Below are 144,179 nucleotides of genomic sequence, written 5' to 3' on the forward strand. Positions count from 1 at the left end.
ATTCACATGGGGGTGTAAAGACCTGGTTTCCTTGTCCCATTTTGGTAAAAGCCCAAAGGATCACCTCATTTTCAGAATTCTCTTCAGAGTAAACCATGAATTCTGTAGATAATGCATTATATTGCAACTTTTTCTTCTAACCAATTTTGCTTCTTTCCCTGTTCACTATAGCTGCTGATGCCAGTGGCAATCCTCAAGGAACCTACTACATTGTCATCACCAGTCAATATATGCTTCCAGAGAACCCATTTGGTGACTGTTAGTGCTAGAAATAGTCTAAGACTATAGCCATGGGGTTGGGATTTTAGAATAAGATCATCTGTCACCAGCTAAAAGGAAGACTGCTATCTTTGGTGTAGACAGTAGGTGAAGGACAGGTAGTATCTACTAGGTAGCAGTCCAGTTGTTAAACTTTCACAGATATTGAACGGTAGTGGTATCCTGGTAGAAGTGAGTGCTTCTGCTGACAGCATAACACAGATCCATCCTTTGAGAAACAGGAAAGAAAATTTATAAAGATAATATAATTGGAATGTTACTATTAAACTCAATTGGAAAAAATATTTTACTAAGATGCTGAGAATAATTAATCAGCAATTTAAAAGCTAAGTTGTGAAGGAAAAAGGGGCTCATTGTTTGCATAGAGAAAGTTCTCATCTCCTGCAATTTGGAAGGCAGAGAAAGCTGAGGCCTATACCAGAACATAATTGTGAAGGTAGCCAAAATCCTAAGAAGATTAAATTCACCGCCAACATAACTCTTCTATGTTAATGTTGGGACCAAATAGGAAAATAATAGAATAGACCACAAAACAAGTCTCAACAAATTTAAGAAATTCAAAATTATATCAGGTTCTCTCTCAGAGCACAGTGGAATAAAATTGAAAACTCCAAAAGGAACCCTCAAAACCATGCAAGTACACGGAAATTAAATAAACTGCTCCTGAATGATTGTTGGGTCAACAATGAAATCAAGATGGAAATTTAAAAAATTGTTTGAACTTAGTGATAGTAGTGGCACAACCTATCACAACCTCTGGGATGCAGCAAAAGTGGTGCAAAGAGGAAAGTTCATAACATTAAATGCCTACATCAAAAAGTCTGAAAGCACAAATAGGCAATCTAAGGTCACACATCAAGGAACTACAGAAACAAGAACAAACCAAACCCAAACCCAACAGAAGAAAAGAAATAACAAAAATCAGAGCAGAACTAAATAAAGGAGAAAAAAATAAAAATGATGAAAGAACCAAGGCTCTTTGAAAAGATAAACAAAATTGATAAACCAAGCAAGATTAACCAAGAAAAGAAGAGAGAAGATCCAAATTAGTTGAATTAGAAACAAAACACGAGATATTACAATTGATACCACCGAAAAACAAAAGCTCATTCAGGGCTACTATGAACACCTTTACCCACACAAATGAGAAAACATTGAGGATGTGGATAAATTCCTAGAAATGTACAACCCTCCAAGATTAAACCAGAAAGAAATAGAAACTCTGAACAGACCAATAACAAGCAGCAAGATTGAAATGGTAATAAAAAAATGCCAACCAAAAAATGACCAGGATCAGATGGATTCACAACTGAATTCTATCAGACATTCAAAGAAGAACTGGTACCAATCCTGTTGACACGATTGCAAAAGATAGAGAAAGAGGAATCCCTCCTTAAATCATTCTATGAAGCCAGTATCACCCTAATACCAAACAAGGAAAGAATATAACAAAAAAAGACCAATATCCCTGATGAACATGGATGCAAAAATCCTCAACAAAATACTAGCTAACAGAACCCAACAGCATATCAAAAAGATAATTCACCATGATCAAGTGGGTTTCATACCAGGGATGGAGGGATGGCATAACATACACAAGTCAATAAAAGTGATTCACCACATAAACATAATTAAAAACAAAAGTTACATGATCATCATAGATGCAGAAATAGCATTTGCCAAAATTCAGTATCCCTTTATAACTAAAATCCTGAGCAAAATCACCACAGAAGAGACATACCTTAGGGTAATAAAAGCCATCTATGACACACCCACAGCCAACATTATATTGAACAAGGAAAAGTTGAAAGCATTCCCCCTAAGAACTGGAACAAGACAAGGATGTCCACTTTCAATACTTCTATTCAACATAGTACTGGATGTCCTAGCCAGAGCAATCAGACAAGAGAAGGAAATAAAGGGCATCCATACCAGCCAAGAGGAAATCAAACTGTCACTGTTTGCAGATGATATAATCATATACCTAGAAAATTCTAAAGACTCATCCAAAAATCTCCTAGAACTGATAAATGAATTCGGTAAAGTTTCAGGAAACAAAATCAATGTAAACAAATCAGTAGCACTGCTACATACCAACAGTTGGAATAGCAAACATCATATGTTCTCATATATAAGTAATAGCTCAGCTACGAGGATGCAAAGGCAAAAGAATGACACAGTAGACTTTGGGGACTTCTGGGGAAGGGTGGTAGAGGAGCGAGGATTAAAAGACTACACATTGGGTACAGTGTACACTGTTCAGATGATGGGTGCACCAAAATCTCAGAAACCACCACGAAAGAACTTATCCATGTGTCCAAACACCACCTGTTTCCCCAAACTTATTGAAACAAAAAAATGGAAAGAAAGAAAAGTTATATTTTCAAATAAAAAATAAAATATATAATAAATTGTTAACTATGGTAAGCCTATTGTATTATAAAATACTAGATTTGTTTCATTAATCTTACTGTATTTTTGTAGTCATTATTCCTACATGTATGTACTTTATCACCCCTCTTCCCTATACTTACCAGTCTCTGACAATATCATTCCTCTCTCTGTGTCCATGAATTAAATTTTATTTTTAGCTCTCAGATATGAGTGAGAACATACAATATTTGTCTTTCTATGCCTAGATTATTTCATTTAACATAATGTCCTTCAGTGCCATCCATGTTGTTGCAAATGACAGGATTCCATTTTTCTTTATTGCTGAATCATATCCCATCGTCTATATGCTATGCACCACATATTCATCCTTTCATGGACACCTAAGTTGACTCTATCTCTTGGCTATTGCAAACAGTACTTTAATAAACATAAGGAGTGCAGATGGATATCTCTCCAATATATTGATTTCCTTTCTTTTGTATATTTACCCAGCAATGGCATTGTTAGGTCATATGAATTTTTTTTATTTTTAGCTTTTTGGGGAACCTCCATACTGTTTTCCATAGTGGATATACTAATTTACATTTCCATCAACGATGTATGAGGGCTCCCCTTTCTCCATATCCTCACCAGCACTCATGACTACCTGTCATGAGGGTGGGGAAAGCCATTTTAACTGGGGTGAGATAATATCTCACTAATATATTGATTTGCATTCTCTAATGATTAGTGATGTTGAGCATTATTTTCATATGCCTATTGGCCATTCATATATCTTCTTTTGTGAAATGTATATCCAGATTATTTGCCCATCTGTTTTGTTTGTTTGTTTGTTTGTGTTTTGTTTCCACTCTGTAGTCCAGGTTGGAGTGCAGTGGTGCGATCTCGGCTCACTGCAACCTCCACCTCCCAGGCTCAAGGGATTCTCTGCCTCCGCCTCTTGAGTAGGTTGGACTACAAGTACACCCCACCTACATGGCTAATTTTCTGCATTTTAGCAGAGATGGGGTTTCATCATGATGCCCAGAGTGGTCTCGAACTCCTGAGCTCAGGCGATCCACCCACCTCGGCCTCCCAAAGTGCTGGGATTACAAGCGTGAGCCACCACGCTCGGCCCATTTGCCCATCTTTCAATCATTTTATTTGTATTTTTCCTATTGAGTTTTTTGAGCTCCTTATACATCCAAGTTATTAACTCCTTGTTAAGTGGATGATTTGCAAATATTTTCTCCTATTCTATAGGTTGGTCGTGCTGCCTCAGTGGAGGGAGAGGAAGAAGAAAATTCATGTATAAATGGACCTAGGCAGTTTAAACCGATGTGTTTCTGGGGTCAACTATATACTATTACAAGATTTCTACCTTGTTTGTTAAGTAACAAAATGATAATTCAAGTTAGACTGTAATAAATTAAGGATAAATGATGAAATAACTAGGATAACCACTTTAAAATTATTTTAAAGTATATTTTAAAAGCCAAAAGAATAGATAAACTGGAATAATAAACAGTACTTGAAGGCAGAATAAAGGAAGAATAAGTAAAAAGGAACAGATGGCACAAATAGAAAACAAATAGCAAAAATGGTGAACTTAAACCCAACTATATTAATAAATATTTACAGAAGTAATGAATTGGCAGCCATCTTTTGATTTTAAAAATAGAATCATTTAACTTAATTACTGGTTTTTAATCATTTTTACAATATGTTTAGCCAGTGTGAAAACGATATATTTCAATGTATAAAAGGAAAATACTGAAGTGAATACATGACATGGCTTTTACTCTTAGCCCTTTCTCAAAGTAGAATAAAAGATTTGAAATATCATTTGAATTTATTAACCTCAGCATTCTTGTATATAAAATATAAAGGTAGACTAAAATGCTTCTACTTATAAAAATCGTAATATTCTGAGGCCATAGATAAGTTTACACTGTAAATAAAGGCTATGTAATATTGTAAATAAATATTACCATGACTAACATGTTTAAAATTTAATGGAAGACAAAAATCTAAAATTCTGTACATTATATTATAAAAATCTATTAAATGAAATTATATTGTGTGGATAATTTTTGCACATTCAGGCTTTGTTAAAAAGTAAAAACAATTAAATTTACACATGTAAATCCAAGACTAAATACATTCTTAAGGAAAAATTGACTATTAAAACTACTTCTGCCTTTGAATTTTCAAACAAAATATTTTCGTTACTCTGTATTACTGGAAAAAGATAAGAGAATACGCTATTCCTAGTATATAAAACAAAGGGATTTTGAAAGTGAAGACAACCGATGATGAGCTTGCTCTGTAATATAAACAAGCCTCCCTGAGGTTTTCACACTGGGTGGAAAATTATAACACAGAAATATTTTTCTCTAAGACATTCCTTTCCATGAATGATCAGAAACTAGATTTGAGTGATATTTAGCCAGATTGAACAGAGTAAGTCCAGAATGGCAACGGGGCAAGATCTCATGAGAGGCAAAGTCTCTGAAAGGAAAGAGAGTAAGGCTGGACCGCCGTAGTATAGAACGGAGGGAAAGCAGCACCACATCAGTATAGCACCATTTTTAGCAAATGGATAAACCTAACATTTATTTTAAGAAGATTTAAAGCTTGGCGCAATGGCTCACGCCTGTAATCCCAGCACTTTGGGAGGTCGAGGCGGGAGGATCACCTGAGGTCAGAAGTTTGAGACCAGCCTGACTAACATGGAGAAACTCCGTCTCTACTAAAAGTACAAAATTAGCCAGGCATGGTGGCACATGCCTGTAGTCCCAGCTACTTGGGAGGCTAAGGCAGGAGAATTGCTTGAATGCAGGAGGCGGAGGTTGCAGTGAGCCGAGATCGTACCATTGCACTCCAGCCTGGGCAACAAGAACAAAACTCCGTCAAAAAAAAAAAAAAAAAAAAAAAAAAAAGGAAGAAGAAGAAGATTTAGTGAACTGCTGTAGTTGGAAGGGATTACATTATTAATAACTCTTAGGATTACCCCTTTGCTGCTGAGTTCAGGTGGCTTAAATTGGTTACCATATAGGAAAATAAACACTGTTTCCAAGCCTAACATTGTCTCTATATTGAGAATACACAAGCTGATGGAGTCGGGGGGGGCCATCTTTTTTTAAAAAAAAATAATAACTTACATTGATGGTGCTGAGCTTAATTAAACAGCTAGAGAATTACAAAAAAAAAAAAAAATCTCTAATGTATTCTTAACCAGACCAACAAGTCTACAGTAAAGTGAAATAAACTTTAAACTTCTGAAATCCTACAACTATCAAGATCCGCCACAGACATTTTTATGGGACATTTTTCCTAAATATTTGTGTTTCCTTGATATCTTATGTAATTTTCCAATATAATAAAATATTCTGGAAACTGGTAATGAGTTCTAAGATGATGATGATTCTCATAAAAATATTTGCTTATAAAATTGGTGTTCACTACTAATCTTTCCATAATTTTTCAGATGTTTTGATTTTATTGTGAAATATTGCTTTTTAAACCTATTTATATTTATCTATTTATTTTCTATTGGTTTGGATACATAATAGTTGTACATATTTATGGGGTATATATGATATTTTGATGCAAGCATATAATTGTAATGATCAAATCACAGTAACTGGTATATCCATTTCCTGGAATATCTATCATTTGTGTTAGGAGCATTCTAACCCCACTCTTCTTGTTATTTTGAAATATAAAATAAATTATTTTTAGCTATAGTTATCCTTTTGCCATCAAACACTAGATCTTATTGCTTTTCTCTAACTGTATTTTTGTGCCTGTTAACCATCCCTTCCTGATCTCCCATTCCTCACTATCCTTCCCAGCTTCTGGCAATCCTGCATAAAAACAACACAGCTGAAGGCATTATGGTAACTGACTTTAAATTAAACTATAAAGCTATAGTAAGTAAAAGAGTATGATACTGGGATAAAAACAGGCACATAGACCAGCAGAACAGAATAGACAACTCAATAAAAAATCCACATATTTACAGTGAACTCATTTTTCACAAAAGTCCAAAGAGCTTACATTGGAGAAAGGACATTCTCTTCAATAGATGGTGGTGGGTAAACTGTATATACATACACAGAAGGATACAATTAGACCACTATCTCTTTCCACATACAACATCAAATCAAAATAGATTAAAGACTTAAATCTAAGACCTGAAACTATGAAACTACTAGAAGCAAACATTGGAGAAACACTTTAGAATATTGTCTAGGAAAAGATTTCTTGAGAAAGACCTCAAAAGCATGGGCAACCATGGCAGCAATGGACAAGTGTGATCACAACAATCTAAAAAACTTCTGCATGGCAAAGGAAACAATCAACAAAATGAAGAGAAAACTCACTGTGTGGGAGAAAATATTTGCAAATTACTAATCTGCCAAGAGATTAATAACCAAAATATGTAAGGAGATCAGACAATGAGAAAAAAGTAATCCAATTTAAAAAATGCGCAAAAGATCTGAACAGACATTTCTCAAAGGAAGACATATAAATGGCCAATAAGTCTATAAAAAATGCTCAACATATTAACCATCAGAGAAATGCAAATCAAAACTACAATGAGATATCATCTCACTCTAGTTAAAATAGCTTTTATCCAAAAGATGGGTAATAATGAATGATGACAAGGATGTGGAGAAATGGGAACCCTCATACACTGTGTGTGGCAATGTAAAGAGTATATCTACTATGGAAAATAGGATGGAAGTTGCTCAAAAAACTAAAAGCAGAACTACCATTTGGTCCAGAAATGCCACTGTTTGGTATATATGCAAAAGAAAGGAAATCAGTATACTGAAGATATATCTGCACTCCCATATTTATTATTAAATTACTATTCACAATAGCCAAGACATGGAATTAACCTCAGTGTCCATCAACGAATGTACAAAGAAAATGTGGTGCACATAGACAAAGGAATTTACTTAGAAATAAAGAAGAATGAAATCCTGTCATTTGCAACAACATGGATGGCACTGGAGGACATTATGTTAAGTGAAATAATCTAAGCACAGAACAACAAATACTACATGTTCTCACTCATAGATAGGGGCTTAAAAATTAAACTCATAAAATATGTTTTCTAAAAATGTTAAAAGTTGATATACTTTAAACTAATTCTATGAAGTATTAACTCATTTTGGTATTATTCTGATACTGAAACCAGACAAAGACACATCAAAAAAGAAAACTACAGGCCAATATCTCTGATAAATATTGATGCAAAAAAGTTTCAACAAAATACTAGCAAACTAAATTCAACAATACAGTAGGAAGATCATTCATCATGACCAAGTGGAATTTGTCCCTGGAATGCAAGGTTGGTTCAAGATTTGCAAATCAAACAAGGTGATACATCATATCCACAGAATAAGGGATAAAAACCATATGATAATTTCAATTGATGTTGAAAAAGCAGCTGATAAAATTCAACATCACTTTATAATGAAAACCCTAAAAAACTGGGGATAGAAGAAGTATACCTAAATATAATTAAAGCTATAGATGACAGACTCACTGCTAGTATCATACTGAATGGGGAAAAACTGAAAGCCTTTCCTTTAAGGTCTGGAACACAAAAAGGATGCCCACTGTCACCACTGTTATTCAACATAGTACTGGAAGTCCCAGCTAGAGCAATCAGACAAAAGAATGATACAAATGGCATCCAAATTGGAAAGAAAGACATCAAATTATCATTGTTTGCAGATAATATGATTTTATGTTTGGAAAAACCTAATTCCACAAAACAAGTATTTGATTTCACAAAGTAACTATTAGAACTGGGAAAAGTGGATATACATATGAAGAAGAATGAAACTCAAACCTTATCTCCCACCATATACAAAAAATAAATGAAAATGAATTAACAAGTGAAATCTAAGACTTCAAACTATTAAACATTTGAATGTGGTATTAAACATTCAAACAAGAAAACATTGAATAAAATCTCCAGGACACTGCTCTGGGCAAATATTTCTTGACTAATACCACATAAGCACAGGAAACCAAGGCAAAAAATGGACAAATGGGATTATAACAAGCTAAAAAGCTTTGGTACAGTGAAGAAAACAATCAACAATGTAAAGAGACAACCCACAGAATGGGAGAAAACATTTGCAAACTATCCATCTGACAAGGGATTAATAACCAGAATATATAAAGAGCTCAAACAACTCTATAGGGAAAAAATCAAACAATTCGATCAATAAATGGGTAAAATATTTGAATATACGTTTCTCAAAAGAAGACATACACATGGCAAACAGGTATATGAAAAGGTGCTCAACATCATTGATGATCAAATATGTGCAACCAAAACTACAATGAAATATCATACCCCCTGCCCCAGTTAAAATGGCTTTTATCCAAAAGATAGGCAATAACAAACATTGGAGAGGATGTGGAGATAAGGGAACCCTTGTACACTACTGGTAGGAATGTAAGTTAGTACAACTGATATAGAGAACAGTGTGGAGGTTCCTCAGAAAATTAAAAATAGAGCTATCATATGATCCAGCAATCACTACTCTGGTTATATACCCCAAATGAAAGAAATCAGTGTATCATATCTGCACTCCCATGTTTATTGCAGCACTATTTGAAATAGAGTCAAAATTTGAAATGAACCTATGTATACATCAATAGATGAATGGATAATGAAAATGTGGTACTCATACATAATAGAGTACTATTCAGCCATAAAAAAAGAATGTGGTCCTGTCATTTGCAACAACATGGATGGAACTGGAGGTCATATGTTAAGTAAAATAAGCCAAGTAGAGAAAGACAAACATCACATGTTCTAAGTTACTTGTGGAATGTAAAAATCAAAACAATTGAACATGGAGATAGAGAGTAGAGGATAGTTTATCAAAGGCTGGGAAAGGTAGTGGAGCAGGTGGAGCAGAGGTGGGGATTGCTAATGGATACAAAAAAACAGAAAAAAATGAATAGCTAGTATTTCATAGTACAACATGGTGATTATAGTCAAAATAATTTAATTGTACATTTTAAAATAATTAAAAGAGTATAATTGGATTACTTATAATACAAAGGATAAATACTTGAGGGGATGGATACCCCATTTTTATGGTGTGATTATTACACATTGCATGACTGTATTGAAACATCCCATGTAGCCCGTAAATATATACCCCTACTATGTACCCACAAAAAATAAAAATGAAATAAAAGTTGATCTATTTGCTTTGTTTGGTGTTTCTCTTTAAAATGCCATTTTTTTTGTAATGACTTCAATTGAGAGTTTTAACAGTTAATGAAATAACATATCTTATTATTGTATTTACATATTAAACAAAAAAGACAAAAATTAATTTTGCACAATGCTTGTGACATGTTTAGACTATAAATAGTTATGTTCTGAAAGTTGGATGAGTTAGTTCAAGAGTGTTAAAGGACACTATTGTTATTTTCAAGTAACTGACGAATCATTTAAAACCTGGGATGCAATGTTGTACAATAACATATATTGATGGCTTGGCTATTTTTAGCCCAGCTATAGAAATAAGCCTTAAAGATTTAGAGACAGTTGACTAGGAAACTTAGAATACTAGCTTAATGGTAAAAGGAAATGGTTTGAATGCCTTAAGGTGCATACACAATTATTAGTATACTTAATGTGGAGTGCAATAAATACTTTTCTGAGATGTTGTTGAGGTCATTAACATGAAGAAATGAGTACTCAAAAATAATTTATGTAGCTAATTACTGAAATATGTGCTATTGCTGAACTTCTCTTATTGGTTTACTGAGTAAGAAGTTAGACAAAATAATTTGAACATAAAGATGCATGGCAGGAATCTCTAGGATCAATAACAGATTGTCTGATACTAGATTTCTGAATATCCAAATTATAATGAAACTCACTTTGTAAATTGGAAACTCGGAAAAGGATTTAGAAGACAGGTGACAAGAAAAAAATTTACATTTTATCAGTCAGAAACTGATTCATGGAGAAGCCTGACAGAGCACAGAGGGAAAGAATGCTATTATGAGTTCAATTTGGGTGACTTTCAAGAGAATACCTCTGCTAACCAGGATCTAGCTTTCTTAATAAACACTTCTTCTCACTTATTTATGGTTCTGTGGTAGCGAGAATACTTAGTTCAAGACAACCAACTTTAATCTATAAGTGGATATACATAAAAATGATATAACAAAAGAATGATATAAAAGCAGAGAAAATATGACCAAAAAGAAAAAGTAAGAAAATAACAGAAAATCAGAAGTACAATTAGCATGCAAAATGTACCTGACCAATTTCTAGAGCCCAGAGTTGCTAGAAGCAAGTAACAGATTAGTACTGTACTTCTTAGTGGTAAAGACAAGGAAGGGAGGCTAATTACTGTATCCAAGGAATAAAAGCCACATAATTCATGAGAATAGGAATAGCTACTGCTGGATTTGAAAACTGAGAGAAAGTAATCAATGAAGATGTCACCAATATCCCTATGATAAATATTTCAAGTTTCAATTGAGTAACTATTGTATTGACCCTAAATGCAAGCCAAATACAAAGCAAATCAATGAGTAAAATTCTACACATCAGAAAACAATGTTACCTATCTAAGCAGCTTTCTGATATCTGGTTTGACCTAAGGACAAAATCTAATAAAATTCCTATGCCTTAGCTCAGTTTTTCTATACTTCAGTCACATAAGGTGCTTGTTTACTTACAGATCTCAGGACTTTATTTAAAGGTGTTCTGTGGTCCACAGATCACTTTAAACATGGCTTTAGGAAGTCTTTAATGCATATTGTATGAGATAGAAATATATTCAGCTGAAACAAGTGGAAACTTAACGTCATGGACTTAAGTAAGAAATGTTACTCTAACAAAGTGTGAAGGAGAGAAAAAGGACAGTTCCTCGGTGTCATAAAGACATTCTGTCTTCTTGCTCTGCCATCTTTAGAATGTAGCTGTAATCTATTTGATCACAAAATTTTTCCTGTTCCTTCAGTGCACCACATACAAGCATGAGTAAAAGATGCAAATACAAAAAATACAAAAAATGCAAAAAATGAAGGTGGATACAGCCTTACTCTGCTGTTTTAAAGTGTGTTTTCTCAAGAAGTCCCACCTAGCTATATCTTCCTGTAATTCTTTTATTTCATTGAATTGAATTAAATCACATGACTACTGCTAGAAGCAAAAAGTCTGAGAATGTGGGTATTTTAAACAGATATATAATCTCAAGTTTTAATTCTCTGCTATGACATTACAAAAATCCAAAGTGTTTTTAGACATTAAATGACTAAAACTAAATATGAATATAATTTGATATGTAATAAATAAAATATTTAAGATGAATTTTGGCAAAGTTGTATATTACTTTCGACTTTAAAAAAGTCAAACCACATGTCTGTGATTTTGTTCTACTACTCTCTATTTGGATAGTGTCTCATTTACTATATGTAATGTCATTTTTTATTATTATTATTATTATACTTTAAGTTCTAGGGTACATGTGCATAACGTGCAGGTTTGTTACATATGTATACTTGTGCCATGTTGCTGTGCTGCACCCATCAACTCGTCAGCACCCATGAACTCGTCATTTACATCAAGTATAACTCCCAATGCAAACCCTCCCCCCTCCCCCCTGCCCCCTCCCCCTTCCCCATGATAGGCCCGATGTGTGATGTTCCCCTTCCCGAGTCCAAGTGATCTCACTGTTCAGTTCCCACCTATGAGTGAGAACATGTGGTGTTTGGTTTTCTGTTCTTGTGATAGTTTGCTAAGAATGATGGTTTCCAGCTGCATCCATGTCCCTACGAAGGACACAAACTCATCCTTTTTTATGGCTGCATAGTATTCCATGGTGTATATGTGCCACATTTTCTTAATCCAATCTGTCACTGATGGACATTTGGGTTGATTCCAAGTCTTTGCTATTGTGAATAGTGCCGAAATAAACATACGTGTGCATGTGTCTTCATAGCAGCATAATTTATAATCCTTTGGGTATATACCCAGTAATAGGATGGCTGGGTCATATGGTACATCTAGTTCTAGATCCTTGAGGAATCGCCATACTGTTTTCCATAATGGTTGAACTAGTTTACAGTCGCACCAACAGTGTAAAAGTGTTCATATTTCTCCACATCCTCTCCAGGACCTGTTGTTTCCTGACTTTTTAATGATCACCATTCTAACTGGTGTGAGATGGTATGTCATTGTGGTTTTGATTTGCATTTCTCTGATGGCCAATGATGAGCATTTTTTCATGTGTCTGTTGGCTGTATGAATGTCTTCTTTTGAGAAATGTCTTCTTTTGAGAAATGTCTCTTCATACCCTTTGCCCATTTTTGATGGGGTTGTTTGTTTTTTTCTTGTAAATTTGTTTGAGTTCTTTGTAGGTTCTGGATATTAGCCCTTTGTCAGATGAGTAGATTGCAAAAATTTTCTCCCATTCTGTAGGTTGCCTGTTCACTCTGATGGTAGTTTCTTTTACTGTGCAGAAGCTCTTTAGTTTAATGAGATCCCATTTGTCAATTTTGGCTTTTGCTGCCGTTGCTTTTTGTGTTTTAGACATGAAGTCTTTGCCCATGCCTATGTCCTGGATGGTACTACCTAGGTTTTCCTCTAGGGTTTTTATCGTATTAGGTCTAACATTTAAGTCTCTAATCCATCTTGAATTAATTTTCGTATAAGGAGTAAGGAAAGGATCCAGTTTCAGCTTTCTACTTATGGCTAACCAATTTTCCCAGCACCATTTATTAAATAGGGAATCCTTTCCCCATTTCTTGTTTCTCTCAGGTTTGTCAAAGATCAGATGGCTGTAGATGTGTGGTATTATTTCTGAGGACTCTGTTCTGTTCCATTGGTCTATATCTCTGTTTTGGTACCAGTACCATGCTGTTTTGGTTACTGTAGCCTTGTAGTATAGTTTGAAGTCAGGTAGCGTGATGCCTCTAGCTTTGTTCTTTTGACTTAGGATTGTCTTGGAGATGCGGGCTCTTTTTTGGTTCCATATGAACTTTAAAGCAGTTTTTTCCAATTCTGTGAAGGAACTCATTGGTAGCTTGATGGGGATGGCATTGAATCTATAAATAACCTTGGGCAGTATGGCCATTTTCACAATATTGATTCTTCCTATCCATGAGCATGGTATGTTCTTCCATTTGTTTGTGTCCTCTTTTATTTCACTGAGCAGTGGTTTGTAGTTCTCCTTGAAGAGGTCCTTTACATACTATGTAAGTTGGATTCCTAGGTATTTGATTCTCTTTGAAGCAATTGTGAATGGAAGTTCATTCACGATTTGGCTCTCTGTTTGTCTGTTACTGGTGTATACAAATGCTTGTGATTTCTGCACATTAATTTTGTATCCTGAGACTTTGCTGAAGTTGCTTATCAGCTTAAGGAGATTTTGGGCTGAGACAATGGGGTTTTCTAAATATACAATCATGTCATCTGCAAACAGGGACAATTTGACTTCTTCTTTTCGTAACTGAATACCCTTGATTTCTTTCTCTTGCCTGATTGCCCTAGCCAGAACTTGCAACACTATGTTGAATAGGAGTGGTGAGAGAGGGCATCACTGTCTTGTGCCAGTTTTCAAAGGGAATTTTTCAAGTTTTTGCCCATTCAGTATGATATTGGCTGTGGGTTTGTCATAAATAGCTGTTATTATTTTGAGGTACGTTCCATCAATACCAAATTTATTGAGCGTTTTTAGCATGAAGGGCTGTTGAATTTTGTCAAAAGCCTTTTCTGCATCTATTGAGATAAACATGTGGTTCTTGTCTTTGGTTCTGTTTATATGCTCGATTATGTTTATTGATTTGTGAATATTGAACCAGCCCTGCATCCCAGGGATGAAGCCCACTTGATCATGGTGGATAAGCTTTTTGATGTGCTGCTGAATCTGGTTTGCCAGTATTTTATTGAGGATTTTTGCATCGATGTTCATCAGGGATATCGGTCTAAAATTATCTTTTTTTTGTTGTGTCTCTGCCAGGCTTTGGTATCAGGATGATGTTGGCCTCATAAAATGAATTAGGGAGGATTCCCTCTTTTTCTATTGATTGGAATAGTTTCAGAAGGAATGGTACCAGCTCCTCCGTGTAGCTCTGGTAGAATTCAGCTGTGAATCCATCTGGTCCTGGACTTTTTTTCGTTGCTAGGATATTAATTATTGCCTCAATTTCAGAGCCTGCTATTGGTCTATTCAGGGATTCAACTTCTTCCTGGTTTAGTCTTGGAAGAGTGTAAGTGTCCAGGAAATTATCCATTTCTTCTAGACTTTCTAGTTTATTTGCATAGAGGTGTTTATAGTATTCTCTGATGGTAGTTTGTATTTCTGTGGGGTTGGTGGTGATATCCCCTTTCTCATTTTTTGTTGCGTCTATTTGATTCTTCTCTCTTTTCTTCTTTATTAGTCTTGCTAGCGGTCTGTCAATTTTGTTGATCTTTTCAAAAAACCAACTCCTGGATTCATTGATTTTTTGGAGGGATTTTGTGTCTCTATCTCCTTCAGTTCTGCTCTGATCTTAGTTATTTCTTGCCTTCTGCTAGCTTTTGAATGTGTTTGCTCTTGCTTCTCTAGTTCTTTTAATTGTGATGTTAAGGTGTCAATTTTAGATCTTTCCTGCTTTCTGTTGTGTGCATTTAGTGCTATAAATTTCCCTCTCCACACTGCTTTAAATGTGTCCCAGAGATTCTGGTATGTTGTATCTTTGTTCTCATTGGTTTCAAAGAACATCTTTATTTCTGCCTTCATTTTGTTATGTACCCAGTAGTCATTCAGGAGCAGGTTGTTCAGTTTCCATGTAGTTGAGCGGTTTTGACTGACTTTCTTAGTCCTGAGTTCTAGTTTGATTGCATTGTGGTCTGAGACACAGTTTGTTATAGTTTCCATTCTTGTACATTTGCTGAGGAGTGCTTTACTTCCAATTATGTGGTCAATTTTGGAATAAGTGCAATGTGGTGCTGAGAAGAATGTATATTCTGTTGATTTGGGGTGGAGAGTTCTATAGATGTCTATTAGGTCTGCTTGCTGCAGAGATGAGTTCAATTCCTGGATATCCTTGTTAACTTTCTGTCTCGTTGATCTGTCTAATGTCGACAGTGGAGTGTTGAAGTCTCCCATTATTATTGTATGGGAGTCTAAGACTCTTTTTTTTTTTTTTTTTTTTTGAGACGGAGTCTCACGCTGTTGCCCAGGCTGGAGTGCAGTGGCGCGATCTCGGCTCACTGCAAGCTCCGCCTCCCGGGTTCCCGCCATTCTCCTGCCTCAGCCTCCTGAGTAGCTGGAACTACAGGCGCCCGCCACCGCGCCCGGCTAATTTTTTGTATTTTTAGTAGAGACGGGGTTTCACTGTGGTCTCGATCTCCTGACCTTGTGATCCGCCCGCCTCGGCCTCCCAAAGTGCTGGGATTACAGGCTTGAGCCACCGCGCCCGGCCGTCTAAGTCTCTTTGTAATCTCTAAAGACTTGCTTTATGAATCTGGGTGCTCCTGTATTGGGTGCATATATATTTAGGATAGTTAGCTCTTCCTGTTGAATTGATCCCTTTACCATTATGTAATGGCCTTCTTTGTCTCTTTTGATCTTTGATGGTTTAAAGTCTGTTTCATCAGAGACTAGTATTGCAACCCCTGCTTTTTTTTTGTTCTCCATTTGCTTGGTAAATCTTCCTCCATCCCTTTATTTTGAGCCTATGTATGTCTCTGTGTGTGAGATGGGTCTCCTGAATACAGCAGACTGATGCGTCTTGACTCTTTATCCAGTTTGCCAGTCTGTGTCTTTTAATTGGAGCATTTAGTCCATTTACATTTAAGGTTAATATTGTTGTGTGTGAACTTGATCCTGCCATTATGATATTAACTGGTTATTTTGCTCATTAGTTGATGCAGTTTCTTCCTAGCCTCAATGGTCTTTACACTTTGGCATGTTTTTGCAATGGCTGGTACCGGTTGTTCCTTTCCATGTTTAGTGCTTCCTTCAGGGTCTCTTGTAAGGCAGGCCTAGTGGTGACAAAATCTCTAAGCATTTGCTTATCTGTAAAGGATTTTATTTCTCCTTCACTTATGAAACTTAGTTTGGCTGGATATGAAATTCTGGGGTAGGGGGCGGAGCAAGATGGCCGAATAGGAACAGCTCCAGTGTCCAACTCCCAGCGCAAGCAACACAGAAGACCGGTGATTTCTGCATTTTCAACTGAGGTACTGGGTTCATCTCACTGGGGAGTGCCGGATGATCGGTGCTGGTCAGCTGCTGCAGCCCGACCAGCAAGAGCTGAAGCAGGGCGAGGCATTGCCTCACCTGGGAAGCGCAAGGGGGAAGGGAGTCCCTTTTCCTAGCCAGGGGAACTGAGACACACAACACCTGGAAAATCGGGTAACCCCGACCCCAATACCGCACTTTAAGCAAACAGGCACACCAGGAGATCATATCCCACACCTGGCCGGGAGGGTCCCACACCCACGGAGCCTCCCTCATTGCTAACGCAGCAGTCTGTGATCTACCGGCAAGGCAGCAGTGAGGCTGGGGGAGGGGCACCCGCCATTGCTGAGGCTTAAGTAGGTAAACAAAGCTGCTGGGAAGCTCGAACTGGGTGGAGCTCACAGCAGCTCAAGGAAACCTGCCTGTCTCTGTAGACTCCACCTCTGGGGACAGGGCACAGTAAACTAAACAAACTCAGCAGACACCTCTGCAGACGCAAACGACTCTGTCTGACAGCTTTGAAGACAGCAGTGGATCTCCCAACACGGAGGTTGAGATCTGAGAACGGACAGACTCCCTGCTCAAGTGGGTCCCTGACCCCTGAGTAGCCTAACTGGGAGACATCCCCCACTAGGGGCAGTCTGACACCCCACACCTCACAGGGAGGAGTACACCCCTGAGAGGAAGCTTCCAAAGCAAGAATCAGACAGGTACACTCGCTGTTCAGAAATATTCTATCTTCTGCAGCCTCTGCTGCTGACACCCAGGCAAACAGGGTCTGGAGTGGACCTCAAGCAATCTCCAACAGACCTACAGCTGAGGGTCCTGACTGTTAGAAGGAAAACTATCAAACAGGAAGGACACCTACACCAAAACCCCATCAGTACATCACCATCATCAAAGACCAGAGGCAGATAAAACCACAAAGATGGGGAAAAAGCAGGGCAGAAAAGCTGGAAATTCAAAAAATAAGAGCGCATGTCCCCCGGCAAAGGAATGCAGCTCATCGCCAGCAACGGATCAAAGCTGGACGGAGAATGACTTTGACGAGATGAGAGAAGAAGGCTTCAGTCTATCAAATTTCTCAGAGCTAAAGGAGGAATTACGTACCCAGCGCAAAGAAACTAAAAATCTTGAAAAAAAAAGTGGAAGAATTGATGGCTAGAGTAATTAATGCAGAGAAGGTCATAAACGAAATGAAAGAGATGAAAACCATGACACGAGAAATACATGACAAATGCACAAGCTTCAGTAACTGACTCGATCAACTGGAAGAAAGAGTATCAGCGATTGAGGATCAAATGAATGAAATGAAGCGAGAAGAGAAACCAAAAGAAAAAAGAAGAAAAAGAAATGAACAAAGCCTGCAAGAAGTATGGGATTATGTAAAAAGACCAAATCTACGTCTGATTGGGGTGCCTGAAAGTGAGGGGGAAAATGGAACCAAGTTGGAAAACACTCTTCAGGATATCATCCAGGAGAACTTCCCCAACCTAGTAGGACAGGCCAACATTCAAATCCAGGAAATACAGAGAACGCCACAAAGATACTCCTCGAGAAGAGCAACTCCAAGACACATAATTGCCAGATTCACCAAAGTTGAAATGAAGGAAAAAATCTTAAGGGCAGCCAGAGAGAAAGGTCCGGTTACCCACAAAGGGAAGCCCATCAGACTAACAGCAGATCTCTCGGCAGAAACTCTCCAAGCCAGAAGAGAGTGGGGGCCAATATTCAACATTCATAAAGAAAAGAATTTTAAACCCAGAATTTCATATCCAGCCAAACTAAGTTTCATCAGTGAAGGAGAAATAAAATCCTTTACAGATAAGCAAATGCTTAGAGATTTTGTCACCACTAGGCCTGCCTTACAAGAGACCCTGAAGGAAGCACTAAACATGGAAAGGAACAACCGGTACCAGCCATTGCAAAACTATGCCAAAATGTAAAGACCATTGAGGCTAGGAAGAAACTGCATCAACTAACGAGCAAAATAACCAGTTAATATCATAATGGCAGGATCAAGTTCACACATAACAATCTTAACCTTAAACGTATATGGACTAAATGCTCCAATTAAAAGACACAGACTGGCAAACTGGATAAAGAGTCAAGACGCATCAGTCTGCTGTATTCAGGAGACCCATCTCACACGCAGAGACATACATAGGCTCAAAATAAAGGGATGGAGGAAGATTTACCAAGCAAATGGAGAACAAAAAAAAGCAGGGGTTGCAATACTAGTCTTTGATAAAACAGACTTTAAACCATCAAAGATCAAAAGAGACAAAGAAGGCCATCACCTAATGGTAAAAGGATCAATTCAACAGGAAGAGCTAACTATCCTAAATATATATGCACCCAATACAGGACCACTCAGATTCATAAAGCAAGTCCTTAGAGACTTACAAAGAGACTTAGCCTCCCATACAATAATAATGGGAGACTTCAACACTCCACTGTCAACATTAGACAGATCAACGAGACAGAAAGTTAACAAGGATATCCAGGAATTGAATTCATCTCTGCAGCAAGCAGACCTAATAGACATCTATAGAACTCTCCACCCCAAATCAACAGAATATACATTCTTCTCAGCACCACATCATACTTACTCCAAAATTGACCACGTAATTGGAAGTAAAGCACTCCTCAGCAAATGTACAAGAACAGAAATTATAACAAACTGTCTCTCAGACCACAGTGCAATCAAACTAGAACTCAGGACTAAGAAACTCAATCAAAACCGCTCAACTACATGGAAACTGAACAACCTGCTCCTGAAGGACTACTGGGTACATAACGAAATGAAGGCAGAAATAAAGATGTTCTTGGAAACCAATGAGAACAAAGATACAACATACCAGAATCTCTGGGACACATTTAAAGCAGTGTGGAGAGGGAAATTTATAGCACTAAATGCCCACAAGAGAAAGCAGGAAAGATCTAAAATTGACACTCTAACATCGCAATTAAAAGAACTAGAGAAGCAAGAGCAAACACATTCGAAAGCTAGCAGAAGGCAAGAAATAACTAAGATCAGAGCAGAACTGAAGGAGATAGAGACACAAAAAACCATCCAAAAAATCAATGAATCCAGGAGTTGGTTTTTTGAAAAGATCAACAAAATTGACAGACCACTAGCAAGACTAATAAAGAAGAAAAGAGAGAAGAATCAAATCGACGCAATTAAAAATGATAAAGGGGATATCACCACCGACCCCACAGAAATACAAACTACCATCAGAGAATACTATAAACACCTCTATGCAAATAAACTGGAAAATCTAGAAGAAATGGATAATTTCCTGGACGCTTACACTCTTCCAAGACTAAACCAGGAAGAAGTTGAATCCCTGAATAGACCAATAGCAGGCTCTGAAATTGAGGCAATAATTAATAGCCTACCAACCAAAAAAAGTCCAGGACCAGATGGATTCACAGCTGAATTCTACCAGAGGTACAAGGAGGAGTTGGTACCATTCCTTCTGAAACTATTCCAATCAATAGAAAAAGAGGGAATCCTCCCTAATTCATTTTATGAGGCCAACATCATCCTGATACCAAAGCCTGGCAGAGACACAACAAAAAAAGAGAACTTTAGACCAATATCCCTGATGAACATCGATGCAAAAATCCTCAATAAAATACTGGCACACCGGATTCAGCAACACATCAAAAAGCTTATCCACCATGATCAAGTGGGCTTCATCCCTGGGATGCAAGGCTGGTTCAACATTCGCAAATCAATAAACATAATCCAGCATATAAACAGAACCAAAGACAAGAACCACATGATTATCTCAATTGATGCAGAAAAGGCTTTTGACAAAATTCAACAGCCCTTCATGCTAAAAACGCTCAATAAATTCGCTATTGATGGAACGTACCTCAAAATAATAACAGCTATTTATGACAAACCCACAGCCAATATCATACTGAATGGGCAAAAACTTGAAAAATTCCCTTTGAAAACTGGCACAAGACAGTGATGCCCTCTCTCACCACTCCTATTCAACATAATGTTGCAAGTTCTGGCTAGGGCAATCAGGCAAGAGAAAGAAATCAAGGGTATTCAGTTAGGAAAAGAAGAAGTCAAATTGTCCCTGTTTGCAGATGACATGATTGTATATTTAGAAAACCCCATTGTCTCAGCCCAAAATCTCCTTTAGCTGATAAGCAACTTCAGTAAAGTCTCAGGATACAAAATTAATGTGCAAAAATCACAAGCATTCTTATACACCAGTAACAGACAAACAGAGAGCCAAATCAGGAATGAACTTCCATTCACAATTGCTTCAAAGAGAATCAAATAACTAGGAATCCAACTTACAAGGGATGTCAAGGACCTCTTCAAGGAGAACTACAAACCACTGCTCAGTGAAATAAAAGAGGACACAAACAAATGGAAGAACATACCATGCTCATGAATAGGAAGAATCAATATCGTGAAAATGGCCAGACTGCCCAAGGTAATTTATAGATTCAATGCCATCCCCATCAAGCTACCAATGAGTTCCTTCACAGAATTGGAAAAAACTGCTTTAAAGTTCATATGGAACCAAAAAAGAGCCCGCATCTCCAAGACAATCCTAAGTCAAAAGAACAAAGCTGGAGGCATCACGCTACCTGACTTCAAACTATACTACAAGGCTACAGTAACCAAAACAGTATGGTACTGGTACCAAAACAGAGATATAGACCAATGGAACAGAACAGAGTCCTCGGAAATAATACCACACACATACAGCCATTTGATCTTTGACAAACCTGAGAGAAACAAGAAATGGGGAAAGGATTCCCTATTTAATAAATGGTGCTGGGAAAATTGGTTAGCCATAAGTAGAAAGCTGAAACTGGATCCTTTCCTTACTCCTTATACGAAAATTAATTCAAGATGGATTAGAGACTTAAATGTTAGACCTAATACCATAAAAATCCTAGAGGAAAACCTAGGTAGTACCATTCAGGACATAGGCATGGGCAAAGACTTCATGTCTAAAACACCAAAAGCAACGGCAGCAAAAGCCAAAATTGACAAATGGGATCTCATTAAACTAAAGAGCTTCTGCACAGTAAAAGAAACTACCATCAGAGTGAACAGGCAACCTACAGAATGGGAGAAAATTTTTGCAATCTACTCATCTGACAAAGGGCTAATATCCAGAACCTACAAAGAACTCAAACAAATTTACAAGAAAAAAACAAACAACCCCATCAAAAAGTGGGCAAAGGATATGAACAGACATTTCTCAAAAGAAGACATTCATACAGCCAGCAGACACATGAAAAAATGCTCATCATCACTGGCCATCAGAGAAATGCAAATCAAAACCACAATGAGATACCATCTCACACCAGTTAGAATGGCAATCATTAAAAAGTCAGGAAACAACAGGTGCTGGAGAGGATGTGGAGAAATAGGAACACTTTTACACTGTTGGTGGGATTGTAAACTGGTTCAACCATTATGGAAAACAGTATGGCGATTCCTCAAGGATCTAGAACTAGATGTACCATATGACCAAGCCATCCTATTACTGGGTATATACCCAAAGGATTATAAATTATGCTGCTATAAAGACACATGCACACGTATGTATATTGCAGCACTATTCACAATAGCAAAGACTTGGAATCAACCCAAATGTCCATCAGTGACAGACTGGATTAAGAAAATGTGGCACATATACACCATGGAATACTATGCAGCCATAAAAAAGGATGAGTTTGAGTCCTTTGTAGGGACTTGGATGCAGCTGGAATCCATCATTCTTAGCAAACTATCACAAGAACAGAAAACCAAACACCGCATGTTCTCACTCATAGGTGGGAACTGAACAATGAGATCACTCGGACTCAGGAAGGGGAACATCACACACCAGGGCCTATCATGGGGAGGGTGGAGGGAGGAGGGATTGCATTGGGAGTTATACCTGATGTAAATGACGAGTTGATGGATGCAGCACAGCAACATGGCACAAGTATACATATGTAACAAACCTGCACGTTATGCACATGTACCCTACAACTTAAAGTATAATAATAATAAATAAATTTAAAAAAAAAAAAAAGAAATTCTTGATTGAAAATTCTTTTCTTTAAGAATGTTGAATATCGGCCCCCACTCTCTTCTGGCTTGTAGAGTTTCTGCCGAGAGATCTGCTGTTAGTCTGATGGGCTTCCCTTTGTGGGTAACCGGACCTTTCTCTCTGGCTGCCCTTAAGATTTTTTCCTTCATTTCAACTTTGGTGAATCTGGCAATTATGTGTCTTGGAGTTGCTCTTCTCGAGGAGTATCTTTGTGGCGTTCTCTGTATTTCCTGGATTTGAATGTTGGCCTGCCCTACTAGGTTGGGGAAGTTCTCCTGGATGATATCCTGAAGAGTGTTTTCCAACTTGGTTCCTTTTTCCCCCTCACTTTCAGGCACCCCAATCAGACATAGATTTGGTCTTTTTACATAATCCCATACTTCTTGCAGGCTTTGTTCATTTCTTTTTCTTCTTTTTTCTTTTGGTTTCTCTTCTCGCTTCATTTCATTCATTTGATCCTCAATCGCTGATACTCTTTCTTCCAGTTGATCGAGTCGGTTACTGAAGCTTGTGCATTTGTCACATATTTCTCGTGTCATGGTTTTCATCTCTTTCATTTCGTTTATGACCTTCTCTGCATTAATTACTCTAGCCATCAATTCTTCCACTTTTTTTTCAAGATTTTTAGTTTCTTTGCGCTGGGTACGTAATTCCTCCTTTAACTCTGAGAAGGTTGATGGACTAAAGCCTTCTTCTCTCATCTCGTCATTCTCCATCCAGCTTTGATCCGTTGCTGGCGATGAGCTGCATTCCTTTGCCGGGGGACATGCGCTCTTATTTTTTGAATTTCCAGCTTTTCTGCCCTGCTTTTTCCCCATCTTTGTGGTTTTATCTGCCTCTGGTCTTTGATGATGATGGTGATGTACTGATGGGGTTTTGGTGTAGGTGTCCTTCCTGTTTGATAGTTTTCCTTCTAACAGTCAGGACCCTCAGCTGTAGGTCTGTTGGAGATTGCTTGAGGTCCACTCCAGACCCTGTTTGCCTGGGTATCAGCAGCAGAGGCTGCAGAAGATAGAATATTGCTGAACAGCAAGTGTACCTGTCTGATTCTTGCTTTGGAGGCTTCCTCTCAGGGGTGTACTCCACCCTGTGAGGTGTGGGGTGTCAGACTGCCCCTAGTGGGGGATGTCTCCCAGTTAGGCTACTCAGGGGTCAGGGACCCACTTGAGCAGGCAGTCTGTCCCTTCTCAGATCTCAACCTCCATGTTGGGAGATCCACTGCACTCTTCAAAGCTGTCAGACAGAGTCGTTTGCATCTGCAGAGGTTTCTGCTGCTTTTGTTGTTTACTGCGCCCTGTCCCAGAGGTGGTGTCTACAGAGACAGGCAGGTTTCCTTGAGCTGCTGTGAGCTCCACCCAGTTTGAGCTTCCCAGCAGCTTTGTTTACCTACTTAAGCCTCAGCAATGGCGGGCGCCCCTCCCCCAGCCTCGCTGCTGCCTTGTGGTTAGATTGCAGACTGCTGTGCTAGCAATGAGGGAGGCTCCGTGGGCGTGGGACCCTCCTGGCCAGGTGTGGGATATAATCTCCAGGTGTGCCTGTTTGCTTAAAGCGCAGTATTGTGGTGGGAGTTACTCGATTTTCCAGGTGTTGTGTGTCTCAGTTTCCCTGGCTAGGAAAAGGGATTCCCTTTCCCCTTGCGCTTCCCAGGTGAGGCGATGCCTCGCGCTGCTTCAGCTCTCGCTGGTCAGGCTGCAGCAGCTGACCAGCACCGATTGTCTGGCACTCCCTAGTGAGGTGAACCCAGTACCTCAGTTGAAAATGCAGAAATCTCCTGTCTTCTGTGTCGCTCGCGCTGGGAGTTGGAGACTGGAGCTGTTCCTATTTGGCCATCTTGCTCCGCCCCCATGTAATGTCATTTTTGAATTTACTAAAGACATTTTGTTTGTGTGAATGTTCCCTACTGTTATGTTTTTCTCTCCCCAGCAATTATGCTTTGTAAACCAAACCCCTATTTGCAATACCCAAGCCAATCTTGGAAGTAAAAGTAACAGGTCCAAAAATCTGAAAGATTAACATTTCTACTAAAGAAACCCTATTAAGATTCTTATTTTGGATTATAATGTTGTCCCTTCTGTCCTCAATCCCATCCTAAAAGTTGAGAACTCAGAAAGTAGTTCAGAAGCAATAGAGAATCAGAAAATTATATTTTTGTTTCCTATTTGAGTTGCATTTTGAGAAAATTCGCAACCTCTATAGCATTTGCAAAATACCCTATAAAAATAATTAAAAATTAATATAAGGTCATATATAAACATATATATTTCTATTATATGAATTTACATAGTAGAGCTGTATTCATATTACATATATAGTATTTATAAAATGTTGGTAAATACATGATCCAGAAAACTAACATCAAACCTTTTTAAATGTCTCAGATATCCATTTAAAGTTTAATTTACTTCATTGAATAAACTACATAAAATTACTTTCCAAAAGGAACTTCAGGTGGATTTCACAATTCCTAATATTTCCTAGCTTTTGTACTAATTTTAGGGCTTGAGAGTGGGGTGTTGGCAACCATTGCCTCTTTTTCTCTATATCAACAGTTGATATTATATGAATGTGGCAAAATGACTCATGGAAGAAACTGCACTGATAATTATTAAACCCTAAAGGACTACTGCATACAGCTATAGGAATTCAAAAGGAACAAATGACTGAAAGTCGTAGAGAAATAAGTTGATAAAGTGTCTAATAACATCCCGTTTGTATTCCAACACCAAAATAACTACCTCTATTTAATTTAAATTTTCGGCCAGGCACAGTGGCTCACATCTGTAATCCCAGCACTTTGGGAGGCTGAGGCAGACAGATCACAAGGTCAAGAGATTGAAATCATCCTACAAAAATTAGCCGGGCATGGTGGCACATGCCTGTAGTCCCAGCTACTTGGGAGGCTAAGGCAGGAGAATCCCTTGAACCTGGGAGGCCGAGGTTGCAGTAAGCCAAGATTGTGCCACTGTACTCCAGTCTGGGCAGCAGAGTAAGACTCTGTCTATAAAAAAAAAAAAAAAAAAAAAAAAAAAAAAAAAAAAATCTAACTTTTCATCTGACTTACGACCTGCCACAGCAATTACTCACTAACAAAGCTGTAATAATATGGAAAATTGCCTGCTAAGTTTCCAAAATTATGCTTATATAAAATAAATTGGTAGAAATTAAATATAAATATGCTACATTGTACTAAAAAGGTTATCAATAAATATTTGTTGATATTAAATAAATACAAATTCAAAATTACTTGAGTCTCAGCTACATAAACTGTTGGTATTAAAAATTGGTATTAGGTGACACAGAATTTCTACTGTTGGTATTAAAAATTTGGTATTAGGTGACACAGAATTTCAAATAGAGAACATATTTGAAAATGAAGAGTTGCTACATTTTCTAACAGTAACCTTATTTGCAAGGTTATTCTATTCTATATGAAGAGACTTAAAAACAATGACAATGAAAAGTTAAATTAAGTGCTTTAAAGTTGTGGCTTGTGGTGACCTACATGGGTGCAAAATCCACTATTAAATTATTATCTATTTGGTTGTATTCTGTAGAAATGAGATTGCATTTTTCATATACCTGTCATGTTTCATGAGTAATTTGTATGTTTAAGGACAAAAAGAGATTAGGGGAGTTTTTGTGTGGGGAGACTCAAGGCAGGTATGCATACCTTGTCTTAATGAAAGCATTTAGCAAAGACTGTAAGTTTATTCCACTTAAAATATTTTAAACACAGCGTTTTGTATTTTCATTCTTGAAACCAGCTTACATAGAGAGATGAGTCAGTGCAATGGATACTCCTAATGCCTCAAGGTTCCAAGACTACAGCTGCAAAGAAAAGAAAGATAGAAAGAAAAAGCATTCATTCATATTTTGTGACAGGCACATCTCTGTTAGCTTATAAAGCCTAAAATGAACAGCTACTGCAAAAGAGATTTGAAGTGATGAATCCAACATTTGAGAGCACTTGACATGCCTGGGAAGGCAGCCATGTGAAAGATTAAAATAGCCCACTCTGATTTTGGCTTCATTGAAGAGTAGCAGAATCAGTCATGGAGGATGATTCAGAGAGCATTTATTTCACTGTGATATTATTTTCACACAGGTACCATTTATTTGCTAATAAAATTATTCTTGAGGTTTATAATTTGACTGTTGTAATATTTGTAGTTTTTTTAATAATTTGTCCATAAATATGAAGTCTATTTCAGATGATATATTTGATTATTATGACTGTAGCATGAACAGAAGAAGCAAGGTCCATGCATTGGGTTTCACCCAGTGCTATGTCGAAAAGCACTGTTGGAATTCTTTTGAGACTTTCTTGTTTGGTTTTTATTCTCTATAAGTCTGGTTTACCTCCATCATTCGCACAACAAGACTGACGTTCACTGCCTTTTCATCCCTGAATAACTTATTGTAAGTGGCAATGTGATTTTTAAGTACCAGCTAACTTGGTACTATCTGCTGTTTGCACTTAAACATGTTACCTATTCTGAGTAAACAACTGTGAGTTTATAAGACCACTCAACGGTATGGTCACCGGTTAAGAAATGTTACTCCCAGTTACAGTTCTGCTTCAAAGCCCCGTTCTAATGACTGTGAGATTCTAGATGCGAATTTTAACTTTTCTGATCATCAGAAAATAAACACACCCTTTTTATAGGATTATGAGGATTAAAATGAAATAATCAACATAGAGTTTATCAAAATACATAACAAGGATGTAGCAAAGGTTAGCTATTATTATTTTTAAGTGTGTGTGTGTGTGTGTATTTTAATCTGGACAAAAGTATAGGTGGCAAAACGGAAAAAGTGCTGGCACGAGAACATAATCTCAGCAAATGCATTTGGGAACTGAGTGTGGAACTTTGATATGTTGGAAGCAGTGTTGCAGTTTGAAAGCAAAGCTTGACCTTGGAAATGACCTACAAGCTAACACAATCAAGACCCTGGACACAAATGATGATCTTTGCATATCATTTTAGCCTTCAGCAGAAACTGTTACCGTGGAACCTGAAATCTGCAGATGTACCTGTACTTGGCTCAACTCTCTGATCTGTAAAAGAGCTAGGATAATTTGATATTTAAGATTTAAACAACACATCAAAAACATAAGTGGTGGCCTTCCTTAAGGTACTTTTAACAATCTTTTATGGAACAATGGATTTCCATGCAAAATTGAAATATAGAGAACAAACAGTCACACACACGAAAAGTCATTAGTAAACTCAAAAAAGACATCAGATACAGGAAACAAGACACTATCCAAGTAGAACAAAACCACAGGCATGTTGTTTGACTTTTTTAAATCAGAAAACAATACATAATCTTGCTAAAATTGATCTGAAATAGTTCATTCATTACCTACCAAACTACATTCATATGGTCGGGCACAGTGGCTCTCGCCTGTAATCCCAGCACTTTGGGAGGCTGAGGTGAGCAGATCACAAGGTCAAGAGATCGAGACCATCCTGGCCAACATGATGAAACCCCATCTCTACTAAAAACACAAAAATTAGCTGGACATGGTGGTACATGCCTGTAGTCCCAGCTACTCAGCAGGCTGAGCCAGGAGAATTGCTTGAACCCGGGAGGGAGGCGGAGGTTGCAGTGAGCCAAGATCATGCAACTGCACTTCAGCCTGGAGATAGAGTGAGACTCCATCTCAAAAAAAAAAAAATTACATTTATATTTAGTTTTAGTCATTTAATGTCTAAAAATACTTTTAATTTTGTAATTTCATTCTACAGAAGTAAAACTTCAGATTATTTTCCAACAAAAGTTTCTCCTATATTTTTATGTAAATTTTTATTGTTTAGTTGATAAAAATTTATTATATTTCTGCAATTTACCACAATACAATTCAGTATAAAAAGATATAAATTAAATGTAAATTTGACTACATGAAAATGTATTTAAAACTCTTATAAGGCAAAAATAAAATAAAATAAAAAGTAGAGTCTAAAGGCAACTGAAAAGCAGAGATAAAAATATTTGCAAGATATATTTTAGATAAAGGGTTAATATCCCTAACATATTTTAAATACCTAAACATAAAGAGAGGAGGAAAAGCAAAATCACAATAGGAAATGGGCAAAAGACATGAACAATTTTTATAAAAATATAGAAACATGGCTCATAAATATATCAAATGATGTATTCTCTTCAAAATAAGATAATTATAAATTAAACTACACTGCTATATCATCTCTCACTAACCAGTTTGTGCGTATTTTAAAAGTGTAAATGTTGGTAAGGCTGTAGAAAATGAGCAGTAGTGAGAATTCAAACTGGTATAGGCGACAGAGCGAGTCACTGTCTCAAAAGAAACAAAAAAACAAAAACAAAAACAAAACAAAACAAACTGGTATAATATCTATGGAGGGGAATTTTGCAATATCTAATTTAACAACATATGTGTTTAGCTTTCTACCCCCCAGCAATCTCATTTCTAGGAACTTGCCCCAAAGATACACCCTACAATACAAAAATATATATTCATAGTTATTCACTACAGCATTGTCTGCAATTGTTTGTAATCTCCTATATGACCTTACATTGGTGAGTGGTTGAAAAAATAACTGTAGTAAAGCCACACAAAGGAGCACTATGTATCCCTAAAAGAGAGAGAGAGAGCAAGGAATGAGAAAGGCTCAATGAACCCATACATGGACATGTCAAGGACACTCTAAGCATTAAGTGAAAAAGCAAAGTCAAAAACCAAATATTGCATGTCTTCTCACTTATAAGTGAGAACTAAATGATGAGGACACATGGACACATAGAGGGGAACAACAGAAACTGAGGTCTAGCAGAGGGTAGAGGATGGGAGGGGAGAGGGGATCAGGAAAAATTACTAATGGATACTGGCTTACTACCTTGGTGATGAAATAATCTGTACAACAAATCCCCATGACACAATTAGCTATGTAACAAACCAGCACACGTACCCCTGAAATTAAAAGTTAAAATAAATATTTTTTAAAGAGTAACTTTATAATGCTTTTTTTGTAAGACAAAAGGAAATAGGAAAATATGCAGATATCTGCTCATTATAAAAGAAACACAAGTAAAAACTAGAGACTAGTGAGGCTGGTTATCTGTAGGGGATGGGTGAGAACAAGGGAAAAATGAAGAAATGTGGGGAGGGAGTGAATGACACTTCTCTAAAAGAATTTTTCACACAATTCTGGCCTTCAAAACCATGTTGATATGATTTGACTCTGTGTTCCCACCCAAATCTCATGTTGAATTATAATCTCTAACATTGGGGGAGAGACCTCATGGGAGATGATTGGATCATGGGACGTATTTCCTCCTTGCAATTCTTGTGATAAATGAGTAGGTTCTCAAAAGATCTGATGGCTTAAAAGTGTGTGGCACTTCCCCCTTTACTCTCTCTCTCTTCTGCCACCAGGCGAAGATGTGCTTGCTTCCCCTTTGCCTTCTGTCACAACTAAATTTCCTGAGCCTTCCCAGCCATGCTTTCTGTACAGCCTGCTGAACTGTGGCCCAATTAAACCTTTTTTCTTTATAAATTACCCAGTCTCAGGTATTTCTTTATAGCAATGTGAGAATGGACTAATACAGACAATTGGTACTGGAGAAGTGGAGTACTGCTACAAAGATACTAGAAAATGTGGAATAAGCTTAGGAACTGGGTAAAGGGCAGAGGTTGGAACAGTTTCTAGGGCTCAGAAGAAGACAGGAAGATGAGGGAAAGTTTTGAACTTCCTAGAAACTTGTTGAATGGTTGTGACCAAAATGCTAATAGTGATATGGACAATGAAGTCAAGACTGAGGAGGTCTCAGATGAAGATGAGGAACTTACTGGGAACTAGAGTAACTCTTGCTATGCTTTAGCAAAGAGACTGGCAGTATTGTGCCCATCCTCTAGGGAGCTATGGAACTTTGAACTCAAGAGAGATGATTTAGGGTATCTTGAGGAAGAAATTCCTAAGCAGCAAAGCATTAAAGATGTGGCCTGGCTGCTTCTAAAAGCCTATACTTATTTGCATAAACAAAGAAATAACCTGAAACTACTTATATTTAAAAGAGGAGCAGAGTATACAAGTTTGAAAAATTTGTAGCCTGACCACACGGTAAAAAAGAAAAACCTATTTTCTGGGGAGAAATTCAAGCTGCAAAATTTGCATAAGTAAAGAGGAGCTGAATTTTAATGGCCAAAACAATGGAGAAAGTACCTCCAGGACATTTCAGAGACCTTCACAGCAGCCCCTCCCATCACAAACCTGGAGGCGTAGGAGGAAAGAATGGTTTCATAGGCCAGGGCCAGGGCCCCCCTGCTCTGTGCAGATTCAGGACATGGCACCTTGCATAGTGGCCATGCCAGCTATAGCCATGGCTAAAAGGGGCCAAGATATAGCTCAGGCCATTGCTTTAGAGGGTGCAAGCCCCAGCTTTGGCAGCTTCCACATAAGGTAGGTCCTGCAGGTACAAAGACAAGAGTTGAGCTTTGGGAGATTCCACTTAGATTTCAGAGGATGTATGGAAACACCTAGAAAACGAGGCAGAAGTCTGCTGCAGAGGTGGAGCTCCCATGGAGGACCTCTACCAGGGCAGTGCAGAGGGGAAATGTGAGGTTGGATCCCACATCCAGAGTCCCTACTTGGACATTGCCTAGTGGAGTTGTGAGAAGAGGACCACCATCCTCCAGACCCCAGGATGGTAGATCCACCAACAGCTTTCACCATATGCCAGGAAAAGCCACAGGCAGTCAACACCAGCCCATGAAAGCAGCTGTGGTGGATATATCCAGCAGGGGCAGAGCTGACCAAGTTCTTGGGAGCCCACCCCTTGCATCTGCATGCCCTGGATGGGAGACATGGAGTCAAAGGAGATCATTTGGGAGCTTTAAGGTTTAATGACTGCCCTGCTGGGTTCTGGACTTGTGTGGGTCCCATAGCTCCTTTGTTTTGACCAATATCTCCCATTTGAAATAGGATCATTTACCTAATGTCTGTACCCACATCGTATCGTGTAAGTAACTAACTTGCTTTTGATTTTACAGGCTCATAGTTGGAAGAGAATTGCCTTGTCTCAGATGAGACTTTTGACATGGACTTTTGAGTTTACTCTGGAATAAGTTAAGATTTTGGGGGAGTGTTGGGAAGGCATGATTGTATTTTGAAATGTGAGAAGGACATGAGATTTCAGAGTGGTCACGGGTGGAATGATATGGTTTGGCTCCATGTCTCCAGCCAAATCTCAGGTTGAATTATAATCCTTAATGTTGGGGGAAGGACCTTGGGGGAGGAGGTTGAATCCTGGGGGCGATTTTCCTCCTTGCTGATTTCATGATAGTGAGAGAGTTCTCATGAGATCTGATGGTTTGAAAGCCTGCGTCACTTCCTACTTCGGTCTCTCTCCTGCTGCCATGTGAAGATGTGCTTGTTTCCCCTTCATCTTCTGCCATAATTGTAAGTTTCCTGAGGCCTCTCAGTCATGCTTTCTATACAGCCTATGGAACTGTGGGTCAACAAAACCTCTTTTCTTTGTAAATTATGCAGTCTCAGGTAATTCTTTATAGCAGTGTGAGAACATAGTAATGCACATGTTAATGTTAATGTTTGATACACTCAAGAAACTTTTTAAAAATTAATTGGGCTAGGGAAAACTCTACAAACACAAAAACAAATTAAACCATATTTCACATGAATAATACAACCTCACTAAAGGGGAAAGAGAAAGCAACTAACTTTTAAAGATAATATTTATAAAACCAGAAACAAATATTGAACTGTAGTTTTTTTATGGTGATATATGTTAATAATTCTCACACAAATTTCTGTATTTTCTAGCATTAAGTAAAGTAGTAAATATATCATAGATGCCTGAACTTTCAAATGATTCAGAATAAAAGTTATAACAACGTGTGTGTGTGTGTATGCACACTCATGGGAAGGGCAAATATGAATTAAAAATAAGAGGCTTAATTCTCCCTGTTAAAAATAAGAGTAGAGAACACTCCTCTATTTTCGTATAGCACGTGCTTTAGAACACTTGTTATTATAAACTTTCTCTGACTCTGAAATGTACATAAAACCTTTTAGAAGCAAAATAAAGCTCCTACCAGCTTGAAGACCCAGGAATGTTTTTCTGAAATAACTGGGAAATAACTATTTGAAATATAGTCATCTAGGAAGATAACTCCCTCATCTCCTGGTATCTGTGAGAGAGTAAGAAGGTAACTTGGACAGGCCTCAGCTCCAGGTTACAAATAGATTGTATCTGCTGGGCTATAATAAATGAGAGAGATTTCTTTCCATCTAGGCACTGTCTTAGCCGATTGCCTGTAATATGCATCACATTCCACATTAATGCTTATTCAATAATTAAATTTTATTTCCCTTCTAACTTTGTGGGGAGATTTTTCTGGATTGGAAAGAGATTTTGTTGTAATTATATTTCCTCAACAGTGTGTGCATGTGAGTGTGTGTGTGTGTGTGGAGAGAGAGAGAGAGAAAGAGAGACAGAGAAGAGGAAGAAAGAGGAAGCAACAAGGAAAAGTAAACATAGTGTTAACATTTGGGGAATCTGGATAAAGGATTTAAAGGAATACTTTATATTATTATTTAACCTCTTGAATAAGTCTGAAATTATTTTTTTAAATCATAAAATAAAAAATAGAATAATATGAAGTAAAAAGCACAGGGCACAGGAAAATTTTGAGCATGAAACTCAACATTCTTGGATTAGTTTTATTTGAGATATCCAAGACCTTTACACTATTTTCAGAGTTTTTTCTACTGTTCACCACTAATGAGATATCAAGCCTGGTCTATAAAAAATTTACTTATCTCATCCCTTAAGGACAATTAATCAGACTTTTTAGAATTATATAACTCTTAGCTCTCAACACTCTAACAGGGATCATTTTCTTCAATCCTTTGATAAATCAAGATGAAATTAAATTTTCAAAAATGACTAAAAAGTTATTATCATCTTTGATTTGCAGATTCTGAAATAATGCATTATGCAATGAATATCAAATTCAGAAAATCTTCCATTTACAAAGGTAAAAATACTTGTAAGTCACTCAATATAATAAACAATAAAAACTATAATATTAGCTGGGTGTGGTGGCTCATGCCTGTAATCCCAGCACTTTGAGAGGCTGAGGCAGGCAGATCACGAGGTCAGGAGATCGAGACCACCCTGGTCAACATGGTGAACGTCCATCTCTACTAAAATACAAAAATTAGCTGGGAATGGTGGCACACACCTGTAGTGCCAGCCACTCGGGAGGCTGGGGCAGGGGAATCACTTGAACCCAGGAAGCAGAGGTTGCAGTGAGTCAAGATCTCACCACTGCACTCCTGCCTGGTGACAGAGCAAGACTCCATCTCAAAAAAAAAAAAAAAAAAAAAAAAAAAAAAAACTATAATATGTACAAAAATTCAACTATGACTTGAAATTAGAAAAGGTTTTAGTAATTTGTAATCAACCTTTTGAAGTTGGAAACAACTACACTGGGCTGGGCGTGGTGGCTCACACCTGTAATCCCAGTACTTTGGAAGGCAGAGGTGAGCAGATCATGAGGTCAAGAGATCGAGATCATCCTGGCCAACATGGTGAAACCCTGTCTCTACTAAAAATACAAAAATTAGCTGGGCGTGGGGGCACGTGCCTGTAGTCCCAGCTACTCGGGAGGCTGAGGCAGGAGAATCACTTGAACCCGGGAGGAGGAGATTGCAGTGAGTTGAGATCGTGCCACTGCACTCCAGTCTGGTGACAGAGCAAGACTCTGTCTCAAAAAACAAACAAACAAACAAACAAACAAACACAAAACAAACAAACAAACAAAAAAAAAAACAACTATACTGAGCTTCAATGGAAGTGAAAAAACTTTAGTCTTATGAACTATTTGCATTAGTCTGTTTTCACACTTCTATAACGAACTACCTGAGACCTGGTCATTTATGAGGAAAAGAGATTTAATTGACTCACAGTTCCACAGGCTTAACAGGAAGCAAGACTGGGAGGCCTCAGGAAACTTTACAATGATGGTGGAAGGGGAAGGGGAAGCAAGGACCTTCTTCACATGGTGGCAGGAAAGAGATAGAGTCAGGGGGGAAGTGCCACACACTTTCAAGCAAACAGATCTCATGAGAACTCCCTCACTATCACAAGAGCAGCAAGGGGGAAATCCCACCCTCATGATCTAATAACCTCCCTTCAGGCCCCTCCGCCGATACATAGGGATTAAAATGTGAGATCAGGCTTGGGTGGGGACACAGAGCCAAACCATATCACTATTTGAAAAGAGAGTGTCTCAATAAACTAAAAAATAACTTCATATCTCTAAGTACTCAAAACACTTATTTTGATATACATGTCCGTTGTACAAGTTCAGTTTTCTAAGGTTATACACTTACTTTTGGGGTGGACAGTGTTTTAAATGTATATTATTCACCAGGCATATATAATAGCATTACGTATTTCTTTTTAACTAACCAGTAAATCTCATAATTCAAACCATCTTTACTCATCAAAATTATATAAAATGCAATAGGCTGAGTGTCAAAAAACAAAAACAAAAGGCACATCTTGTAATTTTTTCATACTTCTATTTTGGCCAATCTTCTTTTAGTACTTAACACCAGCTTTATTAGTTGCATTTGCAAAATATTCTAAAATTATACAAATAATCATTATAAAAATCATTATAAAATCATTTTGCATTTGCAAAATATTCTAAAAGTTAAAAATAATCATTATAAAATAGCTAACATGTCATGAGAACTTGCTATATGTCATGTACTGTGTTAACCATGTGTACATTTACGTTATTTATTACAGCAATCCTCAGAATATTATCTCCAGTTTATAGATGAACTAACTGAGGCTCAGAAAGATTAAGTAACTTTCTCTCTGTCACACAGCTAGTACATAGGTGGCTGAAGTATAAATCTAGTGTGTCTGGTTTTGAAGCCAATAAAAATTATCCTCAATAGGATTTCTCTACCTGTATTCATCATCTGAAAACAGAACACAGAAAATGACATGATGGACCATTTTCTCAATTTTTCCAAGAATGGTATATAATTAGAACTAGTCTAAGTGAATAGAAAAGAAGTTAATTCATTAGTTTCTATTCAGTAGTGATTAGTTTGTGCCAGACACTGGGAAAAGTGCTACGTGTACATTAACTTATTTAATTACCAAAGCCATCCTGAGGGAAACATGGTATCAGCTCAAGCTTCTAGGCTGGGAAACTGTTGCTCTGAATGAAAAGCTGAATTGACCAAGTTCATAAAGAATTTATCCCTCCTCATCACCAGAATTCCTAGCCTAATCTCATTTATAATCACCACTCTCTTGACAATTGTTTACATAGAACTTTAAAAATGAAAAGCCAAAATTGGAAAATGCTTAGAATGGACATAAAATGGCTAAGGAAATTTTCAGCCTAAAAAGTAGAAAGTCAACCTAAAATTTGCAGACTATAATTCTATCTCTAAATCTTATAGGATTATCAGAGATCTATAATAATAATGTAGTCAGCATTTCTTCTTACTCAAAGGTCATCATGAAAGGATGCTTTGTGTGCATGTTTCTCATTTATGTATTTAAATTTCCATACCAGTAAAAAGCCTACTCTTAGAGATGGAATTTTCACCTATAACTGGATCATATCCTGTTATTATAAAATCCTCAAACTCGACCCTGCAGCCAGTTTCAGGCAAAATGTCTTGTCTGTGTAAAAATTTTCAGTGCTTACAACTCCAAGTTTACACGCGCAGGCCTCCACTGTTATGTCTATAATTCATGTCAAATGTCAGAATCATTGTAATGAGAAACAATGAGACAGAGTGGCATCATTACATGTCATCTGCAGAGTATCAAAAATATCTTCAATGCCAATGTGAAGGCTACATTTAGAGGGGCAATTCGTGATAGGTTAGAGTCAATACTTTAATCTGAAGAGGCCGCTACCATTTGTCTGCTGTAGTCACCGACTAACAAAATGGTTCCATTTCACAGCTAAAATCCAAATGGGTTTACAGTCTTTGTGCAAGTTCTAAGCCTTCCTTTTCAAAATTACTGAGTAAGTCTGATTTTCATGAGATCAGCATGAAAGCTGAAGCAAGAGATGTTTCATCCACTTGGTGACATTTTCTTTACACTTAAATAGAAATTATTGTTCTTCTTTTCTCCTTACTTTTTCCCCTTATTTTTATATTAAAATTTGTTGAGTTCCAATATTAGTATTTACTTAAACTCTCTTTGAATTTTCTAATATAATAAAGTCTAATGGCTTAATGTAATTAAGCAAACAACATTGAGTATCTATTCTGTTTTCTCCAAAGAAACTACTTATTTTTTTTAAACCATTGAAGGGAAAGATAGTTTTACATTCAGATCTTTTACCACATAATCGTTCACCATACAATTGAACATAGGCATTTGTTAATAGGCAAACTACGTGATTGAGGCCAACCTTCTTGACTGTGGTAGTAAAACTGTAAATAAATAAATCATTAGAACACTAGTTAAGATTTGAAATAGCCCCAGTAGAGAACTGAAAGGGGTAAACTAGGAATGAATAAAAGAATTTCCAATTAGAAACAAGGTTGCAAAGGTTACAACTCCTTTATTTGTAGCAAAGGCAGTAAGTATGAGTACGGAAATTTTCCCCAAAGCAATTTTAATGATACAATAACATAATAAAAACAAGAGGGTAGATACTAGGGATATTGGTAAAGATGAATGAAAGGTACCTGGTGATTCTTAGAGTGAGACTCAGGGCAGACTAGGATAACTCCCAGGTTTCTGGCTTAGTGGCTTGGGATATTAGGTGGATAGTAATGCTCTGTCATAAGAGAAAACTCAGATTAAGATAAAAATGTGGTAAGATGGAGAAAATAATTACTTCAATTCAGTCTAGAAGTCAAGGTAACTGAGAAACCTCCAAGTAGGAAATTTATATATATGTGAACATATGAGTCCAGAGTTCAGGAAAGCAATCTCCGTTACATCCTGAAGTTATGGTGCCTCAATATTTGGAGTTATGTCATGTCCTTACTTTGGAAGTAAATAGCAAGAAAAGAATATGGCCAATTAAGGACTTCAGTAACACCAACTTCAGGCTACATTATGGAATCAGGTGAAGAAAATTCCATGAAGGAGACTGAGAAGGATTTCTATGAAAAGCAGAGGGGGAATTGGGAGTGACAGTGACTTGGTGTATCAAGATCAAAAAAGAGTAAGCTCTAATACAGAAGAAATTGTCAAGTGTCAAGATCAATCTTGTTTTTTTCAGGCAGGCATGAAAACATATTCAGGAGAATGAACACAATGGATTTAGAAACTGGGATGTCATTGGTGACCTTGGAAGATCAAGTTCCTTAGTTACTGCAGGAAGTAGCCAGATTCTAGAGAACCTAAATGTGAGGTGTAAGATAATAGGCTATTTTTTTAAAAAGCTTAGCCATGAATTGGTGGAGACAAGTAGTAACTAGAAAGTGTAAAAGAATTGAAGGAATATTATTTTGTATTGTAAGAGAATGAGAATTATTTTATATTCAAAAAAAATAAAGGCCACTGGAAAAGTACAAAGAATGTATGGAAGAATTGATGTAGCAAGATCTTTAGGGAGTTGAGAGAGACAGAGATCCAGAGGAGATCTAGAACTTAGTCTCAGGGAACAGAAGAAACCCCCTTCCAGTGGAGATACATTTATTATGTGAGGGCACAAAATCAGGAAGGTTTTCTTGCATCTCAGATTTATCTCTGGTGTCCTCATTCCCCATTGCTATTTGAAGGCCATGTTATCTCCTTTCTGTTTTGTTAGCATAGGCTTACATCTCCCGACTGTTCCCTGTCATTCACTGATAACTTAGGCACTTGGATAACAGTTTTCCTTTCCTCTTGAAATTCGGAAAGCATTTCACAGTCTATACTTCTAATTCTCTAACAATGTGTACAGTGATCTTTTAACCTCAAACAATCGTTATCCCCATGTCATGACCCTGGTCTGAATGTCACCTGGAAAATCTGAAACTCTAAAATGTAATTAATGACTAATTAATTTAATTAATATAAGTTATTAGATCTGTTATTAATTACAATTAAAATCTTCTACAAGTGTGACTCTCACTTCATCCAGTCATCCTATCCTCTCACTTGTGTTAATTACCATTTTTATTTAGCCATAAATTCATGGCAAAACACTTCAACACATATCAGTTATTTATCTATCATATTTTTCTCTGTAGTTGTTCCACCTATCCTTGGACCAAGAAAAATTCAAACATCTCCTTTCTGTCTTATTGCTCTCACGCTGATGAGCAGTCAAGCAGGAATAAAAGGAGCATGACAATTGGATCCACTACAAAAGTATTTATTCTAGCTCAACTGGATCCTTAGTGCTGATAAGGAACTATTTTATACTGCTTAATGGACACCCATTTTAATCCTTACAATAATCCTCCCATATCCTTACCAACCTATTTATCATTTCTTAAGTATTGTCCTCATTATAACTCTAATGCCATATTCACTTCAGGCCTTTATACTTTTCCTGGACTATTGCAATTGTATCCTAACTAGGCTGTTGCCAAATAGTCCATTCTTCATCTAATTGCTACCAAAATAATATTTAATACAGAGACCTAATTATGACAGTTTCCCATATTTAAAATTCTAACCAGACTATATGCTTTCAGGACAAAGTTCAAAAACTTCAGAGGTAAAAATGAATATTTAAAAGTCTTTAACAAGCTGGCTTCAAACCAGATTTTTTGAATCCATCATGAATCTACCAATCTTTCCTCTTTTTCTAAATTTTCAAAACTTTGATATACAATATAATATATTCTATCCTCCATTTGAAATAACTTTTTTTATTTTTTGTGAGGTAAAATACCATACATTCTTTTCAACGATAAAAATATCACAACCTCTGTAAATTCTTCTCACTTTAGAACACTTATGGCTCTATTTACATGACCGTCTTTTGGAAAATAGCAGGTTATATTTTTATGTTTTCTGAGGGAAGATATTCTGTCTTACTCATCTTCCATATTGGGAAGTTTATAAAATAAATAAGTTTACAACTAGAACTGCACTGGCTTCAGAACACCCATTCTTCTAAGAATGACTGTGATTTTCATGACTTGCCAAGGACTCTATTGAACCAGAAGGAATGCTTAATCAACCCTGTTCTATCCCATGCCCAAAGTTCTAAAGGTTTGCTGGTCTCTAAGGACTCTCCAAGAAGTGAGGAAGCAGAAGAAGGAAACTTTCTCTGTATAATCATATATAGATAGCTCTTAAGATCAAAACTGTAAAAAGGAAAGTTGCAGGCAATAAACACAAACTGATAAAATCTACAAATTAAAAAGATCAAATAATATTAGGTACCAGTCACCTCTGTGTCTGTATTTGTGTGGGGGGGAGGGGATGTGTGTGTGTGTATGTGTGTGTGTGTATAATTCAAACAAGTTAACGATATATTCATCTTTGGAAAATATGTATAATACAGGTTTTATGCGTTATCTCACATGATTTCTCTTTGGAAAATGTAGAACACATTTTAGGTGTTCTGTGGAAAGGACACATTCGATATCTCAATAGGAGAAACTATGTAAAGAGAGAGAATAGGATTAGGTGGGAGGATCTAGGAAGTCAAAAAGGATTCAATTTTATATTTAACATTTTATCAGAAAAAAATAGAATAAATTAAATATAGTATTGTCTTAACTATTTTAAGTTGTACATAATATGCATTTCTGTATTTCTGAGTTTTCAATTTTTTTCCAAAACTATTATGTTTAAATGATAAAATATACAGTAAACCTATTGCTTTTCTCAGTTTTTGGTGAGTGAAAATGCTTATATTCTGGATATGAAGAGGAAACATAAACATTTAAAATAAAAATAAAATAAACCTTATTCAGTTTTAGCTTTGAGTTGTTGAGTAAACTGGGCCTTGAGAGAAGCCCATAGTTTCCTTAGAAATCAAGTACTTCATCCTAGATACAGAGGAATAAAAGGAAATTGTTCTATAGAATTGTTATGGCACATTCTCAAGAGAATGGTGTTGACAGTTCTATAATCACACAGTCTGAAGTAGTTCCCAAAAGACTATTAAATATACAGAGTCTGACAGAGAATCCATAATACTGTGTTTCCTGTCTACTCCCAAAAATGTGTGATCTGAAGAGCTATCTCATTGAAGTGTGTTCAACTATGGAGATTGTTAGCTCTTACTTTACATATTTTTATTTTTCTAACAGGAATGACAAACACACAATAAAGAAGTATGTTGTCTTTCTATTGCCCATCTCAAATATCTCATTGATTTTTAACATTTGACATCTGTATGCATAGGTTGCTATCTATGTAATCAGGCAGAGAAAAGGTTTATATAACATTAACAAAGCTTACAATAATGGTTTTTATAATTTTAATACACCAAATATATTTAAATGTTATATATTTTAGGCTTTATAGTCCATGATATATTCGTATTTTACTTGAACATTTCAGAAAATAGCAAAAAGTCATGTATAAAGCCACTCTTTTTTGGAAAAGTATAAAGTAAAAAATTAATACCTAGCTCTCCAATTCTTTTGAAGTGATGATAACTAACAATTCTTATAAACGAATGCACAATAGTGTGAAAAATCTATCTCAGGTAGAAGAATGGAAGCACAGGACGTAAAAAGCAAGTGCACAAAGGATAAATACGAAAGACCACTAACTGCTTAAAGTGACAGTGTGAACAAATCACTCTGGTGTTTACAACATATCTGGAAGTAAAATATATAACAATAGTGAATAAAAGAGCAAGATGAATTAAGTAAATTTAAAAGCTGTTTTGAAATTTTCACACTGTACTGGACTTGGGAAGAGGTCTAATTTAAGGTACATGGTAATAAGTTACAGATGTCTTTTGTAATACCTGAAGTACCTAGTAAAGGAATGATAGTCAAAGTCATAGCAAGTCAGATAATAGAAGAACCACATTGAAATGACTTTTAAAAGTATATAATTAATACAAATAAAAACAAGAAAGAAAAAAGTGAGTAAATAAAAGATGTCACAAGTAAAACAGAGAGCAAGATCATACATGCCAACACTGTGTGTATATGTGTATGTGTTTATACATAGGTAAGCAAGAATAAAGCTGGTTTGGCTATATTTATATCTTATATATTATTATATTTTAAATTATTGTTAACATGTAATATTAACATAGCACAAAATAGACCTTAAGGTAAGAGTGATAGGGATGAAGAAGAACATTTCATAATGATAGTTAATTTAACAGAAATATATAACATTAATGATATACCATTAAATATATATGTATAATTGATAATATGACATTAAAATATATAAATCAAAAAGTGATTAACTAAAATGAGAAAACAAATCTACACTGTAAATAGAAGACTTTAAAGTACTTATTTCAGTAACTTATAGAAAAAGAAGACAGTTATAGAATACTTAAGCAAAGTATTTAACCAATTTAACCTAATCAACATTTACAGAACACTGCTCCCACAAATACAGAATATGTATACTTTTCAAGTGTACATGGAACATTTACCAAAATATTATGAACCATGAATTGTTTTTCAACACATTTCAAAGGGTGAAAACAAGACAGAATAGGTTGTGTGATACAGTAGAATTAAATTAGAAGTCAATAAGGAAAAAATAACTAGAACGTCTCCACATTTGTGAAAATAAGTGAAAACACTTTCATCTTTGGGTAAAATTTTAAAAGTTAATCACATGGGAAAAATCTTGAACTCAATAATAATGAAAACATAGCAGATCAAAATTTTAAGGATGAAGCCAAAGCAATCAGAACATTTAAGTCCTTACTTAACATCATTAATCTGGTCTTGGAAACTGCAACTTTAAGTAAAACGACATACAACAAAACCAGTTTTACCATGGGCTAACTGATATAAACAAAAGTTAAGCTCCTGTGGCATATTTCCAGTCACAAAAGCATCACCGAACTTCTAAATAAAGACCAAAAACCTCTAACATTAAACACTGAAATAAATGAGCTACACATACACTTAAGAAACATTAATAAATACAAGTATAATGATTATTTACCAACTTATTCCAGTTCAGAGGTGCAGGAAGCTGGAGCTTATCCTGGTGGCTCAGTGCTCAATGCAGCAACCGACCCTGGACAGGAGCCCATCCCAGCACAGGGTACATTCCCACACACCCACATTCACTCAGACTGCGACCACATAGACATGCCCATTCCTCTAACACACACGGCTTTGGGATATGGGAGGAAACCAAAGTACTTAGAAAAATACCACACAGACATGGGGAGAACATGCAGACTCCACACAGAGAGTAGCACTGGCTGGGAATTGATTTTTTGTCCCTCATCAATGTTATAAAGAAACATTATTTGAGGACCTGCTGTATAGGAAATTTGTATAGTTTTATACGGTTATATTAAAGAAAAAATAAAGATTTTAAATCAATGATTCAAGTTTCAACTTTAAGAAAGTAGAAAGTGATGAGCATTTTAATGTAAAAGAAAATAGATGGAAATAAATAATACACATGAGCTGAGAAATTATTGAAATGGGCAACAAACAATAGAGCAAATTTAAAAAGCAAAAGGTCTTTGAGAAGATTAACAAAACTGATGCACTTCTAGCAACAGAGCTCAGTTACCAACACTAGAAAAGAAAAGGCGCTCATCACTATAGATGTTAGGGACATGGAAAGGAAAAATAACAAAATATTATAAACAAGGTTATCACAAGAGATTAAAAATTTGGATAATATAGACACATTTCTTGAAAAACACAATATACTAAACTAATGAATGAGTAAATATAAATTTTGAATATATATAATACATATAATCTGTATCTACATATATAAATATATGCTTATATCCATGTTTAAAAATCAATGTTATTCAAATCCTTTAAAATAAAATGTGTAAACAGCTGTACTGGTGAGTTCTTCCTAATATTTTAAGGAAAAAAAATATATTCTACAAATTTTTCAGAGATTAGAATCACAAATTATTTTATGAAGCCAGAATAATCTCAGTACCAAAACCTGACAAAGAGAATAATAGAAAGACTAATTATGAGTGAGTAATATCACGATCATAGAAGCCAGAATCCTAAACAAACATCAAAAGGATATACAAATATATAAAAGGTTAATACATCAAGAACACATGGAACTTATTCTAGAAATATGTATTAATTTTGTTTTTGAAAAAAAAAATCAATGAAATCAAAAACATTAACACAAAAAGAAAAATAAACCTATGAACTTCTCCACCAAAACAGAAAAACACCCATTCACAATACCAAAAATCCTCTCCAAAAATTAAGAAAAGTAGAAAACTACCTTTTTCTGAAAGAGGATGCTTAGAAAAATTTACAACTAACATCATAATATATCATGAAATTTTTTTACTCCTAAAGTTGGTACTATTTGCACATTTTTACTCCTAAAGTTGGTACTATTTGTTCAACAAACGTTAAATTTACTCAACATTAATGCACAAAAAAGAAACAAAGGGCATAAAATCACAAAGGAAGGAGTTAATCTATCTTTATAGATGGCCTCATTTGGAGTTTACAAAATCCAATTGAATCTACAAAATAAACTGTTAAAATTAATAAGTAAATTTAGCAAAGTCACTGCTTACAACATGAATCTATTTTTCATAGAAAATATATTTGTCTTTATATATACTACGGAAACAATTAAAATAAATATTAAAATATTAAAATAAAATTTATAAGATCATAAAAATATTGCTGAGAAAAAATTTTAATGAAAGAACAATAAAAATAATAGAGAGGGAAGGAGGGAATGATGAAAGGAGGGAGGACAGAAGGAAGAAAAGAAGGAAAGAAAGGAGTTAAAGTTCATGGATTAGAAAACTCAATATTTGTCGATTTTTCATATGTCAATTCTCCTCAGATTTATCTTTGCAATACAATACTGATTAAAACTTGCTAATGCATTTTGTAATCTGACAGGCTGATTGTAAATTTACATTGAAATAGTACATATATGAAATATCTAAGCAAATACTGAAAGAGAATAAATATTTGAAGAATTTGCATTACCAAATTTGAAGACTTAATATAAAGTTACAATGAAGACATAAAGTGAGGGTTAAAAGATAGCTAAATATGAAATGGAACAGACTAAAAGCCCAGGGACACATCCATGCATATATACTTTCTTGATTTTCAGTGCAAGTATCATTGCAATCTAATGGGGAAATACTTTTTTTCAATAAATGGAGCAATTGAATATCCTTATGTAGGAAAAAATGAGCCTTGACCCCTACCTCACATCTTACAAAAAAATTAATTTAAAGTGGAAACTTGACTTAAATGTGGAAGTGAAACATTTAAGCTTATACTAAAGAACAGCAACAAAAATAAATCACAGAGAATAAGTACAAATGGGAGATTGGCAAAGATTCCTTAAATAAATAAAAAGCACTAAATGTTATAATGACCGTATTGGGCATCATTGAAGTTGATTTATTTCATCATGAAGAAAGCAAATAAGCATGCAACACTGGTTGCAGATACTTTCAATGTATATATTTAAGAAACCATTCATTTCCATAACATATAAATACTTCCTATATCTCAGTAACAAAGAGACAGACAATCCAATGGGAAAATGAAAAAAAAAAAAAAGAAAATAATCAAAACCAGTATTTCACAAAATGGGATTCCAAATATCCAGTATTCACATTAGAAAAAAAATATTTTTATTACCTTAGGGTAGTGAAAATTAAAATAACAATAACATATCAACATATAAGCCAGAAAAGTTCAATTGAAAAAGACAAATTCTAACATAAGCAAAGATGTGAAGCAACTGGATATGCACACATTACCAGTGTTGATGCAAACAGTGTAATCATTTTGAAAATATAGCTTGGCATTTTCATACAGAGTAATACATATACTTACTACATAATGGTAATTCAAGTCTAGGTATTTTCACAAGATAACCTAAAACAAATGTCTACAAAAACATACATACAAGAATATTCAGAATTACCTTATTTATAATAGCCACAAACTGGAAACAATCCAAAAGTCTATAACAGGAGAATAAGTAACCAAATAATGGTATATTTAATCAATGGACTAGAAAAATAAAAATAATAAAAGAACACACTTCTGATATTTATAAAACCTAGCTGAATCAAAAATATTATGTTGAGTCAAACACAAGAGTGCATAGAATTTGATTCCACCTTATAGGAAGCTCAAAAACACGCAAATCTAACCCATGGTACTAAAAGTCCCACTAGCAGTAAGTAATCTCTTGGGCATGAGAGAACTTCATGGTGTGACAGAAATATTCTATATCTTTATCTCAGTGCTAGTTACAAGGGTATACTATACACCTATTTAAAATTCCATTGAGCTGCACACTGAATATTGTGTCCTTTACTACATTTAAATATCTTTTCTAAAAAGTCCCTTGCTGGCAAGATGGCCAAATAGGAACAACTCCAGTCCGCAGCTCCCAGTGAGATCGACACAGAAGGTGGGTGATTTCTGCATTTCCAACTGAGGTACTCGGTTCATCTCACTGGGAATGATTGGACAGTAGGTGCAGCCCAAGGAGGGCCAGCCAAAGCAGGGTGGTGCATCACCTCACTCAGGAAGCCCAAGGGCTAGGGTGAACTCCCTCTCCTAGCCAAGGGAAGCCAGTAGGGACTGTACCATGCACTCCAGCCCAGATACTGCACTTTAACCAAAGGTCTTCAAAACCCGCAGACCTCACTACAGTGCCCACACCACCAGGGCCCCAGGTTTGCAGCACGAAACTGGGCGGCTGTTTGGGCAGACACCAAGCTAGCAGCAGTTTTTTGTTTGTTTGTTTGTTTGTTTTTCATACCCCAGTGGCACCCGGAATGCCAGTGAGACAGAACCATTCACTCCTCTGGAAAGGGGGCTGAAGCCAGGGAGCCACGTGGTCTGGCCTGGCAGGTTCCACCCCCACAGAGCCCAGCAAGCTAAGATCCACTGGCTTGAAATTCTCGCTGCTAGCACAGCAGCCTGAGCTCGACCTGGGATGCTCAAGCTTGGCTGGACCTGGGACTCTCTCTTGAGCTTGGTGGGGGAGGGGCATCTGCCATTGCTGAGGCTTGAGTAGGCGGTTTTACCCTCACAGTGCAAACAAAACCACCAGGAAGTTCAAATTGGGCGGAGACCACCGCACCTCACCAGGGCAACTGCAGCCAGACTGTCTATAAGGATTCCCTCCTCTCTGCCCAGGCATCTCTGAAAAAAAGGCAGCAACCCCCGTCATGCACTTGTAGACAAAACCCCCACCTCCCTGAACAGAGCACCTTGGGGAAGGGGCGGTTGAGGGCACAGCTTCAGCAGACTTAAACATCCCCTGCCTGGCAGCTCTGAAGAGAGCAGCAGATCTCACAGCAGTGTTGGAACTCTGATAAGGGACAGACTGCCTCCTCAAGTGGGTCCCTGACACTCGTATATCCTGACTGGGAGACACCTCTCAGTAGGGACCAACAGATACCTCATACAGAAAAGTTCTGGCTGGCATCTGGCACATGTCCCTCCAGGACAAATCTTCCAAAGGAAGGAACAGGCAGCAATCTTTGCTGTTCTGCAGCCTCTGCTGATGATACCCAGGCAAACAGGGTCAGAAGTGGGCTTCCAGCAAACTCCAGGAGACCTGCAGCAGAGGGGCCTGACTGTTAGGAGGAAAACTAACAAACAGAAAGGAATAGTACCAACATCAACAAAGAGGACAGCCACACAGAGACCCCAGCCAAAGGTCACTGACTTCAAAGACCAAAGGTAGAAAAATCCACGAAGATGGGGAGAAACCAGTGCAAAAAGGCTTAAAATTCCAAAAATCAGAACGCCTCTTCTCTTCCAAGGGATCACAACTCTTTGCCAACAGGGGAACAAAACTGGACAGAGAATGAGTTTGACGAATTGACAGAAGTAAGCTTAAGAAGGTGGGTAATAACAAACCCCTCCAAGCTAAAGAAGCATGTTCTAATCCAATGCAAGGAAGCTAAGAACCTTGAAAAAAGATTAAACAAATTGCTAACTACAATAACCAGCTTACAGAAGAACATAAATGACCTGATGGAGCTGAAAAACACAGCACAAGAACTTTGTGAATCATACACAAGCAACAAGAGCCGAGTTGATCAAGTGAAAGGATATCAGAGATTGAAGTTCAACTCATTGAAATGAAGGGAGAAGACAAGATTAGAGAAAAAAGAGTGAAAAGAAACAAAGCCTCCAAGAAATATCGGACTATGAGAAAAGACCAAATCTACATTTGATTGGTGTGCCTAAAAGTGATGGGGAGAATGGAACCAAGTTGGAACACACTCTTCAGGATATTATCCAGGAGAACCTCCCCAACCTAGCAAGACAGGCCAATATTCAAATTCAGGTAATACAGAGAACACCACAAAGATACTCCTCGAGAAGAGCAACCCCAAGACACATAATCATCAGATTCACCAAAGTTGAAATGAAGGAAAAAATATTAAGACAGCCAGAAAGAAGGTTGGGTTACCCACAAAGGGAAGTCCATCAGACTAACAGCAGATGTCTCTGCAGAAACCCTATGAGCCAGAAGAGAGTGGGAACCAATATTCAACATTCTTAAAGAAAATAATTCTCAACCTAGAATTTCATATCCAGCTAAAATAAGCTTCATAAGCGAAAGAGAAATAAAATCCTTTACAGACAAGCAAATGCTGAGAGATTTTGTCACCACAAGCCCTGCCTTACAAGAGCTCCTGAAAGAAGCACTAAACATAGAAAGAATCAACCAGTACCAGCTACTGCAAAAACATACCAAATTGTAAAGACCATCGACACTATAAAGACGCTGTATCAACTAAAGGGTAAAATAACCAGCTAGTATCATAATGGCAGGATCAAATTCACATATAACAATATCAACCTTAAATGTAAGTGGGCTAAATGCCCCAGTTAAAAGACACAGACTGACAAATTGGATAAAGAGTCAAGACCCATCGGTGTGTTATATCCAGAAGACTCTTCTCACATGCAAAGACACACATAGGCTTAAAATAAAGGGATGAAGGAATATTTACCAAGCAAATGGAAAGCAAAATAAAGCAGGGGTTGCAATTCTAGTCTCTGATAAAAGAGACGTTAAGCCAATAAAGATCAAAAGAGACAAAAAAGGGCATTACATAATGGTAAAGGGATCAATTTAACAAGAAGAGCTAACTATCCTAAATATATATGCACCCAATACAGGAGAACCCAGATTCATAAAGCAAGTCCTTAGAGATTACAAAGAGACTTAGACTCCCATACAATAATAGTGGGAGACTTTAACACCCCACCGTCAATATTAGACAAATCAATGAGACAGAAAGTTAACAAGGATATCCAGGGCTTGAACTCAGCTCTGGACCAGGCAGACCTAACAGACATCTACAGAACTCTCCACTCCATACCAACAGAATATACATTCTTCTCAGCACCACATTGCACTTATTCTAAAACTGACCACATAGTAGGAAGTAAAACACTTCTTAGCAAATGTAAAAGACCAGAAATCATAACAAACCATCTTTCAGACCACAGTGCAATCAAATTAGAACTCAGGATTAAGAAACTCTCTCAAAACTGAAAAACTACATGGAACTAAACAACCTGCTCCTGAATGACTACTGGGTACATAATGAAATGCAGGCAGAAATACAGATGTTCTTTGAAACCAATGGGAATAAAGACACAACGTACCAGAATCTCTGGGACACATTTGAAGCAGTGTGTAGAGGGAAATTTATAGCACTAAATGCCCACAAGAGAAAGCAGGAAAGATCTAAAATTGACACCTTAACATTACATTTAAAAGAACTAGAGAAGCGGGAAGAAAAATATTCAAAAGCCAGAAGGCAGCAAGAAATAACTAAGATTAAGCAGAACTGAAGGAGATAGAGACAAGATAAACCCTTAAAAAAAATCAGTGAATCCAGGAGCTGGTTTTTTGAAAAGATCAGCAAAATAGATAGGCCGCTAGACAGACTAATAAAGAAGAAAAGAGAGAAGAATCAAATAGACACAATAAAAAATGATAAAAGGGATATCACCACTGATCCCACAGAAATACAAACTACTATCAGAGAATACTATAAATACCTCTACACAAATAAACTAGAAAATCTAGAAGAAATGGATAAATTCCTGGACACACGCACCCTCCCAAGACTAAACCAGGAAGAAGTCAAATCCCTGAATAGACCAACAAGTTCTGAAATTGAGGCAGGAATTAATGGCCTACCAACCAAAAAAGTCCAGGACCGGACAGATTCACAGCCAAATTCTACCGGAGGTACAAAGAGGAGCTGGTACCATTTCTTCTGAAACTATTCCAAATAATAGAAAAAGAGGGAATCCTCCCTAACTCTTTATGAAGTCAGCGTCATCCTAATACCAAAATCTGGCAGAGACACAACAGTAAAAAGAAAATGTCAGGTCAATATCCTGATGAAAACCAATGCCAAAATCCTCAATAAAGTACTAGCAAACCGAATCCAGCAGCACATCAAAAAGCTTACCTACCATGATCAAGTTGGCTTCATCCTGGGGATGTGAGGCTGTTTCAACATACACAAAGCAATAAACGTAATCCATCACATAAACAGTACCAATGACAAAAACTACCTGATTATCTCAATAGATGCAGAAAAGGCCTTCGATAAAATTCAATACCCCTTCATGCTAAAAACTCTCAATAAACTAGGTATTGTTGTAAGGTATCTCAAAATAACATGAGCTATTTATGACAAACCCACAGACAGTAGCATACTGAATGGGCAAAAACTGGAACCATTCCCTATGAAAACCGGCACAAGACAAGGATGCCCTATCTCACCACTCTTATTCAACATAGTATTGGAAATTCTGGCCAGAGCAATGAGACAAGAGAAAGAAATAAAGGGTATTCAATTAGGAAAAGAGGAAGTCAAATTGACTCTGTTTGCAGATGACATGATTGTATATTGAGAAAACCCCATCGCTTCAGCCCAAAATCTCTGTAAGCTGATAAGCAACTTCAGCAAAGTCTCAGGATACAAAATCAATGTGCAAAATCACAAGCATTCCTATACACCAATAACAGACAGAGAGCCAAATCATGAACGAACTCCCATTCACAATTGCTACAAAGAGAAATAAATACCAACTTATAAGGGAACCCAACTTATAAGGGATGTGAAAGACCTCTTCAAGAAGAACTACAAACCACTGCTCAAGGAAATAAGAGAGAACACAAACAAATGGAAAAAAATATTCCATGCTCATGAATAGGAAGAATCAATATCGTGAAAATGGTCATACTGCCAAAAGTAGTTTATAGATTCAATGTTATCCCCATTAAGTTACCACTGACTTTCTTCTCAGAATTGGAAAAAAACTACTTTAAATTTCATATGGAAGCAAAAAAGAACCCAAAAAGCCAAGACAATCTTAAGCAAAAAGAACAAAGCTACAGGCATCAGGCTACCTGACTTCAAACCATACTACAAGGCTATAGTAACAAAAACAGCATTGTACTAGCATCAAAACAGATACATAGACCAATGGAAGAGAACAGAGGCCTCAGAAATAATGCCACACATCTACAAACCATCTGATCTTTGACAAACCTGACAAAAACAAGCAATGGGGATAGGATGCCCTATTTAATTAATGGTGTTGGGAAAACTGTCTAGCCACATGCAGAAAAATGAAACTGGATTCCTTCCTTGCACTTTAAACAAAAATTAACTCAAGATGCATAAAAAACTTAAACATAGGACCTAAAACCATGAAAACCCTAGAAGAAAACGTAGGCAAAACCATTCAGGATGTAGGCATGGGCAAAACTTCATGGCTAAAACACCAAAAGCAATGGCAACAAATGCCAAAATAGACAAATGGATCTAATAAAACTAAAGAGCTTCTGCACAGCAAAAGAAATTATCATCAGAGTGAACAGGCAACTTACAGAATGGGAGGAAATTTTTGCAATCTATCCATCTGACAAAGGGCTGATATTAGAATCTACAAATAACTTAAATTTACAAGAAAAAAAAAAAACTATCAAAAAGTGGGCAAAGGATAGGAACATACACTTGTCAAAGAAAATATTTATGCAGCCAACAAACATAGTTGAAAAAAAAAAAGCTCATCATCACTGGTCATTAGAGAAATGCAAATCAAAACCACAATGAAATACCATCTCACATCAGTTAGAATGGTGATCATTAAAAAGTCAGGAAACAACAGATGCTGGAGAGGAAGTGGAGAAATAGGAACGTTTTACACTATTGGTGGGACTGTAAATTAGGTCAACCACTGTGGAAGACAGTGTGGCAATTCCTCAAGGATCTAGAACTAGAAGTACCATTTGACCCAGCAATCCCATTACTGGGTATATACCCAAAGGATTATAAATAATTCTACTATGAAGACACATGCACATGTATGTTTTTTGTGGCACTATTGATAATAGCAAAGCCTTGGAGCCAACCCAAATACCCAGCAATAATAGACTAAAGAAAATGTGGCACATATGCACCATGGAATATTATGCAGCCATAAAAAAGGATGAGTTCCTGTCCTTTGCAGGGACATGGATGAAGCTGGAATCCATCATTCTCAGCAAAGCAACACAAGAACAGAAAACCAAACACCGCATGTTATCACTCATAAATGGGAGTTGAACAATGAGAACACATGGACACAGGGAGGGGAACATCACACCCTGGGGTCTGTAGGGGAGGGATAACCTTAGGAGAAATACCTAATGTAGGTGATGGGTTGATGGGTGCGGCAAACCACCATGGCAAGTGTATACCTATGTAACAAACCTGTACGTTCTGCACATGTACTCCAGAACTTAAAGTATAATAAAAACAAAACAAAACAAAAACCCTTAAGGAATTCTTTATAAGATGCAAAAAGTAGAAAATGAAAAACATAGGCCGGGCGCGGTGGCTCAAGCCTGTAATCCCAGCACTTTGGGAGGCCGAGGCGGGCGGATCACAAGGTCAGGAGATCGAGACCACAGTGAAACCCCGTCTCTACTAAAAATACAAAAAATTAGCCGGGCGCGGTGGCGGGCGCCTGTAGTCCCAGCTACTCAGGAGGCTGAGGCAGGAGAATGGCGGGAACCCGGGAGGCGGAGCTTGCAGTGAGCCGAGATCGCGCCACTGCACTCCAGCCTGGGCAACAGCGTGAGACTCCGTCTCAAAAAAAAAAAAAAAAAAAAAAAGAAAATGAAAAACATACATTCTAGGTGGTTCCTTTGAAACCAAAGTAACCATAGTATGTTGAATTATCAGTGTTGCCCTGAAAACTAAAGAGATTGTGTACTGAATGGAGCAGCAGTCAGAGATGTTAGGAAATGTCCATTACAGAATATTTCTTTACCAATTAGCTGTACCAGAAAAGTTCCAAATGGCAGTTCTCAAGTAATAAAAACCTCTTTTACAAAATGTAAATATGTGGGTTGACAAAACTGGTTCTATTCATCAGGATGATATGGCAGAATTTACGATTTGCTTTTATTGTCACATCAGCTAAATACTGGATGATATTGCAGAATTTACGATTTGCTTTTATTGTCACACCAGCATTATTAGCTATTACCTGTTAGAAAATACTGTTTTATATGCTTTGAGAACTGAATGTAAGATTTTTTTTTTTAATATCTTAAGGAATGATAGAAAAACTGAAGAAACAGAAGAAGAAAAACAGTAGAGCCTACTCTAACAGTATCGACATCATGATTTCAGCGTTGGTTCAGCTCTTGCATTCCCTCAAAACATATGCACCACAGAAAAGCCTGAGCAGACATTGTAAGAATCCCAAATTTCCATACAAGAAAACTAAAGATAAATTCATGAAGTAAAACTGGCTCACATACTTTAAGGAATTGTCTGATGACCAAATAATTAATTCCTTGTTATAAAAACAGCATTTTTTTTAGAGAGTCTCAAATTTCACAATAGATCACATTACCAACACAGCTACTACACAGCTATTTAATCTCAAAAGTTATACCAGCAACCTGTTTTTTTTTTTTTTTTTTCATTTTTAAAATAGAGGTAAAATTTTTAGTTTTGATACATTGTGTACATTGTGGAATGATCAACCAGGCTAATTAACATATCCATCACCTCAAATATTTACCATTTTGGGGGTGAGAATATTTTAAATTGTTAGTTATTTTTAAATACACAATATACTATTATTAACTCTATACTGCACAATAGATCACCAAAACTTATTTCTCCTGTCTGAATGAAATTTAGTTCCTTTTCACTAATGTCTTTCCTTTCCCCACCAATCTCCCCATACCCCCAGCCTCTGGGAACCACCATTCTAATCTATACTTCTATAAGTTTGACTTTCTTAGATTCCTCGTACAAGTGAGATTATACTTGTCTTTCTGTGTCTGATTTATTTTACTTAGCATAAAGCTGGTTCTATCCTCTAGGTTCACCCATGTTCTCAAAAATGAGAGAATTTTCTGGTTTTTTGAGGTTGAATTGTATTCTATTGTATATATAGATTTGTTTTAATCTATTCCTTCACTGTTGGACAAGTTGACTGTTTACATTTCTTAGCTATTGTAAGTAATGTTGCAGTGAACATGGGAGTGCAGACATCTCTTTGACATATTGATTATTAATGCCTTTGACTATATACCAGAAGTGCAATTACTAGATCTTATGTTTTTAGTTTTTTTGAAGAACCACCATATTGTTTTCAAAAATATGTGTACTAATTTACAATACCACCAACAGTGTACAAGGCTTCCCTTTTCTTCACGTTTTTGACAAACTTATTTATCATCTTTTTTATAATAACTAATCCAACAGGTGTGAAGTGATATCTCACTGTGGTCTAATTTGGATCTCTGACGATAAGAGATGTTGAGCATTTTTTCATATGTCTGTTGGCCTTTTGTGTGTTTTCTTTTGAGAACTGTCTATTCAGATTCCTTTGCCAATTTCTAATAGAGTTATTTGTTGTTCTAATATTGAGTAATTTAAGTTCCTTGTATATTTTGAATATTGGCCACTTATCCAATGTATAATTTGCAAGTATTTTTATCAGTATATCGGTTGTCCCTTTACTCTGTTGTTTCCTTTTTCTGTGCAGAAGCTTTTTAGTTTGATGCAATCCCAACAGTCTATTTTTGCTTTCATTTACTATGCTTTTGGGATCTTTTCTAACAAATCACTGGCCAGACCAATGGCATAGAGCTTTTACCTTATGTTTTCTTCTAGTAGTTTTATAGCTTTGGGCCTTATATTTAAGTCTTTAATTCATTTTGAGTTGATTTTTATAGAAAGAGTGAAATAAGAGTCTAATTTCATTATCCTGTATGGAGATATCCCATTTTCCCAAAACTTACTGAAGAGATTCTCTTTGTCCCATTGGGTGTTCTTAGAACCTTTGTCACAAATCAACTGACCATAAATGTGTGGGTTTATTTCTGGGATCTATATCCTATTCTATTGTTTCATGTCTTTGTTTTTATGCCAGTACCATATTGTTTTTATAATTATAGCTTTGTAGTATATTTTGAAATCTGCATTTTGCCTCCAGCTTAGTTCATTGTTGCTCAAGATGGCTTTCACTATTTTGGGTCTTTTGTGGTTTAATATTAATTTTAAGACTGTTTTTTCTATATTCATGAATAATGACATTGGAATTTTTATGAGTATTACATCTATAGATTTATTTGGGTAGTATAGACATTTTAACAATATTAATTATTCCAATCCAAGAATATTAGATTTTTTTATTTATTTGTATCATCAATTTATTTCCTTGATGTTTTACAGTTTTCAGTGTACAGATCTTTTACTTCCTTGGTTAAATTTACTCTTAAGCATTCTGATGCTGCTACAAATGGAACTGTTTTCTTTACTTCTTTTTTTAGGTAGTTCTTTATTGATGTATAGAAATATTACTGACTTTTGTAAGTTGATTTTGTAACCTGCAACTTTATTGAATTTTTTATTTCAAATAGTTTTGTGCTAGAGTCTTTAAGATTTTCTACATTATAAGATCATATCATCAGCAAACAGAGACAATTACATAATCATTTTCTATTTAGATGCAATTTCTTTCTTTCTCTTGCCTAGCTGCTCTGGCTAGGATGTCCAGTACTATGTTGAATAGAAGTGGTGAGAGTGGGCATCCTTGCCTTATTACTGATCTTAGAAGAAAAGCCTTCAACTATTCAGTTGTTGAGTATGTTGTTAGCTGTGGGTTCATCATTACTGTTTTGAGATACAGTCCTTCTATATTTTATTTGCTGAGAGTTTTAATCTTGAAAGACTGTTAAATTTTGTCAAATGCTTTTTCTGCATCTATTGAGAGGATCATATGGTTTTTGTCTCTCTGTTAATATGGCAAATCATATTTATTGATTTGTGTACGTTGAGCCATCCTTGCACCCCATGGATAATGCTGACCTTGTAAGCTGAGTTTGGACGTATTCCTTCCGATTCAAATTTTTGGAAGGGTTTGAGAAAGACTGGCATTAATTCTTCATATGTTTGGTAGAATTGAGCCATATAGCCTCCTAGTGCTGGGCTTTTCTTTGATATTACACCTTTAATTACTAATTAAATCTTCTTACTCTGTATTTATCTGTTCAGATTTCCTATTTCCTTGTGATTCAGTCTTGGTAGGTTATATGTTTCTAGGAATTTGTGAATTCCTTCTAGGTTGTCCAATTTGTTGTAACATATTTGGCCATAGTAGTCTCTTATGATTCTCTGTATTTCTGTGTTATCACTTGTAATATCTTCTCTTTCATTTCTGATTTTATTTGAGTCTTCTTTTTTTTTTTTCTCTATTAAGGATGTGTCCATTTTAAGCATTTCAAAAAAGCCCTTCAATTTTATTGATCTTTTGTATTGTTTTTCTACTGTCTATTTCATTTATTTCTTCTCTGATCTTTATGCTTTATATAAACTAGAAAAACAGAGCTACTATCTAGATAATGTTAATTAAACATCCTCTTGAGCTGTGCAAAAACAAAAATTTCTATTATATAGTTCGGGGATCCACAGATGCACTTCAGAATAAGAATATGAGAGATGGAAAGCCTTCAGATACATTCCTAAGAGCAGTAGGAGGTCAAGCATCTTGAGATAAAAATTGAACTATAAAATTTAGAACCCTCATATTAGCTGTTCATGACATAAAGCAAGCATATAAACAGAGTAGAATTCAATACTGAATTTCAGTTGCTACAGATTGAAGACTGAAATTGATATGATTTCAAAACTACACAAAAATATATAAAGTTGATGTCTAATCATAGTGCTTTGATAACTCTGAGATTTCCAGTTCTAACTTCTGGCCAAATGTAGAGTTCCCTGGGGAATTAATCAGAAAAGAACCAAATGTGTGGGTCATTTTTGCTGGGCTGGCTCATAGACTGTGCTGACAATTCAACAAAAGAGGTAGCTTCCATGATTAACAAAATCACTCTGCTCCATTTCTGTAAATTTAGCCAGAAAGACTCACTAGTTTTTAAAGAAGAGGATTAAGATATTTCAAGACAAGTGAGAAACATGAAGAAAAATTTCCTGTGTCCAACCAGGCATAATAAACAGCACAATTAGTAGCAGCATGTTAAATTATCCTTAATCATGAAAATTAACTTATATTATGCATTCTTCCTATTTTGTATCTTTCAAATTACTTTAACTTTAATTAGCACCAGTAGTATTTTTCTCTTAATCGCTTTCATGAAAATGAAGATCATCTTTTAAAAAAGTCTATTACATGGAGTTATCTTAAATCCTCAATCATATTTTATATGTTAGGCAAATATTAACTTGATTTATAAACATCAAATAATCCTTATTTTCCTCTTTATTTTAAAGGATTTTATAGAGTTTCCTGATAACTAGTATTATTTTCTTTTCAGTCTGACTTTGTATTTCAGTATTTTGGAAATTAAAATATTTATTTCTATTACCCCGATGGATTTGATATCCCCACATATTCATGCTAGATAAATTGCATATTTTTAGGTATAGCTATATTTTCTAGAGAGGAAATATCTGGCCACCTTTTCACAAACAAAAGAGAAATTATGTGTGAACTAATGTTTTTCAAAATGCGGTACATTGGCATCAGAGTAATTGTTATGAATACAAACTGCAGACTCCACTGCAGATCTACTGAAAAGAAGTTAGCGGGAGAGCTGGTGACTGCATTTTTAATAAGCTCCTCAGGAGAATTCTTATGTACACTCAAATGCATAAAAATGCTGGAGACAGATATCTGGAATATGCAGATTTAATTTAAAATAATTGTTTTACAACAATCTGCAGTGAAATCACAAATTTAAAGTGTAGAGCAGGAATTTTTTAAGAGAAATCTACTTTATAAGGAGTTTGGAGTAGCATCTCAGTTCTTTTACAGAACCAGAATGGGTAAAATTAGAAAAGCCAAAAACAGTGCAGGTGAGTTGAACCTTGGAGAGGAAAAGAAAAATAAAAGAGGAAGTGAGCAGAATTGCAGAACAGTTAGAATTCTCTTCACTTTAAGAGAAATCGTTTCTAGGACATTATGGGAATTAAAGATCAATGCTGTTCTGCCCATGTACCATTCCTGGTTGCTCCACGTATAGGACCTTCACATTATCAAAATAATGTCATGATGAAATGCACAAGCAAATAAAATGGCAATTAGAGGAGAAGCCCCACTTATTTTAGGTAGGATGTTTGATAAACATTTGCTGAGGCTGAGCCAAAATAAGGATATCAGGGAAAAGATATGAGTGATGTAGAAAATGGTTAGCTTGAGCCTGCCTACCTAAAAAAGAGAGAGAGCTTTATTCCAAGAAATACTGAGTTGCTATTTCTAGTGATTATTCCAGTGGGTTTCAGTATTAAAGAATTAATGATACCCCTATATATGCATGTTGTCTCACCTGGTTAACTCATTGGCTTCAAGTTTCCCACTCCGTTGGCTCTACAGAAGCCCACACAGCTTGCTGTTTGATGGCTCTCCTCCCTACCCTTAGGTCTCAAGAGTAAGGAGCAATCCACAGCATTATAAACGTTGGTCCATTTATTTAGGCAGGTAGGCTTTATTACCATGTTTTATTTTCTATGAATATTTTTTATCAAAGTAATACATGCACATTTTTAAAGTCTAACTATAATGAAATACAGTTGACCTCTTCCTCACCTCTCCCTATTCCTGAATCCCTCTCCTCTAATATTTTTAGCTGTTTTTTTCTGACACTAACCTACCTGGTTATAATGTTATACTCCCACTTCTTATGGACTTAAGACATAGACAATTTTATAGTATTATGTATGAAGAAGATTTGAACTTTCAATTATTAGCTCTATTTCAGTGCCAGCCTCTCTCACTCTCCTGCTATGCTTTGGGTGTCCTTCAGTATGGAGCCTCTAGTTCAATTTCTCCACCAAATAAACTTCTCTTCTCTTGCAGGGGTGAATGAGGCAGCTGCTTCGTTGTACATTGCGGGAGTCCATCCCGCAGACCCTGACCCAGCGACGGATGAATAACGTACACTAACACAGACATTCTGCTTGTCAGTCCGGCTGAAAGTCAGGGCTGCTTACAGACTCCCAGGAGAGTGCTGTAATGAGTCAGCAGCCACTGGACTGGACTCTCTAGGTATTTATTTAGCACACATTAAATGACAAAAGTCTTAAGTAAACACCACTAGAAGGTAATTACCATTGTTGACCCCCCCCACCCCACCTGAGTAGAGAGCAATCATGCTCCCACAGATAGTCAAAGGTTAGTTTTAGGACTACATGAGTAAACGAGCTATTTACATAGACTCCTGTACATTCCTGTGTTAATTACCCGGGCTATAGCTCAAAGAGGATTAGGCTGCCTTCACCCATAACTTTATCCTGAGACTTCTGCAAAAACCGTTTGGCCTTCCAAGAAGGTTTATTTTTATTTTACAATTTTTCCCACCATCCTGACTGAACCCCCAACAGTACAGGTTTAGGGAGGGGCTTGGGAGTGAGAATGTCTTACAAACACTTTCAATTCATCCTTCTTATTTGAGTCCACGTCCCATCCCATGCCAGCCAAACCTGGTACTCCAGTGTGAGAGCCCTCCCAGCAAGACCGGCCTCACTTTGCTTTGTTGTTCCCTTCCTAGCTCATACCACTTTCTGACTTCTAAAATATATGTTGTCATTTCCTATCCAATATCCTGTTGGCTTATACCATATTTATTTTCGTACTCCCACTTTACCCAGATTTAAGAAAGGGGCTGAGATAAATGCATATGTGCAGTACACACGGTTAAACTCAAATCTCCTGAATAGTATAATCCCTCAATTGTGTCAACAGGTCACTTATGTATAAACTAAGAGTCACTAGTTTCTGTTTTGGTTTGGTTTAATCTCATAAAATATGTTCTTATTGTTTGAATTTTGATAATGTGATGAGGCTACACTAAAAACAGGCATTCTCATATATTCGTTATGGTCATGTAAATTGGTACAAGTTTTTTGGAAAACAATTTAGCAGTATGTATTTAAAAGGCTTTAAAATGCTAAGTCTCCTGAACCCAGTAAAATTCCACTTCCAAAAATCTGTTCTAAGGAAAGAATCTTAAAAATAAGAAAAGTATGCACAAAGATATTTATTATGTACATATTTTGAAAGGATAAAATAGGGGATAATCTCATACTAACAGTAAGAAAATGGCCAAGTAAGGAAAGGCACAAACACCCAATAGAATAGACAGATATTTTTAAGTGTTGTTTACAAAGACTGAAAACAATGAATTTGGCAACTAGGCTAAAGGCCCACTCAAAATATTTCTAGGCTTTGGTGAGAAAGGTTTCTTTAAAGATTGAACAAAACCTTGGAAATCGGTTTATTGAAGATGTGTTTATACATAATTAGTAAGTTAAAGCTGTTATCTGGTCTTGGATAAGAATTATTCAGTATTTAAAATATTTTCTAGGAACTAATTATTAGAAAATTATAAGCTATGTTTTACAAAAGAAAATCCAAGTATTTAAAAAACACAAGGCAGTTCAGTTCAGAATGAGTTGGGGTGTATTGGAATCAGTAGAACTTATTTTTATAGTACTAACTAGCTTCTGAATGTCTATTTTGATAATAACACATGAATATTCTTACTCCAGGGGATAGCAAAACTAGTTATTTGGTAACATTGGTGTTTTGAATTTATGCCAGGATTCTCTTTTTTGAGAATAATGAAAACCACTACATATAAATTAACCCATTTATTCACATTATTTCTCATAGATACAGGAATGGAGCAAGTAGTTTCCCAAGTTTATAATTAGTGAGCTACAAAGAATATTTAGCATGTTGTTGAAATCTATATTAGAAAACCCAGCTCTCTTGTGTTCTAAATCAATTGTTCTTTGCTCTGGTCTTCATTGTTATTTTATTATTGTGAAAAAGGATCTCTCAACTGTGATCAACTGCACTGCTGAAGAGATTAACCTCTCATTTCCTGGTAATGATTTTAGAGGTTTTTTAATAATCTACAGTTAGCCTGAAGCAAATGAGAACATTAATGATCAATTATGTTGTTTGAGCAAAGTTTATCATTGAAATTCAATGACTGAAGTCATTGTGACAACATTACTTTAAATGAATCAGAATGGCTTAATGACCTATGTCAGAATGAAGTATCACTATATATCATTAATATCATCTTACCAGTGCTAAGAAAATAACTAACTAGTGAGATGTTTTATGGTAAATGACTGTCTGGAAAGATTGTTTATTTTAAAATGTATTATAAAGAAGTTTGTCCTTCTTGATTGCTACTTCAGTCAAACTAATAACATTTACTTCATTGTCTAAGATGAGAATTTGACCCATAATTAGTATTGTACCTTAAATAATCCTCCAGTGTATACAGAATTCCATTTTAATGACTGCCATCATACCATTTCATTCTATGTGACCACTACTTTCATTTCCCAGAAAAAAGACTCAATTAATACTACTTTGATGCTGTAAATATAATATATTCTATTAAATGAAAGTCCTATAAAATATATTTTCTTGTAAATTCCTGTCTATATGTCTGTTTGAAATAGCATCTTTTTCATTCAGTGTTAAGGTACATATGTACAATAAATTTATATGAATGTGAATTTTAGGTTAAATTATTTTTCTGCATTATGAATATTTTCTTATATTAAGAGATGATGGGGACAGGAGCAGTGGCTCATACCTGTAATCCCAGCATTTTGGGAGGCAGAGGTGGGCAGATCATCTGAGGTCAGGAGTTCAAGACCAGCCTGGCCAACATGGTGAAATCCTGTCTCTACTAAAAATACAAAACTAGCCAAGTGTGGTGGCACATGCTTGTAATCCCAACTACTCAGGAGGTTGAGGCAGGAGAATTGCTTGAACTTGGGAAGCGGAGGTTGCAGTGAGCCAAGATCAAGATCATGCCATTGCACTTCAGCCTGAGAGACAGAGCCAGACCCCATCTCAAAAGAGAGGAGAGAGAGAAAGAGAGAAAAAGAGAGAGAGAGAGAGAGAGAGATATGCTGGTACTTTGAAGAGTGTGGATGGAACTGTAATAGGAATTGGGGGCCTAAATGGATTCCTTTCTTATGTGTGCCAATAGCAATACAGTTACATTTGACTCCACCATGTGGTGATTTGAGAAAGAAAAAGAAAATAAATATGTAACTTTAGGTTACCCCCAAACTTACCAGAAATGTGGGCATGTTCCCTTACTAAATATCAGGTCCTTGTGGTAAGGCAAAAAAGGGAAAGAAAATTGCCTTGAGAATAAGATTGAGGCCTGTAATTCCATTGTGTTACCAGTTGTCAACTTTCTATAGTACAAGCTTATTTAAAAGGAAAGATTTAAATGTCTATATTCACAAATTGCCAATACATTTTGAAAAAGATGCCAAATTTTATTAGAAATATATTCAAACATATTTATTCTCTTCCTTGAATACTCTGATCAAATACTTAACTCTTGTTTAACAGTTTTCCTTGATACGTTTTTTTCTCCCAAAAATATTATTGCTTGATTTCAGAATTCTCATACGATTTTGTACTTAGTTAATTTTCCACAAGGATCTCTCTATTGTGTAATGGTTTTTCTTCATGATTATTCCTTCCACTAAGCCAGGAGCTCTTTAAAGGCTGAGACTATCTTACTTATCTTTATATTCCAGGTGAAAGTCATATGAACAATTAATTCTAAATCAATGTTTTAAAATAATCAGATTTTATCAACAAATATTTATTGATTCCCTACTATTTTGTAATGAATAAGATAAAGCCCTTCATGGAATTTACATACTAATGTAAAGTGACAGACAAATAAACAAATAAATATCTCTTCTATGAAAAATAAAACTAGCTTGAGGATATAGAAAGTGATGAACAGGTGTTGTTTTAGATAGAATAGGCATGGAAAGCCTTTCTGGATTGGTGATTAGATTGGAGTAAAGACCTCAGTGAATAAGAGAGTACCATTGGGTGGAGATGACAAAGATTCTCTCCTTGGACAACCTCTAGTCAAGCTTCTCTGAGCCCTCTTCTTGACTAGACCTCAAACTTATCCCATAAAACCTGCAGACTCTCAGTACAAATTATTTTCATCTAGTGCATCCCATCCCCTATATACACACACTCTTTAAGAGACTTGAACAAACATTAGTATAGTTTTAACAGCTCAAGGCCACATCGCTAGGATGATGACATCCCCCTTAAGTGCCTGCCTGAAAACGCTCAATGCTGCCAGGAGAATTTACTATTCTTTCCAGCCAAAACCTGGTAATAGGCAAATAGGCCCTAACCTTCTCTTAGAGCAGTTACTTTAGAAAACTTCCAATTAGAAATCTTTTTTCTACCCCTTTAGGCAGTAAATCTAATACCCCAGAGAACTGTCTTCTCAAGGACCTAAGAGCTGTTTCTTTGACATGCAATCATTCACTGAGATCACTTTCTCCCTTGTTCTCACTGTGGGAAAGTAACTACTCAACTTTGTTTAACTTGTACCACTGCCTACTGTCATAAAGATATGAGAAGCTTGTTTCTTTTATGAGTAAGATCCAATTAGCACACCCAGTTGATGGGCCAAACACCTTAAGACCCCCAAGAGTCTTTCCCTTAGTCCACTCCAGTCTTTAAATGTCTCCTGCTTTTTGTTTCAGTAAAGTTGAGTTGAGTTTAGATCATGCTGGGCCCTCTTCCCTATTGCAATAGTCATTTCTGAATAAAATAATTCCTTGTTGTTTTAGCCAGTGTCTGGCTTTGTTTGTCTTTACAGGGGTGTATATGGGGAATCATCTCTTAGACTGACAGAAAAGCTCTCAGGTTGAAGTTTGCTTGGTGCTTTTGAGGAACATCAAGGAAGCTAATGAGGCTAAAGCACAAAAGGAGGAGGACAGGGTTGTGGGGATAAGACCAGAGAGTGCAGGGGCATGTATGCCCTGGTTAGAGCTTTGGATTTTACCTGAGTGAGATGGAAAACACTGGAGGATCTTGAGCAGGCTATATTGTAATCTGATTTACTTTACAAGAATTGCTTTGAATAAGGAATAGACAAAAGATGAGTGGAGAGCTATTGGCAAAAAAGAAAAAAGAAAATGGAAAGAAGAAGGCCAATTAGGAGGCGATGGCAATGTCCAAAAGAGAAATAGCATTGCTTTGGCCAAAATGATGATGGTGACGAAAGCTCTGAGAAGTAGTCAGACTTCATATAGATGTTGAAGGAAAAGCTGGCAAAATTTGCTACATACGTATAAAGCAATAGGTTCAGCAAAAGAAATAAATATAAACATTCCCACAGTTATACTACTGGAGACTACTCTTTTAGAAGTAGCAAAACCTTAGCTTTGATATAATCTCTAATTTATCATTTTTGGCAACTAAACTCTCTATTAAATCCTATCAGAAAATTTTAAATTTCACTGTATCTACTCTGAATCATGTACTTTTTGGAAGAGTTAGATTCGAAGTTCATCTCCTATGTAGTGAGGTTTCTATAAACTTGTTGTAATTATGTCTACCTGGTCAAGCAGACAGTGTTTCAGGCAATCCGTAATCTTTTATATATTTGTACTGAAGCCACCTAAAATCAGTGTCTCATCTGATTACTAACCGTAACTATGGCCCTCTTGGCACGAGCTGGACCAACTGCCATTGCATTTCTAACCATGGAATGCATGAATACTTTTTGCACAGGTTGGACATTTTCATTCTGCATTAGAGGTAACTTTGATGTGCATGCTTTTGACCTAAATGCAGAAAATAGGTCATAGTAAATATGCTAGTCTGCTCTACTTAACTTGGAAAAATATATTTATAACTATTCAAAACCACAGGGAATATTGCTCTGACATGAAATAAGCAAGATTTACTTAACCCAATGATTTGATTCATCTTTATTAGTCATTACAGGCAATTATCTCTAATACTAAAGGTTTATACAATTCTAAAGGAATCATAGCAAATGTATCCATGGGAAACCAATTGTCCCTGTTTGCAGATGACATGATTGTATATTTAGAAAACCCCATCATCTCAGCCCAAAATCTCCTTAAGCTGATAAGCAACTTCAGCAAAGTCTCAGGATACAAAATTAATGTACAAAAATCACAAGCATTCTTATACACCAGTAACAGACAAACAAAGAGCCAAATCATGAATGAACTTCCATTCACAATTGCTTCAAAGAGAATAAAATACCTAGGAATCCAACTTACAAGGGATGTAAAGGATCTCTTCAAGGAGAACTACAAACCACTGCTCAGTGAAATAAGAGGACACAAACCAATGGAAGAACATACCATGCTCATGGATAGGAAGAATCAATATCATGAAAGTGCTCACAACGACTGCCCTAACTCCAAGCAGAAACTGCAGCCCTCAGCTTACTGATAGACCTAACGTTAGCTGAGTTACTTCCTTTATGGTATTTATTTTTAGTGTCTGAAGCAATTTGCATTCACACTGAATCCAGACCCTGACCTCAGGTTAGTGTTATGAACTAACAAATTCTTGATTAACTCCTATATAAATCAGATTGTGGAAGAAATGTATTTCTCTCTCTGTATTCCTCTCCCAGAGTGTACTAACGTATTGGTATATTCAAAATATTTTTTAAAGATACTATGCATTTGTTGCTATCTGATTAATCCATTCAAAAATAGCCTCAATCTCCTACAAATAAAAGGAGGGCTACATAAGAACTATGTAGTCTTCCTGGGAAGGTTTTTTAAAGTTATAAGAATTATGTAACTACACTAAATCGTTATAAAATAAACATAGTTTTCTTTAGGGATCTAAACAGTTTTCAGAGTTATAACTTCATCAGTAAGGTACTGGATAGACTATTGTGCTGCTCTCCTGAGTTTCAACCCTCTCCTGTGGCATCGGTTTTTTTATCCTTCTGACTCAGACATACTAAGGATGACTTCTCATTCACTTTGCATTATACTGCTTTTGGAAGCAACTGTGAAGATTAAGATACACATATAGTACATGTCCTTTTGTGTATTATCAATCCAGAGTTATTTCAACATTAATGTTCAGCCTACTGAACAATAATTCCTAGTGTTCCCAAAAAGAGAACAGAGAGAGTCCAAATTGTAATCTTATTTATTATCATTATTCCTTTTATGCCTTTGACAGAGGACTCTCATCTTCTTTTTTTATAAACAATTGTAGACTCCCAGCAATACTGCTTTATAAAAATGATAAATAAAAACTAAAGCAAAAGGAATAAGACATTTGAGGTAAAATATATATTTTACTCATTTCTCTGTCTTTCTTATAGGGAATTCTAAAAGTAGTATTAAAATAATTTTAACAATTCTTTTAGCTCTTTATATTAGATATTTTTGTGTTGGTTCATACATATTGAGAAAATAAATAAAATTGAGGTTAACTTTAATTCACATTATTGCCCGAAAAATTTACAATAGATAAATTATAATAACATAAAGTGCTTACTTTTGTCAAGCCACAATTACATATTAAAGCTTTTTACCTAAGAAATTCTATTTAATAAGCACATTATCATTTTTTCAAATGAAGAAACTTAAGCAAAAAATATTTTTTTAAAAAAGTTATCCAGGGGCGGGCATGGTGTCTCATGCCTGTAATCCCAGCACTTTGGGAGGCCAAGGCGGGTGGATCACCTGAGGCAACGAGAGCAAAATTATGTCTCAAAAAAAAAAAAAGAAATTTATTTCAATCATTGATTGAACTGGTCTGAACTACTCCTACTCTTTCAGAAAAAAAAAAGCAAATAAAATTCCTCCTTCAAAGAACAATGTCCACATATTCAAAATATCTCTATATTTTTATATAAAACAATCAACATTATAAAAGGCAGAAAAAAGACATGAACTGACCAGAAGTAAGGAAAAGAGAGAAAATGGACAACAGAAACAAAATGACAGGAGAACCAGATAATAAAATTAATATGTAGGTATAAAAATAATTCATTTTGTCACAAAATTAAAGAACAAAATGAAGAATATTTAGACAATAACTAGAAAGTAGGACAAGAATAAAATGGGCATTCTCACAATGAAAAATACAGTAGCTGAAGTTAAAAACTAAATACTTTGGTTTAATAATCATATACATTGAAGGTAATTATAGAATTAGAAGATAGACCCAAAAAATTTATGCATACTGAATAACGAAAAGACAAAATGATGGACATTACTAGAAAAGACTTTGAGAAACATTCACTGTGCAAAATGGTAAAAAGGTCTAAAATGTATTTAATTAGAGTCCAAAAGGAAAAAGGAAAGAATGGTAATAATTGAAAACATAATTGCTAAGAATATTTTTTAAACTGGTTAAAGACACCAGGTTATAGGCTCAAGAAGTGCTACAGATTCCAAGTAGGATAAATATAAAGTGATACATGGAATGATAATAATAAAACTCATGGAAATGAAAGACCAAAAGAAAATATTAAGAGCAGCTGGAGAAAAAGCATATTACTTTCAAAGGAGTCTGACAGCTAACAAATCAATGGAAACAATGAAAGCCAGAAAACAATCACATTATGTCTTTGAACGGTAAAACTAAGGAAGAGCCAATCAAGAATTCTACACCAAGCAAAAGTATTGTTCAAAAATGAAGATGAACTTAAGACATTTTTAGACAAATGAAACTCACATAATTCAGCATCACCTGATTAACAGCAAAAGAAATACCATAAGATGGTTTTAAGGCAAAGGAAATTACAGCAGATAGTAATAGAGAATGTATGAAAGAATAAAAGTAAATATAGTATTTGTGAGAGAAAATATAAATTCGAATTGACTATATATTTTGAGTGACTGGTGAAAATTAAGATATATATAAAATTAAAATATTCTACAAATGATCCTTTCAATTTCAAAATGGCAGCAGAGAAACAAGCGGGCTTCATTTCCCTACCCCACACAGAAAACTAAAAACAAATATACAGTGCCAAGATTAATACCAACAATATCTCAGAACTCAAATATGAGGATGAGGCAGTTTCCAGGGCCATAGAGAAGTGAAAAAAAATCAGGGCAAACAGTAAAAGAATTGGACATCCATACCTGTGACACACCTGCTCTATTCTGACCAATCTGCCAAGCAAAAAGTATGTGAAAAACTTCGCCCTGACTCACCTCCTCTATACTAGAAAAAGTCAGATTGAGGTAGACAACCAGCTTCTCCATTACGTTGGGTTTTCTGGTAGAGATCTGTCTCTGCCTCAACCCATGGGAATCATAGGGAACACTTGAAGGGAGAAATAACCCCAAGGACAACCAAAGACAAAGGGCAGAGACAGTACTACCACCCTGACAACTCTGCTCTGCAACTTGGAATGAGGAGAAGGCAAATAAGAGTGGCTGTTCAGTAGCACTATGCTGCAGGAAGTTTGTCCCAAAGGTCCCCTGGACATGAATCCCTAGCCAGCCTTCCCAAACTACTGGAAAACGCCCTTTGGTACCAACCCCATTCAGTACAGGCAGCACTCTGATTGTTTACTCTAATAAGCCAAACATGGGTTTAAGGAGTCATCTAGTGCTGAAAAAAGAAGCATAAACCTAGAGGAAAAATAAAATAAAATCAATAGGTAAATTACAAAGAATCTCTAATAAAACACATGCAATAAAAAATAAAGCCAGACAGAAAAGACTGAAATAAATAACATTTCAAAGATAAGACATAGACATACATCCACAGGAAACAAGAGCAAACAGGGAACCATGACCTCATCAAACAGACAAATGAAGGTACCAGTGATTGACCCTAACAAGAAAGTGAAAAATAAATATGTCCATGAATTTACAGTTAACTCATTTTCAACAAAGTTGCCAAGAACATACAATTGGGAAAAGGACAATCTGTTCAACAAGTAGTGCTGGGAAAACCGAATAGCCACATGCAGAAGAATGAAAGTAGACACATATCTCTGATCATACAAAAAATAAAATTAAAAACTGGATAAAAGACTCAAATTTAGGAACTCAAACTGTGAAACAACTAGATGACAATATTGGATATACTCTACAGGACATTGGTCTGGGCAAAGATTTCTTCAATAAAACTTCAAAAGCACAGAGAATGGAAGCAAAAGAAGACAAAGGATTATATCAAGCTACAAAGCTTCTGTGCAACAACGAAAACAACAAATGAAGTGAAGAGACAGCCCACAGAATGGGAGAATATATCCGCAAACTACCCATCTGACAAAGAAAAACCAGAATATATAAAAATTCAAAACAACTCAATAGAAGAAAAAACAAAATCTGATGAAAAAAAAAAGGGGGGCTCAGAAGACCAGAACAGACATTTCTCAAAAGAAGGCATACAAATGGCCAACAAGCATATGAAAAATTGTTCAACATCACTAATCAAAGAAACGCAAATCAAATCTACAATAAGATACCATCTCACCCCAGTTAAAATAGCATTTATCTAAAAGACATGGAATAGCAGATGCTGCTGAGGATATGCTGATGGGAACGTGAACTCGCATAGCCATGATGGAGAAAAGTATAGAGATTCCTCAAAAAAACAAAAACACTAAAAATAGAAGTACCATGCAATCTAGCATTCTACTATTGGATATAGTAGGAAATCAGTATAGTGAAGAGGTATCTACACTCCCATGTTTATTGCAGCACTATTAAGAATAGCCAAAATACAGGATCAACCTGTGTCTATTAATGAATGAATGGATAAAGAAATCATGGTATATATATCCAATGGAATATCAGCCATATAAATGAATTCTATCTTACCATTTGCAGCAACATGGGTGAAACTGGAAGTTACTGTGTTAAGTGAAATAGGTCAAGCACAGAAAGACAAATATTGCATGTTCTCATTCGTATGTGTGAGCTAATAAAGTGGATCTCATGAAGATAGAGAATAGATTGGTGGTTGTCAGAAGCCAGGAAGGGAAGAAGGAAGTGGGAGATGAAGAAGGTGTTGATTAATGGGTACAAATATATAGTTTGATAGAAGAAATAAGACCTCATATTTGATAGATTAGTAGGAGGACTACAGTTTGTAGCATCTATTAGATATTTCAAAATAACTAGAAGAAAATAATTTGAATATATCTAACACAAAGAAAAGACTAATAATTAAGGTAATAAATATCCCAATTACAGTGATTTGACCTTTACAAATAATATGAATATATTAAATTTTCACATGTACCTTCAAAGCATATACATCTATTATGTATCAATAAAAATTAAAATACATATATATTATACAATGAACCACAGAATTGGGAATTGAATAAATAGTGTTCTAAAGCTCTGGCTTTATCTGAAACATGGGATAGTAAGTGTTCCTGTAATAGTGATAAAGAATCAAACAACAAAGGAGGAAACTGGAATAATTTTTAAAACAAATGACTGGTTTAATGGAAGGCAAGAAAGTAAAAGAAAATTAGAAATATGAAAAATGAAACCAAATTTAACATGGTACATACCAGTAAATATATTAAAATTAAATGAAAAAATAAGACATTATCACAGAAAGCAATTATGCAGCAAAAGAATAAAGTAAAATTCAATTATATACTGCTTACAAGAAGCACAACATATATAAGTACACTATAAAGTTAAAAGTAAATAGAAAAGTTATACCATATAAGGCCGCGTGCAGTGGCTTACGCCTGTAACCCCAGCACTTTGGGAGGCCAAAGCAGGTGGATCACTTGAGGTCAGGAGTTTGGGACCGGACTGCCCAATGTGGTGAAACCCTGTCTCTACTAAAAATACAAAAATTAGCTGGGTGTCGTGACGTGCACCTGTAATCCCAGCTACTTGGGAGGCTGAGGCAGGAGAATTGCTTGAACCTGGGAGGCAGAGGTTGAGTGAGCCAAGATGGCACCATTGTACTTCAGCCTGGGCAACAGAGTGACACAAAGAAAAATTGTAACTTAAAGTAAGAAGTATGTATTAGTCTATTCTCATGCTGCTGACAAAGGCATACCCAAAACTGGGTAATTTATAAGGAAAAAGAGGTTTAAAGGACTTATAGTTCCATGTGGCTGGGGAGGCCTCACACTTATAGCAGAAGGATGAAAGGCATGTCTCACATGAGGACAGACAAGAAAAAACTGAGAGCCAAGCAAAACGGGTTTGCCCTTAAAAAACCATCAGATCTCATGAGATTACTCGCTACCACTGCTGCCCCCATGATTTAATTGTCTCCCATTGGGTTCCTCCCACAACATGAGGGAATATGGGAGCTACAATTCAAGATGAGATTTGGGTGGGGACACAGCCAAACCATATCAAAGTATAACTAGGTCTAAAGAGAGCTTCTTCATGATGACAAAAGGCTCAGTAAATCAAGAATATATGACAATTCTCAGTTTGTATGATCAAATAAGATAGCCTCAAATCATATAAAGGAAACACTGACAGAAAATCAAAAAACCTGCAATTATGTACAAAAAGTTTTTTTTCTAGAGACAGGGTCTCACTTTGTCATCCCAGGCTGGAGTGCTGCGCATGATTAGCTCACTGCCACCTCGAATTCCTAAGTTCAAGCAGTCCCATCTCAGCTTTCTAAGTAGCTGGGACTACAGGCACATTCCACCACAGCCAAGTTATTTTTGTATTCTTTGTAGAGACAGGGTCTCCCCATCTTGCCTAGGCTGGTCTCGAACTCCTTGTCTCAAGTTAACCTCCCACCTCAGCTTCCCAAAGTGCTAGGATTACAGGCATAAGCCAACATGCCCAACCTGAAAATAGTTCTAACAAATCTCTTTTAGTAACAAATAAATAAGTCAAATTAAAATTAAGAATACAACAAGTTTGAACACAACTTTATTTTATTTTTATTTTTATTGAGATAGCATCTTGCTCTGTCACCCAGGCTGGAGTGCAGTGGTACAATCTCGGCTCACTGCAACCTCCGCCTCCCAGGTTCAAGTGATATTCCTGACTTAGTCTCCTGAGTAGCTGGGATTACAGACACATACCACCATGTCCAGATAATTTTTGTATTTTTAATAGAGACAGGGTTTCACCATGTTGGCCATGCTGGTCTTGAAATCCTGATCTCAAGAGATTCACCCATCTAGGCCTCCCAAAGTGCTGGGATTACAGGCATGAACCATCACTCCTGGCCTCAACAAGACTTTAAATTAACCTAATTACATATACAGAACACTATACACTATAATAAACATCTCCAAATTAAAATTGTTTTATGTACATATAGGTACATAGCAAAGTTGACTATATGCCAAATCATAAAACAAGCCTCAGTAAATTTCAAAGGATTGAAATTATACAGAGAATATTAGTTGACTTCTGCAGGATTAAGCTAGAAAGCAATAACAAAAAGTTAAGTATAGATTGCCAAACACCTCTAACCAATCCATTATCCATAAAATAACAATAGAAAATACTTTCAATTGAATACACAATAGTAAAAATATGAAAATGCCACACTGTGGGATAAACCTAAATCTGTTTGTAAAGGGGAATACATAGCCTTAAATGTATGCATTTTAGAAAAAAAAAAAGCTTAAAAATCACACATTTAGAGATCTGCCTCAATAAATTAGAGAAGTAAAGCAACATTAAACTCAAAGGCAAGAGAAAAAAGGTAATACTTTAAAAATATAAGGCAACTGTAAAATACAGAGAATTAATAAAAACCAAAGTCTAATTAATAACAATATACATGTTACAAAATTAATCAATTTTAACATTATAGAAAATACAAAACAAATATCAGGAATAAAAATGTGGCCATAACTTCAGATCACATGATTATTAAGATGCAAGAGGTTATATGAAACAATGTTAGGCTCATAAATAGTAAAGAATTTAAGTAAAATGGAAAAACTTCTTGAAAAATTGATTTTATCCAACTGGGCCCAGAAAATAACCAAAAATTTGAACAGTACAAAATTTTATAAAATAATTTAGTCAACAATAAAATTTTTCCTGCACAAATAAAACTCTAACCCAGACAGATTCAAACATGAATTCTCAAAACATTTAAGAAAATGTAAATAATATCAATCTCATATAATACCCCCCAGAGAAAAGTAAAAGAGGGAATACTATTCTACAAGTTTCATGATAGTGGTATAACTTTAATACTCTATCTAAAACTGGACATTACAATAAAAGGAAGCAATGTTACAGGTTCTCTCTCATGGACACAAATTTTTTAAATCCTAAATAAAATATTCAAATATAAGAAAACCCTTGAGAGAGAGAGTGCCCAATTTAATAAAGCTATTAACATAATGAAGCAGAAACTACATGACCTTTATCATGCTGTCTTTAGCAGGTTAAGAGGTGATAAAGGTAGGCCAGTCACTGCAAACCAATATGTTCTTCAGTGCAGCCATAATGGAAGTATTTTGAGTGAACTGAAAAACTGGTGACCTCAGGCCACAAAAAGGAAACCCAAAAGGGAAAGAGAAAAAGTAAGATAAGAAATTGAAGATGGATTTCATTACGTGGACAAAGTAGTACTGTTCAGAAACTGATTGTTTGGATCACAAACCATTGAAACTGCTCCAACTGTTACATCTTTAAGTGCTTCTACTTGAATTACTAGGTTAAAGCTACCCTTTGACATTTCTATGGAAAAATGTTTAGGACTTCAAGCATATACTTGTGGAATGGGGAAAGCCTCAAATTTTCATGAAATCCTTCTGCATTGTACACAAAATTCTAAATAGTTGTGTTCAAAGAATATAATAACATGAAAACATGATATGACCTTCCAGTCACTTTGACAGCTATATTTTTTAGTAAAATGGTCACCTTAAAAAAAAATGGGGGTTGAATTATTTTAAGATGCATTTCATTTTTTATGACTTAAAATGCAAAGTACACATACATTCATTTAGTTTGTTAGCTACGAAGTATAGTGAGATTTTCAAAAGTTACTTTAATTTTTAGGATTATTTAACTTATAATTTTTTTTCTTGTAGAAATAATTTTATGCTTGAAGTTATTAAAAAACCTTTCCCTTTTGTATAGAAATTTCAAGCAAATTTATCTTAGATGTTTTGGGGCAAAGAAGTATAATCACTAGTAGTGATTATACACAGGCCTCCCTCCGTAACCAGATAGAAAGCAGCTACCTGCATAGAGACACAGAACTCCTTGTATGTACATTATTAAATCCATAGAACCCCTGGGAGTAGTAAAGACAGGCTGTAGGGATGGCCTCACAGTTCAGAAAACTGAGATCTCACTAAGCTCATCAAAACATTATAAGCCATACAAAAAAAGGAAACAACAGTAGAGGAAGAATCAACAGATGAACATACAAAGTTTTTAACCAAAGACATTTGACTAATTGCACCTATTACACACCTACAGAAGAATCCACACAACAGAATATGCATTCTTCTCATCTGCACATGCACATTCCCTAAGACTGACCACATATGCAGCCATAAAGCAAACCTCGACAAGTTTAAAAAATAATCAAAATCTTACCAACCACACTGTCAGACTACAGTAAAATAAAAACAGAAATCAATACTGAGAAGAGCTGTCAAAACCATACAATTACATGGAAGCTAAACAACCTGTTTCTGAGTGACTTTGAGATATGGAAAGAAATTAAGGCAGAAATTAAAAAAAAAAAATCTTTGAATCTAATAAAAACAGAGACACAACATATAAGAATACTGGGGACACAGCTAAAGCAGTATAAGAGGAAATTTTCTAGCACTAAATACCTACCTCAAGTAGTTAAAAATATTACAAACTAACAACCTAATTTCATACCTAGAGTAACTAGAAAAACAGGAGCAAACCAACACCAAAGCCCCAAGAAGAAAAAAAATGACCAAAATTAGAACTAAACTGAACAAAATTGAGATGTAAAAATCCACACAGAAGATCAATGAAATCAAAAGTTGGTATTTTGAAAGACTAAACAAGATTGATAGACTATCAGCTAGATTAATTAAAAAAAAGAAAGAAAATCCAAATAAACACAATCAGAAATGAAAAGGGTGACATTACAACTGACCCCACAGAAATACAAAAAATTATAAGGGATTATGAACGCCTCTATGCACACAAACTTGAAAATCTAGAATAAATGGCTAAACTCCTGAAAATACAAAGCCTCACAAGATTGAATCAGGAAAAATAATGACATCCTCAACATACCATTAACGAGTTCTGAAATTGAATCAGTGATGAAAACCTTACCAACCAAAATAAAAAACCCCAGACAAGATGGATTCACAGCTGAATTCTACCAGGTGTACAAAGAAGAATTACTACCAGTCCTACCAAAATTATTCCAAAATCTTGAGGAGGAACTTATCCCTAACACATTCTATAAAGCCAGCATCATTCTGATACCAAAACCCGGCAAAGACACAACATAAAAAGGAAAACTTCACACCAATATCCCTGATGAACATAGACACAAAAATCATCAACAAAATACTAGCAAACCAAATCCAGCAGTTAATCTATCATGATCACATAGACTTTATTCCTGGGATGCAAGGTTGATTCAACATACAGAAATCAGTAAATGTGATTCTTCACATAAACAGAAGTGAAAACAAAAACCCCATAATCATCTCAATAGACACAGAAAAGCCTTCGATAAAATTCAATATCTCTTCTTGTTAAAAACTGTAAACAAATTAGGCATCAAAAGAACATACCTCAAAATAGTAAGAGCCATCTACGACAAATCCACAGTCAGCATCACACTGAATGGGCACAAGCTGGAAACATTCTCCTTAAGAACTAGAACAAGACAAGGATGCCCACTCTCACCATAGTATTGGAAATCCTAGCCACAGAAATCAGGCAAGGGAAAAAAATAAAAGTCATCCAGATAGAAATAGCACAAGTCAAACCATCTCTCTTTGAAGATAGTATGATGCTATACCTAGAAAACCCCATAGATTCCACCAGAAAGCTCTTAGAACTGATAAACTACATTAGCAAGCTTTTAGGATATAAATATCAGTGTACCAGAAGTAGTAGCATTTCTATACACCAATAATGTCCAGGCTGAGAGCCAAATCAAGAATGAAAGCCCATTCACAATAGCCACAAAAGAAAATCAAATACCTAGTAATACAGCTTACCAAGGAGGTGAAAGATCTCTACAATGAGAATAATTACAAAACACTGATGAAATAAATCAAAGGTGATATAAAACAAATGGAAAACATTCCACGCTCTTCTTTTTTTTTTTTTTTTTTTTTTTTGAGATGGAGTTTCGCTCCGTCACCAGGCTGGAGTGCAGTTGTGTGACCTTGGCTCACTGCAACCTCTGCCTCCCCAGTTAAAGTGATTCTCCTGCCTCAGTCTCCTGAGTAGCTGGGATTACAGGTGCACACACAGCTGATTTTTGTATTTTTAGTAGAGACAGGGTTTCACCATGCTGGCCAGGATGGTCTTGATCTCTTGACTTCGTGATCCGCCCGCCTCGGCCTCCCAAAGTGCTGGGATTACAGGAGTGAGCCACCACAGCCAGCCTAGATTCTACTATTTCTATCAAACTACCAATGTTATATTTTAACAGGAGTAGAAAAAAAATTAAAAAATTCATGTGGAACCACAAAAGATCCTGAATAGCCAAAGTAATCCTAAACAAAAAGAACAAAGCTGAAGGCATCATACTACTGATTTCAAACTATTTAACACAGCTACAGTAACCAAAACAACATTGTACTGGTAGAAAAACAATGTGACATAGACCAATGAAACAGGATAGAGAATCCAGAAAGCCACATGCCTACCATTACCTCATCTTTGACAAAGCTGACAAAAATAAGCAATGGGGAAAGGACTACTATATTACGCCATTCTTGCATTGCTATACAGAAAGATCTGAGACTGGGTAATTTATAAGAAAATAAGTTCAATTGTCTCATAGTTCTACAGGCTGTATAGGAAGCATAGTGCCGGCATCTGCTTTTGGTGAGGCTTTAGGAAACTTTCAATCATGATGGAAGGTGAATAGGGAACAGGCATCTCACATAGCTGGAGCAGAAGCAAGAGAGTATGAAGGAAGATGTCACACTTTACAACAATCAGATCTCATAAGAAATCACTCACTATCACAAGGACAGCACCAGGCCATAAGGAAACTGCCCTTATACCTCACACACCTTCCACCAGGCCCCACCTCCAACATTGGGGATTACAATTTTACATGAGATTTGCAAGGGCATATATTCAAACCATATCAACTCCCTGTTCAAAAAATGCTGCTGGGATAACCGGCTAGCCATATACAGAAGATTGAAACTAGACCCCTTCAATTCATCATACATAAAATGTAAGACAAGATGGATTAAAGACTTAAATGTAGTACCTAAAACTATTAGAAACTCTAGGAGAAAACCTAGGGCAAACCATTCTGGACATCTGACTTGGCAAAGAATTTATGACTAAGTAACCAAAAACAACTGCAACAAAAATTGACAAGAGAGACCTAATTAAATGAAAGAAATTCTGCACAGCAAAAGAAACTATCAACAGAGTAAACAGACAACCTACAGAATGGGAGAAAATATTCTCAATCTATTCATTCAAGAAAGGTCTAGTATCCAGAATCTATAAAGAAGTTAAACAATTTATAAGCAAAAGACAACCCCATTAAAAATGGGCAAAGTACATGATCAGACACTTCTCAAAAGAAGACATACATGCAGCCAACAAATATATTACCAAATGTTCATCACCACTAATCATTAGAGCAACGCAAATTAAAACCATAATGAGCTTCCATCTCATACCAATCAGAATGACTATTACTAAAAAGCATAAAAATGGTCTGGTGCAGTGGCTCATGCCTATAATCTTAGCACTTTGGGAGGCCGAGGTGGGTGGATTGCCTGAGCTCAGGAGTTTGAGACCAGCCTGGGCAACATGGTGAAAACTCCTCTCCACTAAAATACAAAAAAAAAAAAAAAATAGCCAGGCATGGTGGCACACACCTGTGGTCTCAGCTACTTGGGAGGCTGAGGCAGGAGAGTCACTTGAACCCGGGAGGTGGAGGTTGCAGTGAGCCGAGATGACCCCACTGCACTCCAGCCTGGGGGACAGAGCAATTCTCTGTCTCAAAAAAAGAAAAAGAAAAAAGAAAGGCTAAAAACAACGGATGCTGGCAAGATTGCAGAGAAAAGGGAAAACTTATACACTGCTAGAGGGAATGTAAACTAGTTCAGCCACTGTTGAAAGCAGTTTGGAGAGTTCTCAAATAACTTAAAACAGAGCTACCATTCAACCCAGCAATTGCACTTTTCTGTATATACCCAAAGAAAAATAAATTGTTCTACTAAAAAGATATATGCATTCATATGTTTATTGCAGCACTATTCACAATAGTAAAGACATGGAATCAATGGAAATGCCCAACAATAATGGAGGGGATAAAGAAAAATACTGCATGTTCTCACTTGTAATTGGGAACTAAATATTGAATACACATGGACACAAACTGGGAAAGAATAGACAAAGGCACCTGCTTGATGGAGGCGGATGGGAAGGGGTTATGGTTTGGAAGGCTACTTATCATGTACTGTGCTCACTGCCCGAGGGACAGGATCATTTTGGACACCAAGCCTCAGTAACATAAAATTTACCCATGTAACAAACCTGCATATGTATCTCCTAAATCTAAAATAAAAGTAGAAGGCCAGATGCAGTGGCTCAAACTTCTAATTCCAGCACTTTGGGAGGCCAAAGTGGGAGGATCACTTGAACCTAGGAGTTCCAGACCAGCCTGAGCAATAGTGAGACCAGGTCCCTACAAAAAAATAAAATAAAAATTAGCCAGGTGTGTTGCGGGAACTCAGGGACCCTGAACGGAGGGACTGGCTGAAGCTGTGGCAGAAGAACATAAATTGTGAGGATTTCATGGACATTTATTAGTTCCCCAAATTAATACTTTTATAATTTCTTACACCTGTCTTTACTGTAATCTCTGAACATAAATTGTGAAGATTTCATGGACACTTATCCCTTCCCCAGTGAATATCTTTGTGATTTCCTATGCCTGTCTTTACTTTAATCTCTTAATCCCATCATCTTCTTTGTAAACTGAGGAGGATGAATGTCGCCTCAGGACCCTGTGATTGTGTCAACTGCACAAATTGTTTGTAGAGCATGTGTGTTTGAACAATATGAAATCTGGGCATCTTAAAAAATGAACAGGAGAACAGTGATGTTCAGGGAACAAGAGAGGTAACTTTGAACTGGACGTAGGTGAGCTGGACGGAACAGGGCTATATTCCTCCTGTTTCGTAAGCAAATAGGAGAAATATCACTGAATTCTTTTTCTCAGCAAGGAACATCCCTGAGAAAGGGAATGCTCCCTGAAGGTAGGCCTACAGACGGCCCCTTTTTAAGGCGTCCTGTCTTTTGTGGTCGAAGCCGATGGAATGAAATAAGCCCTGGTCTCCTATAGTGCTCCCAGGCTTATCAAGTGGACAAAAATTCCCACCTAATAAATTGTGTTCAGACAGGTTACCTGCTCTCAAACCCTGTTTCCTGATAAGATGTTATCAATGACAATGCGTGCCCGAAACCTAATTAGCCATTTTAATTTCTCCTCATCTGGTGGTCCTGTGATCTTGCCCTGCCTCCATTTGCTTTGTGATATTTTATTACCTTGTGAAGTGTGTGATCTCTGTGACCCACACCCTATTCGTGCACTCCCTCCCCTTTTGAAAATCGCTAATAAAAACTTGCTGGTTTTACGGCTCAGGGAACATCACGGATCCTGCCAACATGTGATGTCTCCCCTGGACACCCAACTTTAAATTTCTCTCTCTTGTGCTCTTTCCCTTTATTTCTCAACCCAGCCGAGACACTTAGGAAAAGAAAAGAACCCACGTTAAACATCTGGAGCGGGTTCTCCTGATACAGGTGTGGCGGAGCACACCTGTGGTCCTAGTTACTCAGGAGGTTGAGGTGGGAGGATAGCTTAAGCCCAAGAGTTTGAGGCTGCAGTAAGCCATGGCCATGCCACTGCACTCCAGCCTGGGTGACAGAGTGAGACTTTGTCTCTAAATAAATAAATAAATACAAAAGTAGAAAGGAAAAAAATAAAGAACTCCCTTTCTTCACATCCTCTAAAAAGTAATTAAAATATAATTCAACTTACATTCATAATTAAAATTTTAAAACCTCTTAAAGTAGTATTAAAAACAAGCTTTCTTAATTTGATAAAGATTATCTGCAAAATACTTTCAACTCTATACATAATGATGAAATATCAAAAGATTTCTCCTGAAACTCGAAGCAAGATAAGAATGTCATACGATCAACACTTCTTTTAATACTGTACTAGTATCCAAATCCAGAACAATAAGAGAAGAACACGTCAAAGATGCTTAAGAAAGCTCCAGGGAAGAAAAAAAAACACATCATTAGAAATGACTTGTTCATAGACAATCAAAATTATTGATTGTTTACAAATAATTACTATTTAATGAGTTCCGTGGATACAAGATCAACATATGCAAAACAATTGTATTTAAATATAACAACTGAAAAATGGAAAACGATATTTCAAATTCAACAAGCCTTTTATGATCTATCAGAAAACATGTATCTCGGCAAAAATCTACTGAAAGACATGTAAGACATCTTCATTGAAACTATGAAATATCAAGAGAAATCAAAGACCAAAATAAATGGAAGAAATTATCACATTTAATAATTTGAAGATTCATTATCATGAAATTGAGAATTCTTCACCAAATTTTTCTCAAATCTCAATGCGATATAATCACAATGTAAATCTCAGCAGGTTTGGTGCAGAGTAGGGGACGTTAGAAGGTATAGCGAGGGAGACCGATAAACTGATTGTATCAGAAATATCAAAGACAGTCTTGGAGAAGAGGAACATACTTGGAAGATGTATGCATCCAGATATAAAGACTTATGTTAGCACTACAGTAATCCAGATGGCATCCTATTGATGCAAAGATAAACAACAGAAGAAGCCAAGGATAGTTTAGAAACAACCAGACAAGTATGAATAATTTATGACAGAGATGGCACTTACACTTTAGTAAACATTGAAATTCAAAAAGTATTGTATCCTACCCTGTACCAAACACACACACACACACACACACACACACACACACACACACACACAACCTCAGTTCTAGATAGTTTGCAAATAAAAATGTGAAACAATAATCATTCTGGAAAATATCAGGAAACTATCTTCATTAACTCTGTGTACTAGGCTGAATAATGACCTCCTAATCCTTGGAATCTGTAAATGTTACCTTATTTGGAAAAAGCAATGTTTTAGATGTAATTAAAGATTTTTAGATGGAGAAATTGTCCAGGATAATCTGAGTGCATACTAAATGCAATCACACGTATTCTTATGGAAGGAAGGCTGAGGCAGATGTTGACCAAAAAGACAGAAGAGGTGAAGGCAATGTGAAGAGGTGGTGAGCATAGTGATACAGCTACAAGTCACAAAACAACAGCAGCCATCAGAAGCTGGAGGAAGAAAGGAAGGGATTCTCCCTTGAAACTTCTAGAGAGTATGTGGCCCTACCAATTCTTTGATTTCCACCCAGTGACACTAATTTTGGGCTTTTTGGCTTCAGAACTGTGAGAGAAAAAAATTCTGTTTTTTAAGCTACCAAATTTTTGAGAATGTGTTCTCTAGCAGGTGCAGGAAACAAATACACATAGAGTAAATAGAGATTGTCAAAATATGTCACCAGAAAACACCTATCATAAAGAAAAATGTTGATAAGTCAGATTTTATTAAAAGGAAGAATGTTCATCAAAAGACATCATCAAGACAATGTAAATGGAGGCTAGCAATGGAGAAGATACTTACAGAATACAGAACTAACAAAGGACTTTTGCCCAGAAAAACATACATAAATCAATAAGAAAAAAAAAGACACCTTAACAAAAAATGGATGAAAATATCTAGGAAGATACTCTACAAAATAGCAGACGTAAATCATCAGTAAGAAAATGTTGTCAACTCCACTACTCATTAGGAAGCATAAAGTAATATCATAATGATACACAACTACATCCCTGCCAAACTGGCTATGATTAAAGCAATCGACAATATGAAGTGTTGGTGTGTCCATGAACAATAGAAACTTTGCAAAGGTGGCTATAACTTAGCGAAGCTATTCCGGGAATGTGTCAGGCAATACAAACTGAAGTTGAACATACATGTTCTGATGACCTCAAAATCCTATTCTATTTCTAGATGTATCCCCAAAAGAAGTGTTAGTGTGTGTTTGCATGTGTGTACCCAAAATATGTACAAAATCATTTCAGTAGTGTTGTTTCTAATAACACCAAACAGGAAAAAAAAATGAACTTCCAGTGGAGGAGAAGAATGTGAGGGTGGCTGATGATGTGCTGATAACATTTGTCACTTAGTCTGTGTAGTGACTTCCTTAGTTTATTTAGCGACAATGCATTGAGCTTTACCATAACAATTTGTATATATTTTTGTATGTTATATTTTCATAAAAATATTAAAAACATTTTTTGGTACTTTTTAACCTCTTTAGTCTTCCATATGTAATTCCAACAAATATTCTTGGAATTTTCAATGAAAATTGTCAGAATATATACATTTTTATGAGCGGAATTTTCATTCTAATAACACTGCATCTCCCCATACATAAGCATAGTTTTATTTAGAATTTATATAATATGTAGATATATATGTGTCTGTGTGTGTGTATATATATAACTAATGCATATATACACAGCATACTGTGCATATATTCCACCATGTGGGTCTTACACTTCGTAGGTTTTATACTTAAATGCTACTGTGAAAAGTATTTTTTTAAATATACTTTCCCAACTGGTTTTTTAGTGCACAGAGAATTGCTCTCAGTACTACTTTTTTTGTTGATACTATTGGATTTTTTTCAATTCAGCAATCATTTTATCAGCAAATAAATTTTTATTTTTCCTTTTTTATAATAGTATCTCCTATTTTTAAAATGTTGCTTTATTGGACACCTCAAGTTAAATATTGAATAGAAGCCATTGTAACTAGTATCCTTTCTTTTTCTTGACATTAAATGTTTCTAATATTTGTGCCTTAATTATTATGGTTATTTGGGGGTTTATAGCAATTAAAATAAATATATTTTAAAATATTCAACAAACTCTTGCATATTGATGTTAAATCCTACTTTCCTCTGATGCATTTTATCTATGTATTATTTGATAGATTTTTAAATAATTTCATAGTATTTTTACCTCTATGTTCATAACCTATAATTTTTATTTTTCTTACTGTCCTTGTCCAGTTTTATGGCAAAGTAATACTAGCCCTTCAGAAGGATTTGGAAGACCTATTGCTCTTTAATCTAAAGAGTAGTTTATATTACATTGGTATTATCCTTTCTTTAAGGTTTTGCAAAGTGCCCTTGTAATCCCTTCTAAACCCAGGATTTTGAAAGGTGGGCACAGGATGTGGAACAAAGATACCATTTATTCAGTAGTTGTAGGTTTCATCTAGTTTTTACTTCTCTGAGGCTATTTTGATACTTTAAGTGTTTTCAGAACATTTTTTATCTAATCTTTCAGCTTTATTGGTATAAATTTGCTCATTTTGCTGATAATGTGGACAAGTAAAATGTAACATAATCTATGTCCTCTTTTTATAATGAATACCGTTTTTTCATGTCTTAATCATTCTTGCTAGGTGGTGGTTAATTTATCTTTTCAAATCATCAACTCCAGGTTTAGTTTATCTTAGCTACTATCTCTTTGTAAAAAATATATTTTTCAGTTGAATACAATTAAATTTGAAGTGATCTGAAATTATATCATCAATTTATATACAATAGAAGATGCATCTGGCTAGATTACCAATATGAGTAATTTTCTAATAAAATTCACTCTTGGTAGGGAGGATCAACCAATCATAAGATTTTTGAATTAAAAAAAAAGAAAGATTTTTAAAGAGATTTTTTGCAAGCATGGCTAGATGGATGATTGTTATTCTTCAATTAAGGCGTATTTGTCTTAAGTACCAAAATTATTCCTTAGGAATCAATGTCTTCTTTCCTCTTCATTGTCTGTCATATATTAATAACAGGTACTCAATCTTATGTCTTGAGTTGAATAAGTGAAGGAGGCAAACTAACGCATTTTTATGTTCTGTCATTTTTTTATTTCAGTTGTATTCGTCTCATCTTTATTGACTCATTCCAGAAATAAATATTCAGCACTATTCTGGGGCACGACAACACACTTGTAAATAACAACAGGAAGATCCTGATTCCCAGAGCTTACATTCTTTCATGAGGAAAGTTCAAAAAAAGACAAGTAAAGAAATAAAGACAATGCCAAATAGAGGGGAGGGAGCATACTATCTGAAGTGGTTATCAAAGGTATCTCTGAAAAATATATTTCTGATACCAAAATTATGAAAATGAACGAGTCATGAGAAAATAAATTACTGGCCAGGCACAGTGGCTCGTGAATTCTAGCCCTTTGGGAGACTAAGGCAGGTGGATTGCCTTAGCTCAAGACCAGTCTGGGTAACATGGCAAAGCCATATCTCTACTAAAAATATAAAAAATTAGCTGGGCGTGGTGGCCTGTGCCTGTAATCTCAGCTACTCGGGAGGCTGAGGCATGAGAATTGCTTGAACCTGGGAGGCAGAGGTTGCAGTGAGCCAAGATCATGCCACTGAACTCCAGCCCTAGGCCACTAAGTGAGACTCTGTAGAAGGAAGGGTGGGAGGGGAAGGGAGGGGAGAGAGGAGAGAGAAAGAAAGAGAGAAAGAAAGAGAAAGAGAGAAAGAAAGAGAAAGAACTGGGAATGCAATTGAAAGAAAAGCATATAATGAATACAAAGAACAAAGAACTTGGCATGTTTGAGTAAGAGCAGGAACCCAGGGAAGAAGAGGGGCCCTGAAGATGATGGAGTAGATGGGAGTCAGATCACATCATGTCTTGTAGGCCAAGGTTTGTTTTGATCCTGAACACAGTAGCAAGTTACTACACAGTTTTTGTTATTACTTGTTGGCATCTTTGTTCCTATTCTCACGGCTTTACAAGCCATTCTTTGCATCATTAATAACGCATAATTTTTATTTTTCTTACTGTCCTTGTCCAGTTTTATGGCAAAGTAATACTAGCCCTTGTATTTGCAAAGAATGGCATGTAAGGTGGGAAGAGTAGGGTTAAAGATGCCAATTCAGTTTAAAGATAATATGGGTTTGAACTAGCATAATGACAGTGAAGATGGTGAGAAGTGAGCCAATTAAAGACAAAATTTAGAGGCAGAACAATCATGATTTATTGATGAATTAAATGTGAGTGGTGGGGAGAAGTAAAGGATCGTAAATAAAGGATAAATCCATGGTTTGGGTCTTCAGAAGAGGAATACTGGAACAACGTTATGACACATTGCAATACAGTTATCAAGATGCCAAATTTATTTCCACTAATTATATTGCACAGAAATTTTCCTGGCAGTACATAGACATTAAAGTACAATGTACAGGCTAGGCACAGTGGCTCACGCCTGTAATCCCAGCACTTTGGGAGGCCGAGGTGGGTGGATCACCTAAAGTCAGGAGTTCGAGACTAGCCTGACCAACATGGTGAAACCCCGTCTGTACTAAAAATACAAAAATTAGCTGGGCATGGTGGCACATGCTTGTAATCCCAGCTACGTGGGAGGCTGAGGCAGGAGAATCACTTGAACCCCGGAGGTGGAGGTTGCAGTGTGCTGAGATCACACCATTGCACTCCAGCCTGGGTGACAGAGTGAGACTCCATCTCAAACAAACAAACAAACAAAAGTACAATGTATAGATCTATTAATTATGAGTCCAGAGAATTTGGTACAACTCTTATAAAGCTCACCCACTGCACAAGACTTTCTCTCAAATGAAAATTATAAAACTTAAACAAATTATTGTGAGCATTAAATTAGATAATAAGGGCAAAAGTAACCAGCACAATATCAGCACATAAAAATTGGTTAGATTTGGATCTATATACATTCTGATCACCTCAATGAGTGAAGGAAGATATCCTGGTACCCTTGGATTAATTTTGACCTTTTCTCTCGTCAGATAGGGAGACTGAGGACCATCATATTCTGAAGGGTCCTAAGTTGATCTATTATCTCAAGTGAATTATTCCTTCAGAAGCTTAATTTTGTCAATTTTCATACTGAATGTATTTAACTTGAAAATATTTTTGGATACTACTGTCACATTTTCTAAAATGTGTCACACTTTAAACTGTCAAGAGAGAAATATAAGGAAGGCATTGAATAATTTGATGTTAGATTATTTAGGGGTAAACTCCATCTCAATGCTTCCTTATGATTTGTGCAAGTCAAATATCTCTAAGCTCAAGTTTTAATAACAGCAGACAATGAGAGTTGAAATAGATGATCTTTTAAACTGCATTTACATATTGCCTTCCTTACGAATACTTGTTATTTGGATAATGAGTTTACAGGCATAAAACCCCTTTGTGAATTGTAAAATATTAATGAAATAATTCCCTGCAAATGTTTATTGACCATTTATTAAATCCAAGACCAAGCACGTGCACTGTCAGAGTCAATAAAATAGAAGTAGAGAAACAAGCAATAATCGAATAAATGAATCAAAAAAAAACACAAGACAATGATTAAGCGTCTAGAAGGTGAGAAATGGATAACAACGTGGAGCGAGTGGGTTATTTTAGTCAGTGTAGGCCCTACTAAGAAATAATTTCAACCGAGAGTTGAAAGATGAAAACAACTCAGCATTACAATGCAACAAAAACAAAAGGAGACTTCCAAAAATAATAGCAAATATAAATGTCCAAGATGCGAATAAGTATGGATTGTCAGAGAAAAAAAAATAGAAAAACTAAAGTGGGCAGAGAAAGGAAACTAGGTAGAGAATAGCACAGTAAGAGATGAGAGTTGGCAGGGGCCATATCATTTATGACTTTATAGGCTGTGGAACATAATTTGGATTTTGTCATAATGGAAAATTATTAGAAGATTATAAGCAATAAAATAACCAATTGGTCTAGGGGAAAGGTTAGAGACAAAGGGACCATTTAAAAGACTAGTAATCAGGAAGGTAGTAGTCATAGAGAAGGTGAAAAGTAATAAAGTTTGAGAAATATACTGTAGGTAGGGTTCACCAGAATTGCTGATGAATTGGATATATGAAAAATGGAAGTCAACAGTAACTTCTATTTTTCTTTAGTAACTGGGTCAATGATGGTATCATTTACTGAGATGTTAAAGGCCAGAAGAGTAGCAGGATGACAGGAGGTGGAGGATGGAGCCAAAACTGAGAGAGATACTTGGGATAAATTAGGTTTAGTATGCCTACTGCATATCCACAGGGAGTTAGTGAAAAGGTAAGAGAGTCAGGTACATCATTGTAAAACTGAGAAGTTAGAACTACATATCCAAACTGGATAGTCATGCATATAGGATGGTATGAAAAGCCACAGGACTACGTCAGATCACATGAGGAGACAGTGTGGACATGAAAATTTGAATTATTTTGTTATTTAAAGGTTGGGAAAAGGACAATTCAGCACAAGAGATTAAGAAATAGGATAAAAGTGAGTAAAAATGGTCTTCCAAGAGACAAGTAAAGGAAGTGTAATTTCAAGAAGAAAGAGTAATCAACTATGTAAATCCTGCTGGGAATTTCAAAGCTGAAAAAAAATAATTGACCAGTGGACTTACCAAGATTGAAAATGTTGGTGACTTTGACAAAAGCAATTTCAATGGATTAATGAACAAAAGTTTAACTGAAGTGGATAGAAAAGAGAATGGAGAGAGAGTGTGCTAGAATGCATGATTGCAGATGAGCAGAGAAATAGGGTTAAGAGCTAAAAGAACATTTGGGGACTAGGAATCATGTTTACGAGGAAGATACTCTCATTGTTTTAATGTTGGTGGTGATCGTCAGATGGAAGAAATGAAATTGATTATGAGACAAACTAAGCTGTAATTACATATCCTTGAGTCGACCAAAGTATCTAATCACCAAGCAGAAAAAAAATTGACTTCCTATGGACACAGAGGAGAGTTTGATTTTTGACAGGAAGAAAGAGAATGTACATGGGTACAGATGAAGACAGTATGTGGATCAGCGTCTATTCACAAATATCTTCATCTCAACCTCCTTCCTCTGTGAGAACTATCTGTATATGGTGGTTAAAAGTGTAGGCGAGGCCAGGTATGGTGACTCACGCCTGAAACCCCAGCACTTCGGGAGGCCAAGGTGGGTGGATCACGAGGTCAGGAGATGGAGACCATCCTAGCCAACATGGTGAAACCCTGTCTCTACTAAAATACAAAAAATTAGCCAGGCCTGGTGGTACACCCCTGTAGTCCCAGCTACTGGGGAGGCTGAAGCAGAGGAATCGCTGGAACCTGGGAGGTGGAGGTTGCCTTGAGCCAAGATCATGCCGCTGCACTCCAGACTGGTGAGGGAGCAAGACTCCGTCCGCCACACCCCACCCCCAAAAATAGTGTAGGCTATGGAGTCCAACTGACATGGTTCAAATCCCAGCTCAGTGTGACTACGAACAAGCTGCTCATCCGTGTCTCAGTCTCTTCATCTGTAAAATGGGGATAATAATAGTACCAACCTCATAAATACTGTTGAGGTGACTCAAAGTTTTAAGATCCACAGTTGAAAGGAAATGTCAAGTAAATGTTTTTATTATTATGACCTATTATTATTATTATTATGTTACTATATCCAACTGCTTATTCTACATTGCTACTTAGTTGTCTGAATATCTAGAACCAAACATCTTTTTGTTTGTTTCTTTGAGATGGAGTCTCGCTCTGTCACCCAGGCTCCAGTGCAGTGGCACAATCTTGACTCACTGCAACCTCTGCCTCCCAGGTTCAAGCAATTATCCTGCCTCAGCCTCCTGAGTAGCTGGGATTACAGGCACACACCAGCATGCCTGGCTAATTTTTATATTTTTAGTAGAGACGGGGGTTTCACCATATTGACCAAGTTGGTCTCGAACTCCTGACCTCATGATCCACCCCCTCTCGGCCTCCCAAAGTGCTGGGATTACAGGCATGAGCCATCGCGCCTGACCTAGTATCTTAAGCACAGCATGTCTAAAACCAAATACTCAATAAATTTCTAAATTTGTGAATGCACACCCAGAAAAGGGTGCTCCTAAACCAAAACCCAGCTTATATTTGTCTGAATTTATTTTCTTTTTCTTATCCTTTTTATCTTCTCTGGAATTTATCAACAATAATAAGTGCTATTACTTCTAACATACATTTCAAAACTTGAGATACTGTTTTTCTAATCTACAACTTAATTCATGGTGAAATACAAAGTAATATCAATTTAGAAATCATTTGAATTTTTCCCTCCATATCTAATGTAAACATTGTAACAGCTTCTCAAAAACCTTTTAGTCATACTAAAATTGTGCTGATGTCTCATAACTTGGCACAGAGTCAATTTATAAACATAAAAATCTAAATTAAAATTGACCAATTTCAGATTATTCTATTTTATCAAAACATTCTTGAAATATTTGGTAGAAAATATTTAAAGTCATCATTTAGCTGTTAGAATATATTTTTTCTTCTCTTGAATGAAATATAATTAAAATGAAAATATTCCCAATTAAAAGGAAAAGATTTCAATTTAAAAAATATTTTATTAAGTTAAAATTAAGTTTCAGATTTCATTACATGTGACTGCATTAAAGCACACTTCAGCATTTATATCTGCTTTCAAGTTATGTATAGAATACTTCAGTTTGTCAAGTATGTCATATTGTTTTAGTAAAAAGAGTGAGTGTTCTTAGGAAATGAAATCTTACCAAATTGTAAAATAAAATAATCCTATCAGCAATTAATGACCTGTAACAAAAATGGACATATAAAAGAATTGAACCTTATAATGAAATATTCCTAGGAACAATATTAGGTAAATGTACTTCAAGCTTATTGAAGTTATTATTTAATTAGGTGGTTACTGTGGTGCATACATTTATATTTCCTCTAAAAAGCTTCCAGAGAACTAGTTTCACTCTATTTGATTGTCTTTTAGTAAAAACAAAAAAGCAAATAGAATCAAGCTGTTTATATACAATACTGTACTACACATTGAATTGTGTATTATACAGAATCCTAAAATAAGATTTCACTAATGCTAATTATTGGGTATTATATTGAGTGCTGGAAACAATGTACCTTAAATATATTTAACTAATAATATTTCATATATTCAAAACACTAGAAGACAGCAAAATTGAATTATCTCTAATTGTCATTGATAGAAACTCCCTTTTATATAATATACTTTTAAGAACCCAAGTAAAAACAACTGAAAAAATATTCATAGATCTAAGGATATTAATGACACATATATTGTCTAATGTTCTTTGTACCACATATGAAGAAAGACCATGCCCTTCGCAAAACAAGATTAGAAAGGAGAAACAAAGAGAATAGGTTTAAACATACGAAATTGCTGAGATTTGGTCATGTTTTTAATTACAAATTTATTTTTATATGATTCAGCTTATTATATGACAGCAAGAGTGTAGCAAATATATTAATCAGTTTTTTATGTGTTTGAGATACTCACAAGGACTTAATTTTCCAGTTGTCAAGAAATGGATGGAATCTAAATTTTGTAAGTAACTCAAGCTTTTAAAAAGTCTGAAGTCATACATGTATCTAACCTTGAAAATGATCAATTCAATTTTAGGGAATCATGCAGAAGAAAGAAAACTGAATAAATTTTTTTTCTAAGATGAAGAAGTTAAACATTCTATTTTGGTTCCATTATTATCTAAGAAACCATAGTTTATCACAGATTAAAATTTTTGTTTTCTTTTAAAGAGCATTTTTCCACTTCACCCAACCATTTCATTAAAAGTTTTCATGTGTTACCTTAGAAACTTCACATTAAATAATCATCTATTATGTACCACATTGGCTTTTTTTCTAGGTACCTCTCTCCTCTAATCTTGTCTTCATTTTAATTTTTATCCATATGTAATAATCATACATATTTATGGGGTACTATGATATTTTGATACGTGCCACAAGGTATAGTGATTAAGTCAGGGTATTTAGGGTATCTATTACCTCAAATATCATTTCTTTATGTTGCAAATAGTTCAAAATTTTCTTGTAAATATTTTGAAATCTACAATAAATTAACTATAGTTACCCTACTGTGCTATCAAGCAATATAACTTATTCCTTCTAGCTATGTTTATACCCATTAACCAAACTCTCTTCACTCCCTCCCCTCCCCACACACACTCTTGCCAGCCTCTAGTAACTGTCATTCTAATCTACACCTCCATGAGACCAACATTTTTAGCTCCCATATCAGAATGAGAACATGTGTTAGTCTTTCTGTGCCTGGCTTATTTAACTTAATGATCTCCAGTTCCATCTATGTTGCTGCAAATAACAAAATTGTATTCTTTTTTATGGCTAACTAGTATTATCTTATGCTTTTTATCCTATCTATTCCATATGTTCTTTATCCATTCATGTTTTTATGGATACTTAGGTTGCTTCCATATCTTGGCTACTGTGAACAGTGCCTCAATAAACATGTGGGTGCAAGTATCTCTTTGATACACAGATTTCCTTTCCTTTCCTTTGGGTGAATACCAGGTGGAGGGATAGTTGGATCATATGCTAGTTCTATTTTCAGTTTTTTGAAAAACATTTATACTGTTATCCATAACGGCTCTGATAATTTACATTCCCACTAACCATGTGTCAGAGCTCCCTTTTTTCTGCATCCTTGCCAGCATTTGCTATTCTTTTGTCTTTTCTATTACAGCCATTCTAAATGAGGTGAGACGATATTTAAAGTAACCAAAACCGAATGGTATTGGTATAAAAATAGGTACATAGACCAAAAGAACATAATACAGAACTCATAAATAAATACACATATTTACAGCCAACTGATTTTCAACAAAGGTGCCAAGGACATACATTGGGGAAAAGTCTTTAAACGCTTCTGAAGAAACTGTGTATCAACATGCAGAAGAATGAAATGAAACCCGTCTCTTATCATACACAAAAATTTACTAAAAATGGATTAAAGACTTCAATACAAGACCCAAAACTATAAAACTTCTACTAGACAAAAACATATGGAAAATGTGTCAGGACATTAATCTAGGCAAATATTTTTTGGCTAAGACGTCAAAAGCACAGGCAACAAAAACAAAAATACATGAATGTGACTGCATTAAACCAAAAAGCTTCTGCACAGCAAAGGAAACAACAGAATAAGGAGAAAACCTGTAGAATGGGAGAAAATATTAGCAAACTATTCATTCAAGGACTAATATCCAGAATACACAGGAAACTTAGCAGAAATAGAAAATAAAAATAAAAAATAATACTCCCCTTAAAAAATGAACAAAGGACACGAGTAGACATTTCTCAAAGACAGACAGACAAACAGCCAAAGAGTATATGAAAAATTCTCAACATCACTAATCATCAGGTAAATGCAAATCAAAACCACACTGGCTTTTTAATATAAGCTTAATATTATCTGACTACTTAGCAATTTAACTTAGAGGAAATACAACTGTGGGAAAACACATTTGAATTTCAAAACTATTTTGAAACTGCTGCTCAGTAAGTCCTCAGTATCAAGGAACTGGTTAAGAATCCACCATCCTACCGCCTGACCGTGTCTTCTATCATTCCCCAGGATAGAAAGGTCTTTCCATCTATGGTCTTGGGAAATTGAAAGAAGTTATGCTTCAATAAGAGTAGCAATTGTGGTTCAACAAAAATCAGTAAAGGGTCAGCAGCTTCAGTCTGATCTTTCTTCTTTAATATTTGCACATTTTAAATATAGAAGTCTCACGAATCCAATATTTAAAGCTAGGCAGAAAGGAGAAGTTGGGGGAATATTTAATAATGCTACCTCCACAAATTTCCTGTATGTACTAACAATCATGACTCCAATAATTTAGGTGCCTTTTACTTATCACACACATTCAGAAAATCCTTGAAGGAAAATTCATAAGAAACATGCTAATTCACAAATGTCAAGTTTGCTTTTTGTTCACTAAAATTAAATGAGACAAATCTCAAAGAGGGTAATTATATTACTAGTGCATATGTGAAATTAAATGTTAGTTACCATGTCAAAGGCAAAAAAAAAGTCTTCATAATAAATAATATTTTTCTGTCTCTAAAGTGCTTTTACATGTTATTTCATTTTACCATTACTAACATAAGGTACATAAAATCTCACTTTACTATTGATGAAAGGCAGGCTTCAATGGATTAGGTTTGTCCAAGCTGACATAGCAAGTAGCAGAAATAAAACTCAAATTCTTATTATCTGATTACATATCTCTCTTTAATACTGCAGGCTATTTTAACAAGATCACTAAACACATTACGAAATATACAAAGAGATCCTACTAAATCTTAAACACTTTCTGCATTTTCTGCAAATTATGATGCTATCATTTAGTCCTTGACTTTTGGGGACTTGACAGCAGTCAATTCCTGTTACTATTTGATGGTTATAATCACAGACACTGAGGAATAAATGACATTCCGAAGTCACAATATCAAGTGACTCGTAGCTATATTTCAGCTCTAAAAGAGAACGAACTTGTGTTGTTGAGAGAGAACTCTGGGTGACAGAACAGAACTAATCAAACTAACAAACAAACCAACAAATAAATACAATGAAAATATAGTAAGACAAAACAAAAATAAACAAGACAAAAAAAATCATTGATGAAATCTAGCTTTTGCACAGCTATGCCAATCTCTAGTAAATAATTATTCTTCTGTACTCTTTTGTCCCTCATTCATTTTTAATGAATGAAAGTACTGATTTGGAGAAAAAAGATAATATCAAATATAATTTTTGTCTTTACATAATTATCTTCCATCAGTGAAACTGAATAATTTTTTAGCTTTACAGTTGTTATAAATTTTAGCAGGTAATTTTTAAGAAAAATTTTAAAAAGTTAAAAATATAAAAATCTTGGTATTTATTTTTACATTCTACTACATTTCCTTCTTGAATATGATACTTAGAAAACTAAGACCAGCAAACAGTTTTTTGACAATTACTTCACCAACTTTATCATATTTGTTTTCCACCTAATCATGTTTTGAAAAAACATAATAATTGATACTTAGTTAATTTTGCTAAATAATTTTTGTTTTCTAACAGCAAATATAGTGGAAGCATTAGGAATTCAATGCACATTTAAAATTCTCTTTGAGAAAACAGATGAAAGTTACAATCAAATAAATTTTATTCTTATTGATGTGTATGTGTTTAACAGTATTACCAAATTAAAATATTAGTCCATGCATGGAATAAATAATAGAAAGGAATTGGCCAGCTGTAGTGTAGATTACATGTAAGGTCAATTAATTTAGTATTCCTAACTCTATGGACATTTGTATATAATTTTAAGAATATTAAAACAGAATCTCAGTAAAAAATGCAGTGCTAGAGATATAGAACTTGATACTCCTAGAGCAAAGTACCATTTAGCCTTCATTGGGAGGACAAGAATATTGTTGTGCAGTGGACTGGAGGGAACTTGAATTAGTTCAGTCAATTAAGTCATGATTAATTCATGTTAAATCCTACTCTCCTGAGTCTATAAAATCCAAGAGACTTTAGTTAACCAGCAGTATTTAGTTTAATAAAAGTAAAGTCTTTAAAAATGAATTCTAGGCCAGGAGGAGTGACTCATGCCTGTAATCTCAGCACTTTGGGAGGCTGAGGTGTATAGATCATGAGGTCAAGAGATCGATTCTAGCCTGGCCAAAATGGCAAAACCCCATATTTACTAAAAATACAAAAATTAATGGCATGGTGGCACACGCCTATAGTCCCAGCTACTCGGGAGGCTGAGGCAGGAGACTCACTTGAACCCAGGAGGCAGAGGTTGCAGTGAGCTGTGATCGCGCCACTGCACTCCAGCCTGGGCCACACAGTGAGACTCCATCTCAAAAAAAAAAAAAAAAAAAAAAAGCAGAATTCTAAAGAGAAAATAATTTACTACTGACAAAATCAATAGACAGCAAGATTTCTATTTTAATCTGAGTCAATGGAAGTTAAAATAAATTCAGAAATTAGTAAGAACAAGGTTGCTCCCTTCGAATGGATTACCAAATTTCCCAAATAGTTATTAGCATGGCTTATACAGCAGCTTTTCCCTGACGTGTGATAAATTTTAAGTATGCACAAGAGCAAAGACTTTCTTTGTAGCAAGAACTGCCACTAGTGATAAGTTCATGCTCTCTCTCGGTCTAAATAGAAACATTCAGTTGCTAATACCTTCAGTCAAAAATGATTCTGCAGAGGCTGTGAGTAGATGTTGATTACTCTAATTATCTATCTGAACATAATACATGAGTCTAATTGTGTATTTAGGGTATATTGAGAGAACGTGTGGTTGTAGGCCTAGCTGGGTTCCTAAACCACTGAGAAAATAATAGCGGCTTACTCAGTCTCTTCAAGGAAAGAACAAAAATGAATCTTAAGGAAGAAGCTTTAGCTCCATTCAGAGTGGCTGAGATACTCTAAATATTATGCAAAGTGTTTGATTGAAGGCAAGCATAGCACTTATAATACGTCTTTCTCTACAAGAAACCAATGATGGAAGTATGCACCTTCAGGAATATCTTGTTTGATGAAGAAAAATTATGTAGCTGATTTGAGTCACATAGTTTTCCAGAAGCATTTCAATAAATCCTACCTGTGTAATCTGAGTTCTATAAAAGTTATAAATAATGTCATCATATGGGGTTGACTTTGATAGGGCAACTACTGCATATGTATTTGTTTCTTATTTTTTAAATTAGAGATAGGATCTCACTATGTTGTCAAGGATGGTCTAGAAATCCTGGGCTCAAGTGATCCTCCTACCACTACCTCCCAAAGTTCTGGGATTACAGGTGTAAGCCACAGCTCCTGGCCATATTTGTTATGTAACAAATAGTAGTTAAACAGATAATTCTTCCCAAATATGCTCTTATATTCACCTGAATTTAAACTCCTAACCACGCTCTATCATTACTTTAAAAATATTTCAGCTTAATACTTTTATATATACTTAAAACATGTCATATAAAGTGTCTGAGATCATAACATTCCATTTTCTTTTTCTTCATTTACATTTTTTATTTTTAAACATATACAGGACAGGAGGCCATACTTGAGACTTTTTTCCAAACTGAGTATGTTTTTGTTGTTCCTAAGAATTCTGCCTAATGGCATCAGTGTCAGATATAAAGTCACTGTTCAAAAAAAATGACAATGCAAAAGACACAGTCTCCACGGTAGTAAATGCCTAAGTGCTCACATTATCCCTCATGAACTGCACGCTTCAAATAGCGATCAAGCACAGTTATCCATCCTTCTTACAGCCAATGTGGCGGAAAGTAAGACGAGTCCCCTCTTTGTGACATGCCATGTTTCATTGCCAACATGAAAGATTTTTTTTTTTTTTTTGCCAGAGTGATTCAGTAATAATATACTAGCTCAAACATGTTATTTTCAGCAGTAACTATCATAGTTTCTATTGGTCTAGAAAATCAACAATGACTTGCTTGCATTGAATGAAGCATTAAGTGCACAATGGAGGAAAGGTATTTTTGACAACAATGGCACTTGTTGTGTTAGGGTCTTGAAAACAAAACCAATGGAGAAGGGTATAAAAAGTAATACGTTTTTTGCCGTGGATGTGAAGATGCCCTTGTATAATGATAGACTGATGTCTCCAAAAAGGAAAATAAAACAGTGAACTGCTTTCTATGTCTCACAAAGGATAAATCACTAAAAATAACTTTTAAGAGTTGGTTAGGAAAAAAACAGAAATATGTATATATCTATACAGAAGTCAATCCCTTTTGGAAGTTGTGGAAAATGGTGAAAATAGTAATTATCCCATGTGCCTAATTGTTAAAGTCTTATAAAGGAATACCTGACCATTGTAAGTGTTTTGGGAAATATAGATGAACAAAAAGAGAATCATTTAAATAATCCATTGTCCCACTATTTTTGCCACAGGATAGTCCATTTTGTACAAAGCAATTAATGTGATCTTTTAAACTTGTTAATCTGTTCACCACCTTCTAATGGCTCTTTGGCATACCGAAGTCTTTGGCAAACAAAGTCTAAATGACTCTCCATGCCTACATAGTCCAAATGACCTTGTCCCAGGCTCACTCTTTCTCACTAATTTCCCACCACTCCTTCCCCTGGCTCATTCCACTCCAGCCCAGAACCCAAGAGCAATTTCTCCAGCATGCCAAGTACATTCCCACCACAGGACATTCCTGGCTGTTCCCTTGACTTGAATTGTTACTTACCCAGATACTTACACTTTGTTCAGATCTCTGCTCAAACATCTCCTCCTCAGTGAGGTCCTTCCCTTTTAAGAAACACCTTTACCACCACCCTTTCTCCTTTTTATCCTGCCATTTCTGAAACTCTAACATGTATCACTACTTAAATTTATAGTCAGTCATTCTTTTAAATGCTTTATATGCATAAACTTACTTAATCCTCCCAAACATCTGATGAAAAAAGTATTTTTTCCCACGATATGAATGAGGAAATTGAGGCACAGGGATATTAAAAAACTCGCCCCAGATACAGCTGGAAAACGATGGAACTAGAATATTAATCTAATCAGTCTGGCTTCAAGGCCAAAACTCTCAACCACTAGCTCATGCTCTCCTTTCTCTCTTTCTTGCTCACACACATTCTCACATGCACAATTATGCACACACAGTCATACCTCATATATTGTATTGGGCATACTTTCACATATATTTAGATATCCTCTGACAACATCATTTTAATACCTGTACCACCTTCTACTTTGAGTTTGTGAGAGGGATTTTAAAACCCATAGCATATGGTGGGCATTAATAGATGACTTGTTTTAATTATAATTAACACATTTCCTATAAGTCAAATTATCAGATAAAAAAGACACATGTTCTCAAGGGGTTTTAATTAATATGACCAACTTGTTCTCAAGAAAAATTAATAATCATTTTCTCATATCCTCAAAACCTGGGTTTTTTTTTTAAATTTTAGTCATTTTGATAAAATTTTTATTTGATTTTTCATTACTATTTAAGGTTTGTCTGATTTCTAGTGTGGTGGAACATTTGTTATAAATCTATTTCTCCATTTTTTCGATTCCTCATTTTTATTGAGCAAAATTTCTGTGGTTCCTGACTGGTTTTATATATTATTAAACAAATGCCCTAATGCATAATATATTCAAGTTATATCCAAGTCCTTGGTTTTATCTACATGCTTTTATTCTAGGCCTGAAACCAGATTTCCATGAATTGAGTTTTGACAATTTTTATATATTTGTTACTAAACAAGTCAGTAGGTACACCTGGTATTTCCTCTATAAAGTGAAGAATTTACCAGAAGATAACAAGTAAAAACAGTCTAACATTTTGGTTTATATTCCACCTACCTATTGACTTGGCCTCCTATATATCTGGGACTAACAAAGAGAAGCAAAGATATAGGTAAAGTCATGTACATAAAAGAGTAAAGGTGTTAAAGTCATTTTATGATATTACATTTTATCTTTAACTATATATCTGGCTACTGAATAATTTTTTGTGAAACTATGCTAGGTGAAAAAAGAAGAGGTGTTTATCACTTCACACTGGGATGGTGAATTCAATTGCACTTCATCAGCTATATAGGTAATATTTTTGACAGTTGATTTTGTGCCAGGTAGTATACACAGTTTTATACACACACACACACTTTATATACGCAAATATATGTCAAACACATTGACGATAGATACATAGATAGATCAATCAGTCAGCCAAAGCTATTCTTTCTCATTGTGATGATTAATTTTAAGTGTCAATTTCATTGGATGAAAGGATGCAAAGTATTGTTTCTGGGTGTGTCTGTGAGGGTATTGCCAGTGGATATTAACATTTGAGCCAGTAGACTGGGAGAGGAAGACCCACCCTCAATGTGGGTGGGCACCATCCAATTGGCTGCCAGAGCAACTAGAAAAGCAGGCAGCAGAAGGTGGAAGACGCTGGCTTGTTGACTCTTCCAGCTTTCTTCTTTCTCCTATACTGGATGCCTCCTGCCCTTGAACATCAGCCTCCAGGTTCTTCCACCTTTGGACTCCTGGACTTACACCAGTGGTTTGCCATGGGCTCTCAACCTTCGGCCAAAGACTAAAGGCTGCACCATTCTTCCCTGCTTTTAAGGCTTTTGGACTTAGACTGAGCCACTACTGGCTTCCTTGTTCCTCAGCTTGCAGATGGCCTATCAGGGGACTTCACCTTGTGATCATGTAAAGCAATACTTCTTAATAAACTCTCTTTCATATATATATATATATATATATATATATATATGATATATATATAGGATATATATATATATGTCCTATTACTTCTATCCCTATGAAGAACTCTGACTAATACACTCATCTATAATTCCTCTCACCTCTGATAGGCATTTTTATAAAACGCACAGACTTTTTAGTGAGTTTCACCATTGCACAATAGTAAATAAGAGAAATACTAGCCGGGCAAGGTGGCGAGCGCCTGTAGTCCCAGCTACTCAGGAGGCTGAGCCAGGAGAATGGCGTAAACCCGGGAGGCGGAGCTTGCAGTGAGCAGAGATCCGGCCACCGCACTCCAGCCTGGGTGACAGAGCAAGACTCCGTCTCAAAAAAAAAAAAAAAAAAAAGAGAAATGACTACAGTAACATAAATTCAGTTAAAATGTTCAAAAGACTAAACCTTGTTTTTGTTTTTTTGAGACAGGATCTTGCTGTAACCCAAGCTGGAGTACAGCAGTGGCTAACTGCATCCTCAAACTCTTGGGCTCAAGCAATACACCTGCCTCCACCTCCCTAGTAGCTGAGACTAGAGGCCTGCACCACCATTTCTTGTTAACGTTTTAAAATTATTTTTAGTAGAGATGAGGTCCGGCATTGTTGCCCAGGTTGGTCTCAAACTTCTGGGCTAAAGGGATTCTCCCATCTCAGCCTCCCAAAGTGCTGGAATTACAGAAGTGAGCCAGTGCACCCAACCTGAAGAACTCTTTATATCCATCATGATGTAAAGAAGTACATGAGACATGAATCAATGCAACAATGACTGCCATGGGTTACTAAAGCAACCTGGAGAAAGATACAGAATTAAATCTGAAGAGGATGCCTAGACCAGTACCAAGTACCAAAGTGAATCTTCCAAGAGCCTCTCTTGAAAAAAAGGGTATCCCTAGTTTCCTAGGGAAAAGGGATAGGGCTAAACGAGCCATAACTACAGAAAATATACAATTACGAAGATGGCCAAATAGGAACAGTTCCAGCCTCCAGCTCCCAGTGTGAGTGACACAGAAGACAGGTGATTTCTGCATTTTCAACCGAGGTACCAGCTTCATCTCACTGGGGCATGTCAGACAGTCCATGCTGGTCAGTGGGTGCAGCCCAACCAGCCAGAGCTGAAGCAAGGCGAGGCATCACCTCACTTGGGAAGTACAAGGGGGAAGGGAGTTCCTTTTCCTAGCCAAGGGAAACTGAGACACACAACACCTGAAAAATTGGGCAACTCCCACCCTAATACTGTGCTTTACCAAGGGTCCTAGCAAACAGCACACCAGGTGATTATATCCCACGCCTGGCCCAGAGGGTCCCACGCCCATGGAGCCTCTCTCATTGCTAGCACAGCAGTCTGAGATCTAACTGCAAGGCAATAGCGAGGCTGGAGGACAGGCACCTACCATTGCTGAGGCTTAAGTAGGTAAACAAAGCCGCCCAGAAGCTCCAACTGGGTAGAGCCCACCACAGCTCAAAGAGGCCTGCCTGCCTCTGTAGACTCCACCTCTGGGGATAGGGCATAGCTAAACAAAAAGCAGCAGAAACCTCTGCAAATGTAAATGTCTGTCCCTGTCTGACAGCTTTGAAGAGAGCAGTGGTTCTCCCAGCACAGAGGTTGAGATCTGAGAACGGACAGACTGCCTGCTCAAGTGGGTCCCTGACCCCTGAGTAGCCTAACTGGGAGATATCCACCACTAGATGCAGACTGACACCTCACACCTCACATGGCTGGGTACACCTCTGAGCCGAAGCTTCCAGAGCAAGAACCAGACAGCAACACTTGCTGTCCAGCAATATTCTATCTTCTGCAGACTCTGCTGCTGATACCCAAGCAAACAGGGTCTGGAGTGGACCTCAAGCAAACTCCAACAGACCTGCAGCTGAGGGTCCTGACTGTTAGAAGGAAAACTAACAAACAGAAAGGACACCCACACCAAAACCCCATCAGTATGTCACCCATCATTAAAGACCAAAGGCAGATAAAACCACAAAGATGGGGAAAAAGCAGGGCAGAAAAGCTGGAAATTCAAAAAATCAGAGCCCATCTCCCCCTCCAAAGGAACAAAGCTCATTGCCGGCAACGGAACAAAACTGGACAGAGAACAACTTTGACAAGTTGAGAGAAGAAGACTTCAGTCAATCAAACTTCTCAGAGCTAAAGGAGGAACTACACACCCAGCACAAAGAAACTAAAAACCTTGAAAAAAGAATGGAAGAATGGATAAATAGAATAATCAATGCAGAGAAGTCCATAAACAAACTGACAGAGACAAAAACCATGATATGAGAACTATGTGACAAATGCACAAGCTTCAGTAACCGACTCGATCAACTGGAAGAAAGAGTATCAGTGATTGAAGATCAAATGAATGAAATGAACTGAGAAGGGAAGTTTAGAGAAAAAAGAGTAAAAAGAAATGAACAAAGCCTCCAAAATATGGGATTATGTGAAAAGACCAAATCTACATCTGATTGGTGTACATGAATGTGACAGGGAGAATGGAACCAAGTTGGAAAACATTCTGCAGGATATTATCCAGGAGAAGTTCCCCAACCTAGCAAGACAAGCCAACATTCAAGCTCAGGAAATACAGAAAACGCCACAAATATACTCCTCAAGAAGAGCAACTCCAAGACACATAATCGCCAGATTCACGAAAGTTGAGACGAAGGAAAAAATGTTAAGGGCAACCAGAGAGAAAGGTCGGGTTACCCAAAAAGGGAAGTCCATCAGACTAACAGCAGATCTCTCAGCAGAAACTCTACAAGCCAGAAGAGAGTGGGGGCCAAAATTCAACATTCTTAAAGAAAAGAATTTTCAACCCAGAATTTCATATCCAGCCAAACTAAGTTTCATAAGTGAAGGAGAAACAAACTTCTTTACAGACAAGCAAATGCTTAGAGATTTTGTCACCACCAGGCCTGCCTTACAAGAGATCCTGAAGGAAGCACTAAACATGGAAAGGAACAACCGGTACCAGCCACTGCAAAAACATGCCAAAATGTAAACACCGTCGAGGCTAGGAAGAAACTGCATCAACTAATGAGCAAAATAACCAGCTAATATCATAATGACAGGATCAAGTTCACACATAACAATCTTAACCTTAAATGTAAATGGACTAAATGGTCCAATTAAAAGACACAGACTAGCAAATTGGATAAAGAGTCAAGACCCATCAGTTTGCTGTATTCAGGAGACCCATCTCACATGCAGAGACACATAGGCTCAAAATAAAGGGATGGAAGAAGATCTACCAAGCAAATGGAAAACAAAAAAAAAGGCAGGGGTTGCAATCCTAGTCTCTGATAAAACAGACTTTAAACCAACAAAGATCAAAAGAGACAAAGAAGGCCATTACATAATGGTAAAAGGATCAATTCAACAGGAAGAGCTAACTATCCTAAATATATATGCACCCAATACAGGAGCACCCAGATTCATAAAGCAAGTCTTTAGAGATTACAAAGAGACTTAGACTCCCACACAATAAAAATGGGAGACTTTAACACCCCACTGTCAATGTTAGACCAATCCACGAGAGAGAAAGTTAACAAGGATATTCAGGAATTGAACTCAACTCTGCACCAGGTGGACCTAATAGACATCTACAGAACTTTCCACCCCAAATCAACAGAATAAACATTCTTCTCAGCACCACATCACACTTATTCCAAAACTGACCACATAGTTGGAAGTAAAGCAATCCTCAGCAAATGTAAAAGAACAGAAATTATAACAAGCTGTCTCTCAGACCACAGTACAATCAAACTAGAACTCAGGACTAAGAAACTCAATCAAAACCACTCAACTACATGGAAACTGAACAACCTGCTCCTAAATGAATATTGGGTACATAACGAATGAAGGCAGAAATAAAGATGTTCTTTGAAACCAATGAGAACAAAGATACAACATACCAGAATCTCTGGGACACATTTAAAGCAGTGTGTAGAGGGAAATTTATAGCACTAAATGCCCACAAGAGAAAGCAGGAAAGATCTAAAATTGACACTCTAACATCACAATTAAAAGAACTAGAGAAGCAATAGCAAACACATTCAAAAGCTAGCAGAAGGCAAGAAATAACTAAGATCAGAGCAGAACTGAAGGAGATAATGACACAAAAATCCCTTCAAAAAATGAATGAATCCAGCAGCTGGTTTTTTGAAAAGATCAGCAAAATTGATAGACCGCTAGCAAGACTAATAAAGAAGAAAAGAGAGAAGAATCAAACAGATACAGTAAAAAATGATAAAGGGGCTATCACCACTGACCCCACAGAAATACAAACTACCATCAGAGAATACTATAGACACCGCTACACAAATAAATTAGGAAACCTAGAAGAAATGAATAAATTCCTGGACACATCCACCCTCCCAAGACTAAACCAGGAAGAAGTTGAATCCCTGAATAGACCAATAGTAGGCTCTGAATTGAGGCAATAATTAATAGCCTACCAACCAAAAAAAGTCCAGGACCAGATGGATCCACAGGCAAATTCTACCAGAGGTACAAGGAGGAGCTGGTACCATTCCTTCTGAAACTATTCCAATCAATAGAAAAAGAGGGAATGCTCCCTAACTCATTTTACGAGGCCAACATCTTCTGGATACCAAAGCCTGGCAGAGACACAACAAAAAAAGAGAATTTTAGACCAATATCCCTGATGAACATCGATGCAAAAATCTTCAATTAAATACTGGCAAACCAGATCCAGCAGCACATCAAAAAGCTTATCCACCATGATCAAGTGGGCTTCATCCTTGGGATGCAAGGCTGGTTCAACATATGCAAATCAATAAACGTAATCCAGCATATAAACAGAACCAAAGACAAAAACCACATGATTATCTCAATAGATGCAGAAAAGGCCTCTGACAAAATTCAACAGCCCTTCATGCTAAAAACGCTCAATAAATTCAGTATTGATGGAATGTATCTCAAAATAATAAGAGCTATTTATGACAAACTCACAGTCAATATCATACTGAATGGGCAAAAACTGGAAGCATTCCCTTTGAAAACTGGCACAAGACAGGGATGCCCTCTCTCACCACTCCTATTCAACATAGTGTTGGAAGTTCTGGCTAGGGCAATTAGGCAAGAGAAAGAAATCAAGGGTATTCAGTTAGGAAAAGAAGAAGTCAAATTGTCCCTGTTTGCAGATGACATATTGTATATTTAGAAAACCCCATCATCTCAGCCCAAAATCTCCTTAAGCTGATAAGCAACTTCAGCAAAGTCTCAGGATACAAAATCAATGTGCAAAAATCACAAGCATTCCTATATACCAATAACAGACAGAGAGCCAAATCATGAGTGAACTTCCATTCACAATTGCTTCAAAGAGAATAAAATACCTAGGAATCCAACTTACAAGGGATGTCAAGGACCTCTGCAAGGAGAACTACAAACCACTGCTCAGTGAAATCAAAGAGGACACAAACAAATGGAAGAACATACCATGCTCATGGATAGGAAGAATCAATATTGTGAAAATGGCCATACTGCTCATGGTAATTTATAGATTCAATGTCATCCCCATTAAGCTACCAATGACTTTCTTCAAAGAATTGGAAAAAACTGCTTTAAAGTTCATATGGAACCAAGAAAGAGCCTGCATTGCCAAGACAATCCGAAGTCAAAAGAACAAAGTTGGAGGCATCACGCTACCTGACTTCAAACTATACTACAAGGCTACAGTAACCAAAACAGCATGGTACTGGTACCAAAACAGAGATATAGACCAATGGAACAGAACAGAGCCCTCAGAAATAATATCTCACATCTACAGCCATCTGATCTTTGACAAACCTGACAAAAACAAGAAATGGAGAAATGATTTCCTATTTAATAAATGGTGCTGGGAAAATTGACTAGCCATAAGTAGAAAGCTGAAACTGGATCCTTTCCTCACTCCTTATACGAAAATTAATTCAAGATGGATTAGAGATTTAAATATTAGACCTAAAACCATAAAAACTCCAGAAGAAAACCTAGGTAATACCATTCAGGACATAGGCATGGGCAAGGACTTCATGTCTAAAACACCAAAAGCAACAGCAACAAGAGCCAGAATTGACAAATGGGATCTATGTAAACTAAAGAGCTTCTGCACAGCAAAAGAAACTACCATCAGAGTGAAGAGGCAACCTACAGAATGGGAGAAAATTTTTGCAATCTACTCATCTGACAAAGGGCTAATATCCAGAACCTATGAAGAACTCAAACAAATTTACAAGAAAAAAACAAACAACCCCATCAAAAAGTGGGCAAAGGAGATGAACAGACACTTCTCAAAAGAAGACATTTATACAGCCAACAGACACATGAAAAAATACTCATCATCACTCGCCATCAGAGAAATGCAAATCAAAACCACAATGAGATACCATCTCACACCAGTTAGAATGGCAATCATTAAAAAGTCAGGAAACTACAGGTGCTGGAGAGGATGTGGAAAAATAGGAACACTTTTACATCGTTGGTGGGACTGTAAACTAGTTCAACCATTGTGGAAAACAGTGTGGCAATTCCTCCAGGATCTAGAACTTGAAATACCATTTGACCCAGCCATCCCATTACTGGGTATATACCTAAAGGATTATAAGTCATGCTGCTATCAAGACACATGCACACATATGTTTATTGAGGCACTATTCACAATAGCAAAGACTTGGAATCAACCCAAATGTCCATCAGTGACAGACTGGATTAAGAAAGTGTGGCACATATACACCATGGAATACTATGCAGCCATAAAAAAGGATGAGTTTGTGTTCCTTGTAGGGACATGGATGCAGCTGGAAACCAGCATTCTCAGCAAACTATCGCAAGAACAGAAAACCAAACACCTCGTGTTCTCACTCATAGGTGGGAATTGAACAATGAGATCACTTGGACACAGGAAGGGGAACATCACACACTGGGGCCTATTGTGGGGAGGCGGAGGGGAGTGGGGAGGGATAGCATTAGGAGATATACCTAATGTAAATGACGAGTTAATGGGTGTCACACATCAACATGGCACATGTATACATATGTAACAAACCTGCATGTTGTGCCCATGTACCCTAGAACTTAAAGTATAATAAAAAAATAAATAAATAAAAAGAAAATATACAATTACACAGCACTGTGTGGAAATATTTGTAAAACAACTTTTTGGTAATTTATGGGTGATTTAGTCCAAAGAGTAACTTAACTCTTCTTAATAAATAATGATATTTACTAAGTCCTGCATTAAAAAAACTCCTTTAGGTGCTTAAACTACTAAGCTCAATCAGCATTAGAATAAGGCACCTTGGTTCAAGGTTGGCTAGCCAGCTAGCTTCTAGTCCTTTCAGAATGTCACTATCACTGTAGCCTAAGCCACCATCATATCTGACCTGGAACATTGCAAAGGCCTCCTAATGGGCTTCCCTGAGTCCACACTTGGTGCCCCTACACTTTACTTTTCACACAATAGCCAAAGTTTAAGTAGTGTTTCTTCCTATTGAATAGTATTGATGCTACTATTTACATTACTGCAATAAGTGATTCAGGCAACTTCAGAGGAAATAATTCATTATTTTCATGGCAAACTGGAGACACAAACATTAACCTTCTCCATACGTTTCCATGAAACTGAAAACACAGGACACAGACTCCAGGGACATAAAATGTACCTTCTGTTGCTATGAGCAAACCATCTCTTCCTATGTATCTCAGGATAGCTACATGAAGTCATTTGATTTTGGGTTATAATTATTTAAACTTGGTTTTCACTGATCATTCCTAGATCTCCATTGATGAGTTCTACTTTCCTTCCCAAATTCAGAATGGTTCTGCCCATCATTCTCTATTCTTCTTTTCTGAAATTACACTGTAGTTGAACTCAGCGGTTCCATGGCTTTATATAGCCTCTGTACACTGATGAACCAAAGTTGACATCTAGCCTTGACTTTTTCCTTGAACAAAAATTTTATACATGCAAGCATGCTGAATATCTCTTTATATGTCAAATGGCCAACTCGAACTTAACAAGTCCAAAATACAGCTCTTGAATCACTCCCTTGGCCCCTGAAGTTTCCTCATTTCAGAAACTGTAGAGCAACATACATTCATTCTATTGTTCTACAAAACTTGGAGGTCATTATTAATCGTTTTCCTTATCTATGCACCCAACACCTCATCTGCAAGCAAATTCTATCATCTCTACAATCAAAATACATCCAAATATAACTCAAAACCCAATCACTTCTCATCAATGCTACCACACTGCTCCAATGACCAGCTTTGCTTAGTTACCGCAACACTCTCCTACCTGGTTTAGCTGTTCTGTTGCTCCATAGACATCTATTTTTCTCTACTGCACCTAGAGCTGTGTGTTTAAAATGAAAATCTGATTATCGTATTCTCCAGCTCAAAGTCATACCAGCTGTATTTACAATCAAATCTATTTTTCTTACTATGACTTATAGGGCTCATGATGTCCTGACACCATGCTCTTGTCCCTGACCTTAATCTTGCCACTCTTCTCAATTTCTCTCTCCAGTCTTTACTGTCTTTATTGTGCTTTTTCCTAACATGCCAGGCATATTCTCAACTTACAGCCTTTGCTGTTTGGTCATTGTGACTCAGAGGCTCTTCTGCGACTCCCACTACGTTCCCACCCACACAAAAATTTTCACATGACCTCTAAGTGTATGCAGACCCTGCTCATAGAGGCTTCATTGCTGACATTATCTAAAAGAGCACACATCCCCTATCCTAGATCTTCTTATGCTGTTTCATTCATTTTCATGGTATATTATATATGTATTTGTTCATTTGCATATCATCTGTTCTCCTCACAAAAATGAAAACTCCATGGGGTCAGGGATATTGCTGCTTTAGTCCACCACTATATCCCAGGGTCTAGAATGGTACCTATTTTAGACGAATGACTATATTAGAGGACATTAATTATCATCTAACATAACATAATCTTGCCTTGATTTATAATTGCCATTGGAGCAGTAAAACATATAGCAATACTAATGCAAAAATTATCAAAGTGTTTTTGTTTGTTTGTTTGTTTGTTTTATGAGATGGAGTCTCACTCTCTTGCCAAGGCTGGAGTGCGGTGGCTCAATCTCGGCTCACTGCAACCTTTGCCTCCTGGATTCAAGCTATTCTCCTGCCTTGGCCACCTGAGTAACTGGGATTACAGGCATATACCACCATGCCCAGCTAATTTTTTGTATTTTTAGTAGAGATGGGGTTTCACCATCTTGGCCAGACTCGTCTTGAACTCCTGACCTCAGGTAATCCACCGCCTCAGCTACCCAAGGTGCTGGGATTACAGATGTGAGCCACTGCACCTGGCCCAAAGTAACTCTAAAAATAAATTAATAGATATAAAAAGAGCTCTTACACAAAAAAAGGAGCATCACTGAGCCAAAATTTTAAACTGACAACCCAATTCATTAATCCACCACTACTACTCTATCAAAACTATTTCATCCAAATAAAAGTTATTGTTTCTTTTATAGATTACTGTATGTTTATTGTATCTGCAATATGGGTACAGACCACTTATTCCCAATATGCAATTGCTTACATTATATTTTAAATTCAACTTCTCTATATTTATTTTGTTCCTCTGCCCCATTTCCATATAGTTCTCTTAATTGATTAATGGCAAATGTACTCCTTGGGCATATGCCTGAGATTCTCCACAGTCTCCTTATACTAGCTTATGGTACAGATTTGATTGTCAGAACTTCCTCTCCCTTGAGCCTCCTCTCTCTATAACAAAGGAAAATTTTTTTAATAAAAATTTTAAAAGATTTCCTTAAGAAACTCTTGATTGTTTAAAAGTGTCCAAAACTCCATTTAATCTCTCAGTATTTATTAATAATTTTTTTCATTTCTTTTGAGATACTGCCTCATTCTGTCACCCAGGCTGGAGTGCACTGGAACAATCGTAGCTCCCTGAAGCCTTAAACTCCTGGGCTTAGATGATCCTCCTGCTTTAGCCTCTCAAGTAGCTAGGACTACAGGCAAGTACCACCACACCCAAAACATTCTTTTAAATTATTAAGAGGTAAGAAGAGTGAAGAAAATATTTAAGAATGTTCGAAATTTTGTAATTGCTTAACTAAAATGGTTTAAATTTATTTAACATTTCAGATTTTTTTCCCCCAGACTTGTATGTGCTAATTGTCTTTTTTCTATCCATTGAGGGGAGTCAACAGTTTTAAAGATCCCAATGTTTGCAATTGATCACATATATTTTCCAGGATTATTTATTCCAGTTCTTAGTTACCTAAATGTTCCATATAAATAAACCTGTTTTATTTATATATGTTATCAAAACCATACTATTCTTAATTTAAATTAAATATTTTCTAAGAATTATTTATTTGGGATTGTATCTTTAAAAATTACCTGCATTTGCTTTTTTGGTAAATTTCTGGAATACTTTATATATGGCTGAAGACCAAAGATATGGTGACCGTTCTCTTTTCCCCAAGCTGGAGCCTCTATCATAATACTGAGCCAATCTAAATGAGATTTAAAAGTTTATGCCCAAGGGAAGTGCTTGCTATTAACTAGCAATGTATACAATTAAACTTAAAGCATGGTCACAGTGTTTTAATCAGGAAAGCTAATAGTCATTTCTGTCCTGTGGGGTAATAAATGAAGGCAAAAGCAATTGAACATGCTTTCTGATGTGCTAAGTGATATATGGGCTCTCTTGAGCCACCAAATTGGAAGGACCACATGCTTAGTTAATCAACACTGCACAGTCATACTGGGGGAGAGGTGATAAATTTAACAGATGTTACACTAGCAGGGGTCGGGGTAAAATGAACTTGATCCACCACCTCAGTAATTAAAGTGATGTCTTTAAATGCCTATTATCAAATGCCTGACTATAAAAGAGAATGAATTTTTTACTCTCAGTCATTCACTGTAAGTGAATTTAGTAATACTATCACCACAATGGTCTAAGCTGGCCACTGACTAATACGTATTGACTAATATGTTGACAGTTAAGGTAGAAAATCAGATCCCAGGAGACCAGTTAATGTACTTCTTTCTAGAATTTTCAGGGCAGTTTAGAACAAAATCACATCCATAGGAAACCATTAAGACTACACTCAGGTGATAAATTACTGTTCCTATTGGCTTTTCTCCTTCAAGGATGAGGCATGTACTGTGACTAGAAACATTGTTTCTCTTGCACACAATATAAGAGCAAAGGGACAAAAGGAATTTGTAGCCAAAATGTAGTGATTTTTCCATTTCAAGCATGTATACCATAGCTTGTATTTGTAAATGCGTTAGAATGAGCAAGTCATACTTCTGCAGTTAAAATTTTGATGCCAGGGCTGGGCATGGTAACTCACGCCTGTAATCCCAGCACTTTAGGAGGCTGGGGCAGGTGGATCACAAGGTCAAGAGAGCGAGACGATCCTGACCAACATGGTGAAATCCCATCTCTACTAAAAACACACACACACACAAAATAGCTGGGTGTGGTGGTGGGTGCCTGTAGTCCCAGCTACTCGGGAGGCTGAGGCAGGGAAATCACTTGAACCTGGGAGGTGGAGGTTGCAGTGAGCAGAGATTGCACCACTGTACTCCACTCCAGCCTGGTGACAGAGCGAGACTCCGTCTCAAAAAAAAAAAAAAAAAAAAGGTTCCTGTTTTTAGATAAAACCTTTGCTGTTCTGAAATTCCAGTCACTATTTAAACTTTTACAGCATGAAAGATGAATTAAATAGTATATATGGATTCTTCCTATCAATAGAGAGAACAGAGTTTTTTATTTATAAGTCGTCATAGTCCACAAAATTTCAACTCTTTTTTCACCATTTCCATCATCTCTATCCACTACCTTCAGACCTACAGTTGTACTGTTGCTTTTTGTTTGGTTTTGGTTTAGCCAGAAAAGAATGATGTCTTGGATGATGGCCATTTTCCTTTCTTTCATAACTTCAGGAATAGAGAAGAAAATTCTCTGTCTCTTCCCTGCTTTATGTATCCTCAGCATTGGATGGAAATACCTTCAAAAGTAAACCTAAGGAGATACATAAAGGAGATTTTTTAAACATTTTCCTTTCTCATCCCGTCTGATGTGCTGAAAACTATACCAAATTCTAAAGCTTCCCTTAACCACAACTTAGACTGAACTTTAAGACCAAAAGCCACTGGAATTGAAATTCAGGTCTACACTTTACTGATGACAATGTTCACCAATTAAATTACTCCTGCAGCATATTAGTTTGAAGAGGTTATTTTTAGTATCTCCATCTCTTTGTCTCACCTGGCTTCTTTTCTGTTCTGGGTTAAATAATGGTATGCTCTTCAAAATTCAGATGTTGAAACTTAACACCAATGTGATAGTGTTAAGAGGTGGAGCCTTTAAGAGGTGATTAATTCATGAGGGTAGACCCCTCATGGATGGGTTTAAGGCCCTCATTAAAGGGCTTGAGTGAGTGGGTTGACTCTGTTGCCCTTATGCCATGTGAGGACACAGAGAACCCTCCAGAAGACGCAGACACAAGGTACCATCTTGGAAGCAGAAATCAGGCCCATACCAGACACCAAGCCTGTCAATACTTTCATCTTGGACTCTCAACCTCCAGAACTGTGAGAAATATATTCCTATTGTTTATAAATTTCCCAGTCTGTGATATTTTGTTATAGCAGCCTAACTGGACTAAGATACTCTCTCACATGACTGGCTAAGCCCAAACTCTCTGAGCCTCAGTTTCTCAACTGTAAAATAAAAATGAAGGTAATACCCATTTTATCTCCTTGCATATTAATGAAATAAATAATTTTCATTAGCATAAAAATGAATAATTTATAACAAAATAATTAATGTTCCCCGTAAAAAGTATGCATGAGTATAATGTATTAAAAACCTGCTTGTCCCCCATGCTCTCTCTCAAAATTCCCACTCCTTTGAGGTAGCTTATGTTAGCTGACCTCTATTCTTCTAAACATGTCTGTGATCTAGAAAGAAGCAAGCAAGCCATGGTTGAATCATAACTGAAACGTAAGCAAAGGAAAGAACGTAGCATATGAAATCATGGAGTAATATCTCAACATGGTGAAAATGGAAGAATAAAAACAAAAAAACATATAAAGTCAGATCACGGCCAGGGTTAGTGGCTCATGCCTGTAATCCCAGTACTTTGGGAAGCCAAGGCAGGCAGATCACCTAGGTTAGGAGTTTGAGACAAGCCTGACCAACATGGTGAAACCCCGTCTCCAGTAAAACTTCACCGGGTGTGGTGGTGCATGCCTGTAATCCCAGCTACTCAGGAAGCAGACACAAGAGAATCACTTGAAACCAGGAGGCAGAGGTTGCAGTGAGCCAAGACTGCCACTGCACTGCATCCTGGGCGACACAGCAAAACTCAGTCTAAAAAATAAATAAACAAATAAATAAATAAATCACAAATGCACTGTTTTACACCTTGATTTTTGCTATTGTTTTACTTAGTTTTACTCTTTATAGGATACAATAGTTCTATTTCAATATCTTAGTATCTGAGATAGCTACCTGATACTTCACTGTATGAATGTATCAAATTGTATTTAACCACTCTTGATGGACAATAGAGTAGTTTCGAAGTTGGATAGATATTATCAAAGGCCTGTCATAAAAATGTTCATCTGTACTTTCACTCAAGACCACCATTAGAGCTGGGCACCCAGGGTCCCTGTCCTAACCCCTGCTTCAGAGGGCTCTTTCTCTGGTCCTGTTCCAGCTATGATCCTGACCTGGCCAAGAGTGGGGAAAAAACTCCAGGGCTAATATATCAGTCTGTTCTCATGCTGCTAATAAAGACATGCCCGAGACTGGGTAATTTATAAAGTAAAGAGGTTTAATTGACTCACAGTTCCACATGGCTGGGGAGGCTTCACAATCATGGCAGAAGATGAAGGAAGAGCAAAGGCACATCTTACATGGTGGCAGGTGAGAGGATGTGTGCAAGAGAACTGCCCCTTTATAAAACCATCAGATTTTGTGAGACCTACTCACTGTCATGAGAACAGCATGGGAAAGACCCATCCCTGTGCTTCAATTACCTCCCACTGGGTCCCTCCCTAGACTCATGGGAATTATGGGAGCTACAATTCGAGATGAGATTTGGCTGGGGACATAGTCAAACCGTATCAACTAAGGAGACGCCTAGCTAGCGAGAAGCTGCATACTCTATTTTAGATCATTATCTAAGCACCTGGAACTGGAGAATTCCCTGTCTAAACAGCCCTGACCCTGCTTCCAGGTACTGAAAGGACTTCTTAGCTGAGTCTGTTCTTTCTCAGGGTGAATTACAGGTGCACAAACACAGGATTGTGGAATGGCCAAGGAACGTCATTTGAAAGTGGGTGTTAAATGCAGAGACTCAGATTGTTCACACATATGTTGCAAGGTCCCTTCTGGAACAGGATAACACTACAGTGTGACCAAAAAAAAGGGTTCCACAGAAACCTGGCAGCTTTGTACTCTTGTCCTGGGCCGGTAAATTTAAGAGCTTATCTGCTTTCACTTACAGGATCCAAGAGATTTGTTTCCTGAAAACTTGCTATCAGTTGGTATTATAATTTCTTCTCATTTTTGACACTCTGAGGGTTTAAAAACTCATGTATTATTTTTATTTTTATTTGCATTTATGTAGTTCATATTTTCACATACTATTTCCATTTTTCCCAATACATTGATTTTTATCTATTTTAAAAAGTAAACTAATAGTCACTGATCTGTTCTCCCTCTATGTAATCTTGTAATTTTGAAAATGTTATATAAATGCAATCACATAGTAATGGCCTCTTGAAATTGCCTTTTTTCATTTAGCAAAATGCCCTTGAGATCCGTCCAAATTGTTGCATGTAGCAGCAGCTTATTCCCCCTTATGTCTGAGTAGTAGTCCATGGTATGTGTGCACAGTTGTTTTAAACTTTTACTTCTTCAAGGGCATTTTTGTTGTTTCTAGTTTTTTACTATTTCAACCTAATCTGCTATGAAAATTAGTGTACAAGATTTTGTGTGGACTACAGAGGTAGCAAGAGAGAATGCTGTGATGATAGAATGTTCTATATCTTGACACCCCCATGTATGTGTACATGACTATTATTTCTACAAATGATACAAGTGATAAAATGGCATTGAACTATTCACCTACATTACGCCAATGTCAATATCCTGGTTCTGCTAACTACAGTTATGTAAGATGCAATTACTTGCATAAACTATGTGAAGTGTACATGGAACTACTCTGTGCTATCTTTGCAACTTCCAGTGTATCCATAATTTTAAAACAAAGTTTTAAAAATTGATATTTCCTTTATGAATTTATAATTACTATTTTCAAAAGAAAGTTAGTACTTCCGTTATAACTTTCAGGTTGTGTCTTTTTATTTCTACAAGTGATATCTTATCCTCTTCTGAATATTTGTTTTATGTAGTTTAAAGAAACACAGAAAACAGGCCAAAAGGAAAATATCCAACATTGTAATCAAACTCGCTACATTTTCCAAATGAGGCTTCTGGTTTTTGTGTCACATTGACAAAGATTGCTTTATCCAAAGATGACGATTTATTTAAAAATCTTTTAAAATCCTCTTCCTAATATTTTATTTTTGCATTTATATTAATAAATTTGGTCTTTAACTTTTACTTTTTATCTATAATTGTCAGGTGTTGGTGTCAAATTTTTCTCTGATGTCAAAACTCTTAGCCTTTTCTGTATTCTAGAACACTGAAATAATAGTGTAATATTCTGTTCTTTGAAATTTTTAAAGAAATCCCCTGAGAAACTACTTAAGCCGGGAGTTTTAGGTTTTTGTTTGCTTGTTTTTTCAGTGTAACTCTTTGACCACCCTCTCACCTTCTTCCACATTCGTTCTTTCTCTTCCAGAGTTAACTCTGCCTGGGAAGCAGTCAATTTCATCAAGGTTTTCAAACTAATTCACTACTTTTAAGACATTGCAAAAAAAAGAAAAAAGAAAAATGTGGTCTGTAATATTTTAAAGTTTTTTTGTTACTTTGTAGAGGCTTTTAAAATATGTAAATACATGGTCAAGTTTTATAAATATTCTATTGCTGTCTGAAATTAAAGTGAATTATCTGATTTTTAGCTATATACACATGCATGTACACCATATCCACATAAATATATATATGAGATACACCTCAACAATTGTACAAATCAGATTCTCTAACAGTGGTATATTTATGTTTCTTTATCTTCATTAAAAGTAAATTAACTGATAAAGTCTATGAGGAAAGAATTAAAATTTCCTTACTACAGTTGTTTTTGTAAATTTCTTCCCTTTCCTGAAGTGTTTTGATGTTTTTTGATACTGTATTTTAATGACAAAAAATTACTTCATCTTCAGTGTAAAATTTAATCCCTATCATTATAAAGCAACATTTACCCTTACTTAATATTTATATGAATTCAGCATGAACAGATGGTTCTTGATACTATAGCTTCCCCATTTCCTAGTGTTGTTAAGCTTTCCGTTACAAGGTAGATGGCAAAATTGGCTCCAGTATTTATTAACTTCTCCTGTAAGAGATGAGTCTGTCCTTATTCCTTGGGACATGCTCTGACCACTGGAATGTTTTAGAGTGGGTTTCTACTCTAGTTGTATCTTTTGCTTTTGGAATCCTATCACCTTTACCTGCGAAGAAGTCTGGACTATTCTCAGGGATGAAAAACATGTGACCCCCACCGCTGTCCTAACTGACAGCCTGCCAACAATCAGATGTGTGAGTGAGGCCATCCTAGCTCATCCAACTGCTGGGGAACATGCAGCTGAAAGCAAGAAGCATGAGGGACCAGAGAGATCAGTCAAGTTGTCTAGAACAGAACAACTGAGCCCACACACAGAATCATGAACTAAATAAAGGGTTATTGTTTTACATTGCCAAATTTCAGGTTGATTTGTTTAGCAAAAGCGAATTGATATAGGTTGGTTGAAAGAATTCATAGCTAAGACTTTTTCTTCTTTAGTCTCTAACAGATAGCATATCCTCTAAGTTATTTATTGTTCAAAAATGAGTCCCTTTTGCCCTTATTCATGGATAAATAATTTGCAAGCTATTAAATTTTGAATCACAATTTTTAACCTCAGAAATCTACAGGCAAGATCTACTGTCTCTTGACATTGCACATTACTATGGAGAATCTGAGTTCAGTCTGATTTTTCCCTTCTAAATGTAACTGCTTTTTCTGATGGATGACCATAATATTTTTATTTAATCTTGAATATTAATATCTATACAATACTACCCCTCAGGGCTGTTCATGCTACTTTCCCTGGAACATAGTATTCATCTCAGATTTGTAAATTCAGTTCTTTTATATAGAGACAATTTTATTGCTTTTCATATTTAATCCAGTCTCTAATTCAGAGATAAAAATCAGACAAATTTTATAACCCCATTCTCTGGCCATTAGAGTTATTTGCTTTCCTTATCTTGTCTATGTAATTTCCTCATGCATGTTCTTGGTTCCACATTGTCTAGCAGTGAGGGTACAGAACCGAAAGAATTTTAGAGATATATAATTTTTTACCACCTGGACTCCTAACAAAGACGTAGCATGGGCGTAACGTCTGTGCCTCGGTTTTCTAGTCTGTAAAAATGGGGATAATAGTAACACCTAAAATGCAAGTCTTAATTTTACTTTTTATCTATAATTGTCAGGTGTTGGTGTCAAATTTTTCTCTGATGTCAAAACTTTTAGCCTTTTCTGTATTCTAGAACACTGAAATAATAGTGTCATATTATTTCGATGAGCATATATTTCAATGAGCCTGTAACAGTAAGGCATTCAGAAGAGTTCCTGGTGAGTAGTAAGTAAACATTAGCTTTTATTAGCATTTTAAATTATCACTGGCTCATTTTTTCATCATATATACTCTTTTGCTTCTAATATGGCTTTCATTTTTGTAATGGCTTTATTATCTTCAATTTCCTTCCTTAGCTCTCCAGTCTTACTTTTCAATGTCTTCTTTTTTTCTGTTCTCTTTAAACTCTTTTTCAGCTTCTCTAGCATGTGTCCTCTCCCTTTGTTCCCCCGTTACAGTCCATGTTCTCTTTTATTTCAACATACTTTTTAGAGCCAATTTCTATTTTTCTAATGTAAACTAAGTAGTCTCACGGGCACACTGTAAGCCATTCCAACTGTGGTGATCTGTTCAATCTGCAAAGAGAAATTCCACACAAACAAGGCAAGATCGTCTTTGAAGTGATTTAGTATTTATTTATTTCTTGAAAACTGCACATCTAGTTTCCACTTCCATTCTGTCATCTATCCTACCTCATCTCTATCAATTCTTTGGGTTAGAACTTACAGTTGCCTAAAGTAATAATCTTATTTTACAGCAGGTACTGCGATATGCTTCACATCACTCTACTTATGATTTTAGCTATAGTGCTAGTGGAGAGTTCTCTTTGAGCTCAGTCTCACATCACACCATCGGCATCCAATCTGAAGTCTAAGCTGTGTGTCACTCTGCTTTCAGTGTCACTGCCTCTTAGGAGCCTGTTCATCTGCCCACAAGTGCTGCTTGGCAGTATGGGGGTGGTCAGGACCCCTGAGGCAATCTTCAGCCAATACAGAGAAAATGCTTTGTCTCTGGAGACTGGAGATAAATGCTTTGTCTCCTGTCCTTCAACTGACCAATTCTGAGAGGCATTCTGTACACTTCAGAGGTTCCAGTGGAATCACGTGCTTATTACTTACTGTAGCAACTTTAATAACACACCTGAACATGGGCTTTCTCTGCATCCTTGTCTTACCTTTTCTGCTCTCTGGCTCCTACTTCTTGAGTTACCTTCTAAATAATCTCTCTGTGCCAAAATCCTTGTCTCAGGTTCTGCTTTGAAGAAACCCAAACTAGGACATACATACAAGTATCCATACAATCTCTCTTTAAGCCCTTTCCCCCACATTGTTCTACAATATGGAACTTAACCTCAAGTGATAACCCCAAATTTTCTGGTAGACTGTTTTGTCACAAGCCTTTGTGATTTATAATATTGCTACTTTGACAATTCAGGATCAAATAAATTCAAATATTCAAATATATACACCCTGCTTAAGATTTAGAGTTATAGATGACCTTGTGTCATACAAATGAAGGGTTTTCTCCTTTTAAAAAAAAAAAAAAGGTAAAAAGTTTTTCTAAAGGGTAAACAATTTACTTTGGAAAGCTTACAAGTCATTAATAATTGAAGCAGAATTAGATGGCCTAAATATTAGATAATCCAAGGAGAAGGGAATTTACTCTTTGTTCCTCATTACCTTGAGCTCTGTAATAAGGGAGAAGGGTTGCATGAATAAACAATATCTACAAATAAGAATAAATCACATTATAATAGTATCAAACTTCATTTTTATTATTCTTAAGTTGAAATACAAATAAATACAGTTAGCTGCAAATTTATCTACTTTCCTTTTGAAAATGCATTTATGGTTGATATTTGCATGCTTTGTAGTGTGTTGTGAGAGGAAAAAACATGGTGATTTAGGAGAACAAAGCATTCCAAACTGACATTCGGTTTTGAGAATTAGTATCACATGTTGAATACATTTAATTTCCTGCACAGAAAAATTGTCTTAAATATTTTAAAAACATGATTCTATTTGGTTTACCCATTAATACTATAATTTGCTTATATAATATTTATATGCATACAAATTAGGTCACTACAATTCTAAATGACTTACTGACTTGACACTGTCCATAGAACCTGATTATTTATGCAATCATGTTGAAAGCATGAATTAGTAGCATTTTCAAATGTCTTCTGTCTTCTAGACTGTGCTAATCAACAAGAAGGAGAGGTTGAGGCCTTTGGGCACACAATGCTGACAGTCCAGAGAGATTACCAACATGTGAACAGGCAGTGCCAACCCAGAATGAGCTGCACCATAAGAGAAAAACAGAACTTTCCTGTACCCAGGACAGCAGTCTAATCCAGACTTATGGGATAAGAATTGTGTTCTCAAAAGAAATCCTTATCTAGTTATCTAGTTGCCTAATAATCGAAATAAAAAGCTTTTCTATTATAAAGTTGGTTCCCTAAAAGAGATCAAAAGAAACTATTTACCTGAAAATGTCTATGTGAGTTAGAGTTAGCTATTTTGCCTTCCTTTGTCTTTAAGTAGGCAAGGCAAAAGAATGCTGTCAATATAAGTCTGTCTTTTAACAGATTTCTTCTGAAAATGATTTATTAGCTGTGATTAGTCCTCTGTAAACATCCTAAAAGAATAAAGTTTTAATACTTGAAATTATTCGGGAGAAGATAACCCAAAAACCTTTATTAAATGAACTTTGATAAAGGCAGAATACTGTTGCTAATCCTAATTAAAACCTTTATAAAATTCCAAAGGACAAACAGAAAATAATGATCTAAGAAAGAGACATTGTGATTCTCTCAATGCATTATTCTATTTCTTTATAAGATAAATGTTTTATGAAGGTAAATCAATATTGGGAAGAAGAGTTTTAACCCACTTAACTGTACTAATACTTAATATTTATTGAACATTAACAATATATAGAAAACTGTTTTAAATTTCAAGTTAGTCATGGTTTCTGGCCAAATATGATCTTTTAAATTCCTAACTGCATTTGGGTTCCAGCCATCATTCTTCACAACCATGCTTCTTTTGTTAGAGATGTAAATGTTAATTGTTATAAAATTGTTAAATTCTTCGCAAGCAACCTTAGACAAAGCAACTAAGGGTTCATGGCCCCTAAACATCAAGCATATCAACAGATAAAACTATTCATATAAAATTATTGAAATACAGAGAAAACTCAAAGTAATCTACTTTTAAAATGTATTGGCAAGGATGCAGGATACAAAATTAATATGCAAAAATTAATTTTACTTCTATATATTAGCAACGAACAATTGGAAATTAAAATTTTATTTAAAAATACCATTTACAATAATCACAAAAACATGGCATAGGCAAAAAAAAAACTGACAAAATATGTGTAAGAAAGATCTAAATACTAACAAATAGGACAGAGAGAATTTAAAAGACTAAAAAATAGATACACCATGTTCGTGAGTCAGAGGACTCAATATTGTTAAGATAACAATTCTCTCAAATTGATCTATATATTTAATACAATCTCAATCCAAATCTCAGTGGGCTTTTTGGTAGAAATTGACAAACTGATTCTAAAACCCACATGGAACTGCGAAGGACCTAGAATAGTAAAACAACTTGGGAAAGAAGTGCAAAGTTAGAGGACGAACACTACCTGATTTCAAGGATTCTTTTTTTTTTTTTTTTAAATTTATTTATTATTATTATACTTTAAGTTGTAGGGTACATGTGCATAACATGCAGGTTTGTTACATATGTATACTTGTGCCTTGTTGGTGTGCTGCACCCAACAACTCGTCATTTACATCAGGTATAACTCCCAATGCAATCCCTCCCCCCTCCCCCCTCCCCATGATAGGCCCCGGTGTGTGATGTTCCCCTTCCTGAGTCCAAGTGATCTCATTGTTCAGTTCCCACCTATGAGTGAGAACATGCAGTGTTTGGTTTTCTGTTCTTGTGATAGTTTGCTAAGAATGATGGTTTCCAGTTGCATCCATGTCCCTACAAAGGACACAAACTCATCCTTTTTGATGGCTGCATAGTATTCCATGGTGTATATGTGCCACATTTTCTTAATCCAATCTGTCACTGATGGACATTTGGGTTGATTCCAAGTCTTTGCTATTGTGAATAGTGCCGCAATAAACATACGTGTGCATGTGTCTTTATAGCAGCATAATTTATATTCCTTTGGGTATATACCCAGTAATGGGATGGCTGGGTCATATGGTACATCTAGTTCTAGATCCTTGAGGAATCGCCATACTGTTTTCCATAATGGTTGAACTAGTTTACAATCCCACCAACAGTGTAAAAGTGTTCCTATTTCTCCACATCCTCTCCAGCACCTGTTGTTTCCTGACTTTTTAATGATCGCCATTCTAACTGGTGTGAGATGGTATCTCATTGTGGTTTTGATTTGCATTTCTCTGATGGCCAGTGATGATGAGCATTTTTTCATGTGTCTGTTGGCTGTACGAATGTCTTCTTTTGAGAAATGTCTGTTCATATCCTTTGCCCACTTTTTGATGAGGTTGTTTGTTTTTTTCTTGTAAATTTGTTTGAGTTATTTGTAGGTTCTGGATATTAGACCTTTGTCAGATGAGTAGATTGCAAAAATTTTCTCCCATTCTGTAGGTTGCTGTTCACTCTGATGGTAGTTTCTTTTGCTGTGCAGAAGCTCTTTAGTTTAATGAGATCCCATTTGTCAATTTTGGCTTTTGCTGCTGTTGCTTTTGGTGTTTTAGACATGAAGTCTTTGCCCATGCCTATGTCCTGAATGGTACTACCTAGGTTTTCCTCTAGGATTTTTATGGTATTAGGTCTAACATTTAAGTCTCTACTCCATCTTGAATTAATTTTCGTATAAGGAGTAAGGAAAGGATCCAGTTTCAGCTTTCTACTTATGGCTAGCCAATTTTCCCAGCACCATTTATTAAATAGGGAATCCTTTCCCGATTTCTTGTTTCTCTCAGGTTTGTCAAAGATCAGATGGCTGTAGATGTGTGGTATTATTTCTGAGGACTCTGTTCTGTTCCATTGGTCTATATCTCTGTTTTGGTACCAGTACCATGCTGTTTTGGTTACTGTAGCCTTGTAGTATAGTTTGAAGTCAGGTAGCGTGATGCCTCTAGCTTTGTTCTTTTGACTTAGGATTGTCTTGGAGATGCGGGGTCTTTTTTGGTTCCATATGAACTTTAAAGCAGTTTTTTCCAATTCTGTGAAGAAACTCATTGGTAGCTTGATGGGGATGGCATTGAATCTATAAATTACCTTGGGCAGTATGGCCATTTTCACGATATTGATTCTTCCTATCCATGAGCATGGTATGTTCTTCCATTTGTTTGTGTCCTCTGTTATTTCACTGAGCAGTGGTTTGTAGTTCTCCTTGAAGAGGTCCTTTACATCCCTTGTAAGTTGGATTCCTAGTTATTTTATTCTCTTTGAAGCAATTGTGAATGGAAGTTCATTCCTGATTTGGCTCTCTGTTTGTCTGTTACTGGTGTATAAGAATGCTTGTGATTTTTGCACATTGATTTTGTATCTTGAGACTTTGCTGAAGTTGCTTATCAGCTTAAGGAGATTTTGGGCTGAGACAATGGGGTTTTCTAAATATACAATCATGTCATCTGCAAACAGAACAATTTGACTTCTTCTTTTCCTAACTGAATACCCTTGATTTCTTTCTCTTGCCTAATTGCCCTAGCCAGAACTTCCAACACTATGTTGAATAGGAGTGGTGAGAGAGGGCATCCCTGTCTTGTGCCAGTTTTCAAAGGGAATTTTTCCAGTTTTTGCCCATTCAGTATGATATTGGCTGTGGGTTTGTCATAGATAGCTCTTGTTATTTTGAGGTACGTTCCATCAATACCGAATTTATTGAGCGTTTTTAGCATGAAGGGCTGTTGAATTTTGTCAAAAGCCTTTTCTGCATCTATTGAGATAATCATGTGGTTGTCTTTGGTTCTGTTTATATGCTGGATTATATTTATTGAATTGCAAATGTTGAACCAGCCTTGCATCCCAGGGATGAAGCCCACTTGATCATGGTGGATAAGCTTTTTGATGTGTTGCTGAATCCGGTTTGCCAGTACTTTATTGAGGATTTTTGCATCGATGTTAATCAGGAATATTGGTCTAAAATTCTCTTTTTTTGTTGTGTCTCTGCCAGGCTTTGGTATCAGGATGATGTTGGCCTCATAAAATGAGTTAGGGAGGATTCCCTCTTTTTCTATTGATTGGAATAGTTTCAGAAGGAATGGTACCAACTCCTCCTCATACCTCTGGTAGAATTCAGCTGTGAATCCATCTGGTCCTGGACTTTTTTTGGTTGGTAGGCTATTAATTATTGCCTCAATTTCAGAGCCTACTATTGGTCTATTCAGGGATTCAACTTCTTCCTGGTTTAGTCTTGGAAGAGTGTGAGTGTCCAGGAAATTATCCATTTCTTCTAGATTTTCCAGTTTATATGCGTAGAGGTGTTTATAGTATTCTCTGATGGTAGTTTGTATTTCTGTGGGGTCGGTGGTGATATCCCCTTTATCATTTTTAATTGCGTCGATTTGATTCTTCTCTCTTTTCTTCTTTATTAGTCTTGCTAGTGGTCTGTCAATTTTGTTGATCTTTTCAAAAAACCAAGTCCCGGATTCATTGATTTTTTGGAGGGTTTTTTGTGTTTCTATCTCCTTCAGTTCTGCTCTGATCTTAGTTATTTCTTGCCTTCTGCTAGCTTTCGAATGTGTTTGCTCTTGCTTCTCTAGTTCTTTTAATTGCGATGTTAGAGTGTCAATTTTAAATCTTTCCTGCTTTCTCTTGTGGGCATTTAGTGCTATAAATTTCCCTCTACACACTGCTTTAGATGTATCCCACAGATTCTGGTATGTTGTATCTTTGTTCTCATTGGTTTCAAAGAACATCTTTATTTCTGCCTTCATTTCGTTATGTACCCAGTAGTCATTCAGGAGCAGGTTGTTCAGTTTCCATGTAGTTGAGCGGTTTTGATTGAGTTTCTTAGTCCTGAGTTCTAGTTTGATTGCACTGTGGTCTGAGAGACAGTTTGTTATAATTTCTGTTCTTGTACATTTGCTGAGGAGTGCTTTACTTCCAATTACGTGGTCGATTTTGGAGTAAGTACGATGTGGTGCTGAGAAGAATGTATATTCTGTTGATTTGGGGTGGAGAGTTCTATAGATGTCTATTAGGTCTGCTTGCTGCAGAGATGAGTTCAATTCCTGGATATCCTTGTTAACTTTCTGTCTCATTGATCTGTCTAATGTTGACAGTGGGGTGTTGAAGTCTCCCATTATTATTGTATGGGAGTCTAAGTCTCTTTGTAAGTCTCTAAGGACTTGCTTTATGAATCTGGGTGCTCCTGTATTGGGTGCATATATATTTAGGATAGTTAGCTCTTCCTGTTGAATTGATCCCTTTACCATTATGTAATGGCCTTCTTTGTCTCTTTTGATCTTTGATGGTTTAAAGTCTGTTTTATCAGAGACTAGTATTGCAACCCCCGCTTTTTTTTGTTCTCCATTTGCTTGGTAAATCTTCCTCCATCCCTTTATTTTGAGCCTATGTATGTCTCTGCGTGTGAGATGGGTCTCCTGAATACAGCAGACTGATGGGTCTTGACTCTTTATCCAGTTTGCCAGTCTGTGTCTTTTAATTGGAGCATTTAGTCCATTTACATTTAAGGTTAAGATTGTTATGTGTGAACTCGATCCTGCCATTATGATATTAACTGGTTATTTTGCTCGTTAGTTGATGCAGTTTCTTCCTAGCCTCGATGGTCTTTACATTTTGGCATGTTTTTGCAATGGCTGGTACCGGTTGTTCCTTTCCATGTTTAGTGCTTCCTTCAGGGTCTCTTGTAGGGCAGGCCTGGTGGTGACAAAATCTCTAAGCATTTGCTTATCTGTAAAGGATTTTATTTCTCCTTCACTTATGAAACTTAGTTTGGCTGGATATGAAATTCTGGGTTGAAAATTCTTTTGTTTCAGAATGTTGAATATTGGCCCCCACTCTCTTCTGGCTTGGAGAGTTTCTGCCGAGAGATCTGCTGTTAGTCTGATGGGCTTCCCTTTGTGGGTAACCCGACCTTTCTCTCTGGCTGCCCTTAAGATTTTTTCCTTCATTTCAACTTTGGTGAATCTGGCAATTATGTCTTGGGGTTGCTCTTCTCGAGGAGTATCTTTGTGGCGTTCTCTGTATTTCTGGATTTGAATGTTGGCCTGCCCTACTAGGTTGGGGAAGTTCTCCTGGATGATATCCTGAAGAGTGTTTTCCAACTTGGTTCCATTTTCCCCCTCACTTTCAGGCACCCCAGTCAGACGTAGATTTGGTCTTTTTACATAATCCCATACTTCTTGCAGGCTTTGTTCATTTCTTTTTCTTCTTTTTTCTTTTGGTTTCTCTTCTCGCTTCATTTCATTCATTTGATCCTCAATCGCTGACACTCTTCCTTCCAGTTGATCGAGTCGATTACTGAAGCTTGTGCATTTGTCACATATTTCTCGTGTCATGGTTTTCATCTCTTTCATTCCGTTTATGACCTTCTCTGCATTAGTTACTCTAGCCATCAATTCTTCCACTTTTTTTTTCAAGATTTTTAGTTTCTTTGCGCTGGGTACGTAATTCCTCCTTTAGCTCTGAGAAATTTGATGGACTGAAGCCTTCTTCTCTCATCTCGTCAAAGTCATTCTCCGTCCAGCTTTGATCCGTTGCTGGCGATGAGCTGCGCTCCTTTGCCGGGGGAGATGCGCTCTTATTTTTTGAATTTCCAGCTTTTCTGCCCTGCTTTTTCCCCATCTTTGTGGTTTTATCTGCCTCTGGTCTTTGATGATGGTGATGTACTGATGGGGTTTTGGTGTAGGTGTCCTTCCTGTTTGATAGTTTTCCTTCTAACAGTCAGGACCCTCAGCTGTAGGTCTGTTGGAGATTGCTTGAGGTCCACTCCAGACCCTGTTTGCCTGAGTATCAGCAGCAGAGGCTGCAGAAGATAGAATATTTCTGAACAGCGAGTGTACCTGTCTGATTCTTGCTTTGGAAGCTTCCTCTCAGGGGTGTACTCCACTGTGGGGTGTCAGACTGCCCCTAGTGGGGGATGTCTCCCAGTTAGGCTGCTCAGGGGTCAGGGACCCACTTGAGCAGGGAGTCTGTCCCTTCTCAGATCTCAGCCTCCGTGTTGGGAGATCCACTGCTCTCTTCAAAGCTGTCAGACAGAGTCCTTTGCGTCTGCAGAGTTTTCTGCTGCATTTGTTATTGTTTACTGTGCCCTGTCCCCAGAGGTGGAGTCTACAGAGACAGGCAGGTTTCCTTGAGCTGCTGTGAGCTCCACCCAGTTCGAGCTTCCCAGCGGCTTTGTTTACCCAGAGGCTTTGTTTACCTACTTAAGCCTCAGCAATGGCGTGCGCCCCTCCCCCAGCCTCGCTGCTGCCTTGCTGGTAAATCACAGACTGCTGTGCTAGCAATGAGGGAGGCTCCGTGGGCATGGGACCCTCCCGGCCAGGTGTGGGATATGATCTCCTGGTGTGCCTGTTTGCTTAAAGCACAGTATTAGGGTGGGAGTTACCCAATTTTCCAGGTGTTGTGTGTCTCAGTTCCCCTGGCTAGGAAAAGGGATTCCCTTTCCCCTTGCGCTTCCCAGGTGAGGCAATGCCTCGCCCTGCTTCAGCTCTCGCTGGTCGGGCTGCAGCAGCTGACCAGCACCGATCATCCGGCACTCCCCAGTGAGATGAACCTAGTACCTCAGTTGAAAATGCAGAAATCACTGGTCTTCTGTGTCGCTCGCGCTGGGAGTTGGAGACTGGAGCTGTTCCTATTCGGCCATCTTGCTCCGTCCCCCGATTTCAAGCATTCTAATCAACCTGATGTAGTCAAGACAGTGCAGTTTTCTTGTAAAGATAGAAAAATAACAATGAAACTGAAGAGTCCATAAATACAGCTATATAAACAACTGATTTTCAACAAAGTTGCAAAGACAAATCAGTAGAGAAAAGGCAGTTTATTCAACAAATAGTTGAATAAATTTATATCTCACACCTTATAAAAATACCCTCAAAATGAATTATGTATGAAAATGTAGAGCCAACAATTACTTTTTAAAATCTGTAAGAAAATATAGGAGAAACCGCTTTGTTACCTAGTCTTGACCTAAGCAAAGAATTCTTAGATACAACACAAAAAGTGTAAGCCATAAGAGAAAAATTGATAAATTAGACTTCATCAAAATTAAAATATGTTCTCTTTGAAAGACATTATTAAAAGGAAAACACAAGCCACAAGAGAAAATATTTGCAAATCATAACTGATACAGGAATTATATGTTTAACATTTTAAAAATTGTACCCTTTAAATATGTGTAGTTTAATAAAAATATTTGAAACATTTATTGAAATATTTCTGCTTCATTAGGTAAACAATATTCCATAATGTCATCATCTTTTCTAGGATGGACAATTCCCTTTATTTTCCAGAATAAAATGGAAATTATCTTGCAAAATTCATTCTAAGAACCTTTCAGGTAGTCTTCTGGAGTTTGAGAAACTTTTACCAACAGGAATGAAAATGTGTATTGCCTTTTTGTGAGTCTCTTTACAGTCACATTTACCCTTCAATGAGCATTAACTTGGGAAAATACAATAATGACACTCAGTTTTTAAGCAGGTTCCAGACCAGTTTTCTTAATTCATTTTCTTCACTCAATTTTACCCAACATGTCCTCGAGTAAAAATAATTTCCACATATTCAGTCTTTTTCTTATCAATACTATTTTTTAAAGATTATTTTTTCCTAGCCTATTTGGGCAATGAATAGAGAATTTTATTACTAAATGCATAAACTTGCCTTGTGTCAGCAAGGACATTATATGATAGCAAATAAAGCAAAGACTGTATACTTCTAATCCATCACCTTACCTGAACTCCTGCACCAGCAAAGATGAAAAATACATAATTGTACACTGAAAACTCTACTTCAGCTAACCGTGAGAAATAGTAATGTGTCCATTGAGCACCAGTGAATTACGGAGCCAATATAATTGCAAGTAAATCATGAACACATTTGTAAATGTAATAAAATCAAACAACAAATCATGCAATGAAATTGGGAGCCACATTAGGTGAGAATTATTTCAGTATACATTTATAGAAAAATTGAAAGAAAAAGTCCCAATGTGAGTGTAAGGTTTATTGACATAAGGGCAAATATATACTAAACCTATTCCAATAATTTGGAGTAGGGGGAGAATAAGGAGGAGAGAGGGAGGGGAAGAGAAAGGAATTTTTCTTTTGGAAATGAATATGATTGGGCCATTTCACATGCTAAACATATCAACTAAACTCTGAATGTATTTACCCAATATGACCTGTAATACATTTGTAACACCAGAATTGGCTCCCAGCCTCTGTATCTAAAAATAAGAGTCCAGGAAAAAAAAAAAAAAAAAAAAAAAACAAGAAAGGGAAGTTTGATGAGTTTGATTATCTAAACGTAGTTAAACTTCCATTTAAAATGAAAATAGGCTGGGTGTGGTGGCTCACACCTGTAATCCCAGCACTTTGGGAGGCAGAGACAGGCAGATCACTAGGTCAGGAGATCAAGACCATTCTGGCCAACATGATGAAACCCCATCTCTACTAAAAATACAAAAATTAGCTGGGCATGCCTGTAATCCCAGCTACTCAGGAGGCTGAGGAAGAAGAATCGCTTGAACCAGGGAGTCAGAGGTTGCAGTTAGCCGAGATCGTGCCACTGCACTCCAGCCTGGTGACAGAGTGAGACTCTGTCTCAAAAATAAAGTAAAATAAAATAAAATAAAATGAAATGAAAATAGCAGTAGACACTATGCCTTCTATCATAAAAAATAAAGATACAACAGACTGGTGTTATGCTTTTAATTTTTTGAAGTGTATGAGGTTTTACTTTCACGCCATATTAGGATTCTGCAGGATGAGTCTTTATTAAATGTATCAAGACACTGTCTAATCTATTTTAGGATTCTGCAGGACCATTCTTTATTAAATGTATCAAGACACTGTCTAATCTTTTCAAGTGGCAAGGCTTTTTCGCACTAGACCAGAGGGTTAATATCATCTCAAAAAAAGTCAAAAAGTCATAATAACTGCCCAAAGCAACAGGTTCAACACTATTTCTATCAAGCTGCCAACACCATTTTTCACAGACCTAGAAAAAACTATTCTAGAAATCATACGAAACTAAGAAAGAGCCCAAATAGCCAAAGCAATCCTAAGCAAAAAGAACACAGCCAGAGGCATCACATCACTTGACCTCAAAGTGTGTAGTAGGACTACAGTAACCAAAACAGCATGGTATTGGTACAAAAACAGACACATAGATCAATGGAACAGAACAAAAAACTCAGAAATAAAGCTGCACACCTACAGCCATCTAATTGTGAAAGCTGACAAAAACAAACAATAGAGAAAGAACTCCCTGTTCAATAAATGGTGCTGGGATAATCGACTAGCCATAGGCAGAAGAATAACACTGGAGTTCTACTTTTTACCATATACAAAACTAACTGAATATAGATTAAAGATTTAAGTATAAGACCTCAGACTATACGATTCTGAGAAGAAAACCTAGGAAACACCATTCTGGAGATCGGTCTTGGGCGAGAATTTATGACTAAGTCCTCAAAAGCAATTGCAGCAAAAAACAAAACTTTACAAGTTACAAATGGGACCTAATTAAACTAAAGAGCTTCTGCACAGCAAAAGAAACTATCCACAGAGTAAACAGACAACTTACAGAATGGGAGAAAATATTCACAAACTACGCATTCAACAAAGGCCTAATATCCAGAATCTGTTAGGAACAAACTATTGAACAAGCAAAAAACAACCCCATTAAGAAATAAGTAAAATACATGAACAGATGCTTCTCAAAAAAGGACATACAAACAGCGAACAAACATGAAAAAATCCTCATCACTAATCATTACAGAAATGCAAATCGAAACCACAATGAGATGCCATCTCACACCAGTTGAAATGGCTATTACTAAAAAGTCAGAAAACAACAGATGCTGGTGAGGCTGCAGAGAAAAGGGAACACTTATAACTATTAGTGGGAATGTAAATTAGTTTAGTCACTGTGGAAAGCAGTTTGGATATTTCTCAAAGAACTTAAAATAGTACTATCATTAGACTGAACAATCCCATTACTGGGTATATATCCAAAAGAAAATAAATCATTCTATCAAAAAGACACCCACATGCTTATGTTCATCGCAGCACTATTTACAATAGCAAAGACACAGAATCAACCTAGGTGCCCATCAACAGTGGATTGTATAAAGAGAATGTGGTATATACATATATATTCATGGAAGACTATGCAGCCATCAAAAAGAATGAAATCATCTTTGCAGCAACATGGATGTTGCTGGAAGCCATTATTCTAAGTGAATTAACACAGGAACAGAAAACTAAATACCACATGTTCTCACTTATAGTGGGACTTAAACAATGAGTGCTCACGGATAAAAAGATGGCAATAATAGATACTGGGGACCACTGGAGGGCAGAGGGAGAAGGGGACAAGGGTTAGGGGACAACTAACTATTGGGTACTATGCTTAGTACCTGAGTAATGGGATCAGTCATACCTGAAATCTCAGTATCACGCAGTATACCCAAGTAATAAACCTACACGTGTGCTCTTGAATCTAAAATAAAAGTTGAAATTTTAAAAAAGAAACACAAAAAGAAAAGCCATAAAAACGCAAGTACAATTTTCATTCAAAGAAATTATTAGAATAAATGAGACATCATTATAAGTACCAGGAGGAATTTTTAAATTAATGGTTTAACATGAAAACATAAATCCCAAACAAAAATGACTCAAAATAATTTAGCAACTTTGTTAATATACAGTAAGTTGATTTGCCCATTTCATAATTTACCATAGTCCACATTGTAAAAATAAATAAGCCCAATGTAATTACAGTCTATAGGATAAGCACAGCTTCTGTTCATTCTTGGCTCATGTCATCTTTACCCACGGAGATGATGATCTCCAAGACACTTCAATCATTCTATTTACCGATGACCACAAAGACACTCTGTATCAAAATGGCATTGAATTGAAATGCTCATTTGTAGACATAACCACAAATAAGCAAGAGCTTTCTAAGTTTTTATTTATGCAAAATAAGAATCATGGTGTCCAGGTAACAACGTGAAATCCAAATTTCTGCATTTGTGTGCTTAGGAACACTATCCAAGAAGAGAATTAGTGTGGGGGGAAAAAGGAAAAACATGTTAACTCATATGAAAGACAAGATGGAATTTAAAACTTAAAAATTGTGAGTAATAAATCCTGTATTTGATCTACACGCTAATATTTCACACTCCTGTTTTAAATTACCTTAAAAATATATAACTGTATGTGACACCAGATTATAAAATATTAGCACCTAAAGGACCTCAGGTAATATTTCTAAATCAAAATATTCTTCAAAGTCCTGTCTTTAACCCCTCCATAGAATCTCCACTGCCTACAAGTCCAGTCCAAATGCCCTTCATCCAAAGCCTTTCACATGTCTGTAGCCGACTCTTAGCAGTATCTCCGTTTCCCTGCTAGCCTATGACTCAACCCTGCGAGAAAGAACACTTGCTCACTGTTCCCCAAATCACAAATTTTTGTGTTTTCTTTGTTCTTCTCCACTTGGTGAGTTCTTTTCTTTCCACTAAGTTGTAACATCACCTCTGCAACAAAGGTGTCCCTGATCCTTGCCTGTAGAGGCAGTTGTTTCTTCTCTGCTTACAGGGTAGTGAAAATAACAGAGAATCTAGAGTTCGGTATTTATTCAAAAGTGTTAGCCTCTACCACTGACCACTGGTTTCTGAGTAGCTTACCAAATCCTCCTAAGCATAGTTTCCTCATTTTTAAAGTACTACATTTCAGTAATTGCCTTATATAACAGGAGGGACAAATATCATAAGGTACATAAAGCATCCAGACCAGAATCTAGCACATAATTGATGACAGTGAATGAGAACTGTCACTATTAGTATTTCAGACAACTCTCTGCAAGATCCCATTGCCATAATTTAATGTATGTCTATCCTCCACACTATGCCATCAGAGGGAGGAATTGATCATATTTAATCCTTTAATTATTAACAACCAGCACCGTGCCTGGCAGAGAGCAGTTACTGACTGAAGAATAAATGAATGGACAAATGGATAAATGTAAATCATACAGCACATTATTTTATAACTGAAGAAACCAAGGCCCAGACAATTTAAATGATTTGGTGTAGGTCACACTTCTAGTTAATGAAAACCGTAATTAAAACACAGGTAGAGAAGATTTAGTTATCAGGCATTTTCTCTTTGGGAACCTCATCTCCCCCTCTCAGTGCTATTTGGATATGGCTGTAAATTAGGTGGGTCCGCGTCCCTCCAACGTCTGGGAGCAATGTGACTTGGGCCAAACAGTCAGGGCACCTCACTCCATCTCCAGGTGGAATGATTGGTAAAGGGGTGGATTTGTAGCTCAAGAAAGGCCATGAGAATTCTTTAAAAGTTACTCCTCTCCTGACAGTGATTCTGCTGTAAGATCAAAAGTTAGCTGAGATAAAGTGGAGAGGGAAACGGGAAGAGAATAAATGTTGACATCAGTAGAAACTGTCTGTCTGCAGCTGAAGCTCCTTGTGCTTCACTGTTTGCTTAACCTATACAGGCTGGGTTGCTAGTATTTGCAATGTTAAGAATATGAATACATTTTTCCTAATTTCTAGACCCATGTTTTTCCTGTATACCCTGATGTCTGCTAAACCACTACCAAATAGCATAAAACACCCAGACAAGTAAGTAGCAGTACACTAAACCAACTGCTTCATTTCCAATGGCATATCTGATATGTTTAACCTGAATTTCCCCCAGTTATTACTGACCAAAACTTGAATAAAATGGCATTCCTAATACTTGCTACTCACAAATATTATCCCTTTTCATTTACGGAAATCATACCTTTAATTAGTAAATTATAACATTTATCAATTGTCCTTCGTATGTAATGTAAACTTATGAAAGCACTTAACCCTGAGCTATCACCAACTTTGCAATAGTTAAAAACATCTGTTTCAGCAATATCAACATGTTCCCTTCCCTACATCAATTTTCTTGAAAACATTACATTAACACAAAGCAAATTTTCAAATTAGAAATGTAAAAAGGTTCTTCATCAGAGTAATGTTAAACTAGTTTACCGTCTTAAAGACAAATTTTTAAGATCCAAATATAAAACATTTAGATTTATAAATAAATGATAAGTCTTTGACCTAAACATAAAGTTCCACTGACTTGCAACACAGGCAGGAACTTAATAAATGTCTTTTATAAACAAGGCTGTTAGGTATACACAGTCTGTCATTGAGAGTTGAAAATTAAAACACTTATTAAGTCCCCTGAGAGTCCTAATATTTTTTTTATTGTTTTACAAATCCTTGAATTACCTTGTTAAACAATACTATTTCATAAAAATATTCTTTGAGGTTAGATAAAAATATAGAACCCAATATACCAAAAATCAGAACATTTGGGCCAATTTCCTCAGAATTTTCCAAACCTATATTTTTATTAATTATACTTTCAAAAATTAAATGTTGGATCACTATCTGAAAAATCTTAAAATATTTTCAAATTACATATTTGAAAACAATCAAATATGAAAAATATGTAACAGCACACTAATTAAACTCATTCTTTACCTTTCTAAAACTATTTTATTTTAAATGCCCTATTTCAGAGAGAATACTTCTGGTTCCTCAGTCATTATTCTTAATTTTAATTGAGAACTAGACAATCATGTCCTCTTTAAATAGCTCCACCTTTCCTGAGTTACTCTAAAAACGTGTGGGTGGTAAGGAAATATCTGAAGCATTAGTTGATTTGTTTCTCTTCCCTATAGTTCTTCTATATCCCATCACCCTTATGCAGCACTCATTACCTTAGTACAGAGTTGTCACAGCAAAACCAGACATGAAGAGTCAAATAATTGGGTCTCAATTTAATAGGCCAATGCCTAGGTATGAGCCAAATATAACTGAAAGAATACTTGCTTTATTAGTTTGTTTTCCTACTGCTATAAAGAACTGCCTGAGACTGGATAATTTATAAGGGAAAGAGGTTTAATTGGCTCACAGTTCAACATGACTGGGGAGGCCGCAGGAAACTTACAATCATGGCAGAAAGAGAAAGCAGGGTACTTTCTTCACAAGGCAGCAAGACGGAGAAGTGCTAAGCAGAGGGAGAAGAGCCCCTTATAAAACCATCAGATCTCACGAGAATTCACTCGCTATCAGAACAGCATGAGAAGCCACCCCCATGATTCAATTACCTCCACCTGGTCTCTTTCTTGACAAATGGGAATTGTGAGGATTACAATTCAAGATGAGATTTTAGTGGGGACACAGAGCCTAACCATATCATTGTTATGCACACACGTTTCTGTTCAATGGATATAAAGTTTTCCTGCAAAGTGCTGAGAAGGGAAGCCACAAAATTTTATGTCGATGTCAATCCCTAAAGGAGGGAATCTATACCCTGTCCCTCTCCTAACTGAAACATATAGTATATTAGGTTAGAGAAATTTAGAGCTAAAAATGAGAGAACCCCAAAGACTTCTGGAGTTTTGAGAGTGCAGAGAACAGTTTTTTCTCCAAGAAAGCTCTAGGAATTTTTCCATCATTGTAGAAAAATTTTACGTCCAGAATGGTGAGGAACAATGGATTGGAAATGCCTGCACAAGGATTTAAGGAATTCGCTCCTGAAGACAGCCTCACAGAGAAGGTGCCTGAGGGATCATCCTAAAGAGGGAGGTGGTGAGGACAGCAGCAGATACAAGCATGGGCCAATATAACTGGAAAAGAAGGGAGAATATACAACAGAAACCAGTGTGGAAAGCCTACTGACCAGAGAGAGATGGAGGAGTAGACGATGCAGCAGTGGGTTTGCAACTTGGACTGACTGCCTCTGAGTATCTTGTGTCATCTTCTGAACTCTCTCCCCTCCTGACACCTTAATGCTACGTTAGCCTATTAGAACTTACATGCAACCTCAGAGAAAAGCAAATGTGTTCATTATCCATTGCTGTATAGGAAATTACCATGAATTTAGGGAGCTTAAAATAACACCCATTAGTTCACACTTCTGTGAGTCAGAAGTGACGACACTGAATTCTCTGCTCAACGTGTCAGAAGACTAAAATTAAGGTGCCTTCAAGGCTGACTTCTTGCCTGGAGGCTCAAGAAAAATCTGCTTCCAAGCTCACTGAGTTCATTGGCAGAACTCAGTTTCTTGTGCTATAGGACTGAGGCCCTTTCTCCTGGCTGGCTGTTAGCCAGGAGTTGCTCTCACTCCTAAATACTGCCTACATTATTTGCTGCATAGACCCTTCTATCCTCAACGCAATCTGTGAAAAAAATCTCCCTCACATCAAATCCCTCCCTAGTTTCAAATCTCCATGACTTCTCTATCTCTGACCTTGAGGCTGAGATTTAAAGGGCTCATGTAATTAAGTTAAATTCACCCAGATGGTCTCCCTTTCTTAAAGTAAGCCTTAATTATCTCTTCAAAACCCATTCATAGCAGCACCTAGATGAGTGCTTGATTGATTAACTGGAAGAAGGTGTGTGAACTCCAGAGGCCAGCAATCTTGGGAGCTATTTTAGAATTTGGCCTACCACACAGATGGAAATCTGGAATTGACTTATAAAACCCTAATTGAATGTGTTTATGTTGAGGTATTGTTTATATTCCAAAATTTCTTTCACCCAAATCTGCAGCTATCTATTTTTATTCATTTTATTTATTTTTTATTTTCAGATCATGCCTACGGCTGTTAGATAGTAGCCCAGGACAGCAGGAAATATCCAAGTACATAAATGTCCAAGTACATATCCTAGTCAGAGGGGAGCTAGGATATCAGTTTTCTCTTTCTGATCAACTTCTTTACTACCTGACTGATGGAACCCAGGTGACACCCAAGCCTCAAGGTCAGAAGCACACTTTGGGAAAATTCAAAGCAGCAGCAGGGTCCTTAACATTCTTCAGAAGCTAAGGAGGGATAAGAAAGACTAGAAGGTGCTTTGAAGAGCACTCTTGAATTCCACTTCCTGTAAGAGTACTCTGATCCTTGTAGACCAAAAAGGTTTCCCTGTGAAATTGCTGCTATGAAATAACCCTCCATCTTGACGGGTGGCTGAGAACCATTTTCCTGAGAATTATGATTCCCCCATGAAACAAAACAGGAAAATGCTGAAGACCTGTCTACACCGAGACTATACGCAGAAACACACATATATAATTCATTTATACGAGAGTAGGTTTTTTAAGCATTAAAGTGCTCAGTTACAAATATAATTTTCCTGTTCTAAGGCTTTTGTTTTTACCTTCTAAAACAGAAATTTTAAATCAGATTTTCAATACTGTCTTTACTAGGCTTTAGTTACGCCCAACTATTACTCATAATTATGCTGGCTCTATCCATGATGCCAAGAGCTCTTTCCATAAACCAAAATAAATAGACAGTCTCCTTTAGGAATAAAGGCAGACTGAATAAGTTGAAGCAAGACACTCTTCGATCAGCATCTGGAACACCAAGAAGCTTCTAAATTTATTCGATTCGTACTTTGTTTTTAAAGAAGACTGAGCTATTTATTTCTATCCTGTGGGCAAACTCAGAATATAATGGACAAAGTGTCAGGGAGAATGAAGAAAAATGATGATATCCCCCAGCAGAGTAAATATACCTTTTGCAAAAATAAAGTTACCCAAGTCACCCTAAGCCCCAAGTGCTCAGCTGCTGTGAGACATAGGACTGAGCTGAAATCATTGGGCAAAGAACTTGGGTAAATGAGGATTTATATTTAGAATAAAGCAGCATCAGTGAAGATTGATAATCTTTCAAGAACAGAGGCTGTAGTTCTCAAATCCCTAGATGTTATTCCAATTTTCCTAAAGGTATTTTGTAACTTTGGATCACATTCCACTGTTGCAAATCTTAGAGACTCCTTATTAATAATATGTGTTTTGAGCTCTAATATAGAGAGACAAATGGCTACCTCAATGTACGTATGGAGGAACATTTGGAATTTCTGAACTGCTACTTTCACATCTGCCAGAGAACAGGATTTTATTGGAGAATGAAGCCCTGCATTTAGCAATTTAAGCACAGCCAGTTTTTAAAAAATAACTATTTGATAATAATCATTTAAAAATATATGAATACTGACTTTCCTAAGTAATACTTACCAGATTCTACCCAAAAGGCCTCCTCATTGTCCCAAAATTTATTTTAGCCATTGCTAACACCAGATCCCTGCTCAACTTTTCTATCAAAAATCCTATATAAACCTGAGTCCAAATGATTCCCCTATTTTCTCAGGTTTTATCTACACTATTCAAATTGATATGCTCCTGCTTCCTCCACAAAGCCTGTAGCTCTCTCCTGGTAAGTCCTTGCAGTAAATTGAATAATAGTCAACCAAAGATATGAGATTCTAATCCCTAGAACCTGTAAATGTTACCTTATTTGGATAAAGGGTCTTTGCAGATGTAATTAAGTTAAAGATCTTGAGATGAGGTGATTGCCTTGGATTATCCAGGGAGGCCCTAAATGCCATAACAAATGTCTTTTTAAAAGTGAAGCAGACTGGGCACTGTGGCTCACACCTGTAATCCCAGCACTTTGGGAGGCCGAGGCAGGTGGATCACCTGAGGTCAGGAGTTTAAGACCAGCCTGGCCAACATGGCAAAACCCCATCTCTACTAACAATACAAAACATTAGCTGGGCGTGGTGACCAGCACCTGTAGTCCCAGCTATTCGGGAGACTGAGGCAGGAGAATCGCTTGAACCCAGGAGGCGGAGGTTGCCAGCCTAGGCAACAAGAGCGAAACTCTGTCAAAAACAAAACAAAAAACCACACAGAGAAAAAAAGGAGCTAACACAAAACACAGAGAAACAAAAGGAGCTAACACATACACGCACACATGAGAAGGCAACGTGGAAATGGAATCTCCCCTAGAGCCTTCGGACTGAAAGAACCCCTGCCGACTATGATTTCTGACTTCTGGCATCCCGAACTGTGAGGATACATCTCTGTTGTTTTAAGCGAGCGGTTTGCAGCAATTTTGTTATAGCAGCCACAGGAAACTAATATAGTCCACCAAATAAGTTTGTTAATTAACCCACTGCTCCTCACAGAGGGATTGTATAATAATTCAGCATATAGCTAAGCTCAGCCTATCTTGATGAGACACCTGGACTTTTGTAGCTTCATAATTGCACGTGGCTAGACATGTTAAAATTTGATTTTCCCCAGTTGTAAGAAAAATGTAATTCTCTCTTTGCAAGGTTATTCAAGTTCTGTTATTTCTAAGTAAAACAGTTATTTTGTTTATGATTTGTTTAAAGTAAAACATACGTGGGTTCCCATGGGTTCCAGTCCCAGCCCTAATACTTACTAGCTTGTCTGGAATAGGCAATTTTCATTTAACCTCTTTAAGCTTCCATCTTCTCAGATATAAAAGTGTGATACCTTTATGGGATTGCTGAATGAACGAAATAATTCATGTTAAGCACAGTGACTAGTCCATGGCCAATGCTCAGTGAATTGCAGCTGTATTTATTATTGAGATTCCTATACTTTGCTTATTCAACACATATTTCCTAAAGGCCTCTTATAAACTAGGCACTCTTCTAAGAGCTGAGATTACAAATCTAAAGAAATGGACTAAATCTCTATAGTCATGGAATTTACACAATATGATTTCAATCCCTAGTCAGTGCATTTCTTATTTTTAATTCTTAAGATGAGTCATTGATTTCTCTATTTGTTTTCTCTCTTCTTTAAGAAGCCTTTTGGCTATAGAGTACCCTTTGCTTTCAGCTTTCTCTAGATTCCACGTATATGAAGTAGTTTCCTTTTTATTGTTTTTTGCACGGTTCACAGTTTCTTTTTTCAGTTTCCTCATTGCTACAAGGGTTATTTAGGCCTGTGTTTTCTAACTTTAAGTACTTAAAGTATTTCGATCAATTTATCATCAATTATTTCAATTATATTGACTTATTAGTAGAGAATAAGATGGTAAAATTGCACACTTAAAAAAAGGGAAAGGTTTTCTTCGCAGCCAAGTACATTTCATACTAATTTATTACTATTGCATCTTGTTTAAAAATATGTTTTTTGGGGCCAAGCATGGTGATTCATGCCTGTAATCCCAGCACTTTGGGAAGCCAAGGTGGGTGGATCGCCTAATGTCAGGAGTTTGACACCAGCCTGGCCAACATGGTGAAAGCCCATCTCTACTAAAAATACAAAAAAGTAGCTGGGCATGGTGGCAGGTGCCTGTAATCCCAGCTACTTGGGAGGTTGAGGCAGGAGAATTGCTTGAGCCTGGGAGGCAGAAGTTGCAATGAGCCCAGATTGCACCACTGCACTCCAACCTGGGCAACAGAGTGAGAATCTGTCTAAAAACACAACAAAATAAATTTTTTTGGTGTTATTCTTTGTTCTTTTTCATCTTGTTTACTGCTCTTAAATTTAATCTTGTCATTAATATTGCCACCCCTGCTTCCACTACTGTGTATCTGTCAGGACTTCTTTATTGTTAATCATTCTTCAACATTTTTGTAGTTGATTTCTTGTAAATAGCATACAGCTAGGTTTTGTTTGAATGCTATATAGCAGCCTGCCTTTTATTGAAAATCATCAATCCCTTCATATTTGCAATATACTTCATTTTATTTCTTCCATCTATTTTATGTTTTTTTTTTTCTTTTTTTCTTTTTTGAGACAGAGTCTTACCCTGTCACCCAGGCTAGAGTGCAGTGGCCTGATCTCGGGTCATTACAACCTCTGCCTCCCGGGTTCATGCAGTTCTCCTTCCTCAGCCTCCCAAGTAGCTGGGATTACAGGCACATGCCACCATGCCGGGCTAATTTTTGTATTTTTAGTAGAGACAGGGTTTTGCCATGTTGGCCAGACTAGTCTCGAACTCCTGACCTCAAGCGACCCACCTGCCTTGGCCTCCCAAAGTGCTGGGAATACATTCGTAAGCCACCGCGCCTGGCCATTAATTCTTTATTTAACATCATTGTTTGCTCTATGTATTTATTTCTTAATGTTTTCATTACTTTTAAAAATGCATTCTTACATTCCTCCCCTGTTTATTTTAAAATTTAATTGTACTTTATCATGCTTATATCACCTTCCATGTTAGTTAAGGTAATACTAGCTGCTTTACAAAACTTCACTTCCGTAGTTTAATATACAATAATTTATTCCTAACTCACATTAACACTCCAATGTCATTTCAGGTAGTAGAGTTTTGCTCTGCTTAATAATTTTGGAACCCATAATGACAGATACTCTGTACGTAACTACACCTTAAACTGGATGTGAACATCAAGCTGGCAGACAGGAAAAGAACATGAAGGATCATGCTTGGCAGTGAGGCACAGTTTAGTCACATGCAGAAACTGGAAAGTCGACCCTAGCCATGTATTAAGCATGTACTAGCCAAAATGAGACACACATGACTCTCCTTTTACTTAACAAGATATCAGTTATATACACCACTAGGTTTTTGATATTTCTATCATGAAGTTACCAATACCAAGATGTAATGAAAATAAATTTTCAGTACTAGCTGATGTTCAAAAGTACATTCAGGAGAAAAATGAAATGGAAATTGATAAATATGCTAGTTATCTTAACCTGTTTTTATAATATATGTAATTTTATTCTCTGAAAGTAATTTAAAGTCTTATTCCAAATGTTTACGAATTTGGCTCTCCAAAATGCCCATGCCACCTAGAGATTAGTGATTTACTCTAATTAGTTCTGACTGTTTCCTCACACACTGCATATGCCATGAAGCAGAGACAAAGCTAAGAAGGCTTGAACAGCTCCAACGGTAGGGATGAGCATTCATACAGCATTGTCTCATGTCATCCTAAAATGCCTCCAAATATTCCGTTAGAACCTTTCTAAAGAGTGTTTGTAATGAATATATAACAAATTTATTAAGACTGACTTTGCTGGTAGGTATTTATAAATAATATGCATTATCTGGGGAAAGGGAAATTATTGAGGAAGAGAACTAAGAGCTACTGAAAATGTGCAAAACTCCAGAATCACCAAATTTCTTCATGATTCATTTTGCTCCACAGTCCCTGGAAGGAGAAAAGGCCTGGAATTAGTAAACTCACATCATTCAATTTGGTGACCCACCACTGAACAGGACCATAATTCTGTAGCAGCTCAGCTATGGTTAAGGATTAGGCTGAGGATTAGGTTACAAAGGTTAATTAAAGCACCCAAAGAAGGATTCAGAAGACAATTAGAATGCATCACAAAGCATCAGCACTACCTTGTGCTTTATGAGGTATTTTGTACAGCTGATCTTTGCTAAATGGAGAGCTAGTTTTATGTTACTATAAATTACATTTAATTGCAGTTTTTGTTATATAATTTACTGCATCCTTGTCTTCTTCAAATTTCTAATTTAGCTCTACTTTTCGAAAGCTTGACTTCCTCTGTACTTTTTTTCTTTGGTTTGCACTGTATGTCCATCCTTTTTCCCACTGCAGTCACATATTGTCTAAGCCATGGAGATTTGATCATTTATAGCCCAAGTTCTATGTTCCTCACTAGGAGTCAACTTCAACTTGTATCTGTCTCACTTCTAAATCTAAGTTCATTGATGAGATGGTTGGTCTATCCTGCATTCAGGCATTCCAAAGACTTCTAAAATAAGTCCTCATCCTTAAGAATATGCTATTTTTATAAATACTTTGCGATCTTCCTCAATACAGCTCCCTTTTGTGTAAAATAGAATACCGGGAGGTTTATCTTGAGCCCCACCTATAAAGTTGATTATTAGATGTCCTGGAAGAAACTCATGAGAGTGCTTCATCAGAACTATTTCATGGCATGAATCAAAGCCGCCGTGTCATTGTTAGCTCTAGAAGATATCAAATTTTATCTGAATATTATGCAAGCAAATATTAGTATCTGGTAGTAAACAGGTAATATAATAAGCATGTTTTGGTGTTTCAAGCTTTTCTAATAACCTGAATTAGATTAGAATAATATCATATATCTTATACAGGGAACTCCAAACACACAGAATACATTTATGTTACTTCTCTCACCTAAGCGAATCTAAATTAGGTTACAGTTCACATAGGTGTGTGTGTGTATGTGTGTGTGTGTGTAACCTCAATAAAATAATCACACTTACATGTATCTTGAAATCTGAATTATTCACATGAAAGTTTGTTAAACAATCCTTCCAAATCAGTGGAGGTAGGAATCATCACCTTACTCAGCTGCATTTTTTCTGTAGGCTGGGACATGCAAAGATATAATCAAAATAATAGCCTGATCCTATGCATGCACCTACATGCATGCATACATACACACACAGTACCCTTATCTGATCATTTATAAAACAGAGATAATAATAGGAGCTCACAAAGCTATTACTGAGATAAATGTATATTTCAATCTATGCATAATGTCTGACACATGCATTCCCAGTAAAAATTAACTATTATTTTAACAACAGTGATTATTATTGTTCTTTGAACAATGTTTTATTATGGCTTTTGTTATTATAATATAGGATATAGTTTGGGGCATCACGTTGTACCTTGTCTCATTAAGCAAGACGCCTCTATTAGCTATCGTAAACTAAATGTAAAATTGATCTTTCTTTAAAACATTTGATGAACAAATTGAAGGATAGAAATGAATCCCTTTCCCTGAATTACCATCTTTGCTTTGGAAAATATCTTTAATATTGAGAATCTATCCTTTCTAAGGAATAAAATGGACAGAAATGAAATGACATGGCACAAAGATACAGAAAAGAAGAATTAGAAAGTTGCTTAATGAGCACTTTGGTCTTCTTGTCCAAGAACTATGAATTTTTAATATTTGCATATATCAAAGTTTCCAAAAAGAACACTTATAGATGTTTTCATTAATAATGCATCCCATAAAAGCTGCATCAAAATATACTAATCATACAATTATTCCCTTTCTGTTTATTTGACTTATTTTAGCATTCTTGTAATTGCCACAAACCAACTTCAAATCGTATCATCAAAATTCTATAGACACAGCACAAATCAAAGAATGTATTTGATTCATCCTAAAATTTAATTAGAAAAGTGTATCTGTGACCTTTCTGTTGGAGAGTGTTGAATGCTTTTCTTAACAAATGTCCCCAGGCAAGAAATAATTATCATAAAATGTGAGAAAGGTACACTAAGGTACAGAGCAATGAGGTTATTTATCAGCTAATAGGGTATCTCACTGTTTGATATCATGCAAATTTTTTATCATTATGGAAATTTAATTTGCACCTCTGATTCTTTTGTGCTTTCCTTAAACCCAGTTCAGCCGTTAAGAGTTACCTTTTATCTCAATAATTGTAGCTCTGATTTATTCCTCTTTTTCAGACAGTGAAAATAGTCAAGAAGATATCTGCCATTTAATGATTTGGAGAACACACAGCAGTTCAAGGCTTTC

Source organism: Macaca mulatta, chromosome 7 (assembly GCF_049350105.2).
Source record: "Macaca mulatta isolate MMU2019108-1 chromosome 7, T2T-MMU8v2.0, whole genome shotgun sequence".
Taxonomy (NCBI): Eukaryota; Metazoa; Chordata; class Mammalia; order Primates; family Cercopithecidae; genus Macaca; species Macaca mulatta.